The 144179-nt window shown below is 37.3% G+C and overlaps 3 protein-coding genes across 4 annotated transcripts; 1 reads left to right on the top strand and 2 right to left on the bottom strand.

Moving 5' to 3' along the window:
• The first annotated feature begins 34657 nt into the window (after positions 1-34657).
• Positions 34658-72683, top strand: LOC137938761 (biotin--protein ligase 2-like). 2 transcript variants are annotated; one of them, XM_068783792.1, is made up of 10 exons: positions 34658-34844; positions 34929-35190; positions 35276-35337; positions 35438-35586; positions 49564-49684; positions 49954-50106; positions 57414-57459; positions 60546-60615; positions 60687-60763; positions 72084-72683. In XM_068783792.1, the coding sequence occupies exons 1-10, from the start codon at positions 34676-34678 to the stop codon at positions 72130-72132; spliced, it is 1158 nt and encodes a 385-aa protein (XP_068639893.1). In that variant the 5' UTR covers positions 34658-34675; the 3' UTR covers positions 72133-72683. The 2 variants fall into 2 exon arrangements, with proteins under 2 accessions (XP_068639893.1, XP_068639894.1); XM_068783793.1 differs by lacking the exon at positions 34658-34844 and having other exon boundaries at positions 34937-35190; positions 35266-35337; positions 72084-72681.
• A 628-nt stretch (positions 72684-73311) lies between these two features.
• On the bottom strand, positions 73312-90488 carry LOC137939199 (glutamyl-tRNA reductase-binding protein, chloroplastic-like). The gene is made up of 5 exons (XM_068784423.1): positions 89996-90488; positions 89736-89816; positions 74399-74503; positions 73897-74046; positions 73312-73812 (listed from the first exon to the last, which is right to left on the bottom strand). The coding sequence occupies exons 1-5, from the start codon at positions 90374-90376 to the stop codon at positions 73573-73575; spliced, it is 957 nt and encodes a 318-aa protein (XP_068640524.1). The 5' UTR covers positions 90377-90488; the 3' UTR covers positions 73312-73572.
• An 18699-nt stretch (positions 90489-109187) lies between these two features.
• LOC137938142 (uncharacterized) lies at positions 109188-109740 on the bottom strand. Its single transcript, XM_068783133.1, has 2 exons — positions 109639-109740; positions 109188-109295 (listed from the first exon to the last, which is right to left on the bottom strand). Exons 1-2 carry the CDS (start codon positions 109738-109740, stop codon positions 109188-109190), a joined length of 210 nt encoding a protein of 69 aa, XP_068639234.1.
• Positions 109741-144179: the final 34439 nt, after the last annotated feature.

Raw genomic sequence — 144179 nt, 5'->3', positions numbered from 1 at the left:
GAACTGGCATCCTTATCACATCAGTTGGAAGATCAAGAAGGACTCACAAAGATATCTTATCTTATGGTCACGTCAAAGAAGAGTTTTAGTTTGAGTTATGTTTGTCTTTTATCTATATTGAGTTATTTAATTATGTTAAGTGTTAGAGTTTGGGTGTAATTGGGACAAGGGTAGTTTTATTGTAATTAGACTCTACTACCTTCCTCCATTATAAATAGAGGTTCATGTAGTCTGATTACAACAAGTTATTGATGTCAATGAAGTATTTCACTTTTCCATAAATTAAACATGGTATCAAATCAGGTTCTGTGAGTTGACTTGGTCAACTCACGGAGGTAACGTGATCCTTTTCTCTAAACCCTAAACCCTAGATTTAGGTTCGTAGTTATTTTTTTTAGTAGTTATACCTATAGGTTTCTTTGCATTTTTTACCTCTATAAGGAGTTTTTAATATTTCAAATTATATATTTATGGAAAGATATTTGAGTCTACTTTCCAAATAAAAATGATTTGTTCCAATCAGAGTTATCTACATAGAGATATTGATATTTGAATGAGCGAATGTTAGATTGAAAAAAGGTTCGAGTAGCAGCAGCAATCTTCAAATTCTGAGGTATTTTTTGCTATCAAGAACTAGAATTTATATGGAGAAATATAAATCAAAATAAATATTTTTAAGTCTATTATTTTACCTATTAAACCAATTTTTTTATCTGAATTATCTACAAAGATAAATCGATATTTGAAGCAGCAAAAATCAGATTAAAAAATAGGTTCGAGCGGCAGCAGAAAGCCTCAACTTCCGAGGTATTTTATGCTATCAATAAAGAGACTTTATATAGAGAATTATATATCAAAAGAAATATATGTAAGTATATTTTCTTACCTATTAAACAAATTCTCAGTATGATTTTTTTATAAGGAGATATTGTTCTTGGAAGAGTAGATGGTCATTCTGGAAATAAAGGAGAAACATTACTTAGTTCGGCCAGATGATAGAGACCGAAATCTATTAGATTATTTATCTTCTGATAATTATATTTTATGAAGATAAGTTATACTTGGATGAAATTTATTTAAGTATACTTTCATAATGAGAAATTTTCATGTTAACCTGTTCTATATTTAAATAAATATTCGCATTGGAAAAATCAAAGGTCATGTTGGTATTCTTTTATATTGAAAATCCGAATTTAAGCCGATTGTTTTGTGTCACTTTTTGAGTTGATATATCAGGAAAATATCTCACTTCTCCATGGTTTGAAGGCTTATTTATACATCTCTATTATTTGGGCCTATTGTTATATCTATGATATTTGGTTCAAGCTGGGATCACTGCCATTACCTCCTAGATTGAGGGGGAGAAATAGAAGAAGTACAAGAAAGAGGTATTTTATTTCATATGTTGTGAATAAGTTTATGTGACCAAAATATTCAAGAAATGGGGAGCACAAAAGATGAAGCTTGTGCATCTAAGAAGAAATTTTTATATCGGATTATTTCATGGGTTCTTTTACAAAGTTTATTATTTGGTTTGTGTTATATACAACTACTACTATTATGTCTCTTTGGGGACATTATTATTGAAGAAGAGCTGGCCTCATATCATCATTTATTTTACCCCGTCAAAAAATATTACGGTAGGGAAACCATGACGGAAGATCCCCTATCAAAAAAATACCACGGTTGGGAAACCATGATGGGCCCTGTCAAAAAAATATATCACGATTGGGAAACCATGATGGAGGATACCCTATCAAAAAATATCACAGTTGAGAAAACATGATAGGCCCTGTCAAAAAATATCACGGTTGGGAAACCATGACAGAGGAACTTATTATTACATCTATGTTATCCCCCCCCCCATGCACACACTGTAATGGCTTTTATGACTCCTACCACTTGAGAGTCGATGTCCTGTGGAGGGACACGGTGGTAGACACTTCAGAGCAATGCCGATAGACACACTACCGATAGAAGGTGGAGTGTGTCCTACTTCCAGCATTGGGACTGGAGTATGAAGCAATGGCTTCCAGGCTAGGAGTGACTTTTACTCTCACTTATATTATGCCAGCAAGGCCTCAAGGAAGGATGCAACAGCGTGAGGGGGAATGTTGAAAGATGAAGGCATATTGGAAGATGTGTCATTTTATACAAAAATATTCTATACATCATTCACAACAAGCTGGGAGTTCATGTTGTTCTCTCACCCCCAACTTGAGGGGGAGTGTTGGAAGATAAGCTCAAGCCCACACGACCAAGGAAGGCCCACATATCTAAGATTATTATAAGATGGGTCACACAACCAAGGAAGACCCACAAGATGGGCCCAAGCCCATAAGAAGTAGGACCCACAATGATTACCATGAGTTGGCATCCTTATCACATCAATTGGAAGATCAAGAAGGACTCACAAAAGTATCTTATCTTATGGTCACGTCAAAGAAGAGTTTTAGCTTTAGTTATGTTTGTCTTTTATCTATATTGAGTTATTTAATTATGTTAGGACTTATCTTTAAGTGTTAGAGTTTGGGTGTAATTGGGACAAGGCTAGTTTTATTATAATTGGACTCTACTACCTTCCTCTATTATAAATAGAGGTTCATGTACTCTGATTACAACAAGTTATTGATGTCAATGAAGTATTTCACTTTACCATAAATTCAACACAACAACACCATTCTATTGAGGTGTATAAGCACAAGATGTTTAATGGATAAGGCATTTACCTTCATAGAAGGATTGGAACTCACTAGGCAAATATTCTTTAGCATTATCGAACCTAAGTATTTTAATTTTCTTGTCAAACAGAGTTAATACCATAGCATGAAAGGCCTTAAAGATAGTAATTATTTCAGATCATTATTTAAAAAGATATAACCAAGTAACTCGGGTAAAATCATCAACAAATGTAACAAAGTATTTAACATGAGAAATATTAGAGACAAACAAGGGTCTCCATACATTACAATGTACTAGAGAAAAGGAGAAACACTTGTAGTTTTAGACCGAGGAGAATTTTTACTCCATTGGTGTTTGATTAATTGACAAACCTCGCAATTGAAAGTAGATAAAGTCTTTAAAGAGGGAAATAAATGGCGAAGAGAAGGTGCCAACGGATGGCCAAGCCAGTTGTGCCAAAGTTGTGCCTCTAATAGAGAGGATGAAAGTACAGTTAATGGAGGTAGGTCGAAGTAATACAAGCCCCCTCTTTCATGGCCACCGCCAATCACCCGCTTCGTAGTGAGATCCTTAAATACACAAGAAGAGGGTGAGAAGGTGATGAGGCAATTTAGATATTTTGTGAGCTGACTTACAGAGAGTAAGTTTAAAGGGAATCGAGGAACAAATAGGACATCTTGAAGTGAGATAGAGGGTGTATCAGAAGATGGCCCTTTCCCTAGTACTTTTGTTTGGGTACCATTAGCAATAGTAACAAATTTATTTGGAATACATGGAGATAAAGAATTGAGCATGTGTTTGTTACCTGAGAAATTTTCGGAGGCCCCGGAGTCTATTATCCAAGATGAAGAGGAGGAAGCTGAAGAAAGCATATCTGAAGCAAAAGTGGTAGCAGTTGTAGGTAAAGCTATAAGGGAAGACTCCATAAGTGACTTCATTTTCTAAAATGTGTCATAGTGTTCAGGAGTGAGAGTCATCTTCCCGGTTTGTTAGTCAGTCGTTCTTCCGGTTTATCAATTTTAACGGAGGCTGGAGTAGCTGTGGCCCATTCTGGTTTGCCATGTAACTTCAACAATTTTCCACAAGGTGGTTCTGGCCACCACAATAGGTGCATATGCGAGCCTCTGTACAAGAGTGGCTAGGATCGGTTCTACCACCTCTTGTGTGGCCTCCACTAAAATTTCTACCTCGTCCTCGGTTGGAGGATGATGTACCTCTATTACAGGAGTACATAGTTGATGGAGCATCAATATGTGAGTTAAGAGACAGATCAGGGATGCGTACCAATATGGCACTTATTTCATCAAAGGATGGAAGTGCGGAGGAGGTAAGAAGTTGAGTCTTACCAACTTCAAGGTAAGGCTTGATATTTGTTAGACAGATTGCAGCTGCTAAGGCTTCCCTTTTATTAGAAGATGGGCCCAAGCCCACATGACTAAGAAAGGCCAACATATCTAAGTGTGCTATAAGATGGGCACAAGCCCATAAGATATGGACCCACCATGATCACACAAGCTGGTGGGACCCACCATGATCACGTGAGGTGGCATGATGAGTTATACAAAATAATAAGTCTTACAGAACCACAATTATTACGGAAGAAGACTTTCAATTTAAAGGTGTTTTAGTTATGTTAGTCTTCTATTTATATTGAGTTATTTAATTATGCTAGGACTTATCTTTAAGTATTAGAGTTTGTGTGTAATTGGGACAAGGGTAGTTTAATTGTAATTGGACTCTACTATTTTCCTCTTTTATAAATAGGGGTTCATGTACTCTAATTACAACAAGTCAAGAAGCTCTCCACTTCTCAATTCGTGAAGAATCTCTCTCTAGACTAAATTCCTTTTCTCTATTTTCTCTTCTCTCTCTCTCTCTCTCTCTCTCTCTCTCTCTCTCTCTCTCTCTCTCTCTCTCTCTCTCTCTCTCTCTCTCTTTCTCTTTTTATCTTTTTCTTCTCCCTCTCTCACCTTGCTCAAGATTTCAGTCATGGAGTCCTAAATTCAACATGGAATCAGAGCATAAAATTTAGGATTCCCACGTCAAAAGAATGCTCTAAGAAGTTATGATCAAAGCTACTTATAGAAAGCTCTTTGTGAAGCAGGATTGAAGCTTGTGAGATAAGTTTTTTTCATTCTTGTTATTATTACTTCATGCTCTTAGTTTTCAGATATTTAGAAGATGGTTCAAAGATTATTTTATTGTTGTTTTCTTCTTATGAAACTATTGAGATTTAATCATCTCGGATTAGAAGATGTTTACCAAGGCAATTTTGTCGGTTTGCAAGTTCTTGACTGAAAATCGATTTGTGTTGATATTTTTGGCATAAAAGGTTATAATTTTGTGGGAACAAGATTTTCCCAATAAATAAAATTGTTCTTGAGCCTATTATGAGTGGTTTTTTATCCATTGGATTTCATAAATAAAATTACTTAGCTTCTATGCTAAGCTTCTCCTTTAACCGAGTTGTTTGAAGAACTTGACTCGGTTTTGTGATTACTATTTTGGAGAATTTTTTTAGTACATTATTACCCTTGAATTGCCTCTTATGGATGAAGAATACATGGGTAACAAGAATGATATTCTCAAGACTACTACCATACCCTTGTGAGGGATATCAAATTTCTTGAGCTGGTCCACATTGGTTCGACAGTTCCTTATAACAAAGAATCTACCTGGTCACCTCACCAAACTTGGGCCGCCTATTGATGAAGAAGATATTTCTTATACTAAGTGGTTAAAAAATTATACTTTGGTTATTAGTTGGCTCATCAACAACACGGAAAAACCTATCTCCAACAATGTTATTCATCTCAATACCGCCAAACAAATTTGGGAGACCTGTGAAAAGTTGTACTCTAGCTCTAACAGCTTACACAGGCCATATGATATTCTCCAAAGAATGTTCAACACTAAACAAGGAGAAAATATCCATGAATATTTGGCTCGTTTTAGAGGCCTTCTTCAAGGATGGAAGTTAGCTCGGCCTACCTCCACCAATATCTTTGCCCAAGACAAGCAGAAGGAAACCTTAGCCACTATCATTTGCCTTGCAAACATTAAGCCATATCTCAAAGTTTCTAAAATTCAACTCCTTAGCGCATCTGCTATTCCCACTTTTGATGATGTATGTGCCACATTACTCCGTATTCCAGACTCTTCTTCTCCTTCTATTACTGAAGTGTCATTCGCTATGTACTTCGGGCATAGGGGAACATCAACGAACCACGGCCGAGGCCGTGGAAGATATTATAAAGGAGGACGAGGATGAGGTGGAATGAATGGTTTTTTCATAACAGATGGCATGGAATGCACCCGTTGTGGGAAATATGGCTACACTATAGATACGTGTTTTAATAGGGAATGCACCCGTTGTGGGAAACATGGCCACACTATAGATACGTGTTATAAAATCCATGGCAAACTGAATTGGATGAAGGGTAATCAAGTCTTAGTATGTGATACAAAGGAGGACCAGTCTACCCCATCAACAGAAAAGAAAACCCTTTCCTATGATGAGTATGACCTATTCCTATTGATTTTTCAGGACTCCATAAATTTAGCTCATGGAGAAAAAGGGAGAGAGACCCATTGGGAGAAAACTAGAAGAAGAAGAGGTTATGGACTTGATGTCCTAACCCTTCCCCTGAAGCTCTATTTATAGATTAATGAAACTACTGTATTACAATAATACCCCTGAACTTAGGGTTTAGGGTTTAAGGTTTTAACCCTGGAACTTTAACCTAATTACATCAATGCCATCTCTATGAGATGACACTTTATTTACCATCCTGCCATCATTGTATGTGGGCCTATGGGCCTTCTCCTTGATTTGTGGGCCTTGAACCCGTCTTCTATATCTCTTAGATGTATGGGTCTTCTTTGGTCTTATGGGCTTGAGCCCATCTTCCAACACACTTGAATATGTGGACCTTCCTTGGTCGTGTGAGTTTGGGCCCTATCTTCCAACACTCCCCCTCAAGATGGGGGCGAGAGAACATCATGAACTCCCAGCCTACTGCAAATGGTGTATAAAATCTTTTTATATAAATTGGCAGTCCTCCATATCTTCCAACACTCCCCCTCACGCTGGTGCTCTCGTTCATGAGGCCCAACTGGCTAATTTAGGGGGATATAACATAGAAGTAAGAATAAGTTTCTCTGTCATGGTGTCCCAACCTTTGACATTTGATATTTTTTACATGGTATTAAATTCCTCCGTCATGGAATCCCAACCATTGTCATTTGATATTTTTTATGGGGGTATTATGTTCTTTCGTCATATTTTTTACGGGGGTATTAAGTTCCTCAGTCATGGAACCCCAACCATTGATATTTGATATTTTTGATGGGGGTATTAAGTTCCTCCATCATGGAATCCCAACCATTGGCATTTGATTTTTTTGACTGGGGTATTAAGTTCCTCCGTCATGGAATCCCAACCATTGACATTTGATATTTTTTACGGGAGTATTAAGTTCCTCCGTCATGGAATCCCAACCATTGACATTTGATATTTTTTATGGGGACAAATAAATGATGATAGGAGGCCACCTCTTCCTCAATAAGAATGTCTCATCCAAATAGACGCAATAGCAGCAAATGAAATGGGCTTGGGCCCATATAACACGAACCAAAAATCTTTGTAAAATTGACCTATGAAATAATCTAATTCAAATATATGTACCAAATAATATGCTAACCAAGGAATAATCTATCAATTCTTCAAAATAATAATCCAGCTAGAGAAAAATTTACCGAGTCAAGGAATACGTGGGCCATGTCTGAGTTGACTCACTGAGTGGACCCAGACGGGTTGACTCAGTCGAGTTGGCCCAACCCGCAGGGTTAACTTGGTGGAACAAAACCCACGCTCGGCTAATTCAGCCCGGTCCGGCGCAAGACTCAGCTCGCTGGGTTGAATCAAGTGTCACTGGAGCTGATTAAAAAATTTCCTAACTTAGGAAAATTTTAATCCAGCTACAATATCGTATTCTTCCTCGGGTTGCTGGTGACCGAACAGAGCCGGACAGCAGCAAAGGCATCGCCGTTGCCACCAGCTCAGGCAAATATTTTCTTGAACTAAGATCCTTTCTCAGTTGGTTTCCTTCCGTAACAACAATGCCAACAAAAAACTTCTAGAACTGATGTAGAGTAGCCGATCCTTCGGTCTCCAAGCTAGAAATGAAGACGAGTGAAGGAGAAAAAAATGCAGTTCCAGCATGGATTTTCATAAACGAAGGAGGTCAATCAGCAGTGGAGTTTTTGAAATTAGCGAAGAAGATATCTCCCTGAGAATCATCAACAAATCTTCCTGAAAATAGAATAGTGGTAATCTGCCAAGATCATCTCTGCTCGAATAAATTCTTTCTCATGAAATCGATAAATCATCATCCTCCTAAAGTGGTAATCCCACTGGTGTTACCATCATGAGACAGCAACTTAGACAACAAGAAACGAACAATAATTACATGAATTTCTTCCTGAGAGACCAGGTTGGATCAGAGCAAAGACTTCCCGAAATAAATCGACCACAAAAGATTAGTTTCCAAAGATAGATGGTAGCTGTCAGAGCAGTGATATACGAAATCTTATCCACCAGCAACTTTCCAGAGGTATATCACGTAAGCAAAGCGAAGAAACTAGATGTCTGTGTTGCTGGAAAGATGTTGCTCTGTTTGGAACTAGGTCTGAGTTGTTATTGACGAAGAAGGAGAACGTCTGAGGTTCTTCAACCGTTGGGTGTCATTGCATCCTCACTAATTGAATTTCAACAATGACAGGATGCATGTGGTATCCCGCAGCAGAAATGGCAGCAGCAGCCTTGGTGGTGACGAGGGAGGCTGAGTTTTCTTGAACAAGGCTTGTGAAGGCTATTTTGATGGTGCGATTGATGTTGATGCCGCCGTAGTTGTAGGAGCCCTGGGGATTGGAGCGAGCAGTGCTGGTGGTGAGATTCCAACGGAAGGCAACGGAGACACAAAGGAAGTCTAGTGAACAAAAGTAATCAAAGAACCAATAAAAACTAACAACAAAGATTGATATGAACCATGCCAACCTGTGATGAAACCCGTTACCAAATATGGTAAACGTCCCCAAGTCCTTTCAAGTTTGGATGGAAATCAAAGATGCCACAAACGGGAATGGAAATCCGTTTGATAAGTCGATGAACGCCACAAGGAAAATCCTTGATAAGTTTGAATAGTTCGTGCAAAAACCCAAGGAGAATGTTTTTCACTCAAAATGCCAAAAGTTTCAAAAGTCCTAAATCTGTTGTGAAGCCTCCTATTTATAGACGAGGCCCGAAACCCTAATTACATTCACTTAAAAGGAAACCCTAATTGCATTCACTTAAAAGAGATAAAAGGAAACGCTAATGCCAACTTGTGGCCCACATGCTCTTCCTCAATACATGTGTGTGGCTGTTGGGCCCTCTTCTGGATCAACCTTGATGAGCGAAACCAGCCCACGTCTTCGTGGCGGGTCCCCTATCTTGTGACTCCATGGTGGGTCCCACAATATAACAGTGTAAAACCAACCTTTGTGGGTGGGTCCCACTAGCTTGTGACTCCATGGTGGGTCCCACAATATAATAGTGTAAAACCAACCTTGGTTCGCATCATTCCCCCTCTTGAGAAGGATTTGTCCTCAAATCTGCACCAGGGTCGACCTTTCTCAATTGTGACAACCTCACTTGATCCTCATATACGTGTTTGGGTGTCTTTGGAAATAGAGTGAGTGTCTGCTGCTTGTGCAGGAATAAGTACTTGTTAGTGAAGCCGTCATCTTGTACACATCTGTCAAATTGCCACGGTCTTCCTAAGAGTAGTTGTCCAGCTTGCATGGGTACCCTCATCGCAAAATACCTCATATTCATATTTACTAATTTGAAACGGTACCACAACCTTGTCTTTCACATGGCAGTGAGTGTGAAAGATATTCTCCTGATGTACTTTTGCTTCCTCTTCTTTAACTGGCAAGCTTAAGGCACCTTGTGCGACTAGTCCAAGCATTTCACCATTATCTGCTCCGAACTCCCCAACTCTGATAGGGGCGTCCTCCAATGGTGGCATGTCATCTAGATCAGCTTCGTCTTCATAACCAAGTTCAACATTTTCCTGGATCATCATAACTTGCTTGTTGGGACATTGGCTAGCTATGTGTCCTCTCCCCTGATATTTGCAACATGCAATCTCACTATAATGAGTCAAAATAGGAATTGATGTACCTTGAGAATCCATGGTAGTGGTGACTGTTTTGGGCTCTCGTTTGGCCTTGAAGGTAGATGAATATTCTTCTTTCTTTGGGTAGCTTGACCTCACGGAGGTGTTTGGAACTTGTAGAGATGACACCCTTTGTTTCCCCTCTTCTAACCTTTCCAACCTCCCATGTATATCTTTGAACTCCTCCCTTATCACCCATCTCATCTCCTTCACGAATGTTTGTAATGAAATCTCTTGATCATGTAGCATGATTGAAAAGCTGCAAACAAGGTTGGAATAACATGCAAAGAGAAGGGTCTAGTACCTTTTTTTTTGTCCTGAGTTGACCCGGCCCGACGTGGTCTGGGTTGACTCGGTTCAGTCAGCCCGGTCCGGCGAGAGACTCAGGACGCACAACAGCATAAACCATAAACAGCGTCTTCTTCCTCCTTCTGTCGAATCCAGAACAGTACGGCGTCGGTAAGTGCGGGAAATATGTCACCAGCTCATCTTCCCTCACGACACCAAATATGGCGGGCGACATCATCTTTTTCTCTGACGGCACCAAACAGAGCGATATTCTCCCTCACGGCACACCTAACAGAGGCAAAGTCTTCATCTTCCTCTCGGCACAATCCAGTGATTTTATGACGATCAAGGAATCGTCGAAATAGCTCAGAAGAACCACTCGAGAGCGGAAAAATGGCTCAGTGGCCATCGTCTTTGTCAACGAAAAAAAATAAAATTCTTCGTCTACTTCGACAACGGCATCGACGAAGCTTCTTCTCCGGCGATGACGTCGGAAAATATTTTTCAGCGACGGCGCTGAGCTCCTATGCTCCTCCTTCAGCGTTGGCAAACAGAGACGCAAAACCGCAAACTCCTTCTTCGGCATCGGCAAAACAGAGCAAACCAGTTGTTCGCAAATCCACTCTATTTTATTTTTTATGAAAAAAAAAGGAAACAAAAAGGATAGAAATCAAACCTGATAAACCAAAGCTCTAATACCAACTGATACGAATAATGCCAACCTATGACGAAACCCGTTACCAAATATGGTAAACGTCCCCAAGACCTTTCAAGTTTGGATGGAAATCGAAGACACCACAAACGGGAATGGAAATCCTTTTAATAAGTCGATGAACGCCACAAGGAAAATCCTTGATAAGTTTGAATAGTTCATGCAAGAACCCAAGGAGAATGTTTTTCAATCAAAATGCCAAAAGTTTCAAAAGTCCTAAATCTGTTTTGAAGCCTCCTATTTATAGAGGAGGCCCGAAACCCTAATTAAATTCACTTAAAAGGAAACCCTAATTGCGTTCACTTAAAAGAGATAAAAGGAAATGCTAATGCCAACTCGTGGCCTACATGCTCTTCCTCAATACACGTGTGTGGCTACTAGGCCTTCTTCCGAATCAACCTTGATGAGCGAAACCAGCCCACGTCTTCATGGCGGGTCCCCTAGCTTGTGGCTCCAATGGTGGGTCCCACAATATAACAGTGTAAAACCAACCTTTGAGGGTGGGTCCCACTAGCTTGTGACACCATGGTAGGTCCCACAATATAACAGTGTAAAACCAACCTTGGTTAGCATCAAAGATGACGGGAAAAAAACTAAGCAACGGTAGAACATAGAAAATATAGGGATTTTTTAATCCTAAAAACCATAAATGTGAGTTTTAAAAATCAAAGAACCGATACCATGTTGATTTTCAGGACTTCATGAATTTAGCTCATGGAGAAAAAGGGAGAGAGACCCATTGGGAGAAAACTAGAGGAAAAAGAGGTTATGGACTTGATGTTGTAACCCTTCCCCTGAAGCTCTATTTATAGATTAATAAAATGATTGTATTATAATAATACCCCTTGAACTTAGGGTTTAGGGTTTTAACCCTGGAACTTTAACCTAATTACATCAATGTCATCTGTATGAGTTGATACTTTATTTACCATCCTGCCATCATTGTATGTGGGCCTATGGGGCTTCTCTTTTATCTGTGGGCTTTGAGCCCGTCTTCTATATCTCTTGGATGTATGGGCCTTTCTTGGTCTTATGAGCTTGAGACCATCTTCCAACACACTTGGATATGGGCCTTCCTTGGTCGTGTGGGCTTGGACCCTATCTTCCAACAATTTCAGAAAATGAAAACATTGATGGTCTCTCCTTCAAGTTCCTCCTCAATTGCTACTGCCACCACCGCTTCAGGTATGCTCATTGCCACTTCCTCCTCTTCATCCTGGATAATTGACTCAGGGGCCTCCGAGCATCTCACAGGTACCAAAAATCTACTCCACTCAGTTTCTCCTTGTCTCTCATATAAATTTGTTACCATAGCTGACGGCTCCCAAACTAAAGTTCTCGGGAAATGATGCACCTATGTTACACCATCACTTCTGCACATAGATATTCTTTTTGTTCCTACCTTTCCCTTGAATCTTTTATCTGTTAGTTAGCTAACACAATATTTTAATTGCTCAATTACCTTCTCACCCACTTCATGTGTGTTTCAGGATCTTATAACGAAGCAGGTGATTGGTGAAGGCCGTGAACAAGGGGGGCTCTACTATCTGGATGTGCCTAAAATAAATACCGTCTCAACCAAGGAATCTGAGACAAGTCTATAGAAAAATCGGTTGGGACATCCATCCGCACAATCTCTTCATCATCATTTCCCTACTTTTAAGGATTGGTCAAATTTAAATTGAGAAGTCTGTCAACTGAGCAAACACCAGAGTACCACATACTCACCTTGTCCAAAACTTAAAAGTGTTGCTCCCTTTCATAGATTCACACAGATGTATGGGGACCCTTGAGCGTCTCAAATATTTCTCAAGTCAAGTACTTTATTACATTTATTGATGATTTTACTGGTACCACATGGCTATTTCTTTTTAAAGAACAATCTTAAATTCTATCCATATTTTAAATCCTTTCATGCTATGGTTGTCACACAATTTGGTTAGAAAATCAAAGTACTCTCACACACAGAAGGGTTATATTTGCTACAATCCCACTCTAAAAAGGTTCCTTGTGTCCAGGGATGTAACATTTTTTTAAGACTCTTCATACTACTCTGACAATGCTCCTTCAGGTCTCTCTTTAGTACTAGCCTCTCCTTGACCGGTTGTGCCCCATGATATGGAAATTGTTCAACCCCCAAAAGCACTAGTTGACACCACACCTGCAGAGTTTGTGGATCCCATCGAGGTAATTTCATCTTCTCCTGTTGTTTTTGGACCACAATATGATACTTGACCCAGTGCCATAAGAAAAGAACCCAAAACTTGCACTAGGTCCTCTACTTCTCACCCCATATCCAATTTTGTGTCTCACCATCGTTTATCATCTTCATGTTGTCAAATTCTTTCATCTATCTCCTCCATCTCAATCCCACAGTCGTATCAGGAGGCTCTGACACATCCAGGGTAGAAGGCGGCAATGGACGAAGAAATGCATGCACTCAATGAGAATCAAACATGGGCTCTAGTTCCTCTTCCATTAGATATAAAACATGTCGGTTGTAAGTGGGTTTTTATTATTAAACACAATCCGGATGGGTCCGTTGCTCACCTTAAGGCCTGCCTCATTGCTAAATGTTATATGGAGTGTTATGGGATCGATTATGAGGAAGCATTCTCTCTGGTGGCCAAAATGAACTCAGTACGTATTTTATTACCTCTTGCTGCTAATTCTTCCTAGCCAGTCTATCAACTTTATGTGAAAAATATTTTTGTCAATGGGGATATAAAGGAAGAAATTTATATGCAACAACCACTAGGATTTGTGGTTGTGGGGGAGTCGGTATGTCGATTGAAGAAATCCCTTTATGGTATAAATCAGTCTCCTCGTGCATGGTTTGATAAATTTAGCCAAGCACTCATACGGGCCCGGTTTCACAGATGCTTTGTAGATCACTCTGTATTTCTTAAAGATACACCTAAAGGTAAAGTGATTTTGGCCGCATATTTTTATGATAATTTCTTAACCGATAGTGATCTCAAGGGTATTCAAGAAACCAAGGAAAAGATATGTGAAGAATTCAAGACAAAAGATCTTGGACTACTTAAATACTTTCTGGGTATTGAAGTACTACAGTCTAAACATGGGATTGTACTATCTCAAAGGAAGTATGTCCTTGATCTACTGGAGGAGACATGAATGATGGAGTGTAGACCAGCAGAAACCCCTATGGATTCCAATACAAAATTATCTGCAGGCACTGGAGAAGATGTGGATATCAAAAAATATCAAAGACTTGTGGAGAAACTCATTTATCTTTGTGTAACAAGGCCAGATATATCATATGCAGTGAGTGTGGTGAGTCAATACATGCACAAACCACGACTTAGTCATTGACAAGCACTAGAAAGAATATTGCGATATTTGAAAGGTGCTCCAGGAAGAGGGCTTCTATATAAGAACCACAGTCACTTCAACAAAGAAGGATTTTCAGATGCAGACTGGGTCGGATCCCCGTATGACAGAAAATCTACTTCTGGATATTGTACAATAGTTGGAAGGAACTTGGTTACATGGAGAAGCAAGAAGTAGAATGTAGTTGTAAGGTATAGTGCAAAAGCAGAATACAAGGCCATGGCACATATAGTCAGTGAGCTTCTATGGATTACATCCCTTCTCACTGAACCAAGATTCTATAAAAAAAACCTCTATGGATCTACATTGCGATAATCAGGTGGCAATACATATCACCTCAAATCCGGTCTTCCATGAGAGAACAAAGCACATTGAAGTATATTGAATTTATGGAAATGAGAAATATTTCATTGACTTATTATAATCATAGTACATGAACCTTTATTTATAATAGAGGAAGGTAGCAAAGTCCAACTACAATTAAATTACCTTTGTCCCAATTACACCCAAACTCTAACACTTAAAGATAAGTCCTAGCATAATTAAATATCTCGATATATATAGAAGAATAACATGACTAAAATACCTTTAAACCTAAAGTCTTTTATGAGACCTCCTTCCATAATAATTGTGGCTCTGTAAGACTTCTTATTGTGTACGACTCATAATATCACCTCACATGATCATGGTGGGTCCCACCAGCTCATGTGATCATGGTGGGCCTATCTTCCAATACACTTGGATATGTGGGCCTTCCTTAGTCGTGTGGGTTTGGTCCCATCTTCCAACACTCCCCCTCAAGCTGGGGGTGAGAGAACATCATGAACTTTCAGCCTGCTGCAAATGATGTATAGGATCTTCTCGTATAAAATGGCAGTCTTCCGTATCTTCCAACACTCCCCCTCACGTTGGTGGTCTCTTCCATGAGGCCTAACTGATATAAGATAAATGAGAGTAAAATCATTCCAAGCCGTATGACATCGCTCCATACTCCAATCATAACCCATGCTGAATGTAGGGCACACTCCTATCAGTAGTAGGTAGTGGCACTCATATCTTTCGTAGGTAGTGGGTCTATACACAGTGCTCAGAAGTGTACAATAACTCCTCCATCACTGTGTCCCTACACAGGATAACGACTGTCAAGTGGTATGAGTAATAAATGTCAATTAAGAGGGGTAACATATATGTAGTAATAAACTCCTCCATCATGGTGTCCCAACCCAGGCACCGACTCTCAAACGTAATAAGTGGGTAATGCATGTCATTCACTAGACGGTGGTAAAAGACCCACAGGTACATATATATAAAAGTCTCAATGGACTTAAAACACCCATATGTATATATGTATGGATTTAAACTCCCAATCGAAGCAACATGCAAAAGGTTGGCCCAAAGATGTATGTGAGAGTCAAATAATGGATGGTAGGAGTGAGGTTATCAAATAACCAATAGGTAATGGGTAAACAGGAAGATAGGATGCTGAGGCCACCACTTCTTCAATAATAATGTCTCATCCAAAGAGACCCAATAGCTACAGCTGAAATGGACCTGGGCCCATATAACACGTACCAAAATAATAAAAATCCTTGTAAAAGGACCCATGAAATAATCCGATGCGAGTATCTGCACCAAATAATATGTTGTGAATACCTCAAAATAATAATGCAACCTAAGAAATAGAATCGAGTCGAGCCGAGCAAGATATCACCAATAATTACCACAATTATTATTGCGAGTTAGGATTTTTGTTCTTCAATTTTTTTTGCTGCAAAAATTTCTTCTTAGATTTAAAAGCTTCATCTTTGTGCTTCCCATTTTCAAGAAATTTTTTTTCATATTAAAATTACCATAACATATGAATTACCTCTTTCTTGTACATCTTCTTCTTCGTGTTGTGGACTCAATAGCACACCGAGTCACACAACGAAGAAGACAACAACAACTCACTCAATAGGATTTAGTTCTTATATTTCTTTGAGTAGGATTTATTTCTTATATTGTTTTAAGTAGGATTTTTTTCTTATATTGTTTTAAGTAGGAGTTATTTCTAATTACTTTATATGTAAGGGCATTATGGGGAATTATTATAACCCTAACCCTAAAACTCCCTATTTAAGGGATAGGTATGAATAAAATAGGTAAGCTTTGAGATTTTAGAATAACCTAGTCTAAATAGGTTGAGATCACCTCTTGATCTCGAGTTTAGGGTTTACTCCAAAAATCCAACCTATCCTTCACCCTCCATTGCCATCCATCTTCACCCAAATTCATCCACCATCATCCCTACTAAGAAGAGGAGCTTCCTGCCCCTTTTCCAAGCCCAAAGAGGAGGTCTATCCTCCCTCTCGGCAGCAGCAGCAAGAGAGGCCCAATTCCTCCCTTACCAAGTAGCAAAGTGAGGATTTTTATCCTCAAATCTTGAGCAAATCCTGGTGCAACGTGGGAGCTGATCATAGCATCAAAGAAGAGGTATTAATCTATCCCAAACTCGTGTTTCAAGTTATTTAAGAAAGAAGGATTGCATTCTTAGCTAGAGCAGCAACAAAGAGGGCCAAACCCTCTTTGTCGTGACCAAGAAAAGAGAGCACCTTGCTTTAGCAAGGTCAGCATTGTTGTGGGGTCTTCTACCTAGCACAACAACTCGGTAGGACCCTCAAAAGAGGATCTTTCCTCCTGGTCAAGCACTGGTTAAGGAGAAATACTCATACACAGACCCTTGACGTGAAGTGAATAAATTCTGAGTGCTGGATTCACAAATCCCATGCCGTGTTACTCGATCCATGACCCGGGACCGTAGCAACTTGGTATCAGAGCAGGGTAACATGGGGGATCATATCAGCAATGAAGAAATCCAAATCAGGATACAAAAGATAGAAGATAGCCTTGAAACAGCACAACCAGTGTTAGGAAAGGTTTGTGGTTTGGAAGAAGAGATGAGCCGAATCATTAGCATGCTACAGGAGTTGAGGACAGAGAGACATCAGAGTCCAGAGGTGCCAGAGGTTGCTCAACCATATCACAGAAGAGGGGAGCAGTGGCCTGGGCGCACTGTTGTCCAAGCACCTCAGCGTGGAGGCACAATCCCAAGGTACACCAAGTTAGAGTTTCCCTCTTTCAATGGTTCTGTGGATCCCGTAATTTGGTTGCATAGATGCGAAAAAAAAAATTTGAACCAAGGGACTACTGAATGGGATAAGGTGCAACTAGCCTCTTTCCATATGACAGATGAAGCCATGTTATGGATGACTCAAGTAGAGAAAGAGAGACCGGGAATGACTTGGGGCGAATTTAAAAATCTATGCACAGTTAGATTTGGGCCTCCCGCCAACAGCAACCCCTTGGGAGAGTTAGTCCTATTGAGACAAACGGGTTCGGTGGAACACTATCAAAAACTCTTCCAGGAAAAGTTGGCTCGTGCTGGAGAGAGGGTATTGGTTGACCAGCAGGTCTCCTTATTCACAGCAGGTCTCAATGAGTATTTACGGCTAGAGGTAGAACTCCTTATGCCCACGGATCTAGCTCATGCCATGAATATGGCCCGAGCAATGGAACAACTACAACAGTTGCAGCAACGTAAGCCGGGTTGGTCGAGTGAGAGGAACACTTCCACCACGTAGCAAGGGCGCCGCTATAATTCATCTCAGGAAGCATCTACAGCAGCACCATCCAGACACACTCCGACTACGACTCGGGTAGTCGATCCCCGCCCTAGTAATTCCCTACCGAGCTTTATAAAAAAATTGACGAGTGCGGAGATGGCAGAAAGGCGGTCCAAAAATCTCTGTTATAACTGCGATGAGCAGTATCGGGTCAGACACCAATGTAAACGATTATTTTGGCTCGAGATGGAGGATTCAAAGGATCCAGAGGAACCAGAGGATATTATCGAGGAGGAACCTCCAGAGATATCCTTGCATGCTATTACTGGGCAGAAATCGCCTACTACAATGCAAGTCTGAGCTCATGTCGGGGAGTACACACAATTTTCTGAGTTTGACAGCCGCACAACATCTCCAGCTCCAGATACACACTCATCCGACAGCCACCGTCTCAATGGCCAATGGCGAGGATTAGTAAGGCGGTAACTTTTTCCATTGGATTTACTTCATTTAATGCGGAATTTTTTTTTATTCCCCTAGCAGGATTTGATATGGTTTTAGGCATTAAATGGTTACAAACATTGGGGCCCATTCTGTGGGACTTTTCGGCTTTAACCATGAGCTTTGATTTGGCCGGAAGTCGGGTGCTCTTACACGGCTGTCAGATGGACAAGGCCCACCGTATACACACTTTGCAGACACAGGATCAACCTGACAGTACTAGTGATGGTCTGGTTGAGGAGTTCTACGACCTCTTCCAGGAGCCTTCGGGGTTGCCTCCCATGAGGCACTGTGACCACAGGATCTGTCTGAAACCAGGTTCTGAGGTAGTGGTCGTGCGACCATACCGTTACCCACACCTTCAGAAGGACGAGATAGAGCAACAGTGCCATGAGATGTTGAAACAGGGTCTTATTCGTCCCAGCCGCTCCCCGTTCTCTTTACCCGTCTTACTTGTGAAGAAAGATGATGGGACATAGAGGTTCTGCGTGGATTATCGGGAGTTGAACGTGCAAACAGTAAAAGACAAGTTCCCGATTCCGGTCGTGGATGAGCTTTTGGATGAGTTACATGGGTCATGGTTATTCACTAAACTTGACCTCCTTTCGGGATACCATCAGGTCCGGATGCACCCCTCTGATATCGAGAAGACGGCGTTCCGCACGCACCATGGCCACTTTGAGTTCGTCGTCATGCCGTTCGGGTTATCCAATGCACCCTCCACTTTTCAAGTTTTGATGAACGAGGTATTTAGCCCCTATCTTCGAAAATTTGTTCTTGTATTTTTCGATGATATTTTGATATATAGCAAGTCGGTTGAGGAGCACTTGGCACACTTGAGGATTGTTTTCGACTTGTTAAGAGCACATCAGCTCTATTTGAAACACTCCAAGTGTTCTTTTGCGGCTTCACATGTGGGATATCTGGGACACATTATCTCACATGAGGGGGTTACGGTGGATCCCGAGAAGATCCGAGCTATTCACGAGTGGCCGCAACCACAATCGTGTTTTGCATTACGGGGTTTTCTGGGTCTTGCGGGCTACTACTGCAAATTTATTCAGAACTATGGGCCAGTGGCAGCCCCATTGACAAGTTTACTCAAGAAAAATTCCTTTATTTGGAATGAGGGGGCCACCACGTCATTTGTGGCACTCAAAGCTGCCCTCGCATCCGCGCCAGTATTACAACTTCCCAACTTCGACGAATTGTTCGTCGTAGAGTGCGACGCTTCGGGCGTGGGCATGGGGGCCGTTTTACAGCAGTTGGGCCATCCTATTGCTTATTTTAGCAGACAGTTGGCAGTCCGCCATCACAAACTAGCAGCCTATGAGGCGCGAATTGATTGGGTTGGCCAAAGCGGTCCAACATTGGAGGCCTTATCTCTGGGGCCGGGCTTTTCTCATATGCACGGATCACTATAGCCTTAAATTCTTACTAGAACAGCATTTGACGACGTCGCCACAGCAGCACTGGATCAGTAAGTTGTTGGGGTTTGACTTCTCGGTGGAGTATCGTGCAGGGAGATTAAATAAGGTGGCAGATGCCTTGTCCCGGTGTTTTGAAGATCAGCAGTCGGTCTATTCTATCAGCCAGCCGAGATTTCTCATTATGGATTTGGTGCGAGAAGCACATGCTACTAACCTTGCACTACAGGAACTGCATCAGCAGATCTCAGAAGGGACAATGAATGTGAAGTGGTCCATCCAGGATTCACTTATTTATTACAAGCATCGGATTTTCCTTCCACCTGAGTCCGAGTTGATTCCAGCTATTCTCTCGGCCTACCACGACAGTATACACGAGGGGATCCAGAAGACCTTGCACAGAATTCGAGCTGATTTTTACTGGCAAGCCATGAAACCCTCTATTGCGACTTATGTGGGCGACTGTCAGGTATGCCAGCGCAAAAAAGCCGAGCACTTGAGTCCAGCCGGTCTTCTCTAGCCTCTGGCCCTTCCTAGCAGGTTTGGGCCGACATTTTAATAGATTTTGTGGAAGGCCTACCCCTGTCAGCCGGAAAATCCGTACTTTTCGTAGTGGTTGATCGATTCTCCAAGTACAGGCATTTTATACCGATGGCTCATCCGTATACAGCAACACAGGTTGCTCAGACTTTCCTGGAGCAGATAGTCCGCTTACATGGCATTCCAGAATCCATTGTGAGTGACAGAGATGCAGTTTTCACGAGCACCTTTTGGCGGGAACTGTTTCGCTTGAGTGGGACGAAATTGAAGTTCTCCTCCGCCTATCATCCACAGACAGACGGGCAGACTGAGGTGGTGAACCGCACCATCAAGATGTTTCTACGATGCTTGGTGGGGGATCGTCCGCGACAATGGGTTCAATGGGTTCAATGGCTTCCGTGGGCCAAATACTGTTACAACACTTCGTTCCACTCTGCATTGCAATCCACTCCTTTTCGGGTTATATATGGCCGGGATCCACCTCGCCTCCTCTCGTACAACCCAGGGTTCACCCGCGTGGACACGATTGATCAGGCACTCAGAGACAAGGATCTACTGCTGCAGAATATCACAGAACGGCTACGATGTACCCAAGCTCGGATGAAGGATGTATACGACAGAGGCCACCGTGAGGTCTCTTTTGAGGTTGGAAAGTATGTGTGGTTACGACTCCAGCCCTACCGTCAGCAGTCTCTAGCGGGACCTCCACGTCATAAGCTCTCACCCAGATTTTTTGGGCCATTTCCCATTCTTCGACGCGTGGGACCAGTCGCCTATCAACTCAAATTACCGGACACAGCCAGAATTCACGATGTGTTTCATGTCTCTCTTTTGAAGCCACATTCCGGAGCACAGCCTACATCCACTCCATTCCTACCACCGGTTGATCATGGCGAGGTTATTCTTAACCCAGCTGCGGTGTTATGTGCACGGCTGACCAATGATCATTGGGAGATTCTCGTTCAGTGGACGGACACTGACCCCGACGCTGCAACATGGGAACGTGTGGACATCTTCAAACAAGTCTACCCAACTTTTGAGCTTGAGGACAAGCTCTTTCTCCATGGGGAGGCAGATGTTGTGGACTCAATAGCACACCGAGTCACACAACGAAGAAGACAACAACAACTCACTCAATAGGATTTAATTCTTATATTTCTTTGAGTAGGATTTATTTCTTATATTGTTTTAAGTAGGATTTATTTCTTATATTGTTTTAAGTAGGAGTTATTTCTAATTACTTTATATGTAAGGGCATTATGGGGAATTATTGTAACCCTAACCCTAAAACTCCCTATTTAAGGGATAGGTATGAATGAAATAGGTATGCTTTGAGATTTTAGAATAACCTAGCCTAAATAGGTTGAGATCACCTCTTGATCTCGAGTTTAAGGTTTACTCCAAAAATCCAACCTATCCTTCACCCTCCATTGCCATCCATCTTCACCCAAATTCATCCACCATCATCGCTACTAAGAAGAGGAGCTTCCTGCCCCTTTTCCAAGCCCAAAGAGGAGGTCTATCCTCCCTCTCAGCAGCAGCAGCAAGAGAGGCCCAATTCCTCCCTTACCAAGCAGCAAAGTGAGGATTTTTATCCTCAAATCTTGAGCAAATCCTGGTGCAATGTGGGAGCTGATCATAGTATCAAAGAAGAGGTATTAATCTATCCCAAACTCGTGTTTCAAGTTATTTAAGAAAGAAGAATTGCATTCTTAGCTAGAGCAGCAACAAAGAGGGCCAAACCCTCTTTGCTGTGACCAAGAAAAGAGAGCACCTTGCTCTAGCAAGGTCAGCATTGTTGTGGGGTCTTCTACCTAGCACAACAACTCGGTAGGACCCTCAAAAGAAGATCTTTCCTCCTGGTCAAGCATTGGTTAAGGAGAAATACTCATACACAGACCCTTGACGTGAAGTGAGTAAATTCTGAGTGCTGGATTCACAAATCCCACGCCGTGTTACTCGATCCTTGACCCGGGACCGTAATACTTCGCCCCCTCAAGGTAATGGTAGTGATCCCAACTTGAACCAAACAACATAGATGTAGCAATAACAATAACAATAACATGATAATGGGAATCAAAGGAAGATAAGATGATGGGGTCACAATGTTCTTTATTTAAATCTTCATCAAGATAACCAATGCTAAAAATAGATAGCAACCGAGGAGTCCTTCTTTCATAATAATATCTCAATCAAAGAGACACAACAGTAAAAATAAAAATGGGTCAATGCCCAAATAACATGTACCAAATTTGTCGTAGTATAGCAGTAGATAACTAGTAAATAATGAAAGTCCTTAAGAGTAATAAGCACATGAAATAATTCGGGTTAAATTCCGATTTTGCAATGCAATAGGATCCCAACATGACCTTTGATTCTTCCAATGCGAATATATCCGTAAATATAGATTAGATTGATATAAAACTTTCTCCTTCTGAAAATAGACTTAAATAAATTTCATCCATGTATAACTTATCTTCATAAAATATACTTCTATTGAGATTTATAATCTGATAGATTTAAGTCTCTGTAATCTGGCCGAACTAAGTACTTATTCTCCTTTTGCTAGCATGACTGTTGACTCTTCCAAGATCAATATTTCCATATAAAAAACTCAGCTCGAGAATTGGTTGAATAGGTAAGAAAATAGGCTTACATATATTTCTTTGGATATATAATTCTCCATATAAAGTCTCATTCTTTATAACATAAAATTGCTCAAAAGTTTAAGTCTTCTGCTTTTGCTCAACCATTCTTGCAATCTGACCTTTGCTGCTTCAAATATTGATTTCTCTTTGTAGAAAACTCCGATTGCCAAAATTCTTTTTTCGTTGGAAAGTAGACTCGAATATATTTCCTTCAATATATAATATGAAATATTAAAAGATCATTATAGAGGTGAAAACTTAAATAAAATAACGGTATAGGAACTGGAAAAAGATAAATACAAACCTAAATTGCTAGTGATAATAAATCAGAAAAGGATCACATTACCTCTATGGGTTGACCAAGTCAACTCACAAAACCTGCTCTGATACCATGTGAAGTTGGATCCAAGGCCTATCCCAAATTGACTAGCCCACTAGGAAGCCTCTTTCCCAACTAATAAACTCAGGATCTTTGTACTCACTAGTCCATGTAGGACTATTCCTTAACACTCCCCCTCACGAATAGGCCATCTTTTTTTGTGGCTCTACATGTGGATAATTTGTGTGGAAGCTCACATATGAGTAATTGCTCTGATACCATATTGAATTTATGGAAAAATGAAATACTTCATTGACTTATTATAATCAGAGTACATGAACCTCTATTTATAATAGATGAAAGTAGTAGAGTCCAACTACAATTAAACTACCTTCGTCCCAATTACACCCAAACTCTATAACACTTAAAGATAAGTCATAGCATAATTAAATAACCCAATATAAATAAAAGACTAACATGACTAAAACTAAACCTCTTCTATGAGGATGTGACCATAGGATAAAGATGTCAGCTTGTGGTCATCTTTGTGGGTCCCACATGATCTTCGAACTCATGTGATAAAGATACCAACTCATGGTATCTTTGTGGATCCCACTTGATCTTCAAATCTTCCAAATCATTTCAGCTCATGCTTATTATCTTCCAACTCATGCTAACTCATGTAATGACTCCTCTTGGCATCTCATGTCCTCATGGTGGGTGCCACCAGCTCGTGCAACCATGGTGGGTGCCACCAGCTCGTGCAACCATGGTGGGTCCCACATTGTAAAACTCCCCCTCAAGCTTGGGGTTAGAAAACATCATGAACTCCCAGCTTGCTACCAATGATTTATAGGATCTTCTTGTATAAAATGCCAGTTCTCCATATCTTCCAACAAAGTAGACTGCCATTTCATACGAGAGAAATTCCAAGTCGGCATATTATCTCTCAAACATATCTCCTCACAAAGGCAAGTTGCAGACATTCTCTCCAAACTAGTCACTCATAAGATCTTGTTCACCATCTACAGCAAGTTGGGCATTTACGATGTTTTCTCACCCCCAGCTTGAGGGGGAGTGTTGGAAGATGGGCCCAAGCCCACACGACTAAGGAAGGCCAAAATATCTAAGTGGTGGGACCCACCATGATCACTTGAGGTGGCATGATGAGTCTTACACAATAAGAAGTCTTACATAGCCACAATTATTATAGAAAAAGATTTTCAATTTAATGGTGTTTTAGTTATATTAGTCTTCTATTTATATTAAGTTATTTAATTATGCTAGGACTTATCTTTAAGTGTTAGAGTTTGGGTGTAATTGGGACAAGGGTAGTTTAATTGTAATTGGACTCTACTACTTTCCTCTATTATAAATAGGGATTCTTTTACTCTAATTATAACAAGTTAAGAAGTTCTCCACTTCTCAACCCGTGAAGAATCTCGCTCTAGCCTAAACTCATTTTCTCTCTTTTCTCTTCTCTCTACCGGGGCCCTCTCTCTCTTTCTCTTTTCTCTTTTTCTTCTCCCTCTCTCACCTTGCTTGAGATTTTCAGTCATGGGGTCCTAAATTCAACACCTTTGCCTTTCTTGAATCGCAATATCGGTGGAGTATGGTTGATTGATCTTCCACTCTTGAAGGAGACCCCGAAATCGAGCCAACAACTCATGAATATTGTCCCCTTGCTTAGTGTTTAGCATATTTTGTAAGGCATCAAATAATTTTTGTAAAGAGGTCGTGCTAGAATATAGCTTAGCACATGTGTCCCAAATATATTTGGTTAATTCCAAGTGGACAACATTGTTGGCTACATGCTCTTCCATGATATTAATAAGCCAACTAATAACCAAATTATCATTCTTAACCCACTTGAGGTAGGATAGATCTTCTTCATAAATCGATGGAGAAGGTTTGTTTAAGTGACCGAGAAGGTCACGGGTAATAAGCACCCTTCGTACCGATTGAGACCAACTAAGATAATTTGATAGGCCTCTTAAGGGAATAGGAGTAATTTTGAGTATGTCATTCTTACTACTTGTATTTTCAGCATCCATCTTGAAGCAAACAAATGCTTAAACCACACCCAAGATCAATTATAGAAGATCCAAATTTAAGAGTGAATAAAACCAAAGTGGAAAGTTCGCTTTAAAATCATGCATAGGCTGCAAAATAAGTCAATATGAATGTCCCAAATAGACCAAATAGGGGAAGATCTTCTAAAAAAATCCACTTATTCAAACTTGAAGGATCCATGTACCAAATCAGTCACATGAAAATTGAGATATAGAATCTTATCCACAAGATCAGGCACTAAATCATCAAAAAAATTGTGCCTATGTCAAGTGGAGTCACCGTCTAGAAATGAATCAAATCCTCTTATATCCTTAAAAAAATCTCAAAAGGATAGAGTAAAAACTTATGCCTTAACCCAAAAATCCAAAATCGTGGTTAAAAACTTTAAGAACAGCAATTTTCTTTTGTTGCGGATCCTTTGTAGCAAATAAGGTTTCTTATAAATCTCAATTCATAGGGTAAATCCAACTTCCAAATAACCAAGTGTTGGAATTCAAAAGAGTAGACAAGGCAGTAGAATAGTAGAGGCATGTAGATGAATTTTCATCATGCTAGAATTTAACCATATGTTGATTCACCAACTAAAAAATAGACCATATGAGTAGCACCAAGTGTAAGAGGGAGAGCGTGACATGTAAGTAACTGAAGCTCAAATCATTTCCATCACATAAGCATCCTCTTCTCAAATCATCAATCTTGATAAAACAACTTGTAACAACCAATCTTGATCAAACTTGTAATTTAGCTACAAGAAGACCAAGATTATAACATCTTCTTAACACAAGCAATTAACCTTCACAACTTCTCATATGAAAGTCATCTTGTCTTCATGTAATCCAGAGATCAAAGGTTCAACATATAGCAAAGAAAATGTGTAAATAATAACCAGAAATGACTTATCTCTTCATGGTTGGACGGACTCCTTCCCTCATGAGTAATTCCATGGGCAGATCTTCATAAACTCTATGCTCTGATACCATGATAAGAACTTCAACCAAACTAAGAAGAAAAACGAGAAGAGAGGGAGAAGAGATCAATCACCAATGGAGAGAGCTTGGATAGAGGAGAAGAGGGAGAGCGCTTTCTAAGGGAGAGAGCTTGGACAAACTTTGGGGAAAAGGAGGAGAGAGCTTGAATACTCTACCTCTTAGCCAAGGCTTCTATTTATAGCTTTTATAATGCCCTTTAGGGCTATAATATTATAAAATAAGAGACATAAAAAAGACAAGTATTTACAACTTCATGCCATCTTTATGAGAAGTCTTATTATTTACCCATATGCCACCTTTTAGATGTGTGGACTTTCTTTTCTTGGAAGTGTGGGCTTGAGCCCACTATTCTAACACTTTTCTTGGACGTGTGGACTTGAGCCCACTCTTCAAACAACATGTGGGCTTGAGTTCACTCTTCTAACATGTTTGACAAATACAGTGTTCAGTTTCACATTTTTTATTTTGATCCCAATAATTACTTTGTCAAACCATGGCCAAGGAGACTATTTTAAGCCATATATCAATTTTAGAAGTTTGCATACTTTCTCCCCTTCAACCACAAAATCAAGGAAGTTATACGATGTAAACTTCTTTTTGGAGATTACCGTTTAGAAAAATATTTTTATATAAAGTTGGTGAATATCTCATTGAAATTTTGCAGCAAGGGACATGAGAACATGTACCGAGTTAATTTTGGCAACCAGAAAGGTCTCTTTATGATCAATCCCATAGGATTGAGTATAACCCTTGACAACTAATTGGGCTTTGAGACGAGCAACACTGCTATCCGCATTATGTTTTACAATAATGACTCACTAGCATCCAATGGATATTTGAAAATGAGATTTTGATGCTAACACCCTTCTAACATCGGCGGTCAACTCAACAAGTTTCTCAACTATGGCATAAAAAATAATTTTTTATATAAAAGAAATATAAACTTATGGAATAACGAGAGTTTTTTTTTGAAAAAGTTGGATGATCTAATCGGAGAGATGGCCATGGCTGAATTGGGATGACCCATATAAATTAAAGGAAATAACTTGTTTTAGAAGTAAGATAAAAGGGATTGGTAGATTTGATGATCATCATCTATGGGCGTCTATCTAGGAGGGAAATAGGGGAAATAAGGATTGTTGTTGACGTGGTATGCTGATATGCATTCCATATATGCCTGCACATCACGTGTAAAGAATTTTACCTGGCCTAAGTGTACTTGGCATTTTTCTTACTCTAATAATGTGACCATCATAAATAAAAACAGTTAACATGAAACATTGGTTAGTAGACTTGAATCCAGATTCTTTTACGATGACATTCAAACGGATAGGCACATATGTACATATATATAAAATATATCAGAATTCATGAAACTCATTGAAGTTACTTAAAGGGGGGTTAGTCAACATGAATCAGGACATGAACTTCAGCCACATTACTCAGTTCAAGTCCTGAGGTCGTTAGTGGAGCGCCGGAGTTCAAGTCATGTACATGACTAACATGACTCACGAGATCCAAAGCATAAACGAGGGAAAGCGCTTTCCGCCCAATTTTGAGAATCATGTACATGAAACGAGCGCGCCCCTCTTTTTGCCGCACACCCTCTCCGTGAGTCTGCTCATTTTCGTTTCCTGTACCCCTTCTCTCCCCGAGCTCTCTGCTCCCTCTCTCGTCTCCACTGTCCCTCTCTGGTCTCCCTCTCGACCTTCGTTGTAGAGTACGGGAGACTGAGAGGCTCTGCGACGGAGGTTGAGAGGGAGAGGAGAGGGAGGGAGGCCTTCCTCCCTCGGCGACGACTTCTCTTCTCTCTTGGCGTCCCTCTCTCCTCCTTGCGCCTCGTCGGCCATCCTCCCTCTCCTCTCCCTCTCGACCTCCGTTACAGAGCACGGGAGGTTGAGCATCTATTGCAGAGCTTCTCGGACTCCCTCTCTTCTCCCTCTCGGCGTACCGTCAGAGCGCCGCCTCTGTCGGCGTTGCTCGCCACCTCTGTCGCCGTTGCCCGCTGGCTCGCCGTTGAGGAAGACGACGATGGTTTAATTTTTCCTAAGGTAGAAAAAATTAAACTATCATCATAAAAATCATTAATTTATAATTTTTATTTATAAAATAATTTTTTATTTATATAATAATTATTTTTATTTATATAATAATTATTTTTATTTATAAAATAATTAATTTTATTTATTTAATAAATTTATTTTATAATTACTATATTAAAATAGTGATTTAATAGTCATAATTAAAATATTGTTAAAATAAATATTTGATAAATTATTTGGGTTTAATTATCCGATTGCTATAATTAATTAAACCAATGGTTTTAAATTTTGTGACAATATATTATTAATTAATAATACATAAAATATATTATGTACAAATATATAGTGTGTTAAAGTTATGATTAGATCAATTTTTTTTTCTCTTAAATCATTCATTTTTAGGTTAAAGTATATCATATGTTATTAATAAATTAATAACTCAACGTATTACTTTCGTTTTTGTTATTTATAACGTTATTTATTTATTATTTATAATTAATCATTTGTGTATTTCATTGGCTCATGTAATTACCATATGAATGCACAATAAAATATCTAATTCAATTAATAAATATATTAATATATTTAATTATACATTAAATAACTTATTCGTGTAGTAATAATGGTTGTTTTACCTAATTTGGGATTTAAGGATTATGTTGTAATTAAGTGTGCTGTACGGGTTTAGGGATTCTCTTGTTTTTAACGTTTTTCTCATGTTGGGACACTAACACTGGAAACTGTTTTCCAGTGTACATGAAGTCATCAACACTAACACCAAGTACGAAGTTGAAGTTCATGTACATGACTGACATGATCTTCATGTTGGAGATGAACATGAACTTCAAAAATTCATATATAATAAGGGGGGTTAGTCAACTTGAAGGGCGAGATGATCTTCAACCGCATAACGCCCTTCAACACTTGAAGTCGTTAGTGGAGCGCAGATGAAGCTTCATCTCGATGCAGAGGATGAAGGGGTCCTTCATTTCCACAGTTTAATTTTGATCATCTGGAAGAAGGCCATGTTTGATCTTCTTTGAATTGAAGGACGGGCGACGCTGGCTTTTTCCCCTCTCTCTCCTCGCACCCCCCCCCCCCCCCTCGCGCGTCATCATTTCTCATTTTTTCCTCCTCTCTCCCGCACTCCCTCTCTCGTCTCCCTGCACCCCCGACGTCGTTGCTGCCATAAAATTGATCTCGTCCTTCGTCTCCGGCCACCGTCTCAGTTCCCTCTCATCTTCGGCCTCATCTCTCGGTCTTCTCTCGGCCTCGCCCTCTCTCTCGCACCCCCTCTCTCGTCTACGTGACTCCCTCTCTTCTCTCGGACTCGCACTCTCTCGCTTCTCTCTCTCTATTCCCTCCCGACCTCCCTTTCTTCTCTGTCTTCTCCCTCTCTTCTCCCTTTCGGCCTCCCACTCCCTTCTCTCTCTGGCTAGTCTCCTTTCCCCCGAAAACACCTTCCGATTTCGTTCGATTTCCCCATTTCCATTTCGATTTTCTTCGATTTTGGACATTTGGGCATCGATTGCTTAATATCTACTTCGATTAGGCATCGATTTCACCCTTCGGCTTCGGATTTCCCCAAATTTCAAAAGGTATGCCTAAACCCTAATTTTTTTCATTAAATTAGTGTTTTATTTGATTTAAATTTATTTTCAGTGCGTAATTGGGGGTTATTTGTGCATTATTTTGGGATTTAGGGTTAAGGTTTATAGTCTAAATTCTTGATTCGTGTATGGATTATTTTTAGTGTTTGCTGCTCGGTATTTAAGGGTCCAGTAATTAGGGTTTAGGGTTTATGGTTAAGGATTTAGGGTATTTTAGGGATTAGGGGGTTTAGATTTTTTAAGGTTTTGGGAGTTTTGTGTTTTTAAGCTATAAGGTTTTTTGGGTTTAGGGTTTGGAATTAGGGTGTAGGGTTTAGGGTTTAGGGCTTTTAATGTATTAAGTTCTGGAATTAGTGTTTAGGGTTTAGAGTTTAGTAGGTGATAGGGTTTGATGGTTCAGGTTTTTTTATGGTTTGTGTTTCAGGTTTAGGGTTTAGGTTCAGGATTTAGGGTATTTTAGGGATTAGGGTTTTTAAGGTTTAGGGGGTTTATGGTTTTTAAGGTTTTGGGGGTTTTGTATTTTTAAGCTCTAGGGTTTTTTAGGTTTAGGGTTTAGGGCTTTTAAGGTATTAAGTTCTGGAATTAGTGTTTAGGGGTTTTTAGTCCAATTCAAACAAGGTTGAGTCGCCTACACGGGCGTCCATTAGCCAATAAAACTCAACCCCCATCACTGATGAGGTACAGTTCATAGTGACTGGGAAGTTATATGGGGCTCTACTAGGGGTCTTCGGTGAATTTGGACTTGATGTGTGTGTGTTTTCATTGTTTAGTGCATATGCATTAGTGAAAATAATTTAATTAATTTTGAAATGTGTGAGAATGTTGTTGAGAATTTTTTAAGTGTTATGGAATGTTTTTGCCATGTGGTGAGGAGATTCGGATATTATACATATCCACCACATGGTATTTTTTTATGGTTTGTGTTGGTATTTTTTTTTTATGGTTTGTGTTTCCGTGACGAGTAAAGGTTGTCTGATAAAGTTTTTTCCGTGAGGACCGTCTCAGATTTAGATTATACATGGCTGCAAGAAGACAACCAAGTGGTCGAACATATGATATTTGGACATTCGATGATGATAGCAAAATGCTCGATCTTTTGGTCGAGCAGGTCAATCTAGGGAACAAGTTGCCTAACGGGGTGTGGAAGCATGAGGTATACATGGACTGTGTAAATAAGTTCAATGAAGACACAGTCATGAAAAAAATTGTTGAGCAGGTGAAGAATCGAACAAGAGCATGGAAGAAAATATACGAAACGGTAACGAGATGTATCGACACTAGTGGGTTTGGTTGGGATGCAACCACAAAACGAGTTACTGCATGTAATTCTGTATATCTTGATTACATAAATGTCTGTAAATCTGTATAGCTTGACTACATGATGTACTATAAAATATTTTTTATGTTTTGCACGTTAGTATAACTCTATTCCAAGACGTCTAAATGATGTTTTATTCTTATAGGAGCATAAAGATACTGAGAAGTACAAACGTGAAGGTTGCTCCCTGTACGAAAAATTAGTTGTGGTGGTGGGAAACACAATAGCGGTAGGGTCAGGAGCTACAACCTTTGTAGATCAGGGCGATGAGGTGATCCGTGAATCGGAACATGTCCCGATGGATGAGCCAAAGGATGTTGATATAGTTAGGGATACTCCATCACCATTATTAAGCATGGATGAGTCTCTAGGTAATCAATCTGAAAGAAGTAAACGGTCATCTTCAAGTTGTCGTAGACAGATAACAGAAATGCCCGATGATGACACTAGTAGAAGAATCTTTGATGCAATAGATCGAATTGCTAAGACATTTGAGAATTTTATGATGAAAGACGATATTGTAAGAGATTGGGTCAAAGCCCTCAGAGAAATCCTGGACTTGCCTACAGAATTGAAGTTTCGCGCTCCTTCATGGTTGGATACGCCAAGTAAGAAGGTCATGTTTACGGAGATGATAGTGGAAGAGTGGGTCGAGTGGCTTAAATTTTGTTTTGAAAACTAATTGTAATGCGTTATAAATATACTATTCTTTTGGAATATTGTTATGTATTAGGTATGATATTTGAATTATGACGTTGCAAGACTTATTAGTATGGTTTGTATTTAAATTTGATATGTTGTTGTGTTTATATATTGCATGGATGAATGGTGCTTTGAGTATGGATGTGGAATGTGGATGAATGTAGGATGTGATTGAATGTATGATGTGGGAATGTGGATGAATGTAGGTTATGATTGAATGTAGGATGTGATTGAATGTAGGATGTGGGATTGTGGATGAATATGGTTGTTTATAGGTGTGATTGCAAATAGGTTATGATTGAAGATTGATGTTTACTTGTGTTTATGAATTTTAGGCGATTGAATTTGTGGATTTCCATGGATACTATGACAGACGATGAAAATGTTGCAACTATAGTTGCATTCACAACTTTGTTGATCGCCATGGAAAGATACTATTTGTACCATTGCAACAGACGTGTACCACGTTCTTGTGGGATGAACGGTCCATTGTATTTGCAAAAGGCACTAGACAAATCACCAGTTAAAATTCGAAAAGTTTACAGGATAAACCAATTGGTATTTCACAAATTGGCAGATATACTTACTAGTAAAGGGTTTTTATCAGCCACAAAGACCATCTCAGTTGAAGAACAACTTGCATATTTCCTCCTAACTATTGGTCAATGACAAGTGTATAGTGTCACAGCAGAAATGTTTGATAGATCAAACTGGACCATAAGTAAGTATTTCAACAAGGTGTTGGATGCAATCCTCAAACTTCACTCTGATTATGTCAAATGGCCTTCAGAACACACACACTCGAAGATTTTAACCAATTCAATGTTTTATCCCTACTTCAAGGTAACATCACTTCCTATAACTAAATAATTTTAGATTAATATACAAAGTTAGTAAATATTAATTGAAAATATATAATTAGGATTGTATTGGAGCTATTGATGGAACTCATATCAAAACCAACATTCCACTAGAAGATCAACCAAGGTTTTGGAATAGAAAAGGTTATCTCTCACAAAATGTGATGGCAGCATGTTCATTTGATATGCAATTCACTTATGTACTTGCTGGATGGGAGGGGTCAGCAGCCGATTCCCGTGTACTAAAGGACGCATTGACTCGTCGAGATAAAATCTTTGTACTTGAAGGTAAGTAATATATTTTTATGTAGTCATTTTTTATCTATTTTATCTTCAATTATTTTATGTGGTATATAATTTCTATATAGAAAAATATTATCTAGTCTATGCTGGTTATGCAAATCTTCCAGGATTTTTGGCTCCATATCTAGGAACCCGATATCATTTGCAAGAATTTGAAGATAATATTCCTAGAAATGAAAAAGAATTATTCAACCGAAGACATTCATCTTTACGGAATATTATTGAGCGAACTTTTTGTGCTTTAAAAGCTCAATTTCTAATGTTAAAAGGCACTCCTCCATTTTCTTTTAAGATCCAGATGAAAATTGTACATGCTTGTTTCATATTGCACAATTATATACGTGTAGAAGATTATGATGATATATTTGAAGATGAAGATGATGATTCGAGTGGCGAGCTCGGTGGAGGAAGTGATACGGTCCAATTAGGTGCAATGGATGATACAAACAGCGATGATTGCGATGATCTTGAGGATGTGGGTAGCCAAGTAACAAGCATTCGGAGGCAGAATGCATTAGAATCCACAAGAGCCGCACAATTTCGAGATGCCATATCGACTTCAAGTGGAACGATAAATGATGGTTTACTTTATTACTTTTGAACATGCGTCATTTATATGTACTAAACTTGTAACTTGTTGATTTTAATATTAAATGCACGAACTCGTTATTTGAATAATTTTTTTAGGTTATTTTCAAAGTTGTATAAGTATTTATTTATTATTTTTTTCAATTTTATTACTATTTTAAACTTCGTATTTAAGTCTCTGGTAAATAAAATATAATTAAAGTATGCATTTGATTAATTAATTACTTTTAATTTTGTCAAAATATATTATTAATTAATACTATGCAAACTTATGTTATTAATATAATACTTTTTATTCATTAATCATAATTTTTTTTATTTACTCTATTGTATTAGTGATTTAATAGTGGTAATTAAAATATTGTTAACTCAAATACTTGGTTTAATTAAATTATTTTTATAATTAATAAAATTAATGATTTTAAATTTCTAAGATGAAGATGAAGATGATGTTGTCCACACTAACACCCTATTTCGAAGATTTCGAAGATGAAGTTGTCCACACTAACACCCATTTCAAAGATGAAGATCATGTAGATGCATAAGATGAAGATGAAGACGAAGATGAAGATCAAAATTTCATTTTGTTGACTGACCCCCCTAAAAAATATCAGAATTCATGAAACTCAGTTGAAGTTAATTTGAAATCCTCCATGTCGAATTTCATGGCTTGTGTGATTTGATTCGAACCGCTGAGATTTGAAAGCGTACTTCTTGGCTTTAAAATTGACCGATCGTAAATTATATCGGCTTTTTTATACATATTAAAGACATCAAAATCTGATATGTATTGGCCGAGGAGGTGATTTTTTTTTTTTTTTTTCCGGTAGTTATACAAAAATTTCATTGAATTGCCATTGTTTAGCGGCAGTTTCCTCTCCGAAATGTGAGAAAATGAAGCCGGCTTGTGGGCCTCTCCTATTGCACGCGTTCTCTTCCAGGGTGTTCTTTCTTCGATTATCTCGCTCCTCTGTCTCCATCTTTGTTAACAAATCGATTTCCACTTTAGCTTACAAGAAAATGGAAACTCCACAAGCCCCCCCAAATCCCAGTTCTCTCTCAGGTGATAGTACCTGCGGCTTCTTCTTCTCGGTCTCAGTGTTATCTGTGTCCATGTTGTTTGTCTTACTTTGTTTATGCCGTCCAGGTTTAGAGAACTCAATGATTCACATCGTTCTATGCGGAAAAGGGTCTGCTGAGAGCGATATTGCCGAGTCCTTGAAGAAAAACGACACTTTGAAACTTGGGGATGAGAAACTTTCTGTGTCCCTCTACTCTGAGATGGCCTCTCAGGAAAGTACTCCGGCGTTACAGACTGAATTGTATTTCGGCACCCTTCATACAAATAGATTTGGGCGGTTGGTTTTGTGGTCCCCCAAAATGCCCTCTACTCACGAACTCGTTTCGCAGTTAGTGTCCCTTCAAGTCCTTGTTTTCTTTTGTCAATTGATGTCTTATTTCTGTCTTATTAAATTTAGTATTAGTTGTTTGTAGAAATTTCTGTGAACTTCCTCTTGGTGCAGTTTGTGTTGCGGACGTTCAGATCAAGGGGAGAGGTGTGAACTATCAAACTCACATGTGATCACACTGGTTGAGAGCTCCTTAGTTCTTCCTTCAACTTCAATGTATCTTTATCCATGTATACTGCTCGTGCAGGTCGCTCGAAAAATGTCTGGGAATCTCCACCTGGTTGCCTTCTATTCTCGTTTACATTGCAGATGGAGGACGGACGCGTTGTGCCTCTTTTGCAGTATGTTGTGTCACTTGCAATGACTGAAGCTATAAAATCAGTTTGCGAAGCTAAGGTATTAATTCATCATGCTCTTCTCTGTTCTTTCATCTTCAATTTTATTCCAACAATGGACTTGTTCAGTGTATTCGGGGAACTTGTTCGACTATTAATTCTGAAGACTATTTAGTTTTTCTCTTTTTAGTACAATTTTGTTATAACTTTAAAAACTCAAAAGAATAAGGAGGAAAGTTATTAAAAGGAACTAGCCAACCGAAAAGATTATAAATAAGAAAACTGTCGGAAGGTGTTTAACCTACAAACCTCTTAGTGAATCCTGCTGCAATTTCTCTCTGTTTTTAGGCACATCTGTATCTTGATTACACTTTAACTTGAAATTAATATCAGAGAGAAATATTTTCATTGATTTTTGTGGTCTGTTAGTTATAAGGGTTTTGGAGGAATCAATGGGTAAGATGATAGAAACTAGATTCATTGGATTTAAAAGAAATTAACTTAAATTTTAGTTTGAAAATGAAAATCTTAACATAGGTTATTATGGAGACGAGAGGAAAATAAAAGCAAAATGTGCAACTTTCCACCTGGGTGTAAACCAAATCAAACAATCAAATGTTACTAACAGTTTTTAGGGGGTTAGATGGAAAGGTGTTATTTTAAGAAAGAAAAGCCATGTGTTATGAAGCTGCATTTCATATTTGAGACATGCAGAAAACAGAGCATGAGTCACGTAGAGATCTATAACTGTTCTTCTGAACTTGGTGTTACCAGCCTCTTGGTTCAGCAACAGAAACAATGCTATAGGTGCTGGGCATTAGCTTCTAAATGGATGATTTTCCTGTCTATGTTTTGTCCTAGAATCAATCTTGAATCTGAAAAAGTCATTAGAAATAAGTGCGAGCATTATTTTCCAATACTGAAGCCAGGAGTATGTCAACCTTCCACACTTCCTTCTCTTTCTCTTTCTCTACTTGCAATATCAAAATCAGCATGTCTTTTGATGAATTATTTTCTTTTTGCATCCATGCATTTTGATTGCTTAGCTGTTTTCTAATAGTTGTTTTTGATTTATAATTTTTCATTTGACTCTGTGATCCATTTGATTGTCCAGTATGAAATGCTTGTTGTGTATGACACAGATGTAAATAGGTCAGTTACATGTATAAATGTGATGTGCTCGTCGTGTATGATCAAAATTAGGGGTGGCAATGGGTTGGCACGAATCACACAGTTAATTTAACGGGTCAGAAATGTTGGTCCAAATCTGGATCCTTGGGGTTTTCTTGAGGTTGGGTCAACCACTTAAAAGTCCATTCAATAAAATGTACTTAAAAATGCATCATAAATTTTAGGAAAACTTTTAAGTAGTAATTGGAGAAATGATGAAAATCAAGTAATCTTGTAAATAGTGTTGCTTGTGATGGTTATTGTCCAAGGTTATTCACAGTACTACTGTAAGTAATACTGGTTTTGTAGCCTAACCTTCAAAATGTGTCTACCATTTCTTCAACCGCAATAGAGGTATATATATATATTTCGAAATGAGCCTCTACGAGCCCGTGCGCTCAGGTGAGAACTTGAGAGTGAGAGAACCCGTCCCCCCGGTCACCATCCCCACGGCTGCCGACTGGAACCCACCCACTGGACATCGTACCTTTGGCAAGACTACCGTTGTCTCCTCCGATGCCGGCCGACAGCACGACGAAGTTTCACCGCGCAAATACGAAAGGGATCCTTCTTCCAGACACGGAAGAAATCCCCCTAGAAGATCGAAAATCCTTGAATACCCTTCCGATGAGCTTCCTGAGCCTTCGACGGAAGATTTCAACACCAGCTGGATGATGATCTCCTGGCACAAGAAACGAAATCACCCATTCTGTTTCGGCTACGAAAAATGCAGAGTAACAGTGGAGAGGGTTGTCCGGAGCTCCGGCCACATGATCCGCATCTCCTTTGTAGTCGGATCGAAACTCTCCTTCGTCTGTGTTCCAGTCGAAGCTATATCCAACTTCACCCATCAATTTCAAAAGAGCAATGAGCGAAGCAGATCGATCTCGTGAATTCTGGTCACGGGATTCGATTTTTCTCTTCTCGGTGACTTCCTTCCGTGGTCGAAGGGAATGTCAAATCGTACATCGACGAGGGTCCTCTGTGCTCGCCAAAATATTCATGTCCGAGGCCACAAATATGGGTTCGCCCGGAAGGATCTAGCCGTAGCTCTCTAGAGCTTCTCTTCGGCGCAGTCTCTAGCAAGGGGAGCAGCCCCCTCTGGTGATGCCATACAAATCTTCCCTCCCCTCCATCCCTCGACATTGTCAAATCTAGCATCCTTCAATGGCTGATTGACAAACTCCACCTCTCCAACACACCCAGAATCTCCTATCTCAGCTCCTAATCTTGGCTTGTTCATTTTGGAACCCAACAAGAGTCTTCAGTGGCTCTTGCTCTCACACCCCGCATCCCCCTGGGCATCACCGGGATGTCGGAGTGGCTCCCCTCACACCTTCTAGTCAGTACGGACAATGGGCTACTGTCACCGGCCTTCCTGCTTAGCTGTGTCAAAAAGAGGTTTTCACACGTATCATCTTTGAGTTTGGTTCGTCATAGCCTTGGACCCACTCACTGAGCATTGGCACCATCTTGATGAGGCCTAGATCCTCGTCAATCCTCTTCGTCCCTGTGATGGGCATTACTTCCGATGCATTATGGTGGATAATGCCCGGTTCTGGATATGTATTGACTTTGCCGCTATGGAGGACTTCAAAAGTGTGATCTCGAGCACCACAGTTGAGCCTCGAGATACACCTTAGCTAGTCAATACGTTGGGAGCAGCATTTCAGGTCTTTGTCCCTCCCTAGTAGGTTCGATCCCCCAAGCAACCCTACCGCTGGCACTGATGCCATTCCCACTGACCCCCCAGTATCCCCTCCCACTTGCCTGCCACGACTCCCATCCCCCCAGTTACCTTATCTCAACCCACTACATGTCCTCCTATCCTCATAAATCCAAACCTCACCACCTCACCCCCCCCCCCCCCCCCCCCCCCTCTCATTCATCAAGCCACTCCCCAGTTAATGAATTACCACTCTGACGTTGAGTTAGGGACAAGTGAGCTTGCTCCTCGAGGCAAATCCCAAAACTTCTCTCCTCCCCACCTTGCCACATATCAATGTCGTACAAGAGGCCAACCCAGTGAGCTTCTTCACAGAGGACCTAGTGCTTAAACTCGCTTCCCTCGCAACCCCGAAACCGGTGGGGCTTTATCTTTCCGGAACCGGGTGAAAGATCTCAGTGATTTGTGGAAGCTCTTTAGTCAGAGCAACATAAATATGACCCAGATTGTGGAACTTGCCAAGGTGATGGGCACCGTCTTCACGGAGCCTCTCCCGGGAGATAATCACCCATTTGAGAAGTCAAAGAAGAAAAGAAATGATCAATGATTGTTCTATCTTGGAATATTCGTGGAATTGGGTTGATGCGACGCCGCGCATCCATTCGCAACCTTCTTGCCTCTACCAAGGCAAACATCGTTGTGCTTCAAGAAACCAAGGCGGTCTCTCCCACTTGGCTATATTCGTGAGCTGTGGCTCCTTAAGGAGCTCGGATGGGCCTCACTGGATGCGGTAGGATCGGCGGGTGGCATCTTACTTGTGTGGGATACTAGTATTATCGAGGTGCTAGATCGTTGCTGCGACACCTATTCCCTTGGAATCAAGCTGCGAGACAAAGGTTTAGGGAACATTTGGTGTCTAGTGGGAGTCTACGGGCCAACCAAGCACAATGAGTGACATCTCTTATGGGATTACCTCCTGATGACTTTTCAAAAATGGCCTATTCCATTGATGCTAGCGGGTGACTTCAACGTTACCCGTTTTTGCCATGAGAAATCCCTGCATTTTTGGAGAATCACTACCTCCATGAGGCTTTTTGCAGACTTTATTGGCTGTTGGGACCTGGATGAGATCGTTCTATCTGGGAAGACCTTTACTTGGTCTAACGGTAAACAACCCCAATAATGACTAGCTCCAACTATATAGCAATGTCACCGACAATCAGATCATTGCCCCCCCCCCCCCCTTCAAGTTGTTGAAGCCGATGCTACGATCCTGGGCCTCTATGAGAAAGGCCTCTTCTTCGGCAAAGAGATTCTCCGCCCTTGCCCAGATTGCTTCTTTAGACTTAGAGGAGGAGTCTAGAGGCCTCTCTTCTTCGGAAGTGGCCCAAAGATATGCCCTCCAAGGGTAACTGCAATCTTTTGCCTATGGTGATCTCGTGCACTGGAAGCAGCGTGCTTGTTTCAAGTGGCTCTCAGAAGGGGATGCAAATACCAAGTTCTTCCATGTTGTCTCTTCAGCGCGGAGAAGAGCCAATCGCATCACCACGCTCAGTGTCAATGGTGAGACCACTTCAGAACGATCCCTTATCTTTGACTCATTGGTGAGCTTTTTTGCAGATCTGTAGTTTGATTGCCAGCCAGTCTGCCCCTTCTTTCAAAGGGCCAATATCTAGGCTATTCCATCGGCAACAACCAACCTCATTGAGCCTTCCTTCTCCAGTCGAGAAATTGAAAAAGCAGCCCTGGGTCTTCCTTTGGATCGTGCTTTGGGCATGGACGGATTTAACGGTGAATTCTACTGTCGTTACTAGCCCCTCATCAGTGATGACATGGCCCACATGGTTTTTTCCTTCTATCATTATGACATCAGATTCAGGAGTATCAGAGCTTCCCTTATTGCCCTCTTCCCTAAAAAAGAAGGGGCAGAACTCCCATCAGATTTTCGGACGATCAGTCTCACCACTAGTACTTACAAGGTGATAGCGCGTCTCCTCGCTAATTGCCTTCGGGCGGTCCTTCCTATTGCTATTCATCACAGTCAGAGTGCCTTTCTCAAGGGAAGGAACATATTAGATTCGGCCATGGCGTGTCACTAGCTCATCTATCACTTGTAAGTTTTAAAGCTCCCCATATTCATCCTCAAGCTAGACTTCGAGAAAACTTTTGACAGAGTTAATTGGAAGCTTTTGGACACTCTTCTGGGGAAGATGGGATTTGGTGAAAAGTGGTGCTTCTGGGTACAAAGTTGTATCTCCTTTGCTAGCAACTCGGTTCTTCTCAATGGAACTGTTTGCAGGTATTTTAAGGGATCCAAGGGAATCATACAAGGAGACCCATTACCCCCCTTGCTCTTCAATGTGGTGGTAGAATACCTCTCTTTCTTAATTTACTCGACCAAGAATTTGGGATGACTTCTCCCCACGACAGATTGCGCTGCCTTTGATATTCAGATCCTCCAATTTGCAGATGACACCATTTGTTTTGCGGTTAGTACCATGGATTTGAATAAGAAATTGCATGCAGTTTTGGACTTATTTGAGTTGGCTTCTGGGCAAAATATTAATTGAAAGACAATCTCTCCCCTCGGCTATTACATCGACATCTCTATGCTTTGTGGCATGGCAGACTACCTGAGGTGCACCTTAGAGAAAATGCCAGCTACATATCTGGGGCTCTTACTTTTTGACTCTCGGCCTTCGGCGACGCTTTGGTATTCCCTTATTGAGAAATTCGAGAAGAGATTAGCTACTTGGAGGGGCAAACTTCTATCTATAGCAGGGTGACTCACTCTAGTCAAGTCATGCTTGGCAGGGCTACCAAACTATCTTTTATCATTCATGCAGTGTCTGACCTCAGTTTGCTTCAAGATTGACGCCATCCGTCAGCGTTTTCTCTGGAGAGAATCAAAAAACACTTTTAGATACCATCTGGTTAGCTAGAAGGAAATATGCATGCCTCACTATAGGGGGGATTAGGCATCCGGCCTACGAAGGAGATGAACAAAGCCCTAATGCTCAAATGGATCTGGAACTTCAATGTCGAACACAATAACCTATGGAGGGATATGGTCAGGTTTTATCTTCAATTTTCAGGTGATAGGTAGAGAGAGGGTGGCGTCACTCGTCTTTATCCCCGATTTAGATATCAGTTTACAAGTTACTCCCATCATTCAGGGATGCGACATCTTTCTACACCAGAAATGGGAGGACCCTCCTCTTTTGGTCGGAATGGTACGGCCCCCGCTCCCTCTCAGAGGATTTCCCGGGGCTCTCCAGGGTGGCTAGAGACCTCTCTTGCTCTATGGCCGACTCTTGGAGTGACCATTCGTGGATTTTTCCATTTCGCAGGGGACTAAATGATGAGGAAGCTGCTGATTTTTCCTCTCCTTTCTAGGCCCAGCAACATTACTATCCGGGAGCATGGGGTTGCTAAAATGACATGGAACCCCAGCATCAATGACCTCTTTACAGTTGCATCCGCCTATTCTTACATTAGAGAATACGATTTTTGCCTGCCTGGGCATAAGGCAAACATGGCATGGAAGCTTTCAGCGCCTAGCAAGATCAAATTTTTTATGTGGATTGCCATCAGAAACCAGATTATCACTTCTGATAACCTCCACCATAGAGGATTCATCTCTCCTGACCGCACCTGTCCTCTCTGTGGTGTGTTTGACGAGACAGTTCAACATGTTCTTTTGCATTGTGGGTTCTCTTGGCAAGTTTGGACGAAGATCTTTCAGAATTTTGGCCTCCAAATGGGGCTTCACCATGACGTTTTCGGCACTTGTCAGATGGTTATGGGGATTCACCTTCCTAGATTGGGCAAGTTAATCCTCTTGGCATGCCTTGCGCATGTCCCATGGTGTCTATGGCTTGAGTGTAACAACCGAAGATTCAATTAAAAAACCAATACCCCGGATAATACGACTTCTTATGCAGTGGGCTTAATCTCCACCTGGTTGCATACCAGAAAGGAATTTGCCTCTCTATCGGGTGTTCCCTTCGCGATAATTAGAGCTTGCTTGCTTATATGACGGGTCCTTGTAGGATGCCAGTCATGGCTACCTGGGATCCTCCCCCAAGCGACTGCATCAAACTCAACTTTGATGGCAGTGCTTTAGGTTGTTCTGGGCCGGTAGGTGCAGGTGGTGTCTTTAGAGACAGTTGTGGAGTTTCTATTTTCTCCTATGCTGGGCCGGTGGGCGCCACCAATTCCAACACTGCTGAAGTGAGTGCTCTTCTTTTTGGTCTTCAAATTTTCAAAGACCGTCTTCACGCTAAGCTGCTTATTGAAGGAGACTCCAAGGTTGTCATCAATTGGTGCTCAAAAGAAAGCTCCCCCCCTTGGCGTCAATGGCCTATCACTGATTATATTACTGATGTTGTGTCCTCAATTCATTGTAATTGGAATCTCATTCTTAGATCAGCCAATTCCTTGGCTGATAAATTGGCTAAATTCAGAACCTCCCAGCAATCTCTCATTGTTTGGGAAGGTTTCCCTCCTTGTAATCTTGCTCTTTTGAGCTTTTGATTTAATAAAATTCAACATCATTTCTTTTGCCTAAAAGGAACTTCTGGAAAAGAGCGGAGCGAGGCGATTTTGGGTGAATTTTTGCTTAACGTGCACCGTTAGTGATCGTATCGTGCGCCGTCTATTTCGAAACTGCTAATGTGCGCCAAAACCCTCAAATGAGAGAGAAAGCTCTCCCGACGGTCATCGTCCCTACGGCCGGCGACAGGACCACCCCCGATGACCACCGCTACTCAGGCAAGGCTACGGCGAGCCTTTCCGACGCCAACAGAAGGCTCAACGATGCTGCGATGTTGCGACGAGAAGAAATGTAGGAAATGTCTCTCCACGGCGAGGAAGAAAAACTCACAGACGATCAGATCCGTCCAGCCACCTCTCTAGCGAGCTTTCTGAGGCTCCGACAGAGGAATATGAAGCTCGCTGGATGACGGTTTCTCGCCGAAAGAAGCAAAATAGTATTTTCCGCTTCAGCTACAGAAAATGCAGAGTTACCGTCGAGAGAGTCGTCCGAAAATCAGGTCTAGTGATCCGTATCTCCTCAACCAACGGATCAAAACTTTCATTCATCTACGTCCCAATAGAAGCGATCCACAACTTCAGGCTTCAGTTCCAGAGAGCTACCTCGGAAACTAAGAAATCCTGTGAGCTCTGGTCACGGGACTCGATTTTCCTCTTCTCGGTGACTACCTTCCGTGGCCATCGGGAATGTTGGATCACCCACAGAAGGGGAACCTCCATTTTAGCCAGATTATTCATACCTATGGCCACAAACTCGGGTTTTGGCTGGAATGAGCTAGCCGATGCACTCCAGAGCCTCTCCTCGGTGCTAGCCACAGCAACAACGCCAATCTGCCCCGATGATGCCAGAGTAAGATTTCCACCTCTCCTCCCAGCAACCCAGCGCCACCAAAACACCTTCCGACATCCCCTCCCCGAAAATTCTTGATTTGCCCCAAAACCATGCATCAGTCCCCCCTGCTCCCACAGAAACACCCGAAATCATCCAAATCCCACCAAACCTTCTCCATGATGGGCGCATAATTTTGACTCGCTCCATTCTCGTCCAAACATCCCCGGACATCATCAAATCCAGCATTCTTCACTGGCTGATTGATGCACTTCACCTCCCTTACACTCCTAGAATCTCCTATCTCAGTCCCTAAACTTGGCTTGTTCATTTCGGAACCCAGTAGGAGTCTTTTGCGGCTCTTGCCATCATACCCCACACCAGTTCTGGCATCATCGGGGTCTGAGAGTGACTCCCCTTGGCACCCTCCAGCCAATACGGCCAATGGGTCACAGTTATAAGGCTTCCTACTGGGCTATGGCAGAGCGCAGTCTTTTTGAGAGTCGTGTCTGAGTTTGGCTCTATCATTGCTTTGGACCCACTGCGGAACATTGTCACCATCTGGATGAGGCCCGGATCCTCATCAACCCTCTTCACCCATGTGAAGGGCAATATTTCAAATGCGTTGTGGTGGATAAAACGCGATACTGGATCCGTATCAGCATTGTTGTGATGGATAATTTTAGAGATGTGGTCCCCGAAAGCACAATCAAACCTCGGGAAATCACACAGCCAACCAATGAGTTGGGAAGTGCACCTCTCGATTTTGCCCCCTCCCAGCAGTTGCGATCCCCCCAGGTAGCTTAATAGCTAGCATGGGAACTATACTCGCTGACCCCCCGGCATTCCTCCCCACTTATCCAACACATCACTCACCCACCCACTCAACCCAGTCCTCACCAAAAAATACCCTTGGCTCAGATCCAGATGTCGTTCACCCCTCTGTCTTAACTCCAGAAATACCCTTACCCTCACCTTACCCCCCCTCCCATAGAAACCCTCACAGACCCTCCTACAAATCATCCCCATGACCCCCACACTCCACAAACTTCCCCCTAGATATTGGAATCCCCCCCTAGCTCACCCCCAATAAATCCCCACCCTAAAAATTACCTCTCCAACATAGAGTCCGGAAGCAGTGAGCGCGCTCCTCGTGCCCATAGGCAAAACAATTCTCCCCCTCCTGTTGTAACCTATCAACGCTGAGCTAGAGGGCAGCAGAGACAACTTCTACAGGGAGAACCCAGTGCCACCATTCGATACCCCTGCAACCCAGAGATGAGACATTTCATCATTCCAGAGCCGGGTGAACGAGGTCAAGTGTTTGTGGCAGCTCTCCAATCAGAACAACACAAATACGGCCTTGAAACCTGGGCCCAGATAGTGGAACTTGCCAAAGTGATGGGCACCGTCTTCACGGAGCCTCTCCCGGGAGATAACCACCCATCTGAGAAGTCAAAGAAGATGAATAATGATCAATGATTATTCTCCCCTGGAATGTCTGTGGAATTGGGTCCTTGCGTCATCGCGCCTCCATTTGGGACCTCCTTGCCTCTACCAAGGCAAATATTGTTGTTCTCCAAGAAACCAAGGTGGCTTCTCTACCCCTTGGATACATCCGTGAGTTGTGGCACCTAAAGGAGCCCGGCTGGCTTTCAGTGGATGCAGTGGGATTGGCAGGCGGTATCCTACTGATGTGGGACACCAGTACTACTGAGGTGCTTGATCGTTGCAGTGGCTCTTACTCCCTTGGCATCAAGCTGCGAAACAAATGTTCAGGGAACATTTGGTGCCTACTTGGTGTCTACGGCCCTACCAAACACCATGAGTGCCACCTATTTGGGGAGGATCTATTGAGGACTTGTCAGATGTAGCCTATTCCTCTAATGCTTGTGGGTGACTTCAATGTCACTCGCTTCTGCCACGAGAAATCCCCGCCGTCCCGGAGAATGACAACCTCCATGAGGCTATTTGCTGATTTTATTGGCAGGTGGGACCTGGATGAGATTGCCCTATCTGCGAAGACCTTCACTTGGTCAAATGGTAGGCAACCCCCTGTACTCTCAAAGCTGGACCGATTCTTAGCCAGCAATGATTGGCTTCAGCTCTACAGCAACGTCTCTGGCAAAATGCTCAATAGAGTCGTCTCTGATCATTGGTCGATTACGGTTGATACCCATTTTTGCAGTTGCCGCCCCCTCCCCCCTTCCAGATTCAACAATAATTGGATGGCGGACCCCTCTTTTGATCTATCTCTCCAATCCTTTTGGGAGAATATGACCGTTGTTGGACCGAGCTGGTGAATCTTCCCAATCAAGCTTAAGATGTTGAAGCCGCTGTTGAGGTCTTGGGCCTCTGAAAAGAAGGCCTCTTCTTTGGCAGTGAGAACCGGTGCCCTTGCTCAGATAGCCGCTCTCGACTCTGAGGAGAAAGTCAGAGGTCTCTCAGAGGTATGCCCTTCAAGGGCAATTGCAGTCCTTTGCCCACAACGAGTTAGTGCACTGGAAGCAACGTGCAAGATTCAAATGGCTCTCCGATGGGGATGCTAATACTAAATTCTTCCATGTGGTCGCCTCTGCACGAAGAAGGGCCAACCGCATTGCCATGCTCGGCGTCAACGGTGAGGCCACCTCGGACCGAGCCATTATTTTTGACTCACTAGTGAATTTTTTTGCAGATTTATACTCTGATCACCGGCCATTCCGGCCATTCTTCCAAAGGGTTAACCTTCAGGTTATTCCATCAGCTATAACTAGTCTCATCGAGCTCCCCTTCTCTAATCGGGAAATTGAAATTGCAGCCCTTGGTCTTCCTTTGGATCGTGCTCCCGTTCCGGATGGATTCAACGGGGAATTTTATCGTCATTGATGGCCCTTCATCAGAGAAGACATTTCCATCATGGCCCGCTCCTTTTATCAGTATGACATCAGATATAGGAGTATCGGAGCCTCTTTCATCGCCCTCATCCCTAAAAAAGATGGGGCAGAGCTCCCATCCGACTTTAGGCCGATCAATCTCACTACCAGTGCATATAAGGTGATTGACGCCTCCTTGCTAGTCGTCTCAGGGCAATCCTCCCTATTGCCATTCACCATGGTCAGAGTGCTTTTATTAAGGGAAGAAACATTCTTGATTCAGCCATGGCATATCATGAGCTTAGTCATCATTTCAAGGTCCGAAAGCTCCCCAGATTCATCCTCAAGCTTGACTTCAAAAAGGCATTTGACAGAGTTAACTGGATGTTTCTGGACACCCTCCTGGGGAAGATGAGATTCGGAGAAAAATGGCGCTTCTGGATCCAAAGCCGCATCTCTTCTGCAAGCTACTCCGTCCTTCTCAACGGAACAATTGTGGGTATTTTAAGGGAACCAGGAGAATCAGACAGGGAGATCCCCTCTCCCCCCTGCTCTTCAACGTGGTGGCAGAATACCTATTCTCCTTGATCTACTCGGCCAAAAACATGGGATGACTCCTCCCCACGACTGATTGCACAACCTTTGATATTCCGATTCTCCAGTTTGCGGATGATACTAATTGCTTCAGGGTTGGTACTATGGATTAAATCAGAAAATTGCGTGCCATGCTGGGATTATTTGATTTGGCTTCTGGTCAGAACATAAACTGGGGAAAAACCACTCTCCTTGGCTATCACATTGATCCAGCTGGGCTTCGGGATATGGTGAACTATCTGGGATGCTCTGTGGGAAATATGCCAGCTACATATCTTGGGCTCCCACTTTTTGATTCTCGGCTTTCGGCGTCACTATGGTCCCCCCTCATTGAGAAATTTGAAAAGAGGCTAGCCACTTGGGGGGGTAAACTCTTATCAACAGCGGGGCGTCTCACTCTCCTCAAGTCTTGTCTAGCGGAGCTGCCAAATTATCTGTTATCATTCATGCACTGTCGGGCCTCCGTTTGCTCCAAAATTGATGCCATCCGTCGACGATTTCTATGGAGAGGTTCAGAAGATACCTTCAGATACCATCTGGTCAGTTGGAAGGATATTTGCATGCCTCATAATAGGGGAGGATTAGGCATCCGACCTACAAGAGAAATGAACAAAGCTCTTATGCTCAAATGGATTTGGAATTTCAACAACAAGTATAACTGTATATGGAGGAATATGGTGAAATTCTACCTTCAGTTTTCAGGTGCATGGTGGAGAGAGGGTGGCACTGCTCGCCTCCTATCCCCGATATGGAAATCAGTTTTCAAGCTCCTTCAAGTATTCAGAGATGATACCTCGTTTCACACGGGCAATGGAAGGACCTTGTCTTATGGTCGGACGAATGGTGTGGCCCCCGATCTCTCTCGGAGGACTTCCTGGGGCTGCATAGGGTGGCAAGCGACCTCTCTTGCTCTGTGGCTTATTCATGGAGTGATCACTCGTGGAGTCTCCCGTTCCGTCGGGGATTAAATGATGAGGAATCGTTGGCTTTTTGCTCTCTCCTTACTAAACTCAGCAGTACTATTATCCGGGAGCACTCAGTTGATAAGCTGATTTGGAAGCCCAATAATAATGGCCGATTCACTGTCACTTTGGCTTACTCTCATATAAAAAAACAAGACTACAATACTCATGAGCACAAGGCGAATCTGGCTTGGAAACTCTCAGCGCCAAGCAAAATCAAATTCTTCGTGTGGTCAGCCATCAGAGAACAGATTCTTACTTCAAACAATCTTTAGAAGAGGCTTCAATGCCCCCGATCGTTCTTGTCCCCTTTGCGGCGAGTACGAAGAGACAGTCCAACATGTCCTCTTACATTGGATTTTTGTGGCAAGTTTGGATGAAGATCTTTCAGAAAATCAGGCTCCAACTGGGGCTACATCAGAACCTCTTTGGCACCTTTGTGATGGTTCAAGGGATTCTCCTTCTTCGGCTGGGCAAGTTAATTCTTTTGGCCTATCTTGTGCATATTCCATGGTGCATTTGGCTCGAGCGGAACAATCAGAGATTCAACTCCGAAGCTAGCACCCCAGACAACACGACTTCTCATGTTGTCGCCCATCTCGAGCTGGCTTCATACAAAGAAGGATTTTGCCACTCTATCGGGGGTTTCCCTTCGGGAAAATTGGAATTTGATCGATCACATGTCTGGCCCCAGCAGAGCTCCAAGTATGGCTATTTGGGATCCTCCCCCTTGCGCCTGCATAAAACTGAATTTTGATGGTAGTGCTATTGGATGTCTTGGTCCAGCAGGAGCAGGTGGTGTGTTCAGAGGTCACAATGGAGACCCTATTCTTTCTTATGCTGGTCCGGTGGGCATTGCCGATTCTAATACTGCTGAAGTTAGTGCTCTGCTGTTCGGCCTCCAAATCTTCAGGGATCGTCTCCATGGCAAGTTAATCATTGAAAGTGACTCGAAGACGGTTATTAGTTGGTGTTCCAAGGACAACCTCCCCCCTTGGCGCCATTGGCCCATCACTGATAGTATTGTTGACATTGTATTTTCTAAACATTGTAATTAGAATCTCATTCCTAGATCAGCCAACTTTTTGACTGATAAATTGGCAAAATTAGAAACTTCCCAGCAATCTCTCATTGTTTGGGAAAGGTTCCCTCCCTTGTAATATGCTCTCTTGAGCTTTTGCCTTAATAAAAATCAACACCATTTAAAAAAAAAAAAAACTGCAATAGAGGTGGTTATTAGGGAAAGCATGAATGTTTTTGTGGTATTTTATGCAATTTGATGTTCGTTATGACTTATCAGCAATTTAGAGATTTATATCTGCATCATAGGCTAGTTTCTCTCCATATTTGGGTTCAGTTGCTGAAGATCTGTTTGATGTTTTACCTTGGTAACATATTTAATTTGCAGGGCGTCACTCATCTTGACGTCAAGATAAAGTGGCCGAATGATCTTTACCTCAATGGTCTTAAGGTTGGAGGCATCCTATGCACCTCAACATATAAATCAAAGAAGTTCAACATCAGTGCTGGTAAAATCACAACCTGTAACATAAAATAATGTTAATTTTTGTGGATGAATAATCATCGTTCAAAATATAAATTAAGAAATTGGTAATATCTACTTGCTTCAATTAAGTTCATAAAACTGTACTATGACTTTATGACTTATTTGATGGACTTAATGAGCTTTATACCCAACAATGTTTCTCAATGATTTTTGTTGCAGCCTTAATTTACTTGATTAAGTTTATGGCAAACTGATCATTTCATTACTTAATTCTACATGATATGTTTTCAGGAATTGGCTTGAATTTGGACAATGAGAAGCCAACCACATGCCTGAACAAAGTACTACAACAGTTCACTTGTGAATCGCTGCTGAGGCGGGAAGATATTCTTGCTGCATTCTTTAATAAATTTGAAACATTTTTTGACACTTTCACAAACCAAGGTGAATTGAATAGTAATTCACAGTCTTTTAGCCATAAGGTTTTGCAGTTGCTTAATATTTCTATATGTATATATACACGAACTTGCATATATAGACTTGTTTTTTTTTTTTTCCGATACTGAGTAGGTGATGATTTAGGTGTTCTTTTATTAGTTTCTCAGCCTTAAAATATAGTCAGCAGTCTTCCTTCATGTAATTTCATTTTATTTTTCGTAGTAGCAGTTGTTTAGTGTGAGGGATGGAGACTAATGCAGTTATATTTCAGTCTAGGTATCTAGGTCTGCTTTGGTTTTTTGTTATGCTTAAAAGTTTATTTTCTTCAGTTATGCTAGCTGCTATCTACTCTTAGCAACACAACAGCATCTGACAGTTCTATTAAACAACATTGGTGTTCGAGTAACCAAGTCACTGAAGACTCGAACTATAGATTGTTCCTGGACTTTGAGTGTAAAGGGTCTGACAGTTAAGCTGTACCCTTTACACTCAAAGTCCAGGAACAATCTATAGTTGCGTCTTCAGTGACTGGGTTAATCAAACATCAATGTTGTTTAACAGTTCAATTTTTAATAGTTTTATGGCCGTGCAGTTACTGGGTTTCTCAAACTCCATGGTCGTTGTTCAAATTTAATTTATTAGTTTTACAGCTATACATGCCTGAAGTATATGCCTCTGGACAACATTTTTGTTCACCTCAGACTTGTTTCATTCATATTTACCTTTTACCTTGAAGCTGCTAGGTGGTTGAACTTTACGCACTGTTTGTATGGGTTTTTATGGGCTTCTTTTCATCATGTTAATTGAGAATCAGTGGCAAAGGAGTTGTGGGCAGGAAGCATACTATCGTTTTATACTTGTTAGAAATTTTGACTCCTTACTTCTTCCTTATTTATTTTTACTTTTCTCTTTCTATCTGTTTCCTTTTCTAGCAAAAATTCAAGTGTATGAAAAGATCTCTGTTGAAATATATGAAGAAGGTTATTTTGGTCATTTTACTCTTGTTAGATTATCCCTCTAGCTGAGTAGTAAGCTTGTCTTTGTATAGGCGTTATTTGGTTCAAAATTTCACTTTATTCTGAGATTTATTTAGGGAGTTTTAGAGTTTTGAGTGTAGAGGGGCATTTATGTACTTTTTTGACAGCGGCTAGCCAATACATCCAACAGACCGATCTGTTAGGTGCGGAAAGCTACCGCCTACAAGAGTGGACGGAACCACTCTAACACCCACCCCGCCCATTCTTGACCGCCTCTCACGGGATTTGAACGTGGGACGTGGCGTGCCCAGCTCTGATACCATGATAGCGGTTAGCCAATGCACCCAACAGACCGATCTGTTAGGTGCGGAAAGCTACCGCCTACAAGAGTGGACGGAACCACTCTGACATTTTCATCTAATTTCACTTATTTAATACAGGGAGGTCAATCTTGGACCTTTAACGAGTGCTAGTTCTCTACCGCACTCTCTCTCTGTTGTGCACTCTTTCTCTCTCTTTTTCTTCTTAAGTTCACAGTTTCACATGGTATCAGAGCATTAAGATCCAGTTGCATGGTTTCCAACAAGTTTTTCTCCTTTCCCTAAGTTTTGTGATTTCTCCAGCAGAGGTTTTTCTCAAATTCTCTGTTGATTGAAGTTCAAGGTTAGATCTTTCCTCTCTCTTTTTTGTGCCATAACCTTTGGGTTGATGGCTTGTGTTGCCAATTGAGCAATTTTATGAGTTTCTTGTGGCCCTAGAGGGTTGTATGTTAGGTTACTCTAATTCTGATATGCTTAGGTCTCTAGACCTGTGTTTTTTTGTGTGCATCACCTCCCTGGATGCTGACATCATCATTACTACATCACTGAGTGATGATTATTTTGGTTATCATGTGTTGTATTACTGTTGTTAAGAAGTTGATTGAGAATTAGTGGTTTGGTTTGAGAAAACTAGCTACCTCATCCAAAGCTCCCTAGTTTGACTCCTGGAATGACTCTTGTATAGTTTGCTCAAACTGTTTGAGGAAGGAGGCGCGGGTGACATTCGGGACAGTGATAAAGGATCGCTTGTCCCCGTTGGAGATGGATATCCTTGTTGGGCTACCAAGGCTGTCATCATGTCTTTTGATGGATACACCTATGCTGTTGAAGGTAATAGTGGGTCAGTTGTTGATGCACCAATTGGTTGCTTCACAGTTTCTTCTTGCTTGCTTTACTCTAGACGAGCTGTCAGTTGTCGTCCTTTAGCGTCTGAAGGGGTTGCACTTTTGGGTGTAGGATCATGGTCGCCATCACAATTCCCACTACGTGCACCAACAGCTTTCTCTGCTTTGCTTGACTCCATACCTTCCTTTCCTGTTGCCTCCACATGGTGGTCTCGACCGCCTCAGAGGTCTCCTACGCACATGCCTCGTGCTTTTAACATGCCCAGATTTTCCATCACTAGTTCTCACTCGCCTACATTTCTCTCCGACTCGCTTGCCCTCCGTTGTCTCCATTACTTTTGCGCTTTGTATGCGTGTTGATACTAGCAAATTTTCAGTCTTCTCAGCTGACACTCATATCAAAGCTGGACCTCTATCATTGAAGCTTATTGCTTTGCCATTGCTTGGCGGTGCTCTGCCTCCTCTTCCCCGTCATCTTCAGTATCCTAAAGGTGTATTTTGATGGAAGTGCCCTTGGCAATCCGGGCAAGGCTGACTTTGTTGGTACTATCTGGAATTCTGTCCACTCTACATCTGCAGAGCTCTTTGCTCTCCTCCAAGGCCTAATCATTTTTCGGGATCACTTGAATGACCCTCTTCTCATTGAAAGCGATTCCAAGGTAGTGATTGGCTGGTGCTCCTCTTTTTCCGAGCCACAGTGGCATCACTGGGCAGTTCTACATGAAATTGTAGACATTTCTTCCTTTTTTTTTTTTTGAAAAAGATGTCTTTATATTAACAAGAGAAATTTTACAAAGGAAGAGGGAGCAGATCCCTTACAATAAAGAGATTACAGGGAAGCTCCCTGCTTGGCAAACACATCAGTTGCCGAATTTGCAGATCTCGGAATGTGAGACCAAATACAAGAAAATGATGATGCAATATCTAAAATATCTTGATCAATGTCCCAATGCCTCCATGGCGGAAGGGAATTACGCTGGCACCAACCAATCATTACCTTGGAGTCCCCTTCAATGTGAATAGGACCACTGCAGTTGTCTCTGAACACACGGAGCCCATTAAGAAGGCCATGTAACTCTGTCGATGTAGAGTCGGAGATGCCTAACGGACTAGCATAAGAGGAACAATGATTTCCAGATAGATCCGAAATCACACCCCCAAAACCAGCGATCCCCGGATTGCCAAAAGAAGAGCCATCAAAATTCATTTTAAGTAACCAACCTTCGGGGGAGTCCACTCCTTCATTACTTGAACCTTGGTCCCAATGTGCATCCTTGCCAGATTACTTCAGTTATCTCGAATGGAGGTGCCCTTGAAAGAACAGAAAGGCTTCTTAGTCAAAAGCCAGGTGGATATTTGCCCTTTCACTCTATCTGCTACTCTTTCCTCAGATTCAATTTTAGCATCGAACCTCCTTCTATTTCGTTCATTCCAAAACCCCCATGGAACGAAACTAGCGCAGGCTGAGATTATCAATTTACCTAGACCAAGAAGGGGATAGCCAATGATCGACTTGCAAAAACCGATCAGATAAGTAGATATACAGAATTGCAACCCCATCTTGCATAAAGCAGAGGTCCACACATTCCATGAGAATTGACATAGGAGCAGAGTATGGCTGGCGGATTCGGCTTCGTTGTTGCAAAAAGGACATAGTGGGTCTATAGATGGGTGACCTCTTCTTCGGAGCACATCTGCCGTAATAATTTTACTTTGACAAGCACCCCACATGAAGAATTTTATCTTTGGAGGAGCATATAGATGCCAAACGAAATAAATATCATGCTCACTTTGCATCAAATCCCAACCATTAATGTATCTGTATGCCGATGAAACTGAGAATTTTCTGCTTTTGTCAGGCCACCAAATGAACTCGTCTACAATGGAAGGCCTTATTCTGACATGATTCAAAGAATCCAATGAATTGCTTGCTTCCAAAGCCTCCGTGTCAGACAGACCCCTTCGGGGATGTAGGTTCATACCACCCTCCTCAAATGCATCGGCTACTGAAATTTCCCTTTGTGTGGAGAGAAGGAAAAAATTACTGAAAGAGTTTCTCAAAGGTTCCTGCTCTATCCACCAATCATCCCAGAATTTAAGAGATCTACCACTGCCAACAAAGAATCTACCGGCTGAGGAGAAATTCTGAAGAAGCAAATAAAGAGATCTCCATATTGAGGATAGCCCTCTCCGATTTCCTCTGGACATCCATCATGACGAATTCCAACCCAGCTTGGCCCGAACCCTATCCTTCCAAAGATTAGAAGAATTTGTATTGAACTTCCAAATCTATTTAAGAAGTAAAGCTTTGTTCATCTCTTTTGATATCTGAATCCCTAATCCACCCAATCTCTTAGGAAGACATACATCATCCCATTTGACCAGTGATATTTGAAAGAATCACTTGATCCTCTCCAGAGGAATCTTCTTTTCATTTTATCCATGGCTTTGCATATAGAAGATGGGCAAGGCATAAAGGATAAAGCATAGTTTGGGATGCCAGCAATACAAGATGTAAGGAGGATTAGTCTGCCCGCCTTGTTGAGGAGGCACCCCTTCCAAGTTGCTAACTGAGATTCAATCTTTTCGATCAATGGGTTCTATAAACTTTGGGAGATACGCCCATGAAAGAGTGGGAGACCAAGATACTTTGCTGGAAGAGTAGTTGTAGAGCAACCAAATAAATTTGCCATTTCTGCAAGATTCTCCGGGCTCACATTAAATCCTATGAGAGAGGTCTTCCCCCAATTAACTTTCTACCCCGATGCTATTTCAAAAAGCCCTAATATTGCTTTTATCCTCCTTGCACTATCCATATCACCGATTCCAAAAGTAATAGTATCATCCGCATACTGCAAAATCGGTATATTAAAAGCCTGGTGGGGGCTTGTTGGGGAAAGCCATGCAAGGTCAACTGCCGAATAAAACATAGCAGAGAGGAATTCTGCTACTATGTTGAATAAGAGCGGAGAGAGAGGATCACCTTGCCTAATCCCCCTAGTTCCTTTAAAATATCCACATACTGAACCGTTGAGGATCAGAGAGTAGGATGCTGAGCCCACACAACTTCTTATCCAAAATCACCATTTTTCTCCAAATCCCATTTTTTTCCATCGTCTCATCAAGCAGGAACCAGTTAACTCTGTCAAAGGTTTTTCAAGATCAAGCTTAAGGGCGATTCTCGGGTCCTGGTTACGCCTGAAGTGGTCCATAAGCTAATGTGCAGCTATTGTGGATTCTAAAATTTCTCTCCCCTTGAGGAAAGTGCCTTGCCCTTTGTGGATGACGATGGGGAGCAATACCTTTAAATAGTGGGCTAGGATTCTTGCAATAATTTTATATGCACTCGTAACCAGACTGATAGGGCGAAAATCCTCTGGTTTCTCCACACTTGCTTTCTTTGGAACCAAAGTGATAAATGATGCATCGATGTTGCGGAATGTTATGCCATTTCTGAAAAAACCATCGATCATAACACTGATATCTTCCTTAAGACAGGCCCAAAACTTTTTCAAAAAGTCTCTATTAAAACCATTAGGACCCGGGGCCCTGTCACTTTCCATGCCCAAGACGGCCCCGCTCAATTTCGTCCGAAGAGAAGGGAGATTCTATAAGTGAGGCAGCTTCGGTAGAGATACGAGAAACTAATGTGTGAAAACCACAGTCTGTTGGTACACTCCTCCGAATATAAATCTATAAAAAACTTAACCAACTCATTAGCAATTGTAGTTCGACACGACGTTACCTCATTAGTAATGCATAATGAGGTAATTCGATTGGATCTCCTCTTTGCCGAGGCGATGTCATGGAAAAACTTTGTATTCACATCTCTCTCCTTTAGCCATTTAAATCTGACTCTTTGCTTCCACCGAACCTTCTCTTGATGGAGGATAATATTGAGCTTATAATTTAGAGAATTTTGGAGTGAAAACTCATCAGAATTTAAATACCTTTGTTCCTCCACCAGGTCTAGATCCACGATCTGAGAGATAAGAGAGCCCTTCTCGGCAACCATAGAGGCATGGCGACTAGTTGCTCACTCAATTTTTCCTTTTAAGAATCACAGCTTAAGATGGAATGCCCACTCCCTTCTACCGAAGCTTGCTTCCTTTGTTAATCGTTTTTGGTTTCATGTTCCTAGATCAGCTAATTTGTTAGCTGACTCCTTTGATTGTTGTTGTTTTGTTTTGGCTTTGCCTTGAATGGTATTCACCATTTTCAAAATAAAAATAAAAATTGTTTGTACACTTTCTTTACTGTTTGGAACATTTTCATTTTTTAGGTTTTGGGCGGCATCTGTTGATGAGCTTTTTTCTTTTTTTTTTTGAGTAAAAGGTGTAAATGCTATTAAGAAGCAGAGAGAAGAGTACAATCCCTATACCATTCTGTTGATGAGCTATAAACACTTTCTTTAGTGTTTGAATAGTTTTACTTTTGGCTACTTCTGCTGAAGAAACTGTTTGAACACTTTCTTCACTGTTCGAACAGTTTTCTTGTTTATGTATTTTGGAGGTTGAACTATTTGAATGGTATAGGGATTGTTCAAATAGTTTGTCACTTCTGCACTGCGTTTTGCCTGATGCTAATTTAACTATTCGAATACTCTACTATTTGAATAGTAAGAGTTGTGGAGGCTTGAAATGATTTAAATATCTGCTCAAAACTTACACAAAACGTATTATTTGTTGCAAATATTTTTACCATCAAACTTGGTAGAAAGAGGATCTTGAGACCAACATTTTCCCAACAGTTGTTTCATTAATCTCTGCAAAGTTCGTTTTCAATCCACATGTCATGCGACGACTCACGATTCAAGATGAATTGCAGTTCACCTTATTTACTCAACCCTTTTCTTTGATGAACAAATGGACCACATTGGGTTCTTTTTACCATCTAGGATAAAGTGAACCTACTTTTTGGATTGCTGCATTTCACGTTAGAATTTGGTTGTTTGTGATTTAGGATCATTGACATGTTTACACTTATTAAACTGAACTAGTAGTATATTTATTTGGGTTAACTATCCAGTTCTTCTGTTCTATCGTTGGTTGAGGTATCTTGTACTGCATGGTTTTGTTGTCTCCAAGACGTGGTACTTGTAGAAAGGCTTAATGCAGTGCTTGTCAATGTGAACTGGATAATGTGATTCACTTATGTTTTTTGCCATTCAGGGTTTCAAGCACTTGAGGAACTATATTACAAGACATGGTTGCATGGGTAAATTTACTGTTTTTGGTTTATTTTTGGTGAACTCGTTATTGGCTAGCATATGTTTCTACTCTATGTAAAAATAATGCTACACACAAATGTTAACCTTTTTATTTCACACTTTTGCATCCTTCCTATGTCTACTGTCAGAATGCAAAATCATAGTGGAAAATAGGAAAATGATAGAAATGGGTAAGAAAGGATGGCTGAAAATTAGGCTCCATCTGTGCTTCCCTGAGGACTTGGCTGCCACCTGCCGAATGCTTGCCAGGACTCCTATCCCCGGTCTTGGAAAATTAATGATGTGTGCTTTATCTGCATTCATCCCTTGGGGTCTCTGGCTGGAGCGCAATCAAAGAAGATTCAATGCCAAATTCCGCACTCAAGATAGAGTCATTGAAACCATCTCAGGCAATATTGCTACTTGGTTCACTCTCGAAAGCCTTCTCCCCTTTCTTGGGATCATCCATAAAAAAATAATTGGAGGAGCCTAGCCCAACTCCACATTTCTTCGAAGCCCCCCGTCATCTGTGAATGGACCCCGCCTCTTGCTGGAGTCCTTAAGTTGAATTTTGACGGATCTTTTCTTGATAATCCTGGCTTAGCCGGTTTCGGTGGCGTGATTCGTGATTCTCTTCGGAACAAGATTGTCTCTTTCTCCGGGCCTCTCGGTATTGCAGACTCCACGACGGCTGAGCATCAAAGTCTTTTTAATGGGCTTCGTGTTTTTCGTGATCATTGCTTAGGAACGATCCTGATTGAGGGAGACTCTAAGGTGGTGATCGGTTGGTGCGAGAATGCCTCTTCACCTCTGTGGCGCTATTGGGATGCCTTTTTTGAAATTTTGGATATTGTCAATCTTTTTGATTGTTTTTGGTCTCTCATTCCGAGATCAGTGAATTCTGTGGCTAATGCTTTAGCCAAACAAGGAGCCTCCTTGCAATCTCTTGTTGTTAGGAGTTAGCTCCTTTTTGATCTCTTAATAAAATCACATTTCATAAAAAAAAAGATGTCCGAAGATATTTGTTCGACCCCTCGGACTTTATTTATATTTACTGTGAGAAAATCAGCTCAAGGGCATTTTGGTTATTTTACATAATCGGATATTTCATATTATGGCACTATCTTGTTCAGTATGCTTAATTTAATTTACGTTCAAATATTTATTTTCATAGGAAGTGTAGAATGGGAGTTATAAGGGAATAAGCGATTTTATGTAAAGAGGGGCATTTTTGTAATTTGTCATCCAAACTTAATAAATAGCATTGGGGGTCGTGCACGAACACCAACACAGCTCATTCAGAGCTTCTTTGCTCTTTTCTCTTCTCCCCTTCTTTCTGTACCCTCTCTTCTCTCTGTCTCTTAAAGTTTCACATCTTTTACAGTTACATATTACAAGTTTCTGAATTTAAATTGAACTCTTCTAAAGAAACAAATTAGGACTCTTAAAAGGAGTCTTCTTCCTTGTTATACTCAAACACTACAATGAAATTCCCTTCATATTCTATGTAATTATTCTAACACTCCCCCTCAAAGTGGCACATGTAGATTGTAGATGCTGGCTTGCAACCATTAGATGCCGGGTTGCTGTGGGTAGATGGCAGTTGTTATTGAAGCTTTGGTTATATTCCTTCAGGCTGAGTCTGATGAAGCATGATGTGTAGATATGAGTTTATTCTGCACCTTGTTTAAATAAAAAAATTGAAAATGATAGGAACTGCATTGAATAGAAGAGAATATAATATTACAAAATCTAGTAGCTAGATAACTACTTGCATACAAACAAACAACAATACAAGAAGCGAATAAGAACAAGAATGACAATCAAACTGGACAATGAAAAAACAAAATAAATTAACCTGGGTCAAATGGATAAGTGTCACTTTGCACAAGAACAGATAAAAGAACACCCATTTGGGCCAATGAATCAGCCAAACTGATCCTGCTTCTCAGAACATGAAGCCAAGATATCTATATACCATCACAAATCACCAAAACCTCAATGTTGAAGGAGGAGATACTTCTTTAGAGAACCACCCAACAACCACTTGAGAATCCCCTTCAATCACCAATGGAGACACAAATTGCTGTTTAAAAATTTGCAATCCTCATAGCAGAGCTGAAGCTCTGCCTCTATTGAATCAAAATTTCCAAGGGTGTAGTTGCCTACAAGATCTGTTCCAAAGTCACAGGAAACACCCCCACTTCCTCCAGGACCGGGATTTCCATTGGAGGTATTGTTAAAATTAAACTTTAACCAACCATTAGGAGGAGGTGGTCAAGTATCATCTTGGCTCCTTACAGAATCTACATAAGTACCCTCACACCTCCAAGGAGAGCTTAACGATGGGAATTAACTGATCCAATTTTGCGAATAAGCTTTTCAAAAAAAAAAAAAAACGAAAAAGATTTTATAGGCTCTTTGCACAAAACAATTCTTCACAAAAGATTATGGCCTTTCTATAGCCGCTTGAGTTTTGCAATTGGTGAGTCTATGAGAGTTCATATATTTGACTTCAGTCAAGGACAAATCAATCTTGTCGGCCATGGTGAAACAAGTGAATGAACTGATGGAGAGCATAAGGCACATCAAACAATTTTCTTGAAATTGTAGTTGCATGGATCTTTAATTTTCTGCTAGTCTTGAAAATGCTAGTTGTATGGATCTTTCACAGTCATTTCTCAAAAAAAAAAAAAAAGCATTTTTCTCTGTTCCTTAGGATTCCTCCTACCTTAGCTGGCCGGGTTCCCATGGAGCTCCCACCAAAGTTTTTCTTGAGCCAACCAGGGGGAGGGGCCATTTTAATATGATATAGCATCAAGGAAAGTGGATGTTTCTTGTTCAAAAAGCTTGGTGTGAAAGATTTGGAAATTGAAAAGAGCATCAATGGGGTTTTATGTTACCTATTAGATCCACTGTGTTTCCTTAAGATGTAAGAAAAGTTTATAATACTATTTTATATCTTATAAATGTGCCTAAAATGAATGATCTTTTCCAACTCTTTTGTTTTCTTTGAAGGTGTTTGTTCTTCTTATTTTGGTCTTTAGTGGGTCTAAACTTTAGTGTTTATTTTGGATAATTGTTTTCTATGCAGTGGGCAAAAGGTTTTTGTGGAGGAAAGAAATGAGGAACAGTTAGTAGAGATTATTCCAGTCACGATTGAGGTGAGTTCGACTTAAAGATCAAGAGATTCCACTTGGCACTAATCAGTATAACATCATCTTTCTTGATGCAGGGTTTGACATCCTCCGGGTATCTATTGGCCATTGGTGAGGACAAAAAATATTATGAGCTTCATCCTGATGGTAACAGGTAGGCTATCTGTACTTTGTTTCTTATAACCATAATTGACATAGATAAGATACATCCTATTAGTTGTCATAGCAACAATAGCTAAGGCAACCCCAAAGATCCAGTTCACCGAATAAAGGTGACTTTGAAGTTTAGAAAAGCCTAAACTACTTGGATTAGCCAGGACTTTATAGCTTTTTTTCTTTGAAGAGTGCGTATATTGAAAAAAAAAAAAGCCAGGACTTCATAGCAAGTATTCAAAAAAGAAAAAAAGATTTTTTATAATTGGAGAAAACATACTTTTGTAGAGAAAAATTCCTCCCGCTGGGCCTTCCTCCCCCAAATTTTTTTTTCTCTTCTCCCTCTCGGCGTACCGTCAGCGTGCTGCCTCCGTCGCCGTTGCGCGCTGGCCTGCCGTAGTCTCTCGCCGCTGAGGAAAACGACGCGCTGTGAGGAAGATGATGGTTTAATTTTTCCTAAGTTAGGAAAAATTAAAACCATCGTCATAAAAATAATAATTTATATTTTTTATTTATAATTTTTTTAATTTATTCAATATATTCATTTTATAATTACTGTATTAAATTAGTGATTTAATAGTCATAATTAAAATATTTTTAAAATAAATATTTGATAAATTGTTTTGGTTTAATTATCCCATTGCTATAATTAATTAAACCAATGGTTTTAAATTTCGTGACAATATATTATTAATTAATAATACATAAAAGTATATATTATTTATTGATAAATATATATCTATATATATATTTTATTATTGTATTAAATTTGTGGTTTTTAATGTTTAAATATATCTTATGTTATTAAAAAATAATTTATTTTTATTATATTCGCTTATGTTATTTTTAAATTTTATTTATTTATTTTTAATTATTTATTCTAGTCACACGTAATTATTGTATTAATTTATAATAAACTATAATCATTAAGTAATATAATATAGTTTTTCATTAATTAGGATATTAATATATTTTAATACTACACGTTAAATCACTTATAAGTGTAGTAACCATGTTTATTTTAGTTAATTATCTGTTTAGGAAGTATATTATAAAAGGTTACTCATTCTCTTGTTTATATCATATTTTTCATTTGGAGGCACTAACACTGGAATCTGTTTTCCAGTGAACTTGAACTCGTCTACACTAACACCCAAAGATGAGTTGAAGTTGAATCAATTTATTTAAGATGAATTGAATTCCACTTCATTTCAAGTTCATTGTGGACTAACCCCCCACCCCCCCCCCCCCCCCCCCCCCCCACAAGTAAAAGAGAGTTACCCTAGCAACAAGAGATTGTAGGGAAACTCCTTGTTTAGCTAAAGAATCAGCAATATCATTTGCTGATCTAGGTACATGTGACCAAAAACAATCAAGAGAGGAAGTAATCTTTATTATTTGATGAAACATTCTCCAATGATGCCGAGGAGGGTATTGAATTTTTGAACACCAGTCAATTACTACCTTTGATTCTCCATCAATAATGAGTAGAATATTAAAGTTGTCCTGAAAAGTCACAAAACCTTGAAGAAGACAGACATTTCAGCATTTGTAGAATCTGAAATTCTTAGCGTTCCTGAAAATGATAGAAGCTGAATACCCATTGAATCTCGAATAACTCCAATTCCTGCTTGACCTGGATTGCCAATAGAACTACCATCAAAGTTGAGTTTTAAATAACCAATCGGAAGTGGACTCAAGCTAACCATGATGGGAGGGCGAGATGGAAACGTCATATGAGCAATGATATTCCAATTGTGTCGAAGAGAAATATCTCTCATGGTGCTAAACTCAGATTGAGTGTGAAGCCAAGAGGAGATATGTCCTATAATCATTGATGTAATCTCATTTTCAGGTCTGAACTTGCTATTAAACCTTCTGTTATTTCTCTCTTTCCAAATACCCCAAGGGATATGAGCTAAGCAAGCTGATATAATAAGCTTTCCCAATTTTTGAATCCTAAAGTCAAGAATCATTTTGCACATTCCAAAGGGAGTCATTGGAATGCAAAACTGAATTCCAATCTATCAAGAACATTAGTCCAAAAATAAGGACTAACAATAAATGATTTATTGTTTCATCAGCCTCATTGCATAACGGACAAAGGGGACAATAGAGCTGATTACCACGTTTTCTCAAGTTATCCACTGTTAGAATCTTATTCAAAAGTGCACACCATAGGAAGAAAAGAACCTTTAGGGGACCAGAAGTCCTCCAAGACTGCATCATGATATATATCATTGTTAAACCATCCACTTGAGATATGTATATGCCGAAGAGATTGAAATAGACCACTATTGTCACTCATTCATATCATTTTGTCTTGTTTGTTTTCATATATCTGAACTATACTAAGCTCTTCAATAAGATTAGAAACCAGATTAGTTTCTAATTCATTCAGACCTCTTTTAAAATTAAAATTCCAGGATTATCCTTTTTAATATGCTATATCTAATTCAAAATTAGGTGGTGTTACAGCACACACTTATCCTTTTTAACATGCTATATCTATCTCGGAAAGGCTCCTTATCAGTCCACCAATGAGACCAAAATTGAATCTTGTCACCACAGCCCATATACCTTTTTCAAACAGAGGAAGAAGAGGATAAAAAGATTTCCAAAGCGAGAAAAAATTTTCTTCCTCGAGTCCACCAAAAATTTGAAAAACCTACCTTAGTGGCTACCATAGATCTCCAAATTAGCTGAGAAAAATTATTGAATTTCCATAACCACTTAAGGAGGAAGGCTTTATTCATTGTTAGAAAATACATCCAGGGGTATTTTGGTCATTTTACCAATTCAGTGGTTACTTTCTTATGTAATCTTATTCTCCATTTAGGGGGGAGGGTTGGTCCACAATGAACTTGAAATGAAGAAAAGAATTCAATTCATCTTAAATGAATTGATTCAACTTCAACTCATCCTTGGGTGTTAGTATAGACGAGTTCAAGTGCATTAGAAAACAGATTCCAGTGTTTGTGCCCCCAAATAAAAAGTATCATATAAACAAGAAAATGAGTAACATTTTATAATATACTTAAATAAAACATATACCTAAACAGATAATTAACCAAAATAAACATGGTTACTATACTTAGTGATTTAACGTGTAGTATTAAAATATATTAATATCCTAATTAATGAAAACTATATTATATTACTTAATGATTATAGTTTATTATAAATTAATACAATAATTACTTGTGGCTAGAAAAAATTATTAAAAAAAAAAAAAATAACATAAGCGAATATAATAAATAAATAAATTATTTTTAATAACATAAGATATGTTTTAACATTAAAAACCATTAATTTAATACAATAATAAAAAAAATATATAATAAATAAATAAATATATATATATATATCAATAACATAATATATATTTTTATGTATTATTAATTAATAATATATTGTCACAAAATTTTAAACCATTGGTTTAATTAATTATAGCAATGGGATAATTAAACCAAAACAATTTATCAAATATTTATTTTAAAAATATTTTAATTATGACTATTAAATCACTAATTAATATAGTAATTATAAAATGAATATTAAATAAATAAAAATAATTACTTTATAAATAAAAAATATAAATTATTATTTTTATGATGAGCCTTCCTCGCTCTCCTCTCCCTCTCGACCTCCGTCGCAGAGCACGAGAGACCTCTTGGCTCTACGACTCTCTTCTCCCTCTCAGCATACCGTTGGAGCGGCGCCTCCGTCGCTGTTGCTCGCTGGCCTGCTATAGTCTCCTGGCCAGTGAGGAAGATGATGGTTTAATTTTTCCTAGGTACGCCGAGAGGGAGAAGAGAGTCCATCGTCTTCCTCACTGGCGGGAGACTATAGCGGGCCAGTGAGCAACGGAGGCGGCGCTCCTACGGCCGAGAGGGAGAAGAGAGTCCTAGAGCCAAGAGGCCTCTCGTGCTCTGCGACGGAGGTCGAGAGGGAGAGGAGAGCGAGGAAGGCTGACTGGGGGGGGGGGGGGGGGGGGAGACGATGGTTTAATTTTTCCTAGGTACGCCGAGAGGGAGAAGAGAGTCCTAGAGCCAAGAGGCCTCTCGTGCTCTGTGACGGAGGTCGAGAGGGAGAGGAGAGCGAGGAAGGCCGATGGGGGGGGGGGGGGTGCAACGCGCGTCCCGCTCTTCAAGTGATTGATTCGGAAAATAGGTCCGAATCTAAATTCCCTGTTTTTTGCCTGAGTGAATGAATTGACATGATTCACTTGAAGTGGAATTCATTCTACACTAACCCCTTAATCTAATGAACTAAGTAATGCGGGAGTAATTCATCTCACTTCATTTTGGACTAACCCCCCCTTAAATTATATCAATGGTTAAATTTTTATGTACATAGGATGTGTAGTTAGGGACATATAAGGAGATTAAGATTTATTAAGTGTATAGGGGCATTTTTGTAATTTGTAACTCAAAACCCTTATTTAAGAAGTTTGGGAATTCATGCACAATTCTCAATGAAGCCTTTTAGGCTCTTCAGAAAGTTATTCTCCTCCTTTCTCCTTTTTCTCTCAAATTTTCCCTCTTCCTTCACCCGATCTTGATTTTTACATGGTATCAAAGCAATAGATCGTTATTGGGAGCATTCTACTGTAGATTCTTGCCATTTTTTAAGAGGATGATCTGCTCGAAGGAGAAAAATTATAGGTTTTTTATGCTAGTTCATCAAAGTTAAGTTTTTTCTTCTTTTCTCTGCCATAACCTTAGGGTTACTAGTCTTTATGAATCATTGAAAGATTTTCTACACTTTGATTGCCTAATTGGATTCCTCATTGGGTTTTTTGAGATCTGCGTAAATTGGCCCAATGTTGGATGCTTGGCCCAATGTCAGAAATGAAGTGTGTTCATTGTGGCAGAAATAATCATTATTTTGACTTATGCTGGGTTAAGTTTGAGAAACCTGCATGGGTTAATTCTACAATTCCTGATAGTGGAAGTGGGAGTTTAGATTCTTCTATGTCGATTACATCGGGTGCTCCAAATGAGGTGCAACAATTGGTACAACAAAAGTTGCAGATTGCTCAACGCATGGCTCAGATCTCTATTGCCTCGTCCTCAACATTTGTAGCTCATGCTTCCATCCTAGTTCCTAGTTCTACCAGTGTTGACTCAGGTATGGTAGCTTATCATGTTTACTCATCACCATCCTGGGTTCTTGACTCAGGAGCCTCTAGACACATGTCAGGTATGTTATAATTGTTTTCTAGTTTGAAAGAGTCTTTGTGTATTAAATACGTTAATCTTGTTGATGGTTCTACTTCTCCTGTTCTAGGAGTAGGGAATATTACTCCATCTTCTTTTCTATCTCCTGAGTCAACACTTCTTGTCCCCAAGTTTCCCTTAAATTTGTTGTTGGGTAGTCAGCTAACCAAGTCCATGAATTGTTCTCTCACATTTTTATCCTACTCATTGTGTTTTTTAGGATCTTGCGACGAGGAGAACGATTGGTTTCGCTCGTGAGATAGATGGATTATACACCTAGAAAACCATTGGCAGAATAATATTTAGGCGTTATATACCACATATAATTATTTTTATAATTATTACCCCAAGACAGTTATTTAAGAGAATCTGGGAAGTCGTGCACGATTCCCTATGAGCCTCTCTTGGCTCTTCAGAGAAAACTCCTTCTCTTTTCTTCTCAGTTTTCTCCTCTTTCTTCACCCAAATCTTCATTTTTACAGATGCCTTTTGACTCCCAACTCAGGTTGTTTTAGGGGACCAAATCACTCAATCCTTTCCATTGAGTTGGCAGTAGCGACCCTCTAATCAATAAGAAGGTTATCAAAACAGCAGTTTCATACAAATTCCAACGATCATTAAAGTTACTTGTAAGGATGAGCATCAGTGATAAGAAGCTTAGGGCCTCTGCAACCAAAAGCAGTAAAGCATAAGAATGGCAAACAGGCCCGTCTCCCAGCAAACGACCAGTCCAGATGTGAATGAAGGAACCATTACCAGCATGAAAATGAGAATGATTCTTAAAACCAAGGAATGAGCATAATAATTTTCTGCCACATAAGAGAGGGCTTTCTATAATGGATACTGCTCAACTACCACTTTTCTTCTCAAACATCAAGCATCATATCCAGCATATGACTCCACATAACATTCATGCAATAACCAAAATTTCAAATCCATTTCATAGGCTGATGCCTTCTGACATGCAACCTGCCAATATTTTTAGGAAGACAATCTAGCTTCCACATGATGAGGCAAAATTTAAAGCTCGTGTGTCCTTCACTTTCCAACCTGCAACAATTCGTTCCTTCTTAACATACTCTACAGTTTGTTCTTGTAAGGTAAACATTGGCAAGTCTTCATCTTTTCTATATAGTACATTTAGATACCTGGAGCCTTGGAGTGTTTTGTTAGTCTTAGATAGAGTTCTCTCAGTCTTGGGGTATAAGTTGATTGTTCCATTTCTAGAAGATTATTCTTAAATGACTTGGGTATTTACTTTGAAAAATTATTTATATTTGTGTACCCTGTTTGAATTTTTTTTTTAGGGAAATACAAATTTAATTTGGAGCTCTTTTTGTATACTTTGCTCTGATAATACTTTGAAAAGCACAAATGTTGTAGCTAGCACAAAAAATTGGCAATCACTTGAAACTGTTAGTACAATAATATTTCAATGCATGGTCTCAAAAGGCTATATTTATTGGATGCTATCATATTAATAACATGCTTCAATTTTACATAATAAGAATCCTTCTATCCTCATCTCCATTTTATAACTCCTTTTTATGTTATGAATAAACTAACCCCTGGGCAACCAAGTGCTTGTATCTTGGATATCATGCACTCAAGTTGGGCGGAAACGTTATGGTCCTTTTTATGAGGAAAATGTGTAAATTTTTATTCAAGGAGAGAAAAATACAACCTAGCAAGATGAGCTGTCCTCCACAACAAGGTGTTGTTAGGGAAAAACCACGATGTCCTTGAAAGTCGGCCAAGTGATTGGCAGATCTGGGGGTATGGATCCATGTACAATTTAGATTGAAAGTTATCCATATGCCGCCGGGGGGTTGGGTCCGAATTTTCTTGGCACACCAATTGATGACGATCTTGGAATCTCCTTCGATGATGAGGGGCCCAACGAGACGGTCTTGGAAGACCAAGAGGCCTTGAAGTAGTTGTTACAAGGTGGGTCCAAACCCACCATGACCACACAAACTGGCATGATGAGTCACCATATGAGGTGGCATGATGAGTCATCACACGAGCTGGAATCCTTATCACATGAGTTGGAAGATTTGGCAATCTTCCTTGATTAATGTAATTGATTTATCTTCCCTTGATTTATGTAGATTTGGATAATCATGATTGATGTAATTGGGATATTAGGGATCCTAATTTATCTTTGAAGTTTCCTTAAATATGTAAAGGAAATAGTATAAATAGGGGTCTTGGTAGAAGTGTTCAATCAAACTCTCCACTTCTCAACTTGTGGAAGAATCTCTCTTTTGCCTAAAGTATTTTCTCTCTTTTTCTCTTCTCTCCTCTCTACCCGAGCTCTCTCTCTCTCTCTCTCTTTACTCTTTTTTCTTCTCCCTCTCTTATCTTTCTTGAGGTCCTAAATTCAACATGGTATCAGAGCATCAAATTTAGGATCCCCACGTCAAAAGAATGCTCTAAGAAGTTATGATCAAAGCTACTCCATAAAGCCTCTTTGTGAAGTAAGATTGAAGCTTGTGAGATAAGTTTTTCATTCTTGTTATTATTACTTGATGCTCTTGGTTTTCGGATCTTTAGAAGATGGTTTAGAGATAATTTTATTGCTATCTTCATCTTATGAAATTATTGAGATTTATGCATCTCGGATTAGAAGAAGTTTACCAAGGCAGTTTTGTCGGTTTACAAGTTCTTGGCTGAAAATTGGTTATGTTCATAAAAAGTTATAATTTTATGGGAAAAAGATTTTCTTGATGCTGAAAAATGTTCTTGAGCCTATTATGAGTGTTTTTTTTTTTTTTTTTTTTAATGAATGGGGGGGAGAGGGGGGGGCCTGACTCCACAACAAAGTATTGGAGTGAAAAGCCCGCCTTGGCTTGGAAGTCTGCCAGGAGATTAGCAGAGTGGGGAATGTGATTCCATTTACAACTTGTTAAATTGGGTCCAAGGTTCTATCCCAAAATGACTAGTCAACTTAGGAAACTTATTTCCCAACTAATAAACTCAAGATCTTTGTACTCAATAATCTATGTGGGACTATTCCTTAACACTCCCCCTCACGTGTAGACCATCTTTTGTGGCTCTACAAGTGGATAATTTAGGAGTAGGCAGTTTAGGTGTAGACCTCTTTTGTGGCTCTACAAGTGGATAGTTTTTAGGTGTAGGCCCTCTTTTTGTGGCTCTACAAGTAGATAGTCTTTTTAGGTGTAGGTCCACATATGAGTACCTGCTCTGATACCATGTTAAATTGGGTCCAAGGCCTTATCCCAAAATGACTAGTCAACTTAGGAAACCTCTTTCCCAACTAATAAACTCAATATCTTTGTATTCAATAATCCATGTGATACTATTCCTTAACACAACTTAAATGGGAAAATAAATTACATATTCCATTGAACATATCCCAATGACGCCATGGGGATCTGACGGAGTTTGCACACCAATTGATAACCACTTTTGAATCGCCTTCAATTCAAGAGGACCAAAGAGATGGCTAGAGAAAAATTTCGGCCCGTGCAACAGTCCCGAGAGTTTTGCTATGGTAGAACCGGAGTGGCCAAGGGGTAAGAGAAGAGGAGGTTACTAGTTGCATCATGGATAACACAACCGAACCCTGCTAGACCCGGGCAACCGGAAGCACTTCCATCAAAGTTGAGCTTTATATGCCTGGGAGGAGGGAGGACCCATATAGCCATGGTTAGGGCGGGGAGGTTGCAGAGATAGACCAGCGATTGTCTGCTAGTTTCCCCTAAAGTTTGAATCACTAAAGTTTCTGAATTCTTTTTTATATAGGAGCCAAACAGATACTTGGCTTTGTTAGAACTTTAAAAGGAGAGGTTTTGAATTTGAATTTCCTCCTGTTACGTTCTTTCCAGAGTGCCCAAATGATATGACCAATACAGCATGATATAATCATTTTACCTATCTTTGGGAGTTTGGAGTCAATGAATGAGAGGACAATGTCTGCTAAGTTTCCCGAGGCACAGTATTGGAGGCCAATTTTATTTAGAAGAGATATCCAAACCAGATGGGTAAACTGGCATGATAGGAGAATGTGGGTTGCCATTTCTAGGGCAGTTTTACAGAAGGGTCAAAGAGGGTCCAGGATATGGGTGCCCCGACGGATTAAGGATCAGAATTTAAGATTTTGTTCCTGCATACAGCTAGATGAAGAATTTGGCACGTGGCGTGGCAAGGAGGTCCCGGGCGTAGGTCATAGGGTGCTTTGGGTGTGTTGTGGAGTATTTGCTTAGGAATTTGTATGCAGATTAAGATTTTCTATTTGGGAGCCTCCTTCCTCCGGATACTATAAGCTAAACTTTGATGGTAACGCCTTTGGGAACCCGAGTTTGGCTAGTTTTGGTGGGGTGATTTTTATCCAAGGGGCACTACCATTCTCTCTTACTCTGGCCCTCTCAGAATTGCTGACTCGACCACTGCTGAGCTCTCCGGTCTCCTTCACAGCTTGCGAATTTTTCAGAATCACTTCAGTGGTCCCCTTATCGTGGAGGGAGACTCCAAGGTCGTCATCGGATGGTATTTCACCTCATCCTTCCCCCCATGGCATCATTGGCAAATTTTTCTTGATATTTTGGACATTGTATCCACCATTTCTTGTACTTGGTCTCATGTACTTAGTTCAGCCAATTTAGCTGCTGATTTCATTTAACATGAGAGGACAGTGGGCGTTGTTGGGTGGGAAGTGGTGTGGGACTGCAGTTTAGGATAAGAGTGGGTTAGGAAGGGATCGAAGGTTGGGGAGTTGTGGAAATAGTGCTATAGAGGTCAGGTTATTAGGATTGGTTGGAGGCTGTAAGTATTGATTAGATTGGTGATTCAGATTCAAGGCATCAATCATTTGCATGGGAGCCTGAGAAAGTGGAGGATCTAGGTGTTCCCTAAATGTGGTGACTCGGTAAATTTACTTTGTGTTTCTCTGAATTCAAAATAGGAAAATGGACGTACCCTTCCAGATTTCAGTTTTTTCACATATGTAGTTATCATTCTCTGCAGCATTCCCAAACTGACAAGAAAAGCATTCCAGATTTGTAGGGAGGACGCATATAAAAGCCTTCCTGTCTATTGCTTTCAATGAAATCCTTGTTGCAGTGTTAAGAGGAGAGTTTTTTTTTTCCTCAACTTATGGATTTTCATTAAGGAATGAGGGAAAAAAAATTGCACAAGGGGAGGAAAAGGCAAAGCATCAAGCCTTAGAAAGGGGGAAGAGATTCCCCATACATTTTAGGACGGCAAGATACCCCTTAACACCTTATCCTCCATGGTGGAGGATCAGTTTTTTGCAAGCCGATTAATACAAGAGCTGAGTCTCCTTCAACTATGACTGATTTGGAGAAGTTTTTTTGTAAAAACTTTAACCTTGCAAGTAGTGTTTTAGTTCCACTTTCACTGAAAGTGTTTGCCCCACTGTACCAGAGAAAATCAGAACATTTTGCTAGAGCTCTTTCGAATAATCCTCCTAACTCAATCAGGAAGCTTTAGCCCAAAAGAAAAAAGCATATGCAGGCCTATTTCACTTGAGACAATTAGTTCCAGTGGTCATGTGATCTCCATTGCTTCACCCCATTTTCTGGCTCTGTTGTCTATCCAGCTTTACAGGGGTTGATCTCAGGTTAGGTCGGGAATCTTCTAGTCTTTCATCTTCATCTTACTCTTGCATTGTCAGAAATAAATTACATTCATTTCTGTAAGTTTCACATCTTTTCACTTCAGTTGGTTACTGGTAAATTATATGGTCCATTTTCATGGTATTTACTTTAAATAACACTGATCCTAAAGTTAAAAGCACGCATATACTGCAGTTTGTGGCCTATGGAAGTAAGCCTCCGTGATTGCATTACATTATGAGTTCATAGTTACATTAGTAACTAAGAGAAATCCATTTCTATTGATTGTTCATTTTTGGGTTGATCCTTGTGTGTCCAAACATGTCAGTAGCAAATTGAGATTCTGGGGACAATAGTAGTTTATATTGGGTAAAATGGCTAAGAGGATTATTACCACCAAGAGGAACTCGAGGAGTATATATGACTGTTTTCATCACATCGCATTATTGGTTTGTTCTATGTAATGTCTTAATAATGCATTGAATTTGTGCTTTTGCAGCTTTGATTTCTTCAAAGGACTTGTAAGAAGGAAAGTGGAAGCAAGCTGACTCTAGCACTTAAAAGGGCCTGAAGTGAACAACAATTTTTTTCTTAATTTTTGAGCTGTGACAGATCCCTCATACTCAAAACAAGAGAAGGTGGTGAAAAATAATCAAACTAAAGAAGGTCCGGGTTTGACATCACTGAATAACTAATGACTTGCCACCTTGAAAGTAATGCCTTGGAGTCTATCAAGTGCATAGAAGAAGCAACTGACTTGTGGCTACAAGGGATAATAGTATCTTCTTCATAAGCCTGATCGCTGTACTGAACAACTAAAGAGAAGCAGCTGCAGAAAAGCTCAACAACCTGAACTCATGATTTTAAAGTTCTGATTCTACTCTACTATGTGCTTATCTATTTAGGAGTATATTCCTTTTGCTGTAATGCAAGGCCAAGAAATATTGGGACGAGGAAATCGATGGTTTTGTTTTAAGTTGAGATGATCATTGAAGATAAACTCGAGCTGCAAACAACTTAAACATAAGATACCTTAATGGAGGGGTACTAGTTTTCATAAAACGCTTACTCTTTTTGCTTGATTTAATTCTATGAATGGATAAATTTCATGCTGGTATTTGAAATATACCAGAAAAGAAGCCAAAACAGAAATCTGAAACAAACAATTGCAACTAGTTCAATGATTTTGTTTCAAACACTGATGATACCGTTCTGAATCTGATCATTTTCTCAATTGAGATAATTTCTTTTGTATCCTGTGTAGTGATCATATTTTTGTTTGGCTACTCATATGCTTGCATATTATTTGATTCAACACACCCCAGGAATTATTGGTCATTATCCGTTTGCCCAGGCAAATAAGCAAAAACTGTGTATCCTCCACCTATTTCGCATGAAACAGGTAACCGAGAAGATAGAGAATAAATAAAGCAGAACAGAATCTCTATGATCCGTCGCCACCCCTAGTTACGCCACCCCTAGTTACATCTCCAAGACATTTTTTAAACTCCCTATAAGGCTCTCTTACGTTTTGGCTGGAAAAAATTTCCTCTGCCTGGGGACATCTTATATTCCTCTTTAAAAGACACCTGGGGAATCTTGAGAGAACAACCTTTCCACTTTTCCCATTTGATGAAAAAAGAAAAACTTCACGGACAATTTATGCTAGAAAACCTACCACGAGATAGAAGGATTGACGGAAAAAACTCAAGTAATGGTACAAAGAGAATGTGCCATCAAACAAGAATATTCTGAGATGTCATAACCTGAAACTTTCAGCTCATAACTTCTCTTCTAATTCCCAAAATTTGTACAAGTCTGTGACAGATATACGCATAGAAAAGGGCAAGCAGCTCTCTTCCTGAACCCTCTGAATGAATAAATATATTGGCCTTGTGGCTGAAACTATTAAGTACATAATATAGATGCCTCCAATGAATAGAACAACTCTACAAAGAGTACTAACCTACATTTGCTCTCGCTAGTGCCTAGTTTCCACTACAGCTTATTTGTTTCAAGTGTGTCACCTTTTCAAAGTCTGGGGCACTGAAATGCTTCTCCACTTCCCATGCCAGTTGAGACATACAATTGAGGGAAGATTTTACGCTCTTCTCGTCAGCAACTTCTCTGGAAAACGGAATTCGTACCTCATATACATTATTTTGAGTAGAGCGAAGGTGCACATCAAACCCCAACCGATCAACCCATATCATCTTAGCCTCTGCCACCTGCAATTCCATAGCAGTGTTAAGTAAATATCCAAGCATCTTTGATGGTAATCACTGAGAAATTACTAATTGACGAGTATAAACCTCAAATCCCAAGTCCACATAAATATTGCAAAAGCGATGAACATCTTCCATGTGATTGGCATTCATCTCGTTCACTATCTTTTCTGCATAGTTGCGAAGCGGATCTGGGCTAGCGTTCATGTATTCCAATGATGTCACCCATATGCCATCCTGAATCAAACAAAGTATTGAAAAGAGAACAAAAGATCAAACGATTAAGATCGTGGAGCAGTCATATGCATATAAAAATTCTTTTTGGGTCCTCAAAAGTTGATAAAGACAAGGTGCATATGTGATGAAGTTAAAATGAACGTGGCAGCGTTAGTGAAAGTGTAACTACATCTCTTGTATGTAATGGAAGTTCACCATTTCCTTTCACAGGAACACATCCCACTATCACTACTTTCATTGTTCCATCCAGCCCAATCTTCCGTCAGAAAGTCCTCTCAAATGCAATTCAACATTCACTGGAACTGTAGCTATTAATAACTCATGAAGAGCAACCACTTTGACTCATCCATACCTCCTTCGAGTCTTCCAAATGTAGCAGCCTTTCTACATCAACTACATATATAAGGTCTTCATCCACTTTTTCCCCAAACCTCTTCATCCATTGTTCATGAAGCTTCTACAAAAAAGCAAACAAAGCAAGAAAATCAAGAGTTTTATGGGTGTAACAGAAGTAACTAACAAGAGACTACGGCAAAACCCCATGGCGTCATTGGGATATGTTCAATGAAATATGTAATTTATTTTTTCCGTTAAGCTGTAAATGGAATCACATTCCGCACTCTGCTAATCACCTGGCAGACTCCAGGCAAAAGCAGGCATTTCTCTTCAACACTTTGTTGTGGAGACAGGCCCCTGGAGCTAGGTTTGTAATTTTTCACCTTTTTTTTCTCTATCAATATACGCACTATTCATAAAAAAACAAAAAATTAACTAGAACTCCTTTTTTCTGTGTGAAGAAACACAGGATGAAAATAATATAAACAGATCAGAGCAATAAAGACTAATTTAACCCAATTTCACATCAATAGCTGAAGTGCTAAATAAATTTTTTAACCTGTTTCATCCAAATATGAGAATGCCCAGATATCCTAACCACAGAATAATTATAAATGTGATGATATCCTCATCGACGTTTCCTCACAAGGAGGTAAGTCCCTCATTTAAAGTTCACATATACCACCCTTTTAGAGGTCCAATATCAGATATCCATGATAAGGTCATCAAATATAGGGCAACTTAAGCTGGAAAATGGTAATCACCACACCATTCATGGAAGCAAAATACTATCTGATGCAATAAAGGCTTACTGACATAATAGAAGCATATTTGTCCAACACATAATCCTTTGATTCAAAACACTGAAATGATAATTTAGTGAATAAGTAATAATAATCTTATGTTGGAAAATATTAGTTTGAGTTAATTTCCAGGATGTTATTTCTTTTGGAAAGTAGATTCCTAGGTTTTATGTATTTCAGGGACAAAGATGTAATTTTAGAAAAAAATTAACAATAAATAGGCGAGAAGGGTCTGTAAATTCTAATGTCTCCCATCTTCTCTCTCCTGCAAATTCTAACAATTTGTCAAGTCATTCTAGGGTCTGTGAATTGACCTGGTCAATTCACAGAGATGATGAAGCTGTCTTCTTGTTAGATTATTTGTGATTAGAATTCTTTGATCTTTGTTTATTATAATGTTATTTTGATGTACCCAAAAACAGGAATAAAGATTTTCAAGCAAAACAAAGGAAAGAAGGAATGGCGAACCTTTCCTTCCCTGTTGAAATCACCAAAATCGAACAAGAATACCTCTGATAGATCCCAATCCTTATGCGAATACAACCAACGCAAGAAAACGAAAACTCCACTGTCGAAATCGATGTAGAACTCGCCGGTAATAGTCGCCGATAACCCTAGTATTCGAGAGACCAGTACTCTCCCTGAGCCACGCTCTGAAGACTAAACGATGCACCCCTTCCTCTCTCTTGGCTCTCTCTCTAAATTCCCTCCCGAAACCACTTAACATTGTCAAATTCCCAAAATGCCCCTGACCCATTACTTACCCTCTAATTATCCTTCTGTTTACTCCTTCTAGAGTAGGTAACACTAATTTGGGGTCTATCATTACCCCCAGCCCAAACTTTCACCTTGTCCTCAAGGTGAAAAGCAGGAAACTGGAGCCTTAATGCCTCAAAATCCTCCCAAGTGGCTTCAAACTCGAGTAGGTCCTTCCATTGCACCAAAACCTCCATCCGCTGCTGCCCATTTTTGTCCACTCTGCGTATATTCAAAATTGCAGCAGGTTCAACCAACATCTCTAATTCAGCATTCAATTGTGGAGGAAGAATCGAAGATGAATGTGATATTCCTTTTGCTCGCCGAAGTTGGGAGACATTGAAACACCGGATGCACGGAGGACTCTGGTGGAAGTTGCAGTTTGTAAGAAATGCTTCCAACTCGTGACACCACCTCAAAAGGTCCATAAAAACGTGCCGCCAACTTCTCACTGCACCGAGTGGCCAAGGAACGTTGCCGATAGGGCCAGAGTTTTACAAACACGCGATCCCCCACCTGAAACTCTTCATCCCTCCTTTTAAGATCAGCCGTGGCCTTCATTCTCTGCTGAGCGCGCAGTTTGTGCATCTTCAAATCATCAAGATACGCATCCCGTTCCTCTAAAATCTGCTCGACTTCAGAAACTGTAGCTGTCCCGGACTTATAGTGCAATAAGGATGGAGGGTCACGCCGTATAAGACTCGGAATGGAGTGGTACCCATAGAAGAATGGAAGCTAGTGTTATACCAATATTCCGCCCAGGACAACCATTTCCCCAAGTTTTTGGTCTATCAGAAGCGAAACATCGAAGATAGGTCTCCAAATACCTACTAACCACTTCAAATTGACCATCTGTTTGAGGGTGGTAGGCGGTGCTATGCGACAAATCAGTCCCTTGAAGATGAAAGAGTTCCTGCCAGAAATGACTCATAAACACCTTGTCCCGATCCGAAATAATAGACTTGGGCACGCCAAGCAATTGAACCACCTGTCTCACAAATAAATCAACCATGGTTTTGGCTGTAAATGGGTGCCGCAATACCAAAAAGTGAGCATACTTGCTCAACCTATCCACCACCACCATAATAGTATCCACGCCCTCTGACTTGGGCAACCCTTCAATAAAGTCTATGGTCAAATCCTCTCAAACCATCTCTGGTAAATCAATAGGCTGAAAAAGACCGGCTGGGGAACGTGCTAAGTGTTGGTTCTTTTGGTAGATCTCACAATTTTGAACGAATTCAGTCACTTTTTTCTTCATACCTGGCCAATATAAGTCCGCAGCCATTCTTCTATATGTTTTAACCTCCCCCGAATGGCCCCCAATAGGTGTGCAGTGGTATTCACGCAATAATGTTGGAATTAATGAAGAAGTCGCAGATAAAACCAACCTGCCATTGTAAAAGAGCTGTCCATGGTCAACTTGAAACCCGATTACCTTGTCACCAGCTGCCAATCGTGTGATAACTTGTTGTAAGAATGAGTCATTTGCCACTTCTTGTTGTAAAACATCCATATCCAACCATTGCACCCCAGAAATTGCAGCTATATTCATCATGTCCGGTTTGCGAGAGAGTGCATCCGCCACTCTATTACTTGCCCCCGGTCAGTATTGAATGTCAAAGTCATAGCCCACCAATTTCACCAACCAGCGTTGGTATTCCACACTTACGAGACGCTGTTCCAGCAAGAATTTTAAACGTTGTTGGTCAGTTCGCACCAAAAACCTCCTTCCCAGCAGGTATGGACGCCATTTCTGAATAGCCAACACAATGGCCATGAGCTCTTTTTCATAAATAGACTTCAATTTGGCTCCTTCACTCAATACTTGGCTAAAAAATGCAATCAGCCATTGATCTTGCAGTAGAACAGCCCCTAGCCCATATCCAGAAGCGTCGGTCTCCACAACAAACATTTTCGAAAAATCGGGTAGAGCCAAAACTAGTACCGTAGTCATGGCTTCCTTCAAACGCTCAAATGCCCATGTGGCTTCATCCAATCACCCAAACTTATCTTTTTTTAATCGATCAGTCAAGGGCCTCGCAATATCTTCATAACCCGAAACAAATTTCCGCTAGTATCCTGTAAGACCAAGGAAACCCCGTAGGTCCTTAAGTGTGGTTGGTGCGGGCCAATCCATCATAGCCTGTATTTGACTCAAATCAACGGACACCCCCTCTCTAGAAATGATATGTCCCAAGTATTCTATCTGTTCTCTTCCAAAAGAACACTTCGTAGAATTAGCATACAACCAGTGTTCTCTTAATTTCTCCACAATGACAACTAAATGATCACAGTGAGCACTCCAACTTGGACTATATATCAAAATATCATCGAAGAATACCAATACAAATCACCAGAGAAAGGATTTGAATACCTCATTCATAAGGGATTGAAATGTTGTCGGTGCATTGGCAAAGCCCAAAAGGCATAACCAAGAATTCGTAGTGTCCTTCATGAGTCTGGAAAGTTGTCTTGTGCACATCAGCTGCTTTCATTCGGATTTGGTGGTATCCGGATTTCAAGTCCAGCTTCGAAAAGACTTGTGCTCCATGAAGCTCATCTAACAACTCATCAATCACTGGGATGGGAAACTTATCCGGGATACTCTCCTTGTTAAGGGCTCTATAGTCCCCACAAAATCTCCAGCTTCCATCTTTCTTCTTGACTAATAGCACAGGGTTTGAAAAAGGGCTAGTGCTAGGCTGTATGATTCCAACAGCCAACATTTCTCCCACCAACCTCTCTATTTCTTCTTTTTGTATTTGGGGGTACCGATATGGGCAAACACTCACCGGTGAAGCTCCCTCCTTCAAAGTTATGGCATGCTCCTTTTCCCTTTTTGGTGGTAACTCTTGGGGCATGGCAAAAACATCCCCGAACTTCATCAAAACGTTCTTCACCATCTATGTCGTGTCCTCCATCGGTTGTGACGCTGTCACTGTGGTATTGCCCAACTCCACAAGAACCCCCCATGTACCTCATGCTTTATAGTGCACATCATCGCCTTAAGATAAACCAAAGTTTTGTGCAAGGAGGGATCTCCCTGTAACACCACCGTCTCATTACCCAATCTAAACTTCATAACATGTGTTTTCCAATTTGTATATGTTCTGCCTAAGGTCGCCAATCACTGTACACCTAAAATCACATCGGTGCTTCCCAATTCCAAAGGCAAAAAATCCTCCACGATCTCTATTCCTTGAAGAGTTAATCAAACCCCCTTACAAATGCCTTCCCTGGGAAGTGCTTCACCTGTACCCAATTGAACGCCATACTTTCCGTTGGAGATAAAGGCAAGTGCAGTTTCTTGACCATTGTGGTGGAAATAAAATTATGGGTTGCTCCTCCATCAATAAGTACGACGACTGGCTGTTCTCCGATGCTTCCCGCAATCTTGATAGTCTTCGGAAGTGTTAATCCAACTACCGAATTCAACAACACCTCCACTACTTGAGCAGTCGCGCTAACCTCTTCCTCCTGCTATTCACATTGGCCGTCGTCGCTATCCTCCATAACTTCTTCTTCTATCTCTTGTAAAATCAGCACTTGTAGGTCCTTGTTTTTACATCTATGCCCAGTTGAAAAATTTTCATCACACCGGTAGCACAAATGCCGCTCTCCGGTATTGGATTTCGGCTTCCGTGAGTTTCCTGAATGACGTCCTCTTTTCCATCCCATGTTTCGTCATTTCTGCCATGGACGTGGTCCTCCCATTACCCCCAACTATGGTCCCCGCTGGTTTTGGAGTACCCAGCCCAACCCGAGTCTGCTTAATAACTTTATTTTTTTCTTCCAACTTTTGGGCCAACTCCATGATCCTTCCCAACCCATTTGGTTCCAACACCCTCACCTCGGCCCTAATTTCGGGCTTAAGCCCATTAACAAAGTTGGACTCCAACACCTTTTCTGGAATATCTTCCAATGTGGAAGCCAAATCCTCAAATCGCCTTCTGTAATTTCCCACGGTGGTCTCCTGTTTTAGCGCCAGAAATTTCTCATAAGGAGAGCCGTCTTTGGAACTTCGGAACCATTTTAGCAATAAGGACTGAAATTCTTCCCAATTCATGATCTCCCTCTTGTTATTTTCATACTTGAACCATTTTAATGCCTCCCCTTCGAGACATACTATGGCGGCTTCCAATTTTTCCCCGTGAGATACCTGATTAAGCGTGAAATAGCGTTCAGCTCTATAAATCCAGTCATCAGGGTCTTCTCCCTCAAAAATTGGCAACTCTAACTTTTTGGGTCGCGCTTCATATCGGCTCTGCCTATTCCAGTCAACCTCGCCACCGTCTCTTCCCTGTCCGATACCTCTCTGGATTGAGTTATCGCCCACTACCAAGTCCAGCCCCTGTCTCGTCGTCGCCAACCTACTCTGTGCATTTAGATTTCGGTTGAGTTCTTCCTAGGTACGCAGGAGTTGTTCAACCCGCCCAATCAGCGTCGTCAACCCTTGTTCCATGGCCGGAATCTTCCAAACCTCTTCCTTCATCGAGCTCACCTCCTCCCTTACGGAGCTCACGATTCCTTCCACTGATTCCACCCTCGACTCCATTCTGGTAATCGCCATGAAGACTTTTTTTTTTTATTCTGCTTCTTCTTCTCTACCAATCCTCGAAGTGGAAACCCACCCTTTCGATATCACCTTACTGCCGAAATCGTAACAGAACCCACCTTCGAGCTGACGATGCTCCCGAAATCTTTGATATACTTCCGATACAGTAAGCCAATGTGTACGGATGTAATTGAAATCGAAAAACGGAAACTCCTTTTCACTACCGAACTCCAGAGACGAACCCAACCTCGCTCTGATACCAGATGATGTACCCCAAAACAGGAATAAAGATTTTCAAGCAAAACAAACGAAAGAAGGAATGATGAACCTTTCCTTCCTTGCCGAAATCGCTGAAATTGAACAAGAATACCTCTGATAGATCCCAATCCTTATGTGAATACAACCAATGCAAGGAAACGGAAACTCCACTATCGAAATCGATGTAGAACTCGTCGGAAATAGTCGCCGATAACCCTGGTATTTCCCTGAGCCATGCTCTGAAGACTAAACGACGTGCCCCTTCCTCTCTCTCGGCTCCCTCTCTAAATTCCCTCCCGAAACCACTTAACATTGTCAAATTCCAAAAATGCCCCTGACCCATTACTCACCTCTAATTATCCTTCTGTTTACTCCTTCTAGAGTAGGTAACACTAATTTGGGGTCTATCATATTTCTTCTGCTTACCCAACATGTTTTCCCTTCTTGTTTAATTCTCTTTGTTCTTCTAATTTATAGTTTGAAAACTTTTTTCTGGTTAATATGTTGTTTGATAGTCTTAAAAAATTTAAGTCCTGAAGTCTTCTCTGTTTTTCACTTCCAATCATCCTCATGTTGGTTTGCATTCTGGTATGATGGCTTGGGCTGTATCATTGTTTCTATTCAGCTTAAATCTATTTGGGTTTCTGCTCGAGTTAGCTTATTGCTATGGGCGAGTGATAAAGATTTGCTTCCAACAAATAAATCCTTTTGATGATCACCGCCTTAAACAACAGTATGTATGTCCACGAATTCCTGTTGATGGATACCCTTCCTCATCTCTTCATCTTTTCTGAATGCAAATTACTTCAGCTATCAGAAGACAGACTTCTTCACCAGGATACCCACTAAGCAGTTAGATCTTATGTTCGACCATTGATTAAACTATAAGGCGAGCTTGGGAAAAAGACTGAGAGCCTATCGAGCCAGATGGAGAGCTTATAACATTGATTTCTCCCGTTTGTGACCACATTAGAGAACCTCATACGGCATTTCTGTGGCTGATTATGAGAAGGCACTGCATCACTAGGCTTTGAGGTGGAGTTACCACAGAGTGAAAGAGGATTTCAGGCCTTAAGCCATGGGCAGAGACTACAGTGGATGCTGATCTCATCTCTCCAAATCTAGAACCTACTGCCAATTTGAGAAAAATACTACGAGGATGCACATAGTGCTGCTTGCCCATCTCGATTTGAAAATTCAAAGTCTGCTTTCGAGAAAGTCCACAGCAAGGAACAAAAGGCCCCACTTCGATTCTGGCAAACAAGAAGGATCTATCTGTAGAAACATCTCTATGAAGAGTATAAATATCGGACCCTTTTCCTTGTATTCCGACTTGCAAATTTCAGAAGGCTATAGCTGCTGTTTATGGTGGATAATGAAGTCTCTGGGATTTGTGTTTCAAGTAGCTGCTTCAATCGTGTTTGAAGCCTACATCCATCAGCTGGCTCCAGGTTTCTATCTTCGGAAAATTTATATGCAGTTGAAGCTTGTCCCTTGACAAATTAGTAGTCAATGTAACCGCCTACAGAAATCTCAGCTATTTTTCTTCTTCGATAGTTACCTTGCCAAAGAAGCATAAATAAGAGGAAAGGTCCACCACTATTTAATATTTAATGTTTGACGCCAAAACTGCTAGACTGTTTCCACAGGCTACAAGTTGGCAGTTCGAAGAAGCTATTCAGTTTTTTCATAATGAAAAGCATGAAGGAAGAGAAAACTGAGGCCACATTCAGACAATAACATGCCTTTCACATGGGTTTCCTGAGCAACTTCGTCTTATATATGACTTCAGCATAAAACAAGTAGAGGAAAGAGGCTTAATCATCCCCTGTTTTTAGGTTTTTACCCTCAAAAACCAATTTCTTGCTTCAGCTGGAATCCAGTGCCGAAAACTAAGACTCAGTTTTTATGCTTGATCCCATGAGGCCTAACATTAGGAAGTAGCTTAAGTGTAAGCAGCATGCAGAGATTGCGTTGTTTATTTCTAGTCTATCGTATGGTCAGTTTGGTGATTGTCTTGGTCCATTTTATGGTCCATTTTTATTGTCAATTTTGTGGTTGGTTCTCATTGTATAGTTTATATTTTATGTTCTTACTGATGATGTCTTGTATCTTTTTAAACTCTACATTAGTCATATTTTTTGCACTTATGTCAGGATTGATCCTCTCGTAAGTTTTTGCGTTTGAAATTTTATTGTTGTCTTGCATTCCATCTTGCATATGTTAACTCTCTCTTATTTCCTAAATCTAATTCTTTATATTTTGTTTCGGAATGCTTTATTTCTATTTGGACTTCAATTGCTTTTATGGTTCAAAATTTATGTTAGGAAAAATTTTCCTCTTGTTTAGGGAATTGAGTTTGTCAGTCCCTTTATTTGAGTTTCTTGAGTTGGTCTTCTTATTTTGTTATATATGTGTGTTTATTGCCCTGAAGTGGATTTTCTGATGCCCTTTAATGGGTTTTCTATTGTCATCCTTTAGTGATTGGCTTTTCTTTCTTAATGATTGTTATCACTATTTTGTGTTCAAAATCATTTGTGTTAATTTATAATTTTCTTATTTGTCTTGGCCAACTTCTTTTACCCTTTTCTTGGGTTTTGCCCTCTAGTTAGGGTTGTGAGAGTGTGTCCACTTTAGTTGTTATTCTTGGAACACCTCAAGATGGTCTAGAGAGATGGAGGAAGATGACTGTTCCGGTTTTATTTTATTTTCAATTTAAGATAATTGTCATACACTCTCTATTTTGAGGGGGAGAAAGAGAAGACTACATGTGCTCAATGCAAGCCAAAGCCGAAGATCACAACCATAAATTTTAAAATTATTGAAGCCACATAGACCACAAATTTTTTAAAACCAAATTTGTAGTTTTTTCTTTTATGTTTATGGGGACTATGAGACAAATTCTGCAACAAGCTCAAGCTATATGCTCTAGCTTGAGGGGAGTGTTGGAAGATATTAATTAGAGTAAATTAGGTTTTATTTATTTTCTAGGAATGTTATTTCTTATGGAAAGTAGATTCAAAAGTTTTATGGGTTCCAAGGACATAGATGTAATTTTTAGAATTGTTTTATTCTAAATAGGAGAAGGGTTAGAATTGTTTTAATTATAAATAGGAGAAGGGTTAGAATTTTTTTAATTATAAATGGGAGAAGGGAGAAGGGAGAAGGGTCAGTATACCCGAATCTCTCTCATTTCTTTCCTCCTAAAAACTCGAACATCTTAGTCAAAGATCATAAAATTGCTGATGGAAACAAAGTGTAGTTCCTCTTATAGTCAGTAAAGATGGCTCCAGAAAATGACAGTTGAATGCTGGTTACAATATACTGCTTCACAATTGTTCACAAATGTCTGCAACAGCGCATGCCTCACAAACTCTTGATTGTTAGTCTCAAGCATATTTTGGTCCACATCAGTCAGGGTCAAGTAGCCATTTCATGCCTAAACATTAGAAATCACCAGTTTATTTTATTTTTTGATGAAATGTGTTTTTATTAAAGAGGGCAAAGAGGAGGAGCTAACTCCTAACAACAAGAGATTGCAAGGAGGCTCCTTGCTTGGCTAAAACATCAGCCACAAAATTTGTTGATCTCGAAATGAGAGACCAAAAACGGTAAAAAAGATTGACAATATCCAAAATTTCAAAAAAGGCATCCCAATGGCGCCACGGAGGCGTAGAGATATTCTCACACCAACCGATCACCACCTTGGAATCTCCCTCGATCAGGATGGGCCCGAAGCAATGGTCTTGAAAAACAAGGAGCCCATTAAGAAGGCTTTGAAGTTCAGCCGTCGTGGAGTCCGCAATACCGAGAAGGCCGAAGAAGGAGACGATCTGGTTCCCAAGAGAATCATGAATCATGCCGCTAAAACCCGCTAAGCCAGCGTTACTAAAAGAAGATCCGTCAAAATTCAACTTAAGGACACCAGCAGTTGGCGGGGTCCACTCACAAATAACAGGGGGCTTCGAAGAAGTGTGAAGCTGGGCAAGACCTCTAATTATTTATGATAGAAGATCCTGAGAAGGGGGCGAAGGCTTTTCGAGAGTGAAGCCAAGTAGCAATATTGCCTGAGATGGTTTCAATGACTCTATCTTGAGTGCTGAATTTGGCATTGAATCTCCTTTGATTGTGCTCTAGCCAAAGAACCTAGGGGATGAATGCGGAGAGGGCAGAGATCATCAATTTTCCAAGACCGGGGACAGAAGTCCCTGCAAGCATTCGGCAGGTGGCGGCCAAGTCTTCTGGGAAACAGAGATGGAGCCCAATTCTGCTATCCAAATCCCCCAAGAGAAGCAGGTGACTAACAATTTCTTCATTTGCATGGTAGAAAGAGCAAATGGGGTCAACTCCGATTTGGCCACGCATGTTGAGATTGTCGGCCAAGAGAATCTTGTTGCAGCAAACACTCTTTTTTTTTAAAAGGATGTATATATATATATAAACAAGAGAATTACAAAAATTACAAAGAGGAGAGCATGTCCCTGATAACCATGGATTGTGGGGTAGCTCCATTTTTAGCAAGCGCATCGGCTACCGAATTTGCGGATCTCGAAATGTGAGACCAAATACAAGATAATAATGAACATGCTGCGGCAAGCACTCGACATGAAGAATTTTTTTTTTTTTTTTTTTTGGGGGGGGGGGCTAAGACGCCATGTGAACTCCACAACATGTTTTGGACCACGAGTAATCCCGCCTCGAATAACAAGGTAAGCGGAGAAGACTGAGAAGGAGCCACTTTTATCTGGCCACCAAATTAATTTATTTGATTTGTTTGCTTGAATTCTGGCTGACTGTAAAGCATCCAAGAGGCTGGCTTCAAGACCTTCAAGCTCAGATAGACCATGACGAGGTTGAATGTTCCATCCCCCATTATCAGTGACTTCAGCAATAGTAATATTCCTTAATCTTGAAATTCTGAAGAGGCTAGGGAAGGTGTTCTGAAGAGGCATATCACCCAACCACCAATCTTCCCAGAATCTGATATGATGACCATCACCCACATAGAATTGGATTGCCGATGAGGAGAGAGAGAGACCTCCATATAGGGGATAATTTCCTTCTGTTTCCCCCTTCGGTCCACCAATTCGAGGAAATGCCAAGCTTTGAAAACACCATATTTTTCCAAAGATTTGGAGCAGATGAGTTGAGCCTCCAAATCCATTTAAGGAGCAAGGCTTGGTTCATGCCTTTGGAAAGACAGATTCCGAGACCTCCGAGGCTCTTCGGGAGGCAGACTTCCTCCCAATTGACCAAATCGTACTTGAAATCAGGGTTGTTTCCTCTCCAGAGAAAACGCTTCTTCATCTTATCCAGTTGCTGACAAACAGAGGCTAGGCAAGGCATGAAAGATAAATAATGGTTTGGAATGCCAGCAATACATGATTTTAAAAGAGTCAACCTTCCAGCCTTGCTAAGCAACCGACCCTTGCACGAAGCAAGCCACGATTCCATCTTCTCAATAAATGGAGTCTAGAGATCTTTGAAAATATGGCCCATGAACAAAGGAAGACCGAGGTAAGTACAGGGGGTGGATGAGATTGAGCAACCAAGCACTGCCACAATTTCTGAGAGGGAGTTTGGGTTGATATTGAACCCAATCAAGGAAGTTTTACTCCAATTTACTTTCTGACTTGAGCAGATTTCAAAGAGTTCCAAAATCGCCTTTACTTTTCTGATGTTGGCCATTGTTCTTGCTCCGAAGATCAAAGTGTCATCCGCATATTGAAGGATAGGAATATTGAAAGCCAAGGAGCTGCTGGTTGGATGAAGCCATCCACATTCTTTGGCCGAAAATAGCATAGCAGAGAGAAATTCAATGTTGAAGAGGTGAGGGGAGAGAGGATCTCGGTGTCTTAATCCCCTTGAGCCATTGAAACATCTGCAAGTTGTACCATTAAAGACAAGAAAGTACGTAGCGGAGGATAGGCAGCTCCTAATCCAATATCTCCAACGATCTCCGAAGCCCATCCGGACCATGATGTCATCCAAAAGTACCCAATTTACCCGAACGAAAGCCTTTTCTAAATCTAACTTAAGTGTGAAAATTGGATCTTTCGAATGGGAAAAAATGTCAAACAACTCGTGCGCTGCCATAGAAAAGTCCAAAATGTTTCTACCTTTCAAGAAAGCACTCTAGCCATGGCTCATATCAAGAGGGAGAACTGTTTTGAACTTGTTTGCAAGGAGTCTAGCAATAATCTTGTAAGAACTTGAGATCAGACTGATAGGGTGAAAGTCTTCAGGTGTCTCAACATTTCTCTTTTTGGGGATTAGTGAGATAAAGGAGGCCCCCATGCTGCAAAAGGAGATGTCGGTCTTGAAAAAACCCTCAACCATCTTATAAATATCTCCCTTGATAATCGGCCAAGCACGGTGGTAGAATTCACCGTTGAATCCATCTGGGCCCGGGGCCCGATCACAAGCCATGCCCAAGACTGCCTTTTCAATTTCCTTCTGGGAGAAAGGAGCTTCGAGAATAGATGAAACAGAGTGGGGGAGATGCCCAAAATGAAGCCGCTGGACTTTAGGCCGGTTAATATAGTCATCAGTGTATAAATCTGTGAAAAAATTGAGTAACTCATTAGTAATATGGATCTTATCCGACGTTACCCCATTATTGATGCATAAGGAGTAATTCGGTTGGATCTCTTCCTCGTCGATGAGAGGGAGTGAAAAATTTTTGTATTGGCATCTCCATTAGTTAGCCATTTAAAATGGGCTCTTTGCTTCCAGCTGATTCTTTCCTAAACTAGGAGAGTTTGCAACTCCATTTGAAGCGAAAGGCGAGTGGAAAATTCAGATTGAGTTAGGTACCTTGGTTCTTCCGAAGAATCCAGCTCAGCGATGCAGTTGAGGAGAGAGGATTTCTTTTCTCTATTAGTTTGACGATGCCGGAAGGACCATTCCTTAAGAATCTTTTTAAGGAATTTGAGCTTTATCAAAAGAGACCACTCTGGCCGACCCCAAGCCAGTAAATTGGACCACCAGTTTTTCAAAAGCACATCAAAATTATCATCCGAGAGCCAAGGGTTTTCAAATCTGAATTGGGGGGGGGGGGGGGGACCCTTATCTTCCACACGAGGTGGATAATAGGATGGGCCAATGGTCGGATCCTACCCGATTGAGGACTCTTCCGGAAATATCATCATAAAGATGAAGCCAATTTGAGTCAGCAAGAAAACGATCCAACTTCGAGAGGATAAGGTGCTGCTGCCCATTAGAACAAGTGAAGGTTTTTCCTGAGAGAGTGATCTCTTCTAATTCTCCACTACCGATGAAGTCAGCAAAACCCCTCATAGAAGATGAAATGTGAGTAGTTGGAGGTTACTTTTCGTCGCAGAAACAAATTGCATTGAAATCTCCTGCAAAAATCCACGGAAGAGGCCACTGGAGTTGGAGGACAGAGAGCTCCTCCTAGAAATTCCTCCTCTCACGATAACGGTTGGGACCGTAAACTCCAGCGAGGCACCATTGAGAATCAGAATAACGATCACGGAAATGAATCCCCACCGAGTAAGTTCCGTGATTGATGTTGATTGCATCGAATAGAGAGTTATCCCATAGTACCATGATTCCACCAGAATGGCCGATCGAATTTACAGCTGACCATTGCAGCGAGGGCAGTTCCAAAGGTCACGGACGAGGTTATCGTAGGACTTTGGCATTTCGTTTCTTGGAGCACCACAATAGAAGGCTTGAATTGTGTTAGGAGGCGACAAATTATTGCTCGCTTCCGTGAAGACCCTACTCCCCAGACATTCTAAGAGATCAAGATCATTTAGAACTGATTTGTTGAATTCCCAAGTCTTCTTTCCATCCTGGAGTCTGTCCATGGAAAACCACTTCCAAGAGAAGAACCAGATTCATCATGTTTTGCCATGTTTCCTCGTCATACCAACTGCGTTCGGATTGTAGCTATGCTGCCATCCTTTCAATTGGAGGGAGGGGAGGTTTGAAATGGTCAGGGGGGGAGGATGTTCTGCTGGCCAAAGCAGTCCGTGATTGGCAATGGGTGGGGCCACTCCTTTTCCTTCTATGATAGGTAGCCAAAACTGGAGGGGTTTGAAGATCCAGATTGAGCGTGGTGTAAGGATTGGGCTCAGGTTTTGATGTGGTCTTTGGATCGTGAACAGTGAGTGGGGAAGGTATTTCAGGTGGTTTCTGGGTCTTGGGAATGAGGCTGGACGCAGATTTTTCCATGGTGTTTTGAAGGGTTGGTGAAGCCGTTGCCAAATCTGGAGGGGGTTGGTTTTGCCATGATTCGAAGTAAATTGTGTCTGGGCAAGGGCTGAAACCATCGGAATTTTTATCCTCATGATAGCTGAAAAGGGGCTTTTGGATGGCAGGGGTGAAGAAAATTTTTTGATGGTTATCTGGTGGTGGTGAAAGGTCAGCATTTTTCTGGTCGGTGGGGGTCTCGAGGTCCATTTCTGGGTTTGAGATGGCTCGGGGCAAGGATGTTGTAGGTGGAGTTACCAAGACACAGAGGTGGGGGGGGGGGGGGTTGACTGTCAACGCTGAAGCCAGCGCTGCAGTCGAGGTTTGAAGGGGGAAGTTTGTATTTTGAAGGGAGTGGGTGGGTGCTTCAAGGTGAAATGTCATGTAAATGACATGTATGCAAGAGCAGGAGTACCTGCCACTTGATCTGCTATACACAACAATGTAGTATATTGTTCTTTTTTTTTTTTAATGATGATAGTTTAAAAAAGTGATAACGAGCTTTACATAATCTTGACACAGATAGAACTACCTTACAAATGTAAGATCTTATTCAATACAAATAACCGTTTTTTTAAGACAGATTCCACAAAAACATTAACAACTATAAATTTCTTAAGTTTTGTGATCTATTTTGTTCTATGACAAAATTTTCCAATTAAAATAACTGCTAGTTTAAAAAAAATTAACTGCTCAAAAGAAGAAGTTGAAGATAAATAAATAGGTAGAATGTTCTAAAAAATAATGGATGACAATACCTTCAAGAGCAAATTGTCTTCTGGTTTGTTAAGGCTGCCTACCAGAATACACTGTGGACTTCGGATCCCAGACTGTTCAAACTAATGGAAAGGCAATGAAGGAAAACTGTTAGACACGCAAGATTAAACTAAAATAATAAGTCCCCAAACTGAAATATATTCACACAAACCATATACTGCCTAAAACTTTCAAAAAGTTCAACCACAGGAAAAGACCGACTGCATTCCAAATCACAAAGGAGATAAAATAAAGTTCATACCTGAACATGAAGGCTAGACCTTCTATCAGTGGACAAATCCCGATTCATTGCATTCAAACACAGAATCGGTAGTCCTTGAGGGTCTACAGCGAACGGAATACCAGTGCCTAAAGGCCATCCTTCCCGGGTCAAAGTGCAAAGTGTCCCCACGGAAGAGAGCTCCATGATAGTTCTAGAAACTTCAGCTGGAGATGGTTTTGTCTGCAGCTTTGCCATTGTCGACTGAGCCAAAGAAACACAACAGTGTTGAGAAGATTTGAGACATGGATTTCGCCTCGAGTGACCGAAATTGGCGACCTTTATCCGTGGGAACAAAGAAGAGGTGCTGAAAGAAACTGAAGGAATAGAAATAGAATTTGTAGGATATGCTGTGGAAATCATCAGGAAAGGAGAGAGTATTTTGAAGGGAAGAAAGAGAACGACTGGGGTCGTTTAATCTGCTGAGATGTTGAGAGGATCAAGCCAATCGGTTCTCGGAGAGTTGGAAGCGAGTTGGAAGATAACAGGGAGAGGTAGACGTTGGTTTGAGCTCGAGCTAAATAATTATAAATGGATGAAAGGACAAAAGTACCCTTCTTTCTCAAGCATTTTCATTGTGCCACAGAGCGATGTCTCTATGCCAAGTTCTAAGTCACCTTCTTGAAAGATGGTACAGTAAATCTGGACTCATCCAGATCTGTCATGGGATGGGCACATATGCATACAAAAATCGGAAAGAAAAATAATCACTTGGAAGAAAGTACATTACCCACGGAACGTATTTTTATGTTTTTTCTAAAATTTACTAAAAATAAAATATTTGTAAACAAATGTTACAAATCTCAAATTGAACCGACCAGTTGAATCAGGTTTAACCGGACCCAATCTGTTGTTCAAGTTATGAGTCTTATAGACCCGAAAATAAGACAAACCTGGTTGACTTGACCATCTTCATTGGTTAAATCATAATAAGACTATGGTCTAGGGATGACAATGAGAGTGGGTTTTAAGAAATGCAACCTGCAACCCTCCATCCTTACCGTGCATCCTGACAAAGTTGGGTTTTTAATCTTTTCATCACCTTTCAACCCCGCCTCATAACCTCATCCTTGCTTCCTTGCGATGGAGATGGTTTTTTTACCTTATCATGTCTTGTAACACCACCCCACCCACCCTTCAATAGTTGATTTTTTCTTATCTATTTACGAATAAAATCACAAAAATTTTAAAAATAAATAAATTTAATAACGTTCGTTTAGAAGAAAAGGCTATACATTTGAAAACAAGGGTAATGTGGGAATTTGGTCTTATCTTGGAAAGGTCCTTGTATAATAATATTAAAGTATAACTTAATTATATTACTTATATTTCACTTAAAGTTATATCTTTTGATGAGTAGAGAATGGACTGCATATTCTTTCATTGTTTTTATTTCTCCCCTTTGGATCATCTTCTGGTGTTTATGTTTTACTAATGGTAGGAACTCTTCCAAGGCAAGAAAGGATCAATATCACTTCATAATTGTTCTTAGTGACTAAGGAGTACCTTTCAATTTTGCTTATTTGAGACACAAGTCTACCAACTACTTCAGCTGCATGGTCATGGAACTAATTGGAGGGTGTCATTCTTATTAGGTTTGGACTTAGGTGGATGTACCCTATATAGTATAAACGAATGAGTCAACATGTTTGATTTCTAAAACATAAATCCACTTACTAAATTCAGTCTACGTAAATCCAGTTCGGAACACTTGTACTGCAAGGTTCAAGAGACTTTAATACCACCGAATGACTCAAGGGAGAGATGCCTATCTTCGGTTATTTTATATATGAAGTTGCTATAATGCCTTCTATAGTCTTAATTGAAAAAACAAATACTAAAACATAAGTTTAGGAAATATCTATGTTTTGGTTGACCATATTGTTGTTCAATTTTTAGAAATGAAATGATTATTGTATATGATTTCTTTTAGTGTAGAGAGATTCAAGTCCCTAAACATTTGAAATACTATTAAAGGCTATACGGAAATCTAAATTAAAGGATGGCAAAAACTCAGGAAATGTAATTGAGACTTCAATTTTATCTTCTACCTATAAAGGAGTATTTATATAATTAATTTGTTATAATCTATTTCTCTCTAACAAAACCTAATAAAATCCACCAAAACAAGACGTTTGCTATTTTGGTAGTTAATTTTTTTTCTCATGGACTAGCATCACTAAACCCAAACCACATAATTTATTTTGAGTGATTCTTTGTTTCTTTGATTGTAATTGATTTATAGCATTGTATTATAGCTTGAGGGAGCCATAATTCTGTTGGAAAACATTGTTTTATAAGTAATTTTTTACTTTTTGTTACTTCTCTTTCCTGTTGTTTCTCTTCTTTGTCAAGGGCACTATTGAAACTCATAATAATTGCAATAATTTCATGACATTTTTTTCCCTCACATCTCTTCTCATACTCACTCTTAGTTTTCTCTCCTCTTCACTCCTTCCTTTACCTTTTTTCTTCTCTTCTCTCCTTCCTCACTTTCTCTTCTCCTCAAGTATACATTGAAGGAGATTCCTACTATTAGGTTCCACAAGAGGAAATCGGGTGTGTGTGTCAGAAGGAGAGGGGGGATAGGTTTACTTGCCCTAATGGCCAACTTTCACTCTATCTCTAGGTAAGGCTTCTTAATACACAAGCAACGTAACAACTAGATGCAAATCGTAAGGTAATTCTTGAACTACAATTACATGAGGATTTATAGCAGTTCATAATCCAAACTTAAATTGTTACGCCTACTTTGAAGGTATTTGCACTTCAAAGTTCAATCCACTATGAATCAGTCAAATAACATCTATAATCAAAAAGACTCTAATAGTTAAATTACAGCCATTGCCCTCTATAGGACTTACAACACCAAAGTAGGCATACTAGCATAGACCCTCAAAAGGAATTTGTAGATCAACACACTAAAATTCAGCTTATAAAACTAATAGTGGTTTTACAATTGCAAGGAACTCTTGCTTCATATTAGATGTACCAATATGTCTCTTGATAGGCTAATTTTACAACAATAAGAACAAAATAGAATACACCCAACCTAACTGATTTTACCCAAAATGATTTCAAGGTCAATGTGCAATGAAGTTAAACTCAACAAATAGATTTTTTTAAAATTTCTTCAAGAATGCCCCAAATGAAAGTCTCAAGGGAAAAATAATTGTTGAACCAATTTAAATAATTTCAATGTAAGAGAGCACAAGTTTAAAAACCAAGTACAATCAATAATTTAAAATTAATTGGATCAAATGTACTGAGCTCTCTTTGAATCTTTGAATGTAATTTTTTTCTTCAAATCAAATGACACAAAATCATGAGTAGGGACTTGCGGGAGCCTGAAAACCATGTACTAATGCTTGGTAGTGATTTTGGGGCACAAAATTACTTAAATAAACAAAACCCAGTGTTAAAAAATCAATTATTTTGGCCATAAGAGATCTTTTGTCTAGAGAAAATAACAAAATTTATACTAGAAAATTTTGAAAATATTTAATAGCTCCAGTTTGAGCTTATGATCAAAATTGTAGGTCACAAGTTTTGGAGATCTACAATGGTCTGAATCGAAGTTCTCGATCTTCTTTTGCAACACTTCTATGTTGTGTTATCTGAACACAATTTTAAACATTAGCACATGATTATGTTTTTTGGCCTCTCTTTTGTTGTCAATAACTCGAAAGATTGTTAGATAGATTTCTCACAATAGGTTTTTTGCCTTCTTGGACTGGTCCTTCGAACATTATTTTGAACAATTTCTCATAGTCTAATTTTCTGCCTTCTTGGATTGGTCATTTGAAAGATTTGTTGACCTCCAATCCATATTTTGATGATAACAAAACTTAATTGTTATAATACTTGCAAATGTAACATTTCATATGCATATCCTTCAAGTGACGGTTAGATTTAGGATCCCATGAAGATTATATTAAAGGAACTAGGTTAATAGAGAAGAAGACAACGAGTGAGAGAAAGAGACAGAATGAGTGGAAGAAGATAAGAAGAAGAAGAAGAAGAAGAAAGACAAAGAGAGGAGAGGGAGTTTGGCGAATAGAGCGAGAGAGGAGGGAAGGAGGATTAGGTTAAGTGACGTCCTAATCCTCCCACTCAATGTATTTATAATAAAGAGAGAGTCAATGATTACATCATTACCTTTTACCCTAAGGAGGGAGAAAGATATCAAATATAATTTACGTCATGCCACTACTATGAGCTTATCTTCCAACACTCCCCCTCAAGTTGAGAGAAAGAAAATATCGTAGATACCCAATTTGCCGCATCTAGCGGTCTGGATCTTGGATGTGACTGGCGTTGTAAGTATGTCTATTATTTTTCCTCGAGATGAAACATGTTTGAGAGATAAAATACCTGCTTGAGATTTCTACTGTATAAAGTGCAATCCAACACAATATGTTTTGTTTTCTTGTGGAAGAATAGATTTGAAGGAATATGAATGGCTACCAAGTTGTCATAATATAATTTCATAGGGGCTTCTTTGTAGAACCCCAATTTAGTAAGAAAGGATCTGATTCATAAAAGCTCACTGACTACGTGGCCATAGCTTTGTATTATGCTTCTACACTGGATTTTGCGACAACATTCTGCTTTTTACTTCTCCATGTAACCAGACTATCTCTTACTAAGGTACAATACCCAGAAGTGGACTTCTTGTCATCAGGTAATCCAGCCTAATCTACATCTGCAAAACCTTCATTGTTGAAGTAACCATGATTTTTATAGAGAAGTCCCTTCCCGGGGGCTTCTTTAACGATGCGTATGAATTGTGAGAAAGGGAGCAAATAGTGAATAACTTAGTGAAGAGATCTTATTTCAGTTTTATATTTCTTTATGTACAAGTCCTTACTCATAGGGCATTTGTGTCTTTTTATATGAGTTGCAACTCTAAGAGACTTAATGAATAAAAGGGTGGATGTGAGGGGGATTAGAGTCATTCTCCTTTCTTCCCTTTTCACCTCATGACTTCTTCTTCTCTACTTTTTTTCCTAATTCGAATTCATTTGCACTTCTTTTTCTTCTAATTTCTTCCATGACATAATTAAACAAAACTATAAACCTCTCATTTCTCATGTTATTAGAGCTGGACACCTAGTTTTAGTGAAGATAGGCATCACAAAAGGCATATGGAATGTGGATAAACCCAAAAAAATCATGGCTTTTGCTGAAAATTCAAGCTAATTGTGAGGTTTTCTTCATTGTCAAGCCTCTATATTGTTTGCAGACACTCCTATGTGATTTTCACAGCCTAGAGAAGTTGTTGGAGTAAGAGTTATGGAATTCTAGATCACTTTGAATGGTAGGTTTTAAAAATGCATGGAAGTTCTATCTTTTGAGTCATTGGTTGCATGGTATTTGGTTGTTGTTCAATTTGTTTAACCTACTAAAATTTCTCTTGTCTAAAAGGTTTAAGTGTTCCCATGATAGTGAGACAAGATCCTAGGTACCTTGCATGAATTTTATTCATTAGTTCAGCCTTTCTCCATATAGATGAAGACTGGTTGTGTGTGACGATTGTCAATTTTGTCAGTACATTCTGGTTGTTGAAAGTTGCATGATTAAGGATCTTGCCTAGGCCAAATTTGTTTTGTTTACTAGCATTTATTATCATATCATGAACTAGTACCTAATGTCTTTGGGTGGTGAAGTCATATCCCTTATCATAGACAATGACAAGTGTTGGTCCCGAGTTCGAGTCCCGCTCCCACCGAATTTTGTCCCAGGTATTTCTGGTGAATTTGTCCTGGGTTTTTCCAGGAGTTGGTCCCGGGTTTTTCCGGTGAATTTGTCCACGGGTTTTCCCGTGCGGGGGAGTGTTGGAATTTGTGTTTGTATCGACCGAGTCAGTCCTTGTATAAGATCCGTGGGGTTGCTTTCCTAAAAGGTTCGAGCCTTTTAGCCCAATGGTTTCAACAACAAGACTAGTGAGGAAGGACAATCGGGTCTGATTACTTCTATAAAACTCAATGGTAAATTTTTTTTTATGTGGTCAAGGGCCATAAAGATTTATGTTGGGTCTTAGAAGAAATAGAATTATTTAATTGAGGTTGCCACTTAATCCTTCATTTGCATGGAAAGTAGGGAAACCAAGTTTTGTCTATGTTGATCAATAGTATGGAGCAAATTATAATTAATTAAAGTGATTTATTGTAAGACTACATATGATATTTAGAATGCTTTAAAGAGAAGGATGTCTCAAGAGTATAATATTTCTCATGTTTATGATTTTATACTTTATATTTTACTTTCAGAGAGGTGACAAGAGTGTTATGCGATATGTTGGTAAATTAGAAGGTATATATCAAGAAATGATAAATTATCACACTCTTGTTATGGATGAAGCATAGATTGAAAGATAGAGAGAAGATATCTAGGTTGGTAGATTTCTTCTTGGCCTTGTAATAGGCTTTAAGAGCATATGAGCTCAGATGCAAGCAAAGATAAATCAGTGTTTAAAGATGCACTTTCACAAGTTGTGAAGGCCAAGCCAGCCATCTCCTCTATAGTTATTAATTGTGAGTCTTCTGTTGGCCGAGATGAATTGATATTTAAAGTTAAGAATTTGGTGCTTATATTTAAAATTCGAATAATATATAAAAAAGAAATGCACACACCACAATGGGAGATAAAACCTTTTTTATTCTCGATGTTCCTTATTGGTAGTCACTAACCAAAGACACTTGCTTAGAACAACTTCACTAATATGCTCTATTAGCTGAAATGCCCAGTTTCTATTAAGCCACGTGTAATGCCCAGTTACATTAAAAAGTAGATTACAAGTCTAATAACCTTCTCTTTCTAGATTTTAGGTTCTAGAAAACCTTTGAGAAAACAAATGGAAAACACACAAAAAAAGGAAATATACACCCTTTTTGAATGGAGAGACATTATTCTTCTAGTATTTTCAAGCCTCCAATCATTTTTTGCACAAGAAATGAAATAATGGAGCTTGAAAGCTAGAATGTAGAGTGATTTTGAGAGATGAAAGAAATTTTTGCAAGAAGTACAACTCTATTTCTCCCAAAATGGGTTTGTGAATGATTTTCAAGTGAAAGTGATTGTTGAATGCTATAAATTGCCAATAAATGCTTACATTACTATTCCTAATGATGTTGGGAGGGTATTTTTAGTTTTCCCATGCAAAATAGCCATTTTTTGCCCGTTATTAAAAAACTATAAAAAGTGTTGATCGATAATTGGAAAGGAATAATCGATCAACCATGTGTAATGACTATATCTTTTAGGTTCCCTCAAGCTTGTTAATCGATTAGGCAATCAATCAACGAGTTTTCAACCTTTTAGAAAAATCATTCACCGATCAACCCATTTCGATTGATTGATCATGCTTTATAGTTCTTGCAATGTAGAGTTCAATATGATTAATCATGTCATAGGGTATGATCGATCATGCTTTATAGACTAAATTGGTAGCATTCTGTATGATTGATCATGCCAGACCATGATCAATCATCTATTATAGGTTCTACCAACTGCCCAAATAAGTTCAACCAACTGATCAATCATCTATTATGTGATCAATCATGCCCACATAGAGTGATTGATCATGCCTTATGCTAGTGTATTTTTGAATTTTAAGCATGACGAAAAACAAGACAAAGGATTTAGCAGGTTTAAAATAGTTATATGCCTGGTTTGTGAAAATGTTGATGCCCTAAAGATCCATTGCTCTTGTGTATCTTAGAATCAAAGTTTGGTGACCATCCTCTTACATTGCTAGAGTTCTTGAGATATTTCTATAAAATTTTGACTCTAGTCTTCAAGTCTTCAATCTTTACTCATGGGAGCTTCTTCAACATGACTTGACACACCGTATAGCTCTAGGTCTTGTATTTCAATTTGTTGATTCTTTTGCATAGACTTTAATCTTGTGTTTTTTGAAGGAGTTGCATTTGAAATGCTTAATTTGAAAATATTAGCACAAATTTTATTAAGGTATCTTATCATCAAAATATGGATGAGTGTCCTAGGTTAACAATCCCTCTCTTTTTTATGATTACAAACCCTAACCCCATAAATACAAAAAATCATAATTCCATAAGTTTTTGGAAATAAGCTCTCCCTTAATATGTTTGATGTTGAGTTTTAGTTTAGTTTTCCTTTCTCCTCCCCCCCACCCCCTTTTTTTCATATATCAAAATAATTGCATATCACGAAGAAAAATTGATGCACACGAAGCTTTGGCTCAAGGCCTTAAACAAAATATGACTATAGAAAGACATATACATGAAGTACAAGAAAAGTCAATAAGTAAAAAAATGTGATTTGGAGTGAATGCCAATCATAGGTTGTTGGAAGACGGCCCAAACCTATACGACCAAGGAAGGCTCACATATCTAAGTGTATTCGAAGATGGGCCCAAGCCCATAAGACCAAGGAAGACCCATGCATCCAAGAGCTATAGAAGACGGGCTCAAGGCCCACAAATCAAGGAGAAGGCCCATAGGCCCACATACATTGATGACAAGATGGTAAATAAAGGGTCATCTCATAGAGATGGTATTGATGTAATTAAGTTAACGTTCCAGGATTAAAACCCTAAACCCTAAACCATCCTAAACCCTAAACCCTAAGTTTAGGGGTATTATTGTAATATAGTAGTTTCATTAATCTATAAATAGAGCCTTAAGGGGAGGGTTAGGATAATCAAGTCCATAACCCTTCTTCCTCCAGTTTTCTCCCAATGGGTTTATCTCCCTTTTTTCTCCATGAGCTAAATTCATGAAGTACTGAAAAATCAATATGGTATCAGAGTTTTGATTTTCAGGACTCGTAGTTATGGTTTCTTTTTAAATTCCAAATCTTTTTTTTCTTGTTAATTTCTTCCCCTAACTATAGCTTTTGATTTTTCAAGTAGGTTCAATTTTTTTCTTTGAAACTTTTTGCCTGCCATCTCTTAGTCACCAATGAGGCGATGAGAGCAACGAGATAGAGAGACGACACGAAGGTCGTCAAAAGCTGACTGTGTCGTCGTCTTCTCAAGAATCCTCTTTTTTGCTTACTGGGTCATCAATGTCGAAGGCTCGGATGATCACCGGCGTTTTCTCTATGACTGTTCGCTTTTCTACTCATAGTCAGAGATGCTTGTCTTCTGCAGTAGGCGAGGCGGAAATAGCGCTTAAGCCATCAGAGTCAGCAGTAGCAGGGATGAAGACCGAGTTGGAGACATCACAGAAGTGCAATTGGATGAGGGATCCGTAGACAGGGTATTGGATCCTGGAGAATCACTTTGGTGACATCGACACGGCTGAGTTGAGGGCGAAGCTTCTTTTGAAGAAAAGAGTCTGACGACCGAATCTTGACGTACTCCGCCATTTCATATATTTTCCAGTCTAATCTGCTTCTCTCGAAGGCATTGCGATCGTAACGGAAGCTCTATTTCCGCAGTGTTCGGTCAGGAGGAAGAAGAAGATGTATTGATGCTGTCTCTATTCGGCTGATGGGGAAGACTACCCACCATCGCCGGAGAAGATGACTCTGCAGCTGAGAAAAAAAAAACGTCTGCAGCATGGTTTCCGTGGGAGGACAATGACGCCGAAGTATGCAAGTTGCCGTTTTTGGACGGTTTCCGCTGAGAGTCCGTCGGCCTTGAGAAAAAATGACTACTGATGTCGATGGGTTGCCGTTTAGGGTGGACGAACATGGCATCGCTTGAGAGATCCGAACTCTCGCAGGGAAAGTTTCCCCCCGAACTGTCGAAGCTTTGTTGTCGTCGAGAATCGGGGAGGAAGAAGAAACTGTAGGAAAATTTAGATTTCCTAAGTCAGAAATTTAATCAGCGCCGAGTTAACCCAGCGCATGCCGAGCAAACCGGACTCGCTCGAGTCAAGTCAGTGCAGACCGCGCACGAGTTCCCAGTCGACCACTATTTCAGCACCAGCAAACCGAGTCAACCCAGACCAGCTCAGGCCGAGTCAACTCAGACTGGGTCAACCTGACTCAGACCACTTAATTTTTGCCTCGGTATACATGCCCAATATTTTGGCACGACTCGGGTAAATTTTTCTCTGGCTAGATTATTATCATTGAAGAATTGACATATTATTCCTTGGTCAGCACATTATTTAGAACATATATATATGCATTGGATTCTTTCATGGGTCATTTTTCAAAGATTTTTTTCGGTCGTGTTAATTGGGCCCAAGCCAAGCCCATTTAAGATTGAAGAAGAGGTAGCCTTGTACCATTATTTATTCGTTCCCATAAAAATATCAAAATTATTTGTGGTTGGGAGTCCATGACGGAGGAACTTCATCCCTGTCAAAAATATCAAATTGTTGTGGTTGGGAGTCCATGATGGACGAACTTCATCCCCGTCAAAAATATCAAATTGTTGTGGTTGGGAGTCCATGATGGACGAACTTCATCCCCGTCAAAAATATCAAAATTATTTGTAGTTGGGAGTCCATGACAGAGGAACTTCATCCCCGTCAAAATTATAAAATTTTTGTGGTTGGGAGTCCATGATGGAGGAACTTCATTCTTGTGAAAAATATCAAAATTATTTGTGGTTGGGAGTCCATGACGGAGGAACTTCATCCCCGTAAAAAATATCAAAATTTTTGTGGTTGGAAGTCCATGACGGAAGAACTTCATCCCCATAAAAAATAAAAAAAATTTATGGTTGGAAGTCCATGACGGAGGAACTTATTAATAGTTAAATCCTAATAGCTAGGAATTTTATTAGAAAGAGATTTGTAATTGATCCTATACACGTTTTAAATATGGATATGCATGCTTGAAACATGTTAAAGATGCAAATGACCTAAGGATCCAAACCTCATTAAATTCTCAAGTGAACATGCGGTGGGATATTTACCCGAGTAAAACATGTCAATATTTTAATATCCCGAGTCAAACAAGCAAAAATTTTGCCCATTTACAAAAAGCTGACCTAATAATAATTTATGATGGTAAAGTGATTTATCGGTCAATCATGCGTAATGGGCTATATTTGTTTAAGAAATGACTTATGGATTAGGAGTCAACACTACACTCAGTTAAAAATCTTGTGCCTCCCCATTTTCCCGACAATTTCAAAACGATATATACAAAAACTAGAAAGAGTTTACAATCCCTAAAAATTACAAGCACTTTTTGGAATTATCTCTCTCTACATTTAAGCATTTCCATTTTAGATGTATACTTTTTTTTTTAAAATAAAAACATGAGTTTTCACTCGTCCCTTTATCTCGTTTACAAAAAGATATGAAAGCAAATAGATCACAGCAAAGACAAAACGTTGGAGTTCATATAAGAAAAAAAAATTAAAAGAACAACAAATGTAAGTAATGAAAATTTATTCCCACACCAGAAATGAACAGAAAAGTTTAGATATCCAAGTTTGGGAAATTCTACTAGTTCAACCTAATAGCTTGGAATTTTACAAGAAAGATATTTGTAATTGATTCTACACATGTTTTTAAATATGGATATGCATGCTTGAAACATGTTAAAGATGCAAATGACCTATGGATCCAAACCTCATTAAATTCTCAAGTGAACGTGCGGTGGGATATTTACCCGAGTCAAACAAGCCATTATTTTGTCCATTTACAAAAATCAGACCGAACAATCATTGATGATTTTAAAGTGATTTATTGGTCAATCATGTGTAACATGCTATATTTTTGTAAGAAATGACTTATGGATTGGGAGTCAACACTACACTCAGATAAAAATCCCCCGCCTCTCCTTTTTCCGATGATTGTAAAACCTAATATATAAAAACTAGAAATAGTTTACAATCTCTAAAAATTACAAACACTTTTTGGAATTATCTCTCTCTACATTTTGGAATTATCTCTCTCTACATTTGTGCATTTCCATTTTAGATGTATATTTTTTTATTAAATCAAAACTTGAGTTTTCACTTTTCCCTTTATCTCGTAAACTAAAATATAAGAATGCAAATTGATCATAAAAAAATGAAAACTTTAGAGTTCATGTATGCAAAAAATTTAAAACAAAAACAAATGTATGTAATGAAAATTTTTTCACACACCACAAATGAACACAAAAGTTTTGTTATCTATGTTTGGGAATTTTCACTAGTTCAACCCTAATCTCTCGGAATTTTTTAAGAAAGAGATTTTTAATTGATCCTAAACATGTTTTAAATATGGATATGCATGCTTGAGACATGTTAAAGATGCAAATGACCTATGGATCCAAACCTCATTAAATTCTCAAGTGAACGTGTGGTGGGATATTTACCTGAGTCAAACAAGCCATTATTTTGCCCATTTACAAAACGCTTACCGAATAATCATTGATGATTTTAATGTAATTTATCGGTCAATCATGCTTAACGGGCTATATTTTAGTAAGAAACGACTTATGGATTGGGAATCAACATTACACTTAGGTAAAAATCCCCCGCCACCCACTTTTCTCGGCGATTACAAAACCTAATATATAAAAACTAGAAAGAGTTTACAATCCATAAAAATTACAAACGCTTTTTAGAATTATGACTCTATACATTTGTGCATTATGTCTCTATACATTTGTGCATTTACCCATTTACAAAAAGCTAACCGAACAATCATTGATGATTGTAATGTGATTTTTCGGTCAATCATGCGTAACGGGCTATATTATTGAAAGAAATGACTTATGTATTGGAAGTCAACACTAGACTCAATTAAAAATCCCTCGCCTCCCCCTTTTCCCTACGATTGCAAAACCAAATATATAAAAACTAGAAAGAGTTTACAATACCTAAAAATTACACACATTTTTTGGAATTATCTCTCTCAACCTTTCTGCATTTCCATTTTAGAACTATACTATTTTCTTAAATCAAAACTTGAGTTTTCACTTTTCCCTTTATCTCGTAAACAAGAAGATAAGAAGGCAGATAGATCACAACAAAATGAAAACTTTAGAGTTCATATATGCAAAAAATTTAAAACAACAAGAAATGTATGTAAAGAAAATTTATTCAGACACCACAAATGAACATAAAATATTTGAGATGCAAGTTTGGGAAATTCCAATAGTTTAATCCTAATAGCTAGGAATTTTATAAGAAAGAGATTTGTAATTGATCCTACACAATGTTTGAAGATAGATATGCCTGTTTGAAACATGTTATAGATGCAAATGACCTATGGATCCAAACCTCATTAAATTCTCAAGTGAACATGCGGTGGGGTATTTACCTGAGTTAAACAAGCCAATATTTTAATATCCCAAGTCAAACATGCCCAAATTTTGCCCATTTAAAAAAAGGTGACCTAACACTCATTTATGATGGTAAAGTGATTTATCGGTCGATCATGCGTAATGGGCTATATTTGTTTAAGAAATGACTTGTGAATTGGGAGTCAACACTACACTCAGTTAAAAATCCCCTGCCTCCCCATTTTCCCGACGATTACAAAACCTTATATATAAAAACTTGAATGAGTTTACAATCCCTAAAAACTATAGACACTTTTTGGAATTATCTCTCTCTACATTTGAGTGTTTCCATTTTAGATGTATACTTTTTTCTTAAATCAAAACTTGAGTTTTCCCTTTTCCCTTTATCTCGTTAACAACAAGCTATGAAGGCAAATAGATCACAACAAAGCGAAAACTTTGGAGTTCATGTAAGGAAAAAAATTAAAAGATCAACAAATGTCATTAAAGAAAATTTATTCACACACCATAAATGAACAGAAAAGTTTTGATATCCAAGTTTGGGAAATTCCACTAGTTCAACCCTAATAGCTTGGAATTTTACCAGAAAGATATTTGTAATTGATCCTGCACATGTTTTTAAATATGGATATGCATGCTTGAAACATGTTAAAGATGCAAAGGACCTATGGATCCAAAGCTCATTAAATTCTCAAGTGAACTTGCGGTGGGATATTTACCTGAGTTAAACAAGCCATTATTTTGCCCATTTACAAAAATCAGATCGAACAATCATTGATGATTGTAAAGTGATTATTTGGTCAATCATGCGTAAAGGGCTATAATTTTGTAAGAAATGACTTATGGATTGGGAGTCAACAATACACTCAGATAAAAATCCCCCGCCTCCCCTTTACCCGACTATTGCAAAACCTAATAAAGGAAAAACTAGAAAGTGTTCATAATCCCTAAAAATTACAGACACTTTTTGGAATTATCTCTCTCTACATTGGAGCATTTCCATTATAGATGTATACTTTTTTCTTAAATCAAAACTTGAATTTTCACTTTTTCCTTTATCTCGTAAACAAAAAGATAAGAAGGCAAATAGATCTCCACAAAACTAAAACTTAGGGAGTTCATGTATGCAAAAAATTTAAAACAATAGCAAATGTAAGTAAAGAAAATTTATTCACACACCACAAATGAACATAAAAGATTTGAAATCCAAGTTTGGGAAATTCCACTAGTTGAACCCTAATCGCTTGGAATTTTATGAGAAAGAGACTTGAAATTGATCCTTGGCATGTTTTAAATATGGATATGCATGCTTGAAACATGTTAAAGATGCAAATGACATATGGATCAAAACCTCAGTAAATTCTCAAGTGAACATGTGGTTAGATATTTACCCGAGTAAAACAAGCCATTTTTTTGACCATTTACAAAAAGTTGACATACCAATCATTGATGATTGTAAAGTGATTTATCGGTCAATCATGCGTAACGGGCTATATTTTTGTAAGAAATAACTTATGGATTGGGAGTCGACACCACACTCAATTGAAAATCCCTCGCCTCCCCCTTTTCCCGACGATTGCAAAAACAAATATATAAAAACTAGAAAGAGTTTACAATCCCTAAAAATTACAGACACTTTTTGGAATTATCTCTCTCTACATTTGTGCATTTCCATTTTAGATGTATACTATTTTCTTAAATCAAAACCTGAGTTTTCACTTTTCCCTAAATATCGTAAACAAAAAGAATAGAAGGCAAATATATCACAACAAAACGAAAACTATAGAGTTCAAGTATGCTAAAAATTTAAAACAACAACAAATGTAAGTAAAGAAAATTTATTTGCACAACACAAATGACCACAAAAGTTTTAATATCCAAGTTTGGAAAATTCCACTAGTTGAACCCTAATCGCTAGGAATTTTGTGAGAAAGAGACTTGAAATTGATCCTACACATGTTTTAAATATGGATATGCATGCTTGAAACATGTTAAAGATGCAAATGACCGATGGATCCAAACCTCATTAAATTCACAAGTGAACGTGCGGTGGGATTTTTGCCCGACTCAAACAAGCCATTATTTTGCCCATTTACAAAAAGCTGACCGAACAATCATTGATGATTGTAAAGTGATTTATCGGTCAATCATGCGTAACGGGCTATATTTTTGTAAGAAATGACTTATGGATTGGGAGTCAATACTACACTCAGATAGAAATCCCCCACCTCCCCCTTTTCCCGACGATTGCAAAACCTAATATATAGAAACATGAAAGAGTTTACAATCCCTAAAAATTACAGATACATTTTGAAATTATCCCTCTCTACATTTGAGCATTTCTATTTTAGTTGTATACTTTTTTCTTAAATAAAAAATTGAGTTTTCACTTTTCCCTAAATCTTGTAAACAAAAAGATAAGAAGGTAGTTATATGACAACAAAATGAATACTTCAAAGTTCATGTATGCAAAAAATTTAAAACAAAAACAAATGTAAGAAAAGAAAATTTATTTACACACCACAAATGAACACAAAAGTTTTGAAATCCAAGTTTGGGAAATTCCAATAGTTCAACCCTAATCGCTTGGAATTTTATAAGAAAGAGATTTGTAATTGATCCTACACATGTTTTAAATATGGATATGCATACTTGAAACATGTTAAATATGCAAATGACCTATGGATCCAAACTTCATTAAATTTTCAAGTGAACGTGCGGAGGGATATTTACCATAGTCAAAGAAGCCAATATTTTGCCCTTTTTAAAAAACTTGACCTAATAATCATTGATGATGGTAAAGTGATTTATCGGTCAATCATGTGTAATAGGCTATGTTTCTTTAAGAAATGGCTTATGGATTGGGAGTCAACACTACACTCAGTTAAATATCCCCTACCTCCCCCTTTTCCCAACGATTGCAAAACCAAATATATAAAAACTTAAAAGATTTTACAATCCCTAAAAAATTTAGACACTTTTTGGAATTATCTCTCTTTACATTTGTGCATTTCCTTTTTAGATGTATACTTTTTTATTAAATCAAAACTTGATATTCACTTTTCACTTTATCTCATAAATAAAAAGATAAGAAGGCAAATAGAACACAACAAAACGAAAACTTTAGTGGTCATGTATGCAATAAATTTAAAACTAAAACAAATGTAAGTAAAGAAAATTTATTTACACATCACAAATGAACACAAAAGTTTTGATATTCAAGTTTAGGAAATTCCACTAGTTCAAATATGGTTATGCATGCTTGAAACATGTTAAAGATGCAAATGACATATGGATATAAAACTCATTAAATTCTCAAGAGAACTTGCATTGGGATATTTACCCGAGTCAAACAAGCCATTATTTTGACCATTTAAAAAAAGGTGACATAACAATCATTGATGATTGTAAAGTGATTTATCGGTCAATCATAAGTAACGGGCTATATTTTTGTAAGAAATGACTTACGAATTGGGAGTGAATACTACACTCAATTAAAAATCCCTTACCTCCCCCTTTTCCCGACGATAGCAAAACCAAATATATAAAAACAAGAAACAGTTTACAAGTCCTAAAAATTAAAGACACTTTTTGGAATTATCTCCCTCTACATTTGTGCATTTTCATTATACATGTATACTATTTTCTTAAATCAAAACTTGAGTTTTCACTTTCCCCTTTATCTCGGAAAAAAAAAGATAAGAAGGCAAATAGATCACAAAAAAACGAAAACTTTAGAGTTCATGTATGATTTTTTTTTAAAACAACAACAAATGTAAGTAAAGAAAATTTATTCACACACCACAAATGAACACAACAGTTTTGGAATAAAAGTTTTGGATATTCCTCTAGTTCAACCCTAATAACTTGGAATTTTATAAGAAAAAGATTTGTAACTGATCCTACACATGTTTTTAATATGGATCTGCATGCTTGAGACATGTTAAAGATGCAAATGACCTATGGACCCTAACCTCATTAAGTTCTCAAGTGAACGTGCGGTGGGATATGTACCCGAGTCAAACAAGCCAATATTTTGCCCATTTACAAAAAGCTGACCTAATAATCATTGATGATGGTAAAGTGATTTATCGGTCAATCATGCGTAATGGATTATATTTGTTTAAGAAATGACTTATGGATTGGGAGTCAACACTACACTCAGTTAAAATCCCCTACCTCCCCCTTTTCCCAACGATTGCAAAACCTAATATATAAAAACTAGAAAGAGTTTACAATCCCTAAAAATTACAGAGACTTTTTGGAATTATCTCTCTCTTTATTTGTGCATTTCCATTTTAGATGTATGTTTTTTTCATAAATCAAAACTTGAGTTTTCACTTTTGCCTTTATCTCATATACAAAAAGATAAGAAGGCAAATGGATCGCAACAAAATGAAAAATATAGAGTTCATGTATGCAAAAATTTTAAAACAACAACAATTATAAGTAAAGAAAATTTATTCACATACAAAAAATGAACACAAAGTTTTGAAATCCAAGTTTGGGAAATTCCACTTGTTCAACCCTAATCACTTGGAATTTTATAAGAAAGAGATTTTTAATTGATCCTACACTTGTTTTTAATATGGATATGCATGCTTGAAACATGTTAAAGCTGAAAATCACCTATGAATCCAAACCTCATTAAATTCTCAAGTGAACGTGCGGTGGGATATTTACCCGAGTCGAACAAGGGATATTTACCCGAGTCGAACAAGCCATTATTTTGCCCGTTTACAAAAAGTTGATTGAACAATCATTGATGATTGTAAAGTGATTTGTCTATTAATCACGCGTAACAAGCTATATTTTTCTAAGAAATGACTTATGGATTGGGAGTCAACACTACACTCAGTGAAAAATCCCCCGCCTCCCCTTTTCCTACCAATTGCAAAGCCTAATATATAAAAACTAGAAAGTGTTTATAATCCCTAAAAATTACAGATACTTTTTGGAATTATCTCTCTCTACATTTGAGCATTTCCATTTTAGATGTATACTTTTTTCTTAAATCAAAACTTGAATTTTAACGTTTCCCTTTATCTCGTAAAGAAAAAGATAAAGAGGCAAATAGATCTCAATAAAACTAAAACTTTAGAGTTCATGTATGCAAAATATTTTAAACTAAAACTAATGTAAGTAAGAAAAATTTATTAGCACACCACAAATGAACACAAAAGTTTTGATATCCAAGTTTTGGAAATTCCACTAGTTCACCCCTAATAGCTGGAAATTTGATAAGAAAGAGTTTTGTAATTGATCGTACACATGTTTTAAATATGGATATTATTGTTTGAAACATGTTAAAGATGCAAATGATCTTTGGATCCAAACCTCATTAAATTATGAAGTGAACGTGCAGTGGGATATTTACCCGAGTCAAACAAGTAATTATTTTTCCCATTTACAAAAAGCTGACCGAACAATCATTGATGATTATAATGTGATTTATCGGTCAATCATACGTAACAGGCTATATTTTTTTAAGAAATGACTTATGGATTGGGAGTCAACACTAGACTCAGTTAAAAATAAAAAAAATAAAAAAAAAGATTCAATCCCCTTAGGACATACCCACAGAGAGATGTATTGTAAAGCAAAAGTATGCTTAAATCAAATAAAGATGTTGTTGCACATTGGTGTGTCGTTTCTCTCTTTTTGCTTTTCAATTAAGATCCAGCCAGCAAAGATTAAATGTCTGTCACTCGGTACATAAAAATACATGCTTGATTCATTTTGGAGATCCAAAATATTTAGAACGGTTGGTGATTCTAGGTTCCCTTTGCCGGAACTCAAAAAGTTCAACACCTATGAAATAAAATATCTATACAAGAGTGCTCAGGTATATCTCAAGTAAGTAATAGTATCCGAATAAGAATTAAAAATGTTGAGAGATTAAAAGACAATAAAATCAGGCACTTGGCAAATAATAGCATCGCATTGTATGAGACTTCATAACATCCCAAAACCTATCATTTTGAACTTATAGGACAATCCATATTGCCCCAACCAAAGGGAGTGCACCCCACAATAAACCACATACGATGGCCACAAATTGTTGAATCCAGTGCAAAACATCTCCTAATTGATCCTGCAACCAAAAAAAAAGAAGCAATAATCAAATTACGAACACTTAGGTAGTGAAGACTGTTGCATTCAACAAGTTAATAGTCTACAGTCTTCACTCATAACCGTGCAACATCGAAATAAAATATACTCATATGGTTGTTGAACACATACATACTTTATAAAATTTCCACTAAGGCATAAAAAAATATAAATATCTAACGACACAAGAACCAAACTCGAATCGCTGACGTCCAAAAAGTTATCCACAGGTAGCAGACAATAGCCAAGATTTAGTTCAAATCAAGTAAAAATCACAAACCACAAAAACAAGTGTTGAACTCACTGCGAGATGCTTTTGTCAATACCTTGTCCCAGGAAGCCTCAGGATCTAATAATTTGGCAAGTTTAAAAGGAGAAATGTGACCGTTCTGTTGCAGATGGTGTTTAACGGATTTCCCTTCCTTCATTGCGTAGGCAATCAACAAATATCAAAGAGTGGAAACCGGCAGTTATTTGAGTTCCGTGGATCAAAGGCTCGTTATGACCTCCATTAGCAGCCGAAATCGAGCAGCTTCACAACTTCTAGGAACTGCATCCGCTGGGGTTTGACAGAGCGGACGGCGATGGAAACAGAGAAATTGAAAGATGTAAAAATTACTGTCAAAGAGATATTACATTGATTAAAGGTAAAAACGAGCATCCACTGTCAAGTGGATCTGAACTCTGGAATTGCTCAGTCAGCGGGTCAGCATACCTGCTAAACGAAGAGAGTATTTTAATGCATAGGAAGAAGAGGTTCCCAAATGTCAAAATCGAAGAAAATCAAAATCGAAATGGGGAAATCGAAAGAAATTGAAAGTTATTTTTGGGAAAAGGAGAATAACCAGAGAGAGACGGGAGTGGGAGGCTGAAAGGGAGAACAGAGGGAGAATAGAGAGAAGAAAGGGAGGTCGAGAGGGATAAGAGAGAGAGAAAAATGAAGAGCGAGTCCGAGAGAAGAGAAGGAGGCACGAAGACGAGAGAGGGGGTGCGAGAGAGAGGGCGAGTCTGAGAGAACACCGAGAGATGGAGGCAGGAGACGAGAGGGAGTAGAGACGGAGGCCAGAGATGAGAGGCAACAACGACATCAGGGGTGCAGGGAGACGAGAATGGGAGTGCGGGAGAGAGGAAGAAAAAAAGGGAAACGAGGACGTGCGAGAGAGGAGGGGGGATGAAGGATTTTAAACCGTGGTGATGAAGGACTGCTTCATCCCCTGCATCCAGATGAAATGTCATCTGCGCTCCACTAACGACTTCAAGTGTTGAAGGGCGTCATGAGGTTGAAGATCATCTCGGACTTCAAGTTGACTAACCCTTGAATTTTCACTTTTGCCTTTATCTTGTAAACAAAAAGATAAGAAGGCAAATAGATCACAACAAAACAAAACTTTAGAGTTCATCAAAGCAAAAAATTTTAAACAAAAAAAAATGTATGTAAGGAAAATTTATTCACACACCACAAATGAACAAAAAAGTTTTGATATCCAAGTTTTGGAAATTCCACTTGTTCAAACCTAGTCGCTTGGAATTTTATAAGAAAGAGATTTGTAATTGATCCTACACATGTTCTAAATATGCAAAGGATCTATGGATTCAAACCACATTAAATTCTCAAGTGAACGTGCGGTGGGATATTTACCTCAGTCAAACAAGTCATTATTTTGCCCATTTACAAAAAGCTAACTGAACAATCATTGATGATCGTAATGTGATTTTTGCGTCAATCATGCGTAACCGGCTATATTTTTGTAAGAAATGACTTATGGATTGGGAGTCAACACTAGACTCAATTAAAAATCTCTCGTCTCCCCCTTTTTTTGACGATTGCAAAACCAAATATTTAAAAACTAGAAAGAGTTTACAATACCTAAAAATTACAAATAATTTTTGGAATTATCTCTCTCTACATTTCTGCATTTCCATTTTAGATGTATACTATTTTCTTAAATCAAAAATTGAATTTTCACTTTTCCCTTTATCTCGTAAACAAAAAGATAAGAAGGCAAATAGATCACAACAAAACGAAAACTTTAGAGTTCTTGTATGCAAAAAATTTAAAACAACAACAAATGTCAGTAAATAAAATTTATTCACACACCACAAATGAACATAAAAGATTTGAAATCCAAGTTTGGGAAATTCCACTAGTTCAATCCTAATAGCTAGGAATTTTATAAGAAAGAGATATGTAATTGATCCTAAACACATTTTAAATACGGATATGCATGCTTGAAACATGTTAAAGATGCAAATGACCTATGGATCCAAACCTCATTAAATTCTCAAGTGAACATGCGGTGGGATATTTACATGAGTCAAACAAAATAATATTTTATTATCCCGAGTCAAACAAGCCAAAATTTTGCCCATTTACAAAAAGCTGACCTAACAATCATTTATGATGGTAAAGTGATTTATCGGTCAATCATGCGTAATCGGCTATATTTTTTTAAGAAATGAATTATGGATTGGGAGTCAACTCTATACTCAGTTAAAAATCCCATGCATCCCCATTTTCCCGACGATTGCAAAACCTTATATATAAAAACTAGAAAGAGTTTACATTCCCTAAAAATTAAAGACACTTTTTGGAATTATCTCTCCCAAAATTTGAGCATTTTCATTTTAGATGTATACTTTTTCCTTAAATAAAATCTTGATTTTTCACTTTTCCCTCTTTCTCGTTGACAAAAAGATATGAAGGCAAATAGATCACAACAAAGTGAAAAAGTTTGGAGTTCATGTAAGCAAAAAAATTAAAAAAACAACAAATGTAAGTAAAGAAAATTTTTTCACACACCATAAATGAACAGAAAAGTTTTGATATCCAAGTTTCGGAAATTCCACTAGTTCAACCCTAATAGCTTGGAATTTTACAAGAAAGATATTTGTAATTGATTCTACACATCTTTTTAGATATGGATATGCATGCTCGAAACATGTTAAAGAAGCAAATGACCTATGGATCCAAACCTCATTAAATTCTCAAGTGAACATGCAGTAGGATATTTACCCTAGTCAAACAAACCATTATTTTGCCCATTTACAAAAATCAGACCGAACAGTCATTGATGATTATAAAGTGATTTATTGGTCAATCATGCCTAACGGGCTATATGTTTGTAAGAAATGACTTATTGATTGGGAGTCAACACTACACTCAGATAAAAATCCTCTGCCTCCGCTTTTCCCGACGATTTCAAAACCTAATATATAAAAATTATAAAGAGTTTAAATTCCCTAAAAATTACAAACACTTTTTGGAATTATCTCTCTCTACATTTGGGCATTGCCATTGTAGATGTATAATTTTTTGTTAAATCAAAACTTGAGTTTTCAATTTTCCCTTTATCTCGTAAAAAAAAAAATATAAGAATGCAAATAGATCATAAAAAAACAAAAAATTTAGAGTTTATGTATGCAAAAAATTTAAAAAAAAAACAAACGTATGTAATGAAAATTTATTCTCACCCTAAAAATGAACACAAAAGTTTTGTTATTCAAGTTTGGGAAATTCCACTAGTTCAACACAAATTGCTCGGAATTTTATAAGAAAGAGATTTGTAATTGATCCTTCACATGTTTTAAATATGGATATACATGCTTGAAACATGTTAAAGATTAAAATGACCTATGGATCCAAACCTCGTTAAATTCTTAAGTGAACGTGCGGTGGGATATTTACCCGAGTCAACTAAGCCATTATTTTGCCTGTTTACAAAAAGCTGACCGAACAATCATTGATGATTGTATTGTGATTTATCGGTCAATCATGCTTAACGGGCTATATTTTAGTAAAAAATGACTTATGGATTGGGAATCAACATTACACTCAGGTAAAAATCCCCCACCACCCATTTTTCCCGACGATTGCAAAACCTAATATATAAAAAATAGAAAGAGTTTACAATCCGTAAAAATTACAGACACGTTTTAGAATTACCTCTCTATACATTTGTGCATTTCCATTTTAAATGTAAGCTTTTTTCTTAAATAAAAACTTAAGTTTTCACTTTTCTCTTTATCTCGTTAAGAAAAAGATAAGAAGGAAAATAGATCACAACAAAACGAAAACTTTAGAGTTCATGTATGCAAAAATTAAAACAACAAAAAATGTAAGTAAAGAAAATTTATTCATACACCACAAATGAATACAAAAGTTTTGATATCCAAGTTTGGGAAATTCTAGTTCAACCCTAATAACTTGGAATTTTTTAAGAAAGAGATTTGTAATTTATCCTACACATGTTTAAAATATGGTATGTAAGCTTGAAACATGTTAAAGATGCAAATGACCTATGGAGCCAATCCTCATTAAGTTCTCAAGTGAACGTGCGGTAGGATATTTACTAGATTCAAACAAGCCAATATTGTGCCCATTTACAAAAAGCTGACCTAACAATCATTGATGATGGTAAAATGATTTATCGATCAATCAAGTGTCACGTGCTATATTTATTGAAGAAATGACATACGGATTGGGAGTCAATACTACATTCAGTTAAAAATCCCCTGTCTCGCCTTTTTCCTAATAATTTCAAAACCAAATATATAAAAACTATAAAGACTTTACAATCCCTCAAATTTACAAACACTTTTTGAAATTAACTCACTCTACATTTGTGCATTTTCATTTTAGATGTATACTTTTTTCTTAAATCAAAACTTGAGTTTTGACTTTTCCCTTTATCTCGTAAACAAAAAGATTACAAGGCAAATAGATCACAACAAAATGAAAACTTCAAAGTTCATGCATGCAAAAAGTTTAAAACAAAAAAAAATTAAGTAAAGAAAATTTATTCACACACCACAAATGAACACAAAAGTTTTGATATCCAAGTTTGGGAAATTCCACTAGTTCAACCCTAATCGCTTGGAATTTTATAAGAAAGAGATTTGTAATTGATCCTACACATCTTTTAAATATGGATATGCATGCTTGAAACATGTTAAAGATGCAAATGACCTATGGATCCAAACCTCATTAAATTCTCAAGTGAACGTGCGGTTGGATATTTACCCAAGTCGAACAAGCCATTATTTTGCCCATTTAAAAAAAGCTGACCGAACAATCATTGATGATTGTAATGTAATTTATTAATCAATCATGCGTAACGATCTATATTGTTTTAAGAAATGACTTATGGATTGGAAGTCAACACTACTCTCAGTTAAAAATCCCCGCCACCCCCTTTTCTCGACGAGTGTAAAGCATAATATATAAAAAATAGAAAGAGTTTACAATCCCTAAAAATTATAGTCACTTTTTGAATTATTTCTCGCTACATTTGTGCATTTCCATTTTAGATATATACTTTTTTCTTAAATAAAAACTTGAGTTTTCACTTTTCGCTTTAACTAGTTAACAAAAAGATAAGAAGGCAAATAGATAACAACAAAATGAAAACTTTAGAGTTTATGTATGCAACAAAATTAAAACAACAACAAATTTAATTAAAGAAAATTTATTCACACACCACAAATGAACACGAAAGTTTTGATATCCAAGTTTGGGAAATTCCACTAGTTGAACCCAAATTGCTTGGAATTTAATAAGAAAGAGATTTGTAATTGATCCTACACATGTTTAAAATATGGATATGCATGCTTGAAATATGTTAAAGATGTAAATGACCTATGGATCGAAACCTCATTAAATTCTTAAGTGAATGTGGGGTGGGATATTTACCCAAGTCAAACAAGCCATTATTTTGCCCATTTACAAAAAGCTGATAGAATAATCATTGATATTTTAAAGTGATTTATCGGTCAATCAAACGTAACGGGCTATATTTTTGTAAGAAATGACTTATGGATTGGGTGCCAACACTACACTCAGTTAAAAATCCCCTACCTCCCCTTTTCCCGACGTTTGCAAAATCTAATATAGAAAAAAAAGAAAGTGTTTATAATCCCTAAAAATTACAGACACTTTTTGGAATTATCTCTCACTACATTTGAGTATATCCAGTTTAGATGTATACTTTAATCTTAATTTAAAACTGGAATTTTCACTTTTGCCTTTATCTCGTAAACAAAAAGATAAGAAGGCAAATAGATCACAACAAAACAAAAACTTTAAGAGTTCATCTATGCAAAATATTTTAAACAAAAAAAAATGTAAGTAAGGAAAATTTATTCACACACCACAAATTAAAACAAAAGTTTTGGTATCCAAGTTAGGGAAATTTCACTAGTTCAAACCTAGTTGCTTGGAATTTTATAAGAAAAGATTTGTAATTGATCCTACACATGTTTTAAATATGGATATGCATGCTTGAAACATGTTAAAGATGCAAATGACCTATGGATCCAAACCACATTAAATTCTCAAGTGAATGTGCGGTGGGATATTTTCGCCAGTCAAACAAGTCATTATTTTGCCCATTTTCAAAAGCTAACCAAACAATCATTGATGATTGTAATGTCATTTTTGGGTCAATTATGTGTAACGGGCTATATTTTTGTAAGAAATGACTTATGGATATGGAGTAACCACTAGACTTAATTAAAAATCCCTTTTCCCGACGATTGTAAAACCAAATATATAAAAACTAGAAAGAGTTTACAATCCTTGAAAATTACAGACAATTTTTGGAATTATTACTCCCTACATTTCTGCATTTCCATTTTAGATGTATACTATTTTTTTAAATCAAAACTTGAGTTTTCACTTTTCCCTTTATCTCGTAAAGAAAAAGATAAGAAGGCAAATAAATTACAACAAAACGAAAATTTTAGAGTTCATGTATGCAAAAAATTTAAAACAACAACAAATGTAAGTAAAGAAAATTTATTCAGACACCACACATGAACATAAAAGATTTGAAATCCAAGTTTGGGAAATTCCACTAGTTCAATTGTAATAGTTAGGAATTTTATAGGAAAGAGATTTGTAATTGATCGTACACAAGTTTTAAATATGGATATGCATGCATGAAACTTGTTAAAGATGCAAATGACCTATGGATCCAAACCTCACTAAATTCTCAAGTGAACATGCGGCGGGATATTTACCCGAGTCAAACAAGACAATATTTTAATATCCCGAGTCTAACTAGCCAAAATTTTTCCCATTTACAAAAAGCTGACCTAGCAATCATTTATGATGGTAAAGTGATTTATCGATCAATCATGCATAATGGGCTTTATTTTTTTAAGAAATGAATTTTGGATAGGGAGTCAACACTTCACTCAGTTGAAAATCCCCTGCCTCCCCTTCTCCCTACATTTGTGCATTTCTATTTTAGATGTATATTTTTTTCTTAAATCAAAACTTGAGTTTTCATTTTCCCCTTTATCTCGTAAACAAAAAGATAAGAAGGCAAATAGATCACAACAAAACGAAAACTTTAGAGTTCATGTATGCAAAAAATTTAAAACAAAAAGAAATGTTAGTTAAGAAAATTTATTCACACACCACAAATGTACACAAAATTTTTGATATCCAAGTTTAAGAAATTCCACTAGTTCAACCCTAATTGCTTGGAATTTTATAAGAAAGAGATTCGTAATTGATCCTACACATGTTTTAAATATGGATTTGCATGCTTGAAACATATTAAAGATGCAAATGACATATGGTTCAAAACCTCATTAAATTGTCAAGTGAACCTGCGGTGGATATTTACCAAGTCAAACAAGCCATTATTTTGACCATTTACAAAAAGCTGACATAACAATCGTTGATGATTGTAAAGTGATTTATCAGTCAATTATGCGTAACGGGAAATATTTTTGTAAAAAATGACTTATGGATTGGGAGTCGACGCTAGACTCAATTAAAAATCCATCGCCTCCCCCTTTTCGCGACGATTGCAAAACAAAATATATAAAAATTTGAAATAGTTTACAATCCCTAAAAATTATAGATACTTTTTGGAATTATCTCTCTCTACATTTGTGCATTTCCATCTTAGATGTATACTATTTTCTTAAATGAAAACATGAAACAAAAAGATAAGAAGGCAAATAGATCACAACAAAATGAAAACTTTGGAATTCATGTATGCAAAAAATTTAAAAAAACAACAAATGTAAGTAAAGAAAATTTATTCACACACCAGAAATGATCACAAAAGTTTTGATTTCCAAGTTTGGGAAATTCAGCTAGTTCAACCCTAATTGGTTGGAATTTTATGAGAAAGAGATTTGAAATTGATCCTACACATGTTTTAAATAAGGATATGCATGATTGAAACATGTTAAAGATGAATATGACCTGTGGATATAAACCTCTTTAAATTCTCAACTGAACGTGCGATGGGATATTTACCTGAATCAAACAAGCCATTATTTTGCCCATTTACAAAAAATAGATAGAATAATAATTAATGATTGTAAAGTGATTTATCGGTCAATCATGCATACTGGGCTATATTTTTGTAAGAAATGACTAATGGATTTGGAGTCAACACTACTCTCAGAAAAAAATCCCCCGCCTCCTCCTTTTCCCGACGATTGCAAAACCTAATATATAAAAACAAGAAAGAGTTTACAATCCCTAAAAATTATAGAGACTTTTTGGAATTATCTCTCTCAACATTTTTACATTTCCAATTTAGATATATACTTTTTTCTTAAATAAAAAAAAGGAGTTTTCACTTTTCTCTTTATCTCCTAAACAAAAAGATAAGAATGAAAATAGATTAGAGCAAAACGAAAAATTTAGAGTTTATGTATGCAAAAAATTTTAAACAAAAACAAATGTAAGTATAGAAAATTTATTCACCCACCACAAATGAACACAAAGGTTTTGATGTCCAAGTTTGGGAAATTCCACTAGTTCAACCCTAATTACTTGGAATTTGATAAGATAGAGATTTGTAATTGAACCTTCACATGTTTTAAATATGGATATGCATGCTTGAAACATGTTAAAGATGCAAATGACCTATAGATCCAAACCTCATTAAATTCTCATGTGAACGTTCGGTGGGATATTTACCCATGTCAAACAAGCTATTATTTTGCCCATTTACAAAAAAGTTGACCAAACTATCAAATATGATTGTAATGTTATTTATCGGTCAATCATACATAACTGGCTGTATTTTTGTAAGAAATGACACTTTTTGGAATTATCTCTCTCTACATTTGTACGTTTCCATTTTCTTTGTATATTTTTTTCTTAAATAAAAACTTGACTTTTCCCTTTTCTCTTTATCTAGTAAAAAAAAAGAAAAGAAGGCAAATAGATCACAACAAAACGAAAAATCTGGAGTTCATGTAAGCAAAAAAATTAAAACGACAACAAATGTAAGTAAAGAAAATTTATTCACACGCCATAAATGAACTCAAAAGTTTTCATCTCCAAGTTTGGGAAATTCCACTAGTTCAATCCTAATAGCTTGGAATTTTATAAGAAAGAGATTTGTAATTGAGCCTACACATGTTTAAAATATGGATATGCGTGCTTGAAACATGTTAAAGATGAAAATGCCCTATGGATCCCAACCTCATTAAATTTTCAAGTTAACGTGCTATGGGATATTTACCCGAATCATACAAGCCATTATTTTGCCCATTTACAAAAATCGGATCGAACAATCATTGATGATTTTAAAGTGATTTATCAGTCAATCATGCATAATGGGCTATATTTTTTTGTAAGAAATGACTTATGGATGTGGAGTCACTACTGCACTCAGATAAAAATCCATCGCCTCCCTTTTTTCAAAGGATTGCAAAACCTAATATATAAAACTAGAAAGATTTTACAATCCTTAAAAATTAAAGTCACTTTTTGGAATTATCTCTCCCTACATTTGTGCATTTCTATTTTAGATGTATATATTTTTTTTAAACTAACACTTGAGTTTTCACTTTCCCTTTATCTCGTAAACAAAAAGATAAACAGGCACATAGATCACAACGAAAAGAAAACTTTAGAGTTCATGTATGCAAAAAATTTAAAACTAAAACAAATGTAAGTAAAGAAAATTTATTCACAAACCACAAATGAACACAAAAGTTTTGATATCCAAGTTTTGGAAATTCCACTAGTTCAACCCTAATTGCTAGGAATTTTATAAGAAAGAGATTTGTAATTGATCCTACACATGTTTTAAATATGGATATGCTTGCTTGAAACATGTTAAATATGCCAATGACCTATGGATCCAAACCTCATTAAATTATCAAGTGAACATGGTGAGATAAATATTTTGCCCATTTACAAAAAGCTGACCGAACAATCATTGATGATTGTATATTGATTAATCGATCAATCTTGCGTAACGGGCTATATTTTTGTAGGAAATGACTTATGGATTGGGAGTCAACACTACACTCAGTTAAAAATCCTCCGCCACCCCCTTTTCCTAACGATTTCAAAACCTAATATATAAAAACTAGAAAGAATTTACAATCCCTTAAAATTACAGACATTTTTTGGAATTATCTCTCTCTACATTTGTGCATTTCCATTTTTGATGAATACTTTTTTCTTAAATAAAAACTTGATTTTTCACTTTTCCCATTCTCTCGTTGACAAAAAGATTAGAAGGCAAATAGATCACAACAAAACGAAAACATTGGAGTTCATGTATGCAACAAAATTAAAAGAACAAAAAATGTAAGTACAGAAAATTTATTCACACACCACAAATGAACACAAAAATTTTGATATTGTTGGAATATAAGATCAAGCCCAAATGACCAAGGAAGACCCACATATGTAAGATTATTATAAGATAGGCGACATGACCAAGGAAGGCCCACAAGATGGGCCCAAGCCCATAAGAAGTAGGACCCTCAATGATTACCAAGAGCTGGCATCCTTATCACATCAGTTGGAAGATCAAGAAGGATTCAAAAAAGTATCTTTATCTTAGGGTCATGACCAAGAATAGTTTTAGATTAAGTTATATTTGTCTTTTATCAATATTGAGTTACCTAATAATGTTAGGACTTACCCTAAGTGTTAGAGTTTGGGTGTAATTGGGACAAGGGAATTTTTATTGCAATTGGACTCTACTACCTTCCTCTATTATAAATAGAGGTTCATGTACTCTAATTACAACAAGTTATTGATGTCAATGAAGAATTTAAATTTTCCATAAATTCAACAGATATCAAAGTTTGGGAAATTCCACTAGTTCAACCCTAATAGCTTGAAATTTTACACGAAAGAGATTTGTAATTGATCCTACACATGTTTAAAATATGGATATGCATGTTTGAAACATGTTAAAGATGCAAATGACCTTTGGATCCAAACCTCATTAAATTCTCAAGTGAACGTGCGGAGGGATATTTACTTGAGTAAAACAAGCAAATATTTTGCACATTTACAAAAACCTCACTTAATAATCATTGATGATGGTAAAAAGATTTATCGGTCAATCATGCGTAACGGGCTATAATTATTTAAAAAATGACTTATGGATTGGGAGTCAACACTACACTCAGTTAAAAATCCCCTGCCTCCCCCTTTTCCTGACAATTGCTAAACCTAATATACAAAAACTAGAAAGAGTTTACAATCCCTAAAAATTACAGGCACTTTTTGGAATAATCTCTTTCTACATTTGTGCATTTCTATTTTAGATGTATACTTTTTTCTTAAATCAAAACATGTGTTTTCACTTTTCTCTTTATCTCATAAACAAAAAGATAAGAAGGCAAATTGATCAAACCAAAACGAAAACTTTAGAGTTTATGTATGTAAAAAATTTAAAACAACAACAAACGTAAGTAAAGAAAATTTATTTACACACCACAAATGAACAAAAAAGTTTTGATATCCAAGTTTGGGAAATTCCAATAGTTCAACCCTAATTGCTTGGAATTTAATAAGAAAGAGATTTGTAATAGATCCTACACACGTTTAAAATATGGATATGCGTGCTTGAAACATGTTAAAGATGAAAATGACCTATGGATCCAAACCTTATGAAATTTTCAAGTGAACGTGCTGTGGGATATTTGCACGAGTCAAATAATCCATTATTTTGCCCATTTACAAAAATCAGATCGTACAATCATTAATGATTGTAAAGTTATTAATCAGTCATTCACGCGTGACAGGCTATATTTTTATAAGAAATGACTTATGGATATGGAGTCAACACTACACTCAGATAAAAATCCCCCGCCTCCCCTCTTCTAGACGATTACAAAACCTAATATATAAAAACTAGAAAAATTTTACAATCCCTAAAAATTACAGACACTTTTTGGAATTATCTCTCCCTACATTTGCCCATTTCCATTTTAGATGTATATTTTTTTCTTAAATCAAAACTTCAGTTTTCACTTTTCCCCTTATCTTGTAAACAAAAAGAAAAGAAGGCACAAAGATCACAACAAAACGAAAACTTTAGAGTTCATGTATGCAAAAATTTTAAAACAAAAACAAATGTAAGTAAAGAAAATTTATTCTCACAACACAAATGAACGAAAAAGTTTTGATATCCAAGTTTTGGAAATTTCACAAGTTCATCCCTAATCGCTGGGAATTTATAAGAAAGAGATTTGTAATTGATCCTACACATGTATTAAATATGGATATGCGTGCTTGCAACATGTTAAATATGCAAATGACCTATGGATCCAAACCTCATTAAATTATCAAGTGAATGTGCGGCGGGATGTTTACCCGAGTCAAACAAGCCATTATTTTGTCAATTTACAAAAAGTTGACCGAACAATCATTGATGATAGTATTGTGATTAATCGGTCAATCATGCGTAACGGGCTATATTTTTGTAAGAAATGACTTATGGATTGGGAGTCAACACTACACTTAGTTAAAAATCCCCCGCCACCCCCTTTTCCCGATGATTTCAATACCAAATATATAAAAACTAGAATGATTTTATAATTCCTAAAAATTACAGACACTTTTTGGAATTATCTCTCTCTACATTTTTGCATTTCCATTTTAGATGAATTCTTTTTTCTTAACTTTAAACTTGAGTTTTCACTTTTCCCATTCTGTCGTTGACAAAATGATTAGAAGGCAAATAGATCACAACAAAAGGAAAACATTGGAGTTCATGTATGCAACAAAATTAAAAGAACAAAAAATTTAACTAAATAAAATTTATTCACACACCACAAATGAACACAAAATTTTTGATATCAAAGATTGGGAAATTCCATTAGTTCAACCCTAATAGCTTGAAATTTTATACGAAAGTGATTTGTAATTGATCCTACACATGTTTAAAATATGGATATGCATGCTTGAAACATGTTAAAGATGCAAATGACCTATGGATCCAAACCTCTTTAAATTCTCAAGTGAACGTGCGGAGGTATGTTTACCCGAATAAAACAAGCAAATATTTGCCCATTTACAAAAACCTGACATAATAATCATTGGTGATGGTAAACTGATTTATCGGTCAATAGTGTGTAACGGGCTATATTTATTTAAGAAATGACTTATGGATTGGGAGTCAACACTACACTCAGTTAAAAATCCCTTCCCTCCCCATTTTCCCGACGATTGCAAATCCTAATATATAAAAACAAGAAAGAGTTTACAATCCCTAAAAATGACAGACAGTTTTTGGAATTATCTCTCTCGACATTTGGTCATTTCTATTTTAGTTGTATACTTTTTTCCTAAATGAAAACATGAGTTTTCACTTTTCCCTTTATCTCATAAACAAAAAGATAAGAAGGCAAATTGATCACAACAAAACAAAAATTTTAGAGTTCATGGATGCCAAAAATTTAAAACAACAACAAATGTAAGTAAAGAAAATTTATTTACACACCACAAATGAACGCAAAAGTTTTGATATCCAAGTTTGGGAAATTCCACTAGTTCTACCCTAATTGCTTGGAATTTTATATGAAAGAGATTTGTAATTAATCCTACACATGTTTAAAATATGGATATGCGTGCTTGAAACATGTTAAAGATGAAAATGACCTATAGATCCAAACCTCTTTAAATTTTCAAGTGAACGTGCTGTGGGATATTTACCCGAGTAAAACAATCCATCATTTTGCTCATAAACAAAAATCAGACCGTACAATCATTATTGATTTTAAAGTGATTTATCGGTCAATCATGCGTAACGGGCGATATTTTTTTGTAAGAAATGACTTATGGATATAGAGTCAACACTACACTCAGTTAAAAATCCCCTGCCTCCCTTTTTCCCGACGATTGCAAAACCTAATATATAAAAACTAGAAAGAGTTTACAATCCCTAAAATTTACAAACACTTTTAGGAATTATCTCTCCCTACATTTTTGCATTTTCATTTTATATGTATATTTTTTTCTTAAATCAAAACTAGAGTTTTCATTTTTCCCTTTATCTTGTAAACGAAAAGATAAGAAGGCAAATAGATCTCGACAAAACGAAAACTTTAGAGTTCAGGTATGCAAAAAATTTATAACAAATACAAATGTAGGTAAAGAAAATTATTCACACTCCACAAATGAACACAAAAGTTTTGATATCCAAGTTTTGGAAATTTCTCTAGATCAACCCACATCGCTTGGAATTTTATAAGAAAGAGATTTGTAATTGATCCTACAAATGTTTTAAATATGGATATGCATGCTTGAAACATGTTAAAGATGCAAATGACATATGGATGAAAACCACATTAAATTCTCAAGTGAACGTGTGGTGCAATATTTACTCGAGTCAAACAAGCCATTATTTTGACCATTAAAAAAAAAGCTAACATACCAATCATTGATGATTGTAAAGTGATTAATCGGTCAATCATGCATAACACACTATATTTTTGAAAGAAATGACTTATGGATTGGGAGTCAACACTACACTCAGTTAAACATCCCCTGCCACCCCCTTTTTTGAACGATTTAAAAACCTAATATATAAAAACTAGAAAGAGTTTACAATCCCTAATAATTATAGACACTTTTTAGAATTATCTTTGTCTACATTTGTGAATTTTATTTTTAGATGTATACTTTTTTTCTGAAATAAAAACTTGAGTTTTGACTTTTTCCATTATCTCGTTGACAAAAAGATAAAAAGGCAAATATTTCACAACAAAATGAAAAATTTAGAGTTCATGTATGGAACAAAATTAAAAGAACAAAAAATGTAAATAAAGAAAATTTATTCACACACCCAAATGAACACAAAAGTTTTGATATCCAGGTTTGGGAAATTCCAATAGTTCAACCCTAATAATTGCTTGGAATTTTATACGAAAGAGATTTGTAATTGATCCTACACATGTTTAAAATTGATATGCATGCTTGAAACATGTTAAAGATGCAAATGACCTATGGATCCAAACCTCATTAAATTCTCAAGTGAATGTGCGGAGGCATATTTACCCGATTCAAACAAGCAAATAGTTTGCCCATTTACAAAAACCTAACCTAATAATCATTGATGTTGGTAAAGTGATTTATCGGTCAATCATGCATAATAGGTTATATTTTTTTAAGAAATGACTTAGGGATTCGGAGTCAACATTACACTCAGTTAAAAATCCCCTGCCTCCTTCTTTCCGAACGATTGCAAAACCTAATATATAAAAACTAGAAAGAGTTTAAAATCCATAAAAATTATAGACACATTTTTGAATTATCTCTCTCTACATTTGTTCATTTATATTTTAGATGTATACTTTTTTCTTAAATAAAAACATGAGTTTTCACTTTTCCCTTGATCTCATAAACAAAAAGATAATAAGGCAAATTGCTCATAACAAAACGAAAACTTTAGAGTTCATGTATGCAAAAAATTTAAAACAACAACAAATTTAAGTAAAGAAAATTTATTAACACACCCCAAATGGACACAAAAGTTATAAAATCCAAGTTTGGGAAATTCTACTAGTTCAACCCTAATCGCTTGGAATTTTATAAGAAAGAGATTTGTACTTGATCCTAAACATGTTTTTAATATGGATATGCATGCTTGAAACATGTTAAAGCTGCAAATGACATATGGATATAAACCTCATTAAATGGTAAAGTGAACGTGTGGTGGGATATTTACCCCAGAGCAACAAGCCATTATTTTGCCCATTTACAAAAAGCTGACAGAACAATCATTGATGATTGTAAAGTGATTTATCGGTCAATCATGCGAACGGGCTATATTTTTGTAAGAGATTACTTATGGATTGGGAGTCAACACTACACTCAGTTAAAAATCCCCCACCTCCCTTTTTCCCGACGATTGCTAAACCTAATATAGAAAAACTTGAAAGTGTTTATAATCCCTAAAAATTATAGACACTTTTGGGAATTATCTCTCTCTACATTTAAGCATTTCCATTTTAGATGTATACTTTTATCTTAAATATTAACTAGAATTTTCACTCGTAAACAAAAAGATAAGCAGGCAAATAGATCACAACACAACAAAAAACTTTAGAGTTCATGTATCCAAAAAATTTTAAACAAAAACAAATGTATGTAAGGAATATTTATTCACACACCACAAATGAACGCAAAAGTTTTGGTATCCATGTTTTGGAAATTGCGCTAGTTCAAACTTAGTCGCTTGGAATTTTATACTAAAAGAGATTTGTAATTGATCCTACACTTGTGTTAAATATGGATATGCATGCTTGAAACATGTTGAAGATGGAAATGACCTATGGATCCAAACCACATTAAATTCTCAAATGAATGTGCGGTGGGATATTTACCTAAGTCAAACAAGTCATTATTTTGCCCATTTACAAAAAGTTGACCGATCAATCATTGATGATTGTAGTGTGATTTTTCAGTCAATCATGCGTCAAGGGCTATATTTTTGTAAGAAATGACTTATGGATTGGAGTCAACAATACGCTCAATTAAGAATCCCTTCCCTCCCCCATTTCCCGACAATTGCAAAATCAAATATATAATAATTAGAAAGAGTTTACAATCCCAAAAAATTAATGACACTTTTTGGAATTATCTCTCTCTACATTTTTGCTTTTCCATTTTGATGTATACTATTTTCTTAAATCAAAACTTGAGTTTTAACTTTTCCCTCTATCTTGTAAACAAAAAAATAAGAAGGCAAATAGATCACAACAAAACAAAACTTTAGAGTTCATGTATACAAAAAATTTAAAACAACAACAAATGTAAGTAAAGAAATTTTTTATACACACCACAAATGAACACAAAAGTTTTGAAATCCGAGTTTTGGAAATTCCACTTGTTCAACCCTTGTAGCTTGGAATTTTATGAGAAACAAATTTGTAATTGATCCTACACATGTATTAAATATGGAAATGCATGCTCGAAACATGTTAAAGGTGTAAATGACCTATGGATCCAAACCACCTTAAATTCTCAAGTGAACGCGGTGGGATATTTACCCCAGGTAAACAAGCCAATATTTTAATATCCAGAGTCAAACAAGCCAATATTTGACCCTTTTACAAAAACGCTGACCTAACTATCATTGATGATGGTAAAGTGATTTAACGGCCAATCATGCGTAATGTGCTATATTTGTTTAAGAAATGACTGATGGATTGGGAGTCAACACTACACTCAATTAAAAATCCCCTGCCTCCCCATTTCCCGATGATTGCAAAACTTAATATATAAAAACTAGAAAGAGTTTACAATCTCTAAAAATTGCCGGCTTTGAGCATTTCCATTTTAGATGTATACTTTTTTCATAAATCAAAACTTGAGTTTTCACTTTTCCTTTTATCTTATAAAAAAAAAGATAAGAAGTCAAATAGGTCATGACAAAATGAAAACTTTAGAGCTCATGTATGCAAAAAATTTGAAACAACAACAAATGTGAGTAAAGAAAATTTATTCACACACCGCATATGAACACAAAAGTTTAGAAATCCAAGTTTGGGAAATTCCACTAGTTCAACTCTAATAGCTTGAAATTTTATAAGACAAAGATTTGTAATTGATCCTAAACATGTTTTTAATATGGATATGCATGCTTAAAACATGTTAAAGCTGCAAATGACCTATGGATCCAAACCTCATTAAATTCTCAAGTGAATGTGCGGTGGGATATTTACTCGAGTCAAATAAGCCATTAATTTTCACATTTCCAAAAAACCTAACAGAACAATCATTGATGATTGTAAAGTGATTTATTGATCAATCATGTGTAACATGCTATATTTTTGTAAGAAATGACTTATGTATTGGGAGTCAACACTACACTCAGTCAACACTACACTTTTTAGAAAAACTTGAAACTGTTTATAATCCCTAAAAATTACAGACATTTTTTTGGAATTATCTCTCTCTACATTTGAGCATTTCCATTATAGATGTATACTTTTTTCTTAAATCAAAACTTGATTTTTCACTTTTCCCTTTATCTCATAAACAAAAACATAAGAAGGCAATTAGATCACAACAAAAGGAAAATTTTAGAGTTCATGTATGCAAAAAATTTAAAACAAAAACAAATGTAAGTAAAGAAAATTTATTCATACACCACAAATGAACACAATAGTTTTGATATCCAAGTTTGGAAAATTCCACTAGTTCAACCCTAATCGTTTGGAATTTTTTGGCAAAGAGATTTGTAATTGATCCTACACATGTTTTAAATATGTATATTCATGCTTGAAACTTGTCAAAGATGAAAATGACATATGGATCAACACCTCATTAAATTCTCAAGTGAACGTGCGGTGGGATATTTACCTGAGTCAAACAAGCCATTATTTTGACCATTTACAAAAAGTTGACATAACAATCATTGATGATTGTAAAGTGATTTATTTGTCAATCATGCATAACGGGCTATATTTTTTTGACAAATAACTTATGGATTGGGAGTCGACACCACGCTCAATTGAAAATCCCTCGCCTCCCCCTTTTCCTGATGATTTCAAAAAATATATATAAAAACTAGAAATGGTTTACAATCCCTAAAAATTAAAGACACATTTTGGAATTATCTCTCTCTACATTTGTGCTTTTCCATTTTATATGTATACTATTTTCATAAATCAAAACTCGAGTTTTCACTTTTCCCTAAATATCATAAACAAAAATATTAGAAGGCAAATAGATCACAACAAAACGAAAACTTTAGAGTTCAGGTATGCGAAAAATTTAAAATACAACAAATGTAAGCAAAATTTTTTTTTTCACACACCACAATTGAACACAAAAGTTTTGATATCCAAGTTTGAGAAATTCCACTAGTTGAACTCTAATTGCTTGGAATTTTATGAGAAGAAACTTGAAATTGATCCTACACATGTTTTAAATATGGATATGCATGCTTGAAACATGTTAAAGATGCAAATGACATATGGATCAAAACCTCATTAAATTCTCAAGTGAACGTGTGGTGGGATATTTACCCGAGTCAAACAAGCCATTATTTTGACCATTTACAAAAAGTTGACATAAAAATATTTGATGATTGTAAAGTGATTTGTCGGTCAATCATGCGTAACGGGCTATATTTGTGTTAGAAATAACTTATAGATATGGAGTCGACACCACACTCAATTGAAAATCCCTCCCCTCACCCTTTTCCCAGCGATTGCAAAAACAAATTTATAAAAACTAGAAAGACCTTACAATCCCTAAAAATTACAGAAAATTTTTGGTATTATCTCTCTTCACATTCGTCCATTTCCATTCTAGATGTATACTATTTTCTTAAATCAAAACTTGTGTTTTTACTTGTCCCTAAATATCATAAACAAAAAGATTAGAAGGCAAATTGATCACCACAAAACGAAAACTTTAGAGTTTAAGTATACAAAAAATTTAAAACAACAACAAATGTAAGTAAAGAAAATTTATTCACACACCACAAATGAACACAAAAGTTTCGATATCCAAGTTTTGGAAATTCCACTAGTTGAACCCTAATTGCTTGGAATTTTGTGAGAAAGAGACTTGAAATTGATCCTACACATGTTTTAAATAAGTATATGCAAGTTTGAAACATGTTAAAGATTCAAATGACCTATGGATCCAAACCTCATTAAATTCTCAAGTGAACGTGCTGTGGCATATTTGCCTGATCGAAACAAGCCATTTTTTTGCCCATTTCCAAAAAGCTGACCGAACAATCATTGATGATTGTAAAGTGATTTATCGGTCAATCATGCGTAACGGGCTATATTTTTTTAAGAAATGACTTATGGATTGGGAGTCAACATTACACTCAGATAGAAACCCCCCGCCTCGCCCTTTTCTAGATGATTGCAAAACCAAATATATAGAAACTAGAAAGTGTTTGCAATCCCTATAAATTACAAACACATTTTGGAAATTATCCCTCTCTAAATTTTTGTATTTCCATTTTAGATGTATACTTTTTTTTGAAATAAAAACTTGAGTTTTCACTTTTTCCTATATCTCGTAAACAAATAGATAAGTAGGCAAATAGATCACACCAAAACGAATACTTTAGAGTTCATGTAAGCAAAATTTTTAAAACAAAAAAAATAGAAGAAAATAAAATTTATTTATACACTACAAATGAACACAAAAGTTTTGAAATCCATGTCTGTGAAATTCCACAAGTTTAACCCTAATCACTTGGAATTTTATAAGAAAGAGATTTGTAATTGATCCAACACATGTTTTAAATATGGATATGCATATTTGAAACATGTTAAAGATGCAAATGACCTATGGATCCAAACCTCGTTAAATTCTCAAGTGAACATGCGGAGGGATATTTACCATAGTCAAATAAGCCAATATTTTTCCCTTTTACAAAAACCAGACCTAATAATCATTGATGATGGTAAAGTGATTTATCGATCAATCACGTGTAACGGGCTATATTTTTTTAAGAAATGACTTATGGATTGGGAGTCAACACAACACTCATTTAAAAATCCCCTACCTCCCCATTTTCCTGACGATTGCAAAACCTAATATATAAAAACAAGAAAGAGTTTACAATCCCTTAAAATTACAGACACTTTTTGGAGTTATATCTCTCTACATTTGTGCAATTTCATTTTAAATGTATACTATTTTATTAAATCAAAACTTGATATTCACTTTTCACTTTATCTCGTAAACAAAAATATAATAATGCAAATAGATCACAAAAAAATAAAAACTTTAGAGTTCATGTATGCAAAAAATTTAAAACTAAAACAAATGTAAGTAAAGAAAATTTATTCACACACCACAAATGAACACAAAAATTTTGATATGCAAGTTTTGGAAATTCCTCTAGTTCAAATATGGATATGCATGCTTGAAACATGTTAAAGATGCGAATGACATATGGATCAAAACCTCATTAAATTCTCAAGTGAACGTGCGGTGGTATATTTACCCGTGTCAAACAAGCCATTATTTTTATCATTTACAAAAAGGTGACATACCAATCATTGATGATTCCAAAGTGATTTATCGGTCAATCATGCCTAACGGGCTATATTTTTTTAAGAAATGACTTATGAATTGGGAGTCAATACTACACTCACCTAAAAATCCCTCGCCTCCCCCTTTTCTCGACGATAGCAAAACCAAATATATAAAAACAAGAAAGGGTTTACAATCCCTAAAAATTAAAGATATTTTTTGGAATTATCTTTCTCTACATTTGTGCATTTCCATTATAGATGTGTACCATTTTCTTAAATCAAAACTGGAGTTTTCACTTTTTCCCTTTATCTCGGAAACAAAAAGATAAGAAGGCAAATAGATCACAACAAAACAAAAACTTTAGAGTTCATGTATGCAAAAAATTTTAAAAGAACATCAAATGTAAGTAAAGAAAATTTATTTACACACCACATATGAACACAAAAGTTTTGAAATCAAAGTTTTGGAAATTCCCCTTGTTCAACCCTAATAGCTTGGAATTTTATAAGAAAGTGATTTGTAACTGATCCTAGACACGTTTTTAATATGGATATGCATGCTTGAAACATGTTAAAGATGCAAATGACCTATGGAACCAAACCTCATTAAATTCTCAAGTGAATGTGCGGTGGGATATGTACCCGAGTCAAACAAGCCAATATTTTGCCCATTTACAAAAAGCTGACCTAATAATCATTGATGATGGTAAAGTGATTTATCGGTCAATCATGCGTAATGAGCTATATTTTTTAAGAAATGACTTATGGATTGGGAGTGAACACTACACTAAGTTAAAAATCCCCTACCTCCCTTTTTTCCTGACGATTGCAAAACCTAATATATAAAACTAGAAAGAGTTTATAATCCCTAAAACAACAACAAATGCAAGTAAAGAAAATTTAAGTATGCAAAAATTTTAAAACAACAACAAATGTGAGTAAAAAAAATTCATTCACACACCACAAATGAGCAAAAAAGTTTTGAAATCCAAGTTTGGGAAATTCCACTTGTTCAACCCTAATCGCTTGGAACTTTATAAGAAAGAGATTTGTAATTGATCCTACACATGTTTTTAATATGGATATGCATGTTTGAAACATTTTAAAGCTGCAAATCACCTATGGATCCAAACCTCATTAAATTCTCAAGTGAACGTGAGGTGGGATATTTACCCAAAGCAAACAAGCCATTATTTTTCCAATTTAAAAAAAGTTGATAGAACAATCATTGATGATTGTAAAGTGATTTATCGGTAAATCATACGTAACAAGCCATATTTTTTTAAGAAATGACTTATAGATTGGAAGTCAACACTACACTCAGTGAAAAATCCCCTGCCTCCCCTTTTCCCGATGATTGCAAAGCCTAATATATAAAAAATAGAAATTGTTTATAATCCCTAAAAATTAAAAACACTTTTTGGAATTATCTCTCTCTACATTTGAGCATTTCCTTTTTAGATGTATACTTTTTTCTTAGATCAAAACTTGAATTTTAACGTTTCCCTTTATCTCGTAAACAAAAAAGATAAGAAGGCAAATAGATCTCAACAAAACTGAAACTTTAGAGTTCATGTATGCCAAAAAATTTAAACTAAAACTAATGTAAGTAAGGAAAATTTATTCACACACCACAAATAAACACAAGTTTTGATATCCAAGTTTTGGAAAGTCCACTAGTTCAATCCTAATCGCTGGGAATTTTATAAGAAAGAGATTTATAATTGATCCTACACATGTTTTAAATATTGATACGCATGCTTGAAACATGTTAAAGATGCAAATGACCTATGGATCCAAACCTCATTACATTTTCAAGTGAACTTGTAGTGGGATATTTATCCGAGTCAAACAAGTCATTATTTTGCCCATTTACCAAAAGCTGACCGGACAATCATTGATGATTGTAATGTGATTTATTGGTCAATCATGCGTAACTGGCTATATTTTTATAAGAAATGACTTATGGATTGGGAGTCAACACTAGACTCAGTTAAAAATTCCCAACCACTCGTTTTTCCCGACGATTGCAAAACATAATATAAAAAAAAAGAAAGAGTCTACAATCCCTCAAAATTACTGACACTTTTTGGAATTATCTCTCTCTAGATTTGTGCATTTCCATTTTTTATGTATACTTTTTTCTTAAATCAAAACTTGAGTTTTCACTTTTCCCTTTATCTCATAAACAAAAAGAGAAGAAGGCAAATATATCACAACAAAAAGAAAACTTTAGAGTTCATGTATGCAAAAAATGTAAAACAAAAACAAATGTACATAAAGAAAATTTATTCACACACCACAAATTAACACAGAAGTTTTGATATCCAAGTTTAGGAAATTCCACTAGTTCAACCTTAATCGTTGAAATTTTGTAAGAAAGAGATTTGTAATTGATCCTACATATGTTTTAAATATGAATATTCATGCTTGAAACATGTTAAAGATGCAAATGACATATGGATCAAAACCATATTAAATTCTCAAGGAAACGTGCAGTGGGATATTTACCCCAGTCAAACAAGCCATTATTTTTAGCATTTACAAAAAGTTGACATAACAATCATTGATGATTGTAAAGCAATTTATTGGTAAATCATGAGTAACTGACTATATTTTAGTAAGAAATGACTTATGGATTGGGAGTCAACACTACACTCAATAAAAAATCCCTCGCCTCCCGCTTATCCTGACGATTGCAAAACCAAATATATAAAAACTAGAAAAAGTTCACAATCCCTAAAAATTACCGACACTTTTTCGAATTATCTCTCTCTACATTTGTGCGTTTCCATTTTAGATGTATACTATTTTCTTTAATCAAAATTTGAGTTTTCACTTTTCCCTTTATCTCGTAACAAAAAGATAAGAAGGCAAATAGATCACAACAAAACGAAAACTTTAGAGTTCTAGTATGCAAAAAATAAAAATAAAAAACAAACGTAAGTAGAGACAATTTATTCACACACCACAAATGAACATAAAAGTTATGATATCCATGTTTGGGAAATTCCACTAGTTCAACCTTAATTGCTTGGAATTTTATAAGAAAGAGATTTGAAATTGATCCTACACATGTTTTGAATATGGATATGCATGCTTGAAACATGTTAAAGATGCAAATTACCTATGGATCGAAACCTCATTAAATTCTCACTTGAACGTGCGATGGGATATTTACCCGAGTCAAACAAGCCATTATTTTTCTTAATACAAAAAACTGACCGAACAATCATTGATGATTGTAAAGTGATTTTTCGGTGAATCAAGCATAATGGGCTATATTTGTTTAAGAAAATAACTTATGGATTGGGAGTTAACACTACACTTAGTTAATGATACCCTATCACCCCCTTTTCATGATGATTGCAAAACCTAATATATAAAAACTAGAAAGAGTTTACAATCCCTAAAATCTATAGACACTTTTTGGAATTATCACTCTCTACATTTGTGTATTTTCATTTTAGATGTATACTTTTTTCTTAAATAAAAACTTGAGTTTTCACTTTTCCCTTTATCTCGTAAATGAAACGATAAGAAGGCAAATAGATCACCACAAAACAAAAACTTTAGAGTTCCTGTATGCAAAAAATTTAAAACAACTACAAATGTAATTAAAGAAAATTTATTCGCACACCACAAATGAACAGAAAAGTTTTGAATTCCAAGTTTGGGAAATTCCACTTGTTCAACCCCAATCGATTGGAATTTTATAAGAAATAGATTTGTAATTGATCCTATAGACGTTTTAAATATGCATATGCATGCTTGAAACTTGTAAAAGATGCACATGACTTATGGATCCAAACCTCATTAAATTATCAAGTGAACGGGGGTGGGATATTTACTCGAGTGAAACAAGCCAATATTTTGCCCATTTAAAAAAAACTGCCCTAACAATCATTGATGATGATGGTAAAATGATTTATCTTCCAATCATGCGTAATGGGCTATAGTTGTTTAAAGAATGACTTATGGATTGGGATTCAAAACTGCACTCAGTTAAAAATCCCTCGCCTCCCCCTATTCCCAACGATTGCAAAACTTAATATATAAAAACTAGAAAGAGTTTAAAATCCCTAAAAACTACCAACACTTTTTGGAATTATCTCTCTCTACATTTGTGCATTTCCATTTTAGATGTAAACTTTTTTCATAAATCAAAACTCGAGTTCTCACTTTTCCCTTTACCTCATAAAATAAAAGATAAGAAGGCAAATAGATCACAATAAAATGAAAATTTTAGAGTTCATGTATGCAAAAAATTTAAAACAACAACAAATGTAAGTAAAGAAATTTTTTCACACACCACTAATGACGACAAATTTTTTGAAAATCAAGTTTGGAAAATTCCACTAGTTCAACCCTAATCGCTTGGAATTTTATAAGAAAGAGATTTTTAATTCATCCTAAACATGTTTTTAATAAGGATATGCATGCTTGAAACAAGTTAAAGATGCAAATGACCTATGGATCCAAACCTTATTAAATTCTCTAGTGAATGTGCGGTGGGATATTTACTCGAATCAAACAAGCCATTATTTTGCCCATTTACAAAAAGCTGACAGAACAATCATTGATGATTATAAACTGATTTATCGATCAATCATGCGTAACAGGCTATATTTTTGTAAGAAATGACTTATGGATTGAGAGTCAACACCACACTCAGTTAAAAATCTCCCGCCTCCCTTTTTCCTGATGATTGCAAAACCAAATATAGAAAAACTAGAAAGTGTTTGTAATCCCTAAAAATTACAGACACTTTTGGAGTTATCTCTCTCTACATTTGTGAATTTCCACTTTAGATGTATACTTTTTTCTTAAATCAAAACATGAGTTGGCACTAGTCCCTTTATCTCATAAACAAAAAGATAAGAAGGCAAATAGATCACAACAAAAAGAAAATTTTAGAGTTCATGTTGCAAAAAATTTTAAACTACAAAAAATTTAAGTAAAAAAAATTTATTCATACACCACAAATGAACTCAAAAGTTTTGAAGTCCAAGTTTGGGAAATTCCACTAGTTCAACCATAATCGCTTGGAATTATATAAGAAAGAGATTTGTAATTAATCCTAAACGTGTTTTTAATATGGATATGCATGCTTGAAACATGTTAACGATGCAAATGACCTATGGATCCAAACCTCATTAAATTCTTAAGTGAACATGTGGTGGGATATTTACCCGAGTTAAACAAACCATTATTTTGCCTTTTACAAAAATCTGACCGAACAATCATTGATGATTGTAAACTGATTTATCGGTCAATCATGCATAACGGGCTATATTTTTGTAAGAAATGACTTATGGATTAGGACTCAACACTACACTGAGATAAAAATTCCCTGCCTCCCCCTTTTCCCAACGAGTGAAAAACCTAATGTATAAAAACTAGAAAGAGTTTACAATCCCTAAAAATTACAAACACTTTTTGGAACTATCTTTCTCTACATTTTTATATTTCCAAATTAGAAATAAAATTTTTTCTTAAATAAAAAACTTGAGTTTTTTACTTTACCCTTTATCCCGTAAACAAAAAGATAAGAAGGCACATAGATAACAAAAAAAGAAACTTTAGAGTTCATGTATTCAAAAAATTTAAAACAAAAACAAATGTAAGTAAAGAAAATTTATTCACATACCACAAATGAACACAAAAGTTTTGATATCCAAGTGTTGTAAATTCCACTAGTTCAACCCTAATAGCTTGGAATTTTATAAGAAAGAGATTTCTAATTGATCCTACACATGTTTTAAATGTGGATATGCATGCTTGAAACATGTTAAATATGCAAATGACCTGTGGATTCAAACCTCATTAAATTCTCAAGTGAACGTGCGGTGGGATATTACCCGCATCAAACAAGCCATTATTTTGACCATTTAAAAAAAGCTGACCGAACTATCATGGACGATTGTAATGTGATTTATCGGTCAATCTTGCGTGATGGGCAATATTTTTTAAGAAATGACTTGTGGATTGGGAGTCAACACTACACTTAGTTAAAAATCCACCACCACCCCCTTTTCCCGACGATTGCAAAACCTAATATATGAAAACTAGAATGAAATTACAATCTCTAAAAATTACAGAGACTTTTTGAAATTATCTCTCTCTACATTTGTGAATTTCCATTTTAGATGTATACTTTGAAAAAACTTGAGGTTTCACTTTTCCCTTTCTCTTGTAAACAAAAAGATAAGAAGGGAAATAGCTCACAATCAAACGAAAACTTTGGAGTTCATGTAAGAAAAAAAATTAATACAACAACAAATTTATGTAAAGAAAATTTATTCACATGCCATAAATGAACACAAAAGTTTTGATATCCAAGTTTGGGAAATTCCACTAGTTCAACTCTAATAACTCTGAATTTTATAAGAAAGAGATTTCTAATTGATCCTAACATGTTTTAAATATGGATATGCATGGTTAAAACATGTTAAACATGCAAATGACCTTTTAAAGAGAACAAAAAGTGTTCATTACGTACTCAAGTGAATGTGTGGTGTGATATTTACCCGAGACAAACAAACCATTTTTGCCCATTTACAAAAAGCTAACTTAACAAATCATAGATCATTGTAAAGTGATCCATCAATCATATGTAACGGGCAATATTTTTGTAGGAAATGACTTATGGATTGGGAATCAACACTACACTTAGTTAAAAATCCCCTGCCATGCTCTTTTCCCGACGATTGCAAAACCTAATATATAAAAACTAGAAAGAGATTACTATCCCTAAAAATTACCGACACTTCTTGGAATTATCTCTCTCTAAATTTGTGCATTTCCATTTTTGATGTATACTTTTTTCTTAAATAAAAACTTGAATTTTCACTTTTCCCTTTATCTCATAAACTAAAAGATAAGAAGGCAAATGGATCCCAAGAAAACAGAAACTGTAGACTTCAAGTATGCAAAAACTTTTAAACAAAAGCAAATGTAAGTAAGAAAAATTTGTTCACACACCACAAAAGAACACAAAAGTTTTGATATACAAGTTTGGGAAATTCCAATAGTTCAAACATACTCGCTTGGAATTTTATAAGAAAGAAAATTGTAATTGATCCTACACATGTTTTAAATATGGATACACGTGCTTGAAACATGTAAAAAATGCAAATGACCTATGGATCTAAACCATATTAAATTCTCAAGTGAACGTGCGATGGGATATTTACCCGAGTCAAACAAGTCATTATTTTGGCCATTTACAAAAACTTGACCTAACAATGATTGTTGATTGTAAAGTGATTTATCGATCAATCACGCGTAACGGGCTATATTTAAATAAGAAATGACTAATGGATTGGGAGTCAACACTACACTCAATTAAAAATCCCTCGCTTCCCCCATTTTCTGACAATTGCAAAACCTAATATATAAAAACTAGAAATAGTTTACAATCCCTAAAATTTACAGACACTTTTTGGAATTATCTCTCTCTACATTTGTGTATTTCCATTTTAGATGAATACTTTTTTATTAAATCAAAACTTGAGTTTTCACTTTTCCCATTATCTCATAAACAAAAAGATACGAAGGTAAATAGATCACAAAAAAAAAAAACTTTAGAGTTCATCTACGCAAAAAAATTAAAACAAAAACAAACGTATGAAAAGAAAATTTATTCATACACTACAAATGAACACAAAATTTTTGATATCCAAGTTTAGGAAATACCATTAGTTAAAACCTAATCGCTTGGAAATTTATAAGAAAGAGATTTGTAATCCCTTGGCTCCCCCTTTTCCCGATGATTGCAAAACCAAATATATAAAAACTAAAAAGAGTGTACAATCCCTAAAAATTCCAGACACTTTTTGGAATTATCTCTCTCTACAATTGTGTATTTCCATTTTAGATGTATACTTTTTTCTTAAGTAAAAACTTGTGTTTTCACTTTTCCCTTTATCTCGTAAACAAAAAGATAAGAAGGCAATTAGATCAAATCAAAACGAAAACTTTAGAGTTCAAGTTTGAAAAAAATTTAAAAAAACAACAAATATGAGTAAAGAAAAGTTATTCACACATCACAAATGAACACAAAAGTTTTGATATCCAAGTTTGGGAAATTCCACTAGTTCAACTATAATCGCTTGGAATTTTATAAGAAAGAGATTTAAAATTGATCTTGCACATGTTTTAAATATGGATATGCATGCTTGAAACATGTCAAAGATGCAAATGACCTATGGATCCAAACCTCATTATATTTTGAAGTGAAAGTGCAGTGGGATATTTACCCGAGTCAAACAAGCCATTATTTTGCCTTTTACAAAAAGCTGACCAAACAATCATTGTTGATTGTAAAGTAATTTATCGGTCAATCATGCATAACGGGCTATATTTTTGTAAGAAATGACTTATGGATTGGGAATCAACACTAAACTCAGATAAAAATCCCACGCCTCCCACTTTTTCGGATGATTGCAAAACCTAATATATAAAAACTTTAAAGAGTTTACAATCTCTAAAAATTATAGACACTGTTTGGAATTATCTCTCCACATTTGTGTATTTGCATTTTTGATGTATACTTTTAAAAACTTGAGTTTTCACTTTTCCTTTTATCTCGAAAACAAAAAGATATGAAGGCAAATAGATCACAAAAAAATGAAAACTTTAGAGTTCATGTATGCAAAAAATTTAAAACAAAAACAAATGTAAGTAAAGAAATTTTATTCACACACCACAAATGAAAAAAAAAAGTTTCGATATCCAAGTTTGGAAAATTCCACTAGTTCAATCCTAATAGCTTCGAATTGTAGAAGAAAAAGATTTGTAATTGATCCTACACATGTTTACAATATAGATATGCTTGCTTGAAACATGTTAAAGATGCAAATGACCTAGAGAACCAAACCTCACTAGATTCTCAAGTGAACTTATGGATTAACAGTCAACACTACACCCAGATAAAAATCCCCCGCCTCCCCCTTTTTCTGATGATTGCAAAACCTAATACATAAAAACTATAAAGAGTTTACAATCCCTAAAAATTATAAACACTTTTTGGAATTATCTCTCTCTACATTTGCATATTTCCAATTTAGATGTATTCTTTTTTCTTAAATAAAAACTTGAGTTTTCACTTTTTCCTTTATCTCGTAAACAAAAAGATAAGAAGGCAAATAGATCATAAAATAACGAAACTTTAGGGTTCATGTATGCAAAAAATTTAATACAAAAACAAATGTAAGCAAAGAAAATTTATTCACACACCCGAAAGGAACAAAAAAATTTTGATATCCAAGTTTAGGAAATTCCACTAGTTCAACCCTAATCGCTTGGAATTTTATAAGAAAGAGATTTGTAATTGATTGTACACAAGTTTTAAATGTGGATATGGATGCTTGAAACATGTTAAATATGCAAATGATCTATGGATCCAAACCTCATTAAATTCTGAAGTGAGCGTGAGGTGGGATATTTATCCGCGTCAAACAAGCCATTATTTTGACCATTTAAAAAAACTCTGACCGAACTATCATTGTCAATTGTAATGTTATGTATCGATCAATCTTACGTAATATGTTATTTTTTTTTTAAGAAATGACTTTTGGATTGGAAATCAAGACTACACTTAGTTATAAATCCCCCGTTACCCTCTTTTCTTGACGATTGAAAAACCAAATATATAAAAACTAGAAATAATTTACAATCCCTAAAAATTACAGATACTTTTGGAATTATCTCTCTCTACATTTGTGCATTTCCATTTTAGATGTATACTTTTTTCTTATATAAAAACTTGAGGTTTCACTTTTCCCTTTATCTTGTAAAAAAAAATATAAGAAGGTAAATAGCTCACAATCAAACGAAAACTTTGAAGTTAATGTAAGAAAAAACATTAAAACAACAAAAAATGCAAGTAAAAAAATTTTATTTACACGCCATAAATGAAAACAAAAGTTTTGATATCCAAGTTTGGGAAATTCCACTAGTTCAACCCTAATAGCTTGGAATTTTATAAGAAATATATTTCTAATTGATCCTAACATGTTTTAAATATGGACATGCATGGTTAAAACATGTTAAAGATGCAAGTGACCTTTTAAAGAGAACAAAAAGCGCTCATTAAATACTCAAGTGAATGTGCGGTGTGATATTTACCCGAGACAAACAAACCTTTTTTTGCCATTTACAAAAAGCTGACATAACAAATCATAGATCATTGTACAGTGATTGATCGATCTATCATACGTAACAGGCTATATTTTTTTAAGAATTGACTTATGGATTGGGAATCAACACTACACTCAGTTAAAAATCCCTCATCACCCCCTTTTCCCAACGATTAAAAAACCTAATATATAAAAACTAGAAAGAATTTACAATCCCTAAAAATTATAGACACTTCATAGAATTATCTCTATCTACATTTGTGCATTTATATTTTAGATGTATCCTTTTTTCTTAAATAAAAACTTGTGTTTTCACTTCTCCTTTTATTCGTTAACAAAAAGATAAGAAGGCAAATAGATCACATCAAAACGAAAACTTTAGAGTTCATGTATGAAACAAAATTAAAACCACAACAAATGCAAGTAAAATAATTTATTCATAGCCCAAAATGAACACAAAAGTTTTGATATCCAAGTTAGGGAAATTCCCCTAGTTCAACCCTAATAGCTTGAAATTTTATAAGAACGAGATTTTTAATTGATCCTACAAAAGTTTAAAGTATAGATATGCATGCTTGAAACATGTTCAAGATGCAAATGACCTATGGATCCAAACCTCATTAAATTATCAAATGAACGGGCAGTGGGAAAGTTACCTGAGTCAAACAAGCCAATATTTTGCCCATTTACAAAAAGTTGACCTCACAATCATTGATGATGGTAAACTGATTTATCGGTCAATCATGCGTAACGGGCTATATTTGTTTAAGAAATGACTTATGGATTGGGAGTCAACACTACACTCAGTTAAAAATCCCCTGCCTTCCCTTTTTTCCCGACGATTGCAAAACCTAATATATAAAAACTAGAAAGAGTTTAAAATCCCTAAAAATTACAAATTTTTTTTGGAATGATCTCTATCTACATTTGTGCATTTAATTTTTAGATTTATACTTTTTTCTTAAATAAAAACTTGAGTTTTCACTTTTCCCTTTATCTAGTAAACAAAAAGATAAAAAGGCAAATAGATCATAACAAAAAGAAAACTTTAGAGTTCATGTATGCAAAAAATTTAAAACAAAAACAAAGGTAGTAAAGAAAATTTATTCATACACCACCCTAATCTCTTGGAATTTTATAAGAAAGAGATATGTAATTGATCCTACACATGTTTTAAATATGGATATGCATGCTTGAAACATGTTAAATATGGAAATGACCTATGGATCCAAACCTCATTAAATTCTCAAGTGAACATGCGGTGGGATATTTATCCGAGTCAAACAAGCCATTATTTTGCCCATTTACAAAAAACTATCCTAAAAATCATTGATGATTGTAATGTGATTTATCAGTCAATCATGGGTAACGGGCTATACTTTTGTTAGAAAAGACGTATGGATTGGGAGTCAACACTACACTCGGTTAAAAATATCCCGCCTCCCCTTTTCTCGATGATTGCAAAACCAAATATAGAAAAACTAGAAAGTGTTTATAATCCCTAAAAATTATAGACACTTTTTGGAATTATCTCTCTGTACATTTTTGCATTCCCATTTTAGATGTATACTTTTTTCTTAAATCAAAACTTGAGTTTTCACTTTTCCGTTTATCTCATAAACAAAAAGATAAGAAGCCAAATAGATCACAACAAAAAGAAAATTTTAGAGTTCATGTTGCAAAAATTTTGAAACAACAACGAATGTAAGTAAAGAAAATTTATTCACATACCACAAACGAATACAAAAGTTTTGAAGTCCAAGTTTGGGAAATTCTACTAGTTCAACCCTAATCGCTTGGAATTTTATAAGAAAGAAATTTATAATTGATCCTAAACATATTTTTCATATGAATATGCATGTTTGAAACTTGTTAAAGATGCAAATGATTTATGGATCCAAACCTCATTAAATTCTCAATTGAACGTGGGGTGGGATATTTACCTGAGTCAAACAAACTATTATTTTGCCCATTTACAAAAACTATCCTAAAAATCATTGATGATTGTAATGTGATTTATCAGTCAATCATGGGTAACAGGCTATACTTTTGTAAGAAAAGACGTATGGATTGGGAGTCAACACTACACTCAGTTAAAAATCTCCAGCCTCCCCTTTTCCCGACGATTGCAAAACCAAATATAGAAAAACTAGAAAGTGTTTATAATCCCTAAAAATTATGGACACTTTTTGGAATTATCTCTCTCTACATTTGTGCATTCCCATTTTAGATGTATACTTTTTTCTTAAATCAAAACATGAGTTTTCACTTTTCCGTTTATCTCATAAACAAAAAGATAAGAAGCCAAATAGATCACAACAAAAAGAAAATTTTAGAGTTCATGTTGCAAAAATTTTGAAACAACAACGAATGTAAGTAAAGAAAATTTATTCACACGCCACAAACGAATACAAAAGTTTGGAAGTCCAAGTTTGGGAAATTTCACTAGTTCAACCCTAATCGCTTGGAATTTTATAAGAAATAAATTTATAATTGATCCTAAACATATTTTTCATATGAATATGCATGCTTGAAACTTGTTAAAGCTGCAAATGATTTATGGATCCAAACATCATTAAATTCTCAATTGAACGTGTGGTGGGATATTTACTCGTGTCAAACAAGCCATTATTTTGCCCATTTACAGAAAGCCTACCTAACAATCATTGGTGATTGTAAAGTGATTTATCGGTCAATCATGTGTAACGGGCTATATTTTTGTAAGTAATGACTTATGGATTGGGTGTCAACACAACACTCTGTTATAATTGTCCCGCCTCCCCTTTCCTGACTATTGTAAAACCTAATATATAAAAACTAGAAACTTTTTATAATGCCTAAAAATTACAAACACTTTTTGGAATTATATCTCTCTACATTTTTGCATTTCCAATTTAAATGTATACTTTTTTCTTAAATAAAAAATTGAGTTTTCACTTTTCCCCTTATCTCGTAAACAAAAAGATAAGAAGACAAATAGATAAAAAAAAAATGAAACTTTAGGGTTCATGTATGCAAAAAATTTAAAACAAAAACAAATTTAAGTAAAGAAAATTTATTCACACACCACAAATGAACACAAAATTTTTGATATCCAAGTTTGGGAAATTCCACTAGTTCAATCCTAATCTCTTGGAATTTTATAAAAAATAGATTTGTAATTGATCGTACACATGTTTTAAATGTGGATATGCATGCTTGAAACATGTTAAATATGCAAATGACCTATGGATCCAAACCTCATTAAATTCTCAAGTGAGCGTGCGATGGGATATTTATCCGCGTCAAACAAGCCATTATTTTGACCATTTAAAAAAAATGGCCGAACTATCATTTACGATTGTAATGTGATTTATCGGTCAATCTTGCGTAATGGGTTATTTTTTTATAAGAAATGGCTTATGGATTGGGAGTCAACACTACACTTAGTTAAAAATCCACTCCCACCCCCTTTTCCCGACGATTACAAAACCAAATAT

The sequence above is a fragment of the Aristolochia californica genome, unplaced genomic scaffold (genome assembly GCF_029961685.1).
Source record: "Aristolochia californica isolate CCGP_79_NKW_82.1479 unplaced genomic scaffold, dmAriCali1.0.hap1 SCAF_8, whole genome shotgun sequence".
Taxonomy (NCBI): Eukaryota; Viridiplantae; Streptophyta; class Magnoliopsida; order Piperales; family Aristolochiaceae; genus Aristolochia; species Aristolochia californica.
This window is presented reverse-complemented; position numbering and strand designations above follow the sequence as displayed.

Excerpts from the sequence above, each read along its gene's own strand:
- LOC137938761 (XM_068783792.1), top strand. The coding sequence starts at position 34,676 with ATGAAGCCGGCTTGTGGGCCTCTCCTATTGCACGCGTTCTCTTCCAGG. Across the intron at positions 35,191-35,275 it reads ACTCACGAACTCGTTTCGCA|AAATTTCTGTGAACTTCCTC; the intron begins GTTAGTGTCCCT and ends AGTTGTTTGTAG. Across the intron at positions 35,338-35,437 it reads CGTTCAGATCAAGGGGAGAG|GTCGCTCGAAAAATGTCTGG; the intron begins GTGTGAACTATC and ends CTGCTCGTGCAG.
- LOC137939199 (XM_068784423.1), bottom strand. The coding sequence starts at position 90,376 with ATGATTTCCACAGCATATCCTACAAATTCTATTTCTATTCCTTCAGTT. Across the intron at positions 74,504-89,735 it reads AAGACAATTTGCTCTTGAAG|AAGCTTCATGAACAATGGAT; the intron begins GTATTGTCATCC and ends GCTTTTTTGTAG. Across the intron at positions 73,813-73,896 it reads ATGTGGACTTGGGATTTGAG|GTGGCAGAGGCTAAGATGAT; the intron begins GTTTATACTCGT and ends ATGGAATTGCAG.
- LOC137938142 (XM_068783133.1), bottom strand. The coding sequence starts at position 109,740 with ATGAAGGAAGGGAAATCCGTTAAACACCATCTGCAACAGAACGGTCAC. Across the intron at positions 109,296-109,638 it reads CTGAGGCTTCCTGGGACAAG|GATCAATTAGGAGATGTTTT; the intron begins GTATTGACAAAA and ends TTTTGGTTGCAG.